General features: G+C 40.4%; 1 protein-coding gene across 1 annotated transcript; it reads right to left on the bottom strand.

Annotated features, from left to right (window-relative positions):
* Positions 1-32,251: 32,251 nt before the first annotated feature.
* Positions 32,252-115,971, bottom strand: LOC149195673 (uncharacterized). The gene is made up of 5 exons (XM_089407991.1): positions 115,413-115,971; positions 112,826-112,935; positions 89,909-90,087; positions 89,623-89,703; positions 32,252-32,551 (listed from the first exon to the last, which is right to left on the bottom strand). Exons 1-5 carry the CDS (start codon positions 115,535-115,537, stop codon positions 32,252-32,254), a joined length of 795 nt encoding a protein of 264 aa, XP_089264117.1. The 5' UTR covers positions 115,538-115,971.
* Positions 115,972-144,179: the final 28,208 nt, after the last annotated feature.

The following is a 144,179-nucleotide window of genomic DNA, read 5'->3' as shown; positions in this document are numbered from 1 at the left end:
ACTAAGTGTTGCACAAAGCACCAGAGGGGCCAGCATCGCTAACGAAGAGGCTCAGAGAGCTGACACAAGGCCTCCTAGGGCTGACGCATGGCCAGCGCTGGGCTAGGAGAGTCTGACACAGTCCAGATTGGGCAGACGCTGGGGTTTCTGGAGCAGATTGGTGCTAAGTAGTTGCCGGAAGCATTATCTGAGGTTTCAGCCAGTAGATTTGTCAGAAACTGAGAGGTATTACTGCTAAGGAAATTCTCTGTTGGGTAGGCCAGTTTCAGCGCCCAGATTGTAGTCTGATATTGCTTAATAAGAAAACCCTCAGATAGTTGCACCGGTTTTCCCACATTGGGTTTTTTCGAGGACATTAGTCCAAAAATAATGGTGTCATGTGGTGTGTTTGTTCTTGTTTCTTTTAGTTGTTGATTTGTAATATGTTGAGCATGCACTAGTGTTTATTTTCAGTATTTACATTGTAAATAACTTGTTAAGGAAAATAACAAGTAGGTAGGAATAAATCAGATAAAGTGCATGAAGGGTTTCTAACTAAGTAAACTTAGAAACTTCAACACGGGGTGGATCAGTTCCCTCTTGTTCCTCTGACAGGCCTCACACTCCTATACATGCTGTAGCACATCCCCCTTAAGGTCCTTCCACGTGAATCTCTCCCTGACTACCATATAAGTTTTCTGGAACCCCTGGTGCCCAGATAGTGGTGAATCATGTGCTACCTAGAGCACCGTCTCCCTCAACTGTGAGTTGGGCACTAAGAAAATGTGCCCCTTGTAATAGATGACCTCATCCATCACTCGGTAATGCTCATCTGCATGGGTACCCTCCAATACCTCGCATGCCCTCCTGTCCTTGGAGTACTCCACCAACAACTGAGCCTTCCAATCATGGCAGATGCTCATGAGGGATAACCCAGCTGGTCTCTGAGATAGAGCATCGGCCACCACATTGTGCTTCCCCCGCACATACTCTATATCGAAGTCATAGGCCTGCACCTTGCTGACCCATCTCTACTGCCTGTCATTGAGGCCCTGCTACCCCATGAAGTGCTGAAGACTGTTGTGATCAATCTTCACTCAAAAACTGTTGCCCACCAAGTACTGACGGAATTTGGCCAATGCATGCATGATGGCCAGCATCTCTTTGTCATATATGGAATATGACAGCTCATGTGGTAGGAGCTTCCGACTCTCGAAAGCAATGGGATGCCGCTCTTGTGACAATACTGCTCCAACTCCTACCTCGGATACATCACACTCCACAGTGAATGGATAGGAAAAATCCGAAGTGCTAAGACCAGGCAATTGCTCATCACCTCCTTGAAACGGTCGAAAGCAACCTGTGCCCCATCAGTCTGTTGACCACTACGTGTCAACGACCCATAGCAGTACACCCCCTTTTTTCACAAAAGGGATAGCGCCTGATCAACATGTCCGTGCCATTCATCTATCATCATCAGCCTGATCATCATGTTATATTGTAAACCCTTTCTACATGTGTAAATTGTAAATAATCTCAGAAGATCCGTGTCGTGTATGTAATTGCCTAGGTAAACCTAATTTTCTGGTGACGATCTACATTCCGAGAGGTTTTTTGTCTCACCGATCATTCTCGGATGGTCGGCAGAGTTTTCTTTCAGCCTTACCCCAAATCCGGGGTGGATTTTGTCACTGGGATCTTAAGGGAATCCTAGTGTTCTAGATCGAGTCTATGTAAAAGTGATTTGGGAATAAACCTAACTATTTGGTTAGGTTATTTTATTACAAATTGCTTGGTTTGTTGGATTATATTTGTGTCGCAGAATTCGGTAGTCTGTGAGGGTCTTTTGCAAATGGGTTTTCCCCCTTGAGATGTAAAAAATGTGAAATCATGATGTAAAGTGTCTTGAGGGTTGGAAAAATAATTTATCCCCTCATAGGTTAATTAATTAAATTTTCTGGCCAAAAATTTAATTAAAATCCTAAGCCAGAAATTTAATTAATTATAGGTCCTAAGTAAATTTAAATTTTCCAAAGGCAAAATTCGTGGGTCCTTTAAAATTCAAATTTTAAAAGGTCTCAGGACTAAGGTAAATTAATTATTTTGCTAAATTTTAAGTCATTGGTCTCTGGGATTAAGTCAAAGTCAAAACTTTGAGGAAATTAATTCAAAATTTTAATTTTTGAATTAATTAAAATTCATTTAATTGAAAAATTCAAATTTCCTCAATAATTTAAAATTTTGACGGATGAGATTAAAATAAATTTTAATCCTCATCAACAATCGAGATTGCTTTGACGAGGATCACTCGAACTAGCCGTTGGAAGATTTATCTTTAAATAGGAAGTCATTTGTCAATTGAGACCATCCGATCTTTTGATCGTGTACTAAGCTCTCAAGCTCTCCTGTAGACTTTTTTTAATTAATGTAAAAGTATTTGGGGTTTCAACGTGCTGTAGTGTTCATCTTCATGAATTTATGATAACATTGTTTTAATTTTGCTTAATATTATGTGAAAACTATCAATCAATAGCTCTCTTACAATAATCTGAATACAGGTACCTTATTCAGCTTGTTGGATCTAGGATAACATTTTTAATTTTGATTGAAGTAGCAGGTATCTCTATTTCTTCAAAATTTTATTATTGTTCTATTTCTCTACTTAATTTGATGGTTGATCTAGTGTTTGCAAAAGATCTCTCAGGTTCTCATTGAGCGTTTGGGGATAGTCCTCAGTTGGACCAGCCAACTCTCAACACATATTTTCTGAAGAGCCTACTTCATATAAGCCTCAGGATTTATCTAACAATAATCTTTTTTTTGCAGGGTGTTTTTGGGCTAGTACCTCTCTAAAATTTCAAAATCTTTTAAATATTTTGTGGAAATTTTGATAGATCTGGCTATTAAGAGCCTTAGATTATCAGATCTAGGAGCGGAGTTGGACTCATACTCCTCAGATCTGATAGATCTGTAAATTATTTGTATAGATATGTTATTTACTTGTGTAGATCTGAAATTTTGTAACATAATTTTGAATTTTAACACTTGGGTTTTTGGGATTTTCTCTATTTTTGTACATATTGGGTATTGGGTTTTTCTCTTTTCACTTGTGCAGGAATAGATCTGAGAAATTAGCCAAGAAAATCTTCAGATCTGAGCTAGATCTAGACCCTAGAGGGCAAGATCTGAGCTCAAAGATTGTTTGCAGGAATAGATCTGAGAAATCAACCAAGTAAATCTTCAGATCTGAGATTTTTCAGACAGATCTGGGGGTTTTGAGACAGATCTAGACCTTGGAGGGCAATATCTTATCCCAAATCCTTTTACAAGGGGCCAGCCATTAAAGATTTTGCAATAAATTTGAAGATCTTAAGCAAAATATTTTTTTTCAGAACAAAGGTTTCAAGTTTTGGGACTCCTAAGCCCAGATCTGCCTTCTCTAGCCCAACGCTAGTTCTATTGGGTCTAGTGTTAGCTCTCATTGGCCCTATGTTCCCTTGCTCCATTTTTATTTGAATATTTGATTTTTTGAAGCTAATCATTGGTGGGTTTTTTGCTGAAAATTTGGTAAAAAATTGTGTTTCAGATATTGAAATTTTTTTGGCAACTTGGGCAAGTGATCTTCAAGGCCTAGGGCCTAAGGGTTTGATCTCTAAACTATCTTTTTCCTCACTGTTTTCTACAGCGGTCATATACCTTTCTAATAGTGGTGAAAAACACATCTAAGTGGTTTGAAATTAACTAAAAAATGGTTAAATACATTAATAAGTCATTTATGTTTGATGTGTATCAAGAATTTGGCCTAGATTTACATTTTGGGTCACTGTTATCTCTAAATAATTATGTTTCTGAAGTCTGAAATATAACAGTGGAAAATTTCCATGTGGGTTAGCCTAAAATCAGTTCCTAAGTTGTCTAATACATTAAGGAATTAATTTCTTGAGTTGGGCATTCATCATTAGGCTTATTTCATGTTTTAATTGTTGGCTGTAATAAATATATCAGAAATGATATAATTCCGGAAATCACATCACAACAGGCTGAAAATTGTTGATAATTCATGTGGGCAAGTTTGGAAAAATTTGGGTAAATTTTTGGCATAAAGATATCATTGATAGCTTATTGTTTCCATTGCCATATTGCTGTTGTCATAAAGTTTTTCTTACTGCTGTCCTAAAAATTAATTTCTAAAAATTAAGTACTCTATTATGGAATTGTGATAAAATGCATATCCTTTGTTTCATAAACCGAGTATTTTTTTAGCATCCGTTGACATTGATATCAAATTGCAAAGTTGTTTTTGTTCTCTTTGAGCTAAATTGTATCAAGAAGATTTGAAATAAAATGGTGTTTTAACTATAGTATCTTCAAGAGTTTATTTTCTAAGTCTTCATCTAAAAAATGGCAAGCATTTCATTTGGGTAATTGAGGGCTTTTGCGGCATAAGCGTTTTCCCATTCTCGAGTCTAATTTCATCTCATCTTCCGGTGCATTTGCATATAAATTAACTTTGCATAGATAAAATTTACATCCAAGCATAAGCTTGTTCAATAGACAAATAGATCTCCATCCGTCTTTTCTTGAGAACCCTGTTTTAATAGTACTTAAAATGGTGACCGTGCAGTCGTCAAAGCCACAGTTCTCTGCAGCATCGAAAACACGAGTATGTTAGAATTTCAAGAGAGGTATCGTTAATCACACCTTAGTGTGCTTCTCCTGATTTTCTCTCTGCCAATTACTACAAAATCAGGCTCAACACAGAAAGGATTGAATGGTTCACATTTAAATAGGCATTTAACTAAAATTAACCAAGATTCTTGCATCTCACATTAGTTTTAGGATCTGCATTTCATATAAAATAGTCATTCATCTAAGCAACAGTTGCTAATCGATTACTTGGTCTTAATTTCCCTAGCAAGATCGTTGACTCCATAAGGCACTGGTATCAATCGTTTAAAATCTAATCAAATCCTATAAGTCTTGTTAAATCTTAATCAAGTACTTGATCGCTTCACTGTGTCTCCCGAACTGGTTGGTTCCCAACTAGTTCTTCTTCATTCCACTTTTCCATAGGGTGTAACCCCCTTAGCCTGTTGTAGGAAGACAGCTTAAATGGAGAGATTGGGGATCAAGGTGACAGCCCCAGATCTGAGCATTGTCGCGGTGCCTAGACATTCTGTGCGACAACACAGTCCATGTGAAAGCCCCTCTCTTAGTCAAGTTGGTCAAGGATGCTGCCAGCTATGAAGACCCCTTGACAAACTTCCTGTAATCGAGCAAATGCCTAGCAAGCCCCTCAACGCAGTCACATCTCAAGGTACTGGCCAATCCTGGATGGCCTGAATCTTCTCCTCATGGAACTTCACCCCATCAACACCAATGGTATGCCCTAGGTAGAGCATCTTTGTCAACCCAAACTCGCACTTGGAGAGCTTAGCATAAAACTGCTGCTCTTCTAGAACGTGCAATACCTCCTCCAAGTGTTGGAGGTGCTCCTCCCATGTCCGACTGTAAATCAGAATGTCATCGAAGAAAACTAGCACAAACCTCCTCAACTGTCCTCGGAAGACATGGTTCATGCATGACTGGAAGGTGGTTGGAGCGTTGGTCAGCCCAAATGGCATGACCAAGAACTCGAAGTGCCCATAGTGGCACCGAAAAGTTGTCTTAGGGATATCCTGATCCCCCAACCTGATCTGGTGCTACCTGGAACGCAGATCGATCTTAGAGAAGTACTTGGCTCCTCTAAGCTCATCCATCAGCTCATCTATGCGGGGAATGGGGTACCGGTTCTTCAGTGTCTTCCGGTTGAGGGCCCGGTAGTCAATGCACATCCGAAGGGTTCCATCCTTCTTCACCAGTACCACTGAAGAAGCGAAGGGACTGGAACTTGGCCTAATATGGCCCAATGCTAGCAGCTCCTAGATGGCCTTCTCTATCTCGTCCTTATAGGCCTTGGGATGCCTATAAGGGGTGGTGATCATTGCCTGCACACCCGGCTCCAACTCAATAGTGTGCTCAAATCCCCTGTCTGGTGGCTACCCTGGTGGAATGTCCCCAAACACAACTGTGTATCCGTCCAGCAACGCCTGTATGTCTGTTGGTGGTGGCTGAGGCTATCCCCCAGCCTCTAAGATCCTCAACTCAACTGCCCATGCAATGTCCCCATGTCGCAGGTTTGCCTCCATCCTGTGGGCCGAAACTGTCTGAGGTGGATAAGACTGCATGCCTCTCAAAACTACCAATTTTCCATCTGGCCCAATGAACTCCATCTCTGGTTTCCTCCAATCTGTTGTGACTCGCCCAAGGGAAGATAGCCATTGGACACCCATCACCACGTTGGTCTCTAGCATTGACCACAAAAAAATGGTCCGTCATCGAGTAGTTCCCCATAACTACTGTCAAGGAAGGCACATATCTGGTGCACTATATGGTACAATCACCTGGTACTAGGACTGAAAAGCCCTCGAACTCAGCCGTGGTGAGGCCCCTCCTCTGAACCAACTGGGCATCTATGAAATTGTGGGTAGCCCCACTGTCAACTAGAACTGACACTCTCTGCCCCTGTACAGTGCCTCTGATCCTCAGTGTCAAAAATTTGGGAGTCCCGCATAAGGAAGAAAGGACTCCCTCGATTAGGGAAACAGAGGCCCCTCCCTGTGGAGGTAGTGGTGTTGGCCCTCTATCAAACGGACACTCTCCCTCTGCCACACCACAATCTTGCTCCTCCTCGTCCTCTTGGTCACTGTCAACAAAAAAAAAAAAAAACTCAATATAGTGTGCTCTACCAGCAGTGCACCAATGGCCTAGTGCCCAGGGCTCCCTGCATGTGAAGCACAGCTTCCTCCTCCTGAGGTCCTTCCATGTCTCATCATCTCATTGCCCCCTCCCCTGTGTGGTCCTCTGAGGTGATGGTCTAGTCTGATACCTCTTTTGTGGAAAGAGGGTCCGTGCAGGAAAAGGTGCTCTAGTCTTAGGGATGACCCCCAATAGATCTTTGGTGCACAAGACTACTTCCTACAGCGTGGAGGGTCTGCGTGACTTCACTAATCCATGCATGGGCTCAAGCAAGCCCTCAATGAAGGTGCACACCCTTCTAACCTCTGACAAATCCGGGACCATCACTGATACCCGCAGAAACTCAGAGATGTACTGCTCTGGGTTGCCTGTTTGGCGTAGTTGGGTCAGCTCCCTCAAATGGGCCTCTCAATCTCTCTGGTCAAAACGCTCCACCACCCTCCGAGTGAAGTCCTCATAAGAAGCCATGTGGGCATGCCCTAGGGTGGTCAAGCCATGAAACCACCAATCATGGGCTTCCCCCTCCATGTGCAGCGTGACCATCTTGATGGCTTCCTGCTCTGTCATCCGGTTGAGTTGGAAGTAGGTTTCCATCTTCTCAACCCAAGCCCTAGTTATGCACTTGGTTGTGCCATCGAAAGTAGGGAAATACATCCTCCCTATGGTCCTCTGCAGCTCGTAGTTCTGGGTCCCCTATCCCCCATGACCCTTGTTCTTCTCACTCTGCTTGAGCTTGCAGTAATCTCTGAAGGAGAGGGCTTCCTTAAAGTCTTCATCCATAGACTACCACTCTTTGAAATAGTCTCCCATCTGAGAAAATGGTTGAATTGAAGGTTGTCCAGTTACTGCACCAATCTGCACTGTGTTGCCCCAGAAAACTGCCCTTCTGTTAAAGTTCGAATGGCTGGAAGGTGCACTTTTACTGCCCAGAAAATTATGTGCTTTTAACCTCGAACTCCTTGGCCTAAACCCCGAAAAGCCCACGAAGGATGTTGGCTGGTTTAGACTTCTGAAATTCGACCCCCTTAGAGCCCAACTTCAGCTGGAACTAGAAAACTCGGCTTGTTGGAAACTGCCTATAAATCCTCTCGGAAATGCCCCCAAAGTGTTGGGTTGACCTTTGCTATCAAATCCCTGACTTCCCAGATGGGCTCTTGGCCTAAGACACTTGCTCCTAAGCTCCACGAAAAACTGTTGAGTGGCCTCTGCGCTATCCCCTAGCCCAGCAATTCGAACTGCTGGAATGTTGGCTCTGCTCGTTGTAAAACTCAACAAGAATGTTGGCCTATCACTGCTTCCTCAACTCTCTAACTCTCCCAGCAAATATCTAATCTCTGTTGGCTTCTATCTCCCTCTGCATATTCTTTGGCTGCCCAAAAATACGCACTCCCTGCTCTGCGTTGGATGGTGGCGCTATCTCACTGCCCCGAAACTCCCAAAATCCTTGTGGAACTACCTCTCTAGGGCGGGCACGGATGGTCCCCCGAAGTAGAGATTGAATCTCCCGCTTGAGAGATTCATGGCTAAACAATCGGTTGACTTAGCTAAACAACAGAGCGAACAATCAAGTGATTTTGTTTGCAAGATGTAAGAATGAATCCAAAATGAGAGTTGCTCCCTCCTTATAACTCCTTGGGCCTCCCTTGCCTCTTGTGGGCCCCTCCATCCACCTATTCGATTTTCCCTCCAAGCTATTCAAATGGGCCAATTCGAATTCCCATGTGGGTGGCCCCCATATTCCACTAGCAATCAAATTAAGTCAAATAGCCTCCTAAGTCCCTAAGTCGAAATTGGTGGGTCCTCCTCCTTAGCCAAAAATGTGCAAAATTGTGTAGCAGCACCCTGTTACAAATGTGTTTGAGAAGGGACATGACATAGGATAGCAAAGCATCTCCAAGCAACAATTTCTCATCTCGTCATTTGGGACATAATTGATATAAAGCAAGTAATTGACTCCATAAGGCACTGCTCTCACATAATAATCTAATCTCTAAAACTTGCTAAATCAACCAAGTGGCTAGGCCATCAGTTGTGCCTCCCGGACTTGTTGGTTTCCAACGAGTCTTGCATTCTCACATTCCATAGGGACTACCCCCCATAGCCTGTTGTTGGGAGATAGCTAGAACGAAGAGGTCAGGGATCAAAGTGACAACCCCTGCCTTGAGTTGTTGTCGCACCGTGCCTATACAATTTGAGCGACAACATTTTTTGGCGTCGTTGTCGGGGATCCATTTCTTGGTCCTTGGCGTTATGACACTTTATCATCATCCTCTCTTTTCATCATCATTCCTTATTCCATTAACGTCACATTTTCTGGCGTTGTTGTCAGGGACGAGTTTATTCTGTTCTCAGCGCTTTAACGACACACTTCCTAATCTTCTAATCATTTTCATCCTCTTAATCCATCAAAAGACACATTTTATGGCGTTTTGGCATCTCACTAATCTTCTCATCACCTTGTTCACCCTTTCTATCTACACCTAGCACATGGACATTTGGGTTAGTTTCCTGTTTGGGAGGCGAGTCCACTTATTCATCCATTCACAAGAGCTTATACTAGAAGAAATCCTCGTAGCTTGGTTAATCTCGGTCCCAATCCTGAAAAGGCTATAAGGGCTCGGTTAAAGAAATTACATTATAGTAAGCATTTAATCTTTCCCGGACAGGAAGTCCTCCCTGATATCCACTTGCTTTTCCCTGATCCCGTCAGTCAGGACTTCATGGATTTCTACAAGCCTTGCAACTTTGCCAATATCCAGGGGCATAATCTTCCAGATGTTGGTTTGGATAAGATTCCTACATTTCAAGGGAACAATGCAATCATTGTTGATGCTCATATTAGGAAGTTCACATCTTTTCTGCTAAAATATGTTCATGTCGCTGCCTGCAATCATGAAGATGTTAAGATGAAGCTCTTTGTCCTTTCATTAGAGGATGATGCACAACAATGGTACTTAGATAAGCTTGATAACTCCTTTGGTTCTTTCCAAGCGCTCCTCAATGCATTCACGGGAAAATACGGGGATAAAAGAGAAGGGAGATATCTATTTAAAGCCATCAGTAGCATAAAGAAGAATGAGAATGAAACAAATGAAGAATTTAATTAGTGATTCAATAGTATCATTAAAGAAATGACTCAGGATTATAGATCTCTAGACAAGTCATTATTAGAGCAATATCTTGAAGCATTTTGTGTCGACATAGCTTATGAAATTAGACATGCAAAGCCCACTGATTTACTCATTGCTAAAGTTGTTGCCGAAGAGTTAGAAAAAGATAAGAAAGCATCTGGAAAATCAGAAATTCTTGGTTTTGAAAGAGGTCAGGTTAGAAATAAGGGAAAAGAAATAAAGGAGGTGGAGCATGACCCAATTAAGGAGTTAACTGAAATGATTAAGGAAATGAAAATTGAGCATGCTAGAGAAATGAATGCCATGTAGTCTAGGCTAATTCAAATGGAACGGAATCAAGCTCAACCTAGAAATAATAATAATTCATGGCCGAAAATAAATCCTCCCACTGAGCAAAGACCTCATGATCCCTTTGAATCTACAAATGTGATGTTTCAGTCCTTTTACAAACCATGTCAAAGTTTCCATGATGAAGAATCTTGTGCCATTGCAAAGAATATTTTGAATGACGAATTTACAACAACATGAGAACAAATCAATATGTTTGGAAAACAATTTCATTTGCCTTTAGAAGACTAGATGGAAGTTATTGAAAATAGCCACAATACAAAGACTCTCATCCTGTTAAAATTGGCAACTAGGGCCAAACTCCATGAGGATCACCTTATTCATGGCTGATAATATTTTATCTAGATTCCTCTCATCAAGAGGTGTAGGATTGATCTAAAGATCATCCGATTCCAATAAGTATTTATGGAGATATGAATTTATTTTGATTATGGACAAATTGTCAAAGTCGGCCAGCAACTTATGTAGGCTCAGAAGCCCAATAGACACATCTATTCATCATCAACGTTTGCATATAAATACAGGATGTCTCCTCCTCATTTGGACACACTTCTCATCCATCTCTCTCTCTCTTCTACGCAGAAAAGAGTCTCTCTCTCTCTCCTACGCAGATAGGTCTCTCTCTCACACATGGGAAGGAAGGACACAGTTTTCTAAGGGTTTACAAACTGCAGATTGGAACTTTGACCAGCGTTGACCAGCATTCTCTCTCTCTCTTGACTGCGCAGTAGGTGAAGCTGACTCTCCTTGGAAATCCGCAATTTTTGGCACAGGAATCGAGGTGATCTGACCTTCAGTTTGGAAGATATTGACTACCCTAGTTTAGGGCTGATGTCGATGATGTTGATGTCACTGATGTCGATGATGCTGATGCCGATGATATTGATGCCGCTGATGCTGATGATGCTGATGCCGATGATATTGATGCCGATGATGCTAATGCCGATGATACTGATGCCGCTGATCTAGGGTTTGCTGTTGCTGATATAAATCAGATTTTTGTACTATTTCTCTCTGCTGAATTATTGAAGATAAAAGAAGATTTGATCAAAGGGTTTCCCCATATTGGGGTTTGTCCCTGGCTAGCCGCCACATCTTGTGTCTCTTGTCTTGGCTTGTTTTCTATTGATCGTTTAATGTTCTATCTGCACTTTACTTATGTACATGTGATTGCTAATCTGTGGATAATAATAAGAAAGATAAGTAAACTGCTTTAAGCATAGAACATACCATAATTTAACATGGGATCAGAGTTGAGGTGAAGACAAAGCCCAAGCAAGAGCAAGAGCAATCACCGAAGAGAAGGTTGGCAAGGCTATCTAAAAAGAACTATGGGGTCCTCAACACTCTTCCCCACCGAAGACAAGCTCCGTGAGAAGTCTGACTATCACGGATGGAAGATGTCTCTCGATCTAACTTTAGAAGATCAGGAAGTGTTGGACCATATGAGAGGCAATATTGTTGAGCCTCCATCAAATGCATCCACTACTACCAGGAACAAATGGAAATCCGGAGAATTCAAAGCAAAGAAGATCATCCGGGACTCTATCAACAAGCGCTTGGTGGCCTATGTTTCTGAGCTGAACACCTCCAAGGAAATCTACGATAGACTAGTGAGTTTATTTAAAGTTAATGATGCAAATCAAGTTCTGTTTCTTAGAAATAAGCTGAAGGAAACTAACAAGGGCAAAGATGAAAATATGCAAGCATATTTCTTAAGAATCACCAAGATCAGGAACGATCTCCTATCTATTGGGGAAGTAATTCCTGATAGGGAAATAACACTCACAACTCTTGGAGGACTACCATCTGAATGGTATATATTCAGGACTACTCTTCTCAACAATAATGTAATTCCCAGATTTGAAGAATTAATGGCAAGATGCATTCAAGAAGAAGCAAGGATGAAAGAACAGGAAATTTCCACACTTAAAGGTCATCCTGTTGCCTTTTCTTCTCATGCTAAAAGAAGAAACAATTCCGAGGCTAAATCCAAAGGAAAGGCTAGAATATGAAATATCCCGTGAAAGGTGTAGGCAATGTCTCTCTCAAATTGAATCAAGGTAATACAATCCACCTACAGGTTGTATTATATGTACCTGATCTCAAAAAGAACCTCATGTCCATTTTGGCAATGGAAGACAAAGGCTACAAGGTGGCTTTCAGCGATGGCAAGGTACGTGTATGGAAAAACAATATTAAAGATGCCTTCACTCTTGGGTTTCGAGTTGATTCATTATATCAAGTCGGAGGAAGTCCGCTAGGTGTCATGTCTTGTGACACATCTCTTCAATCCGAACTATGGCATCGGAGGTTTGCTCACCTTCATTATAAAGCTCTACCTGATGTAAGAAAAATGGTGACCAGGATGCCCGAGTTCAGATTAGAGCAAGAAGGTGTATGTCCCGGATGTGCCGAAGGAAAGCTAAAAAGGGGACCATTCCCCTCAAGCCAAAGCAAGACCTCTGATATATTGCAGTTAGTTCACTCAGACATATCTGGTATGATGCCTGTGAACTCCTTGGGAGGATATTCATATTACCTCACTTTTACAGATGACTATTCTCGCAAGACTTGGATATACTTCTTGAAAAAGAAGGATGAAGTGTTCTCCTAGTTTCGACACTTCAAAGCCTTGATCGAGAATCAAACCAAAAAGAAGATCAAGATCTTAAGGACTGATAATGGGACTGAATATGAATCTAATCAGTTTCATGACTTTTGTAAAAAGGCTAGCATTAAGAGGGAGACTACTCCTGAGCAGAATGGTGTGGCAGAAAGGAAGAACCGTACGATCATGGAAGTTGTTCGTGCCAGTGTTGCACACATCGCGATAAAATCGCGATAAAATCGTAAAATCGCGATTTTTTAATTTTGCCGATTCAAAGCGCGATTTTTATCGAAAAAATCGCCCCTTTTTTTTATAGCGATTTTTATCGAAAAAATCGCGATTTTTTGAAAAAATCGGGAAAAAATCGGAAAAATCGGGAAAAAATCGGAAAAAAGCGGGAAAAAATCGTTTGGCACAAAAATATTCATTTTTTTTCAATTTTTTTTCAATTTGTGCCAAACGATTTTTTCCCGCTTTTTTCCGATTTTTTCCCGATTTTAACGATTTTTTCCGCTTTTTTCCCGGCGCCGATTAAATCCCGATCGCGATGTGTGCAACACTGGTTCGTGCTATGTTTCATGATCAAAGACTTCTAAAGTTTCTATGGGCCGAAGCTACAAACACCATCGTATATGTACAAAACCGATGCCCCCATCAAGCATTGGGTTCCAAAACTCCTGAAGAAATGTTCACCGGTAAGAAACCTGATGTATCTAATTTTAGAATTTTTGGAAGCCCTGTATATTTTCATGTGCCAAAAGAGAAAAGGAATAAATTGGGTGCATCTAGAGGAAAGGAATCTTCGTGGGCTATAGTGAAAATACTAAGGGCTATAGAATCTATGTAGCCGGTCAAAGGGAAGTCGTGATTAGTCATGATGTCACCTTTGACGAAGATATGGCTCTTAGCAAGGCGAACAATCTTCCTACATTGAGGAGCTCTCAAGACGCTGACACCAGGGAACCGAAAGAAAAAGATGGTGGAACAATGCCTGATGTGGAAGAACCCATGGATCCTATTGATCCTCCTCCACCTGAGCCTTCCTCTTCTAGGAAGAGGCCTTCACAAGGATGGAAACTACATCAGATGGATGTTAAGACCACGTTCTTGCATTGTTCGATCCAAAAAGAGGTCTACGTGGAGCAACCCGGAGGATTTGAAATTTATGATCGAAAATCTCATGTGTGCAGGTTGAAGAAGGCCCTCTATGAGCTGAAGCAAGCACCCCGAGCATGGTATGAGAGGATCGATAGCTACTTGATGAAGCTGGGATTTACTAGGAGTGAAGCTGATCCCAACCTTTACTTTAAGGTTGAAGATGACAAACCTCTCATACTGGTACTGTATGTTGACGACCTCTTTCTAAAAGGTGCAGAGCCTCTCATTCACAAATGTAAGAGGGAGTTGGCTTCTGAGTTTGAAAAGAAGGACCTAGAACTGATGCACTATTTCCTAGGACTTGAACTCTGGTAGAAGCCAGGAGAGTTTTTCCTATCTCAAGGAAAATATGTGGTGAAGATATTGGAAAGATTCAGTATGGTGGACTGCAAGCCCGTAACTACCCCAATGGAGCTTGACTTCAAGAAGTTAAGCGGTAGTGTTGCTGGACCTGTCTTATGAAATGCCACCGAGTATCGTCAACTCGTCAGAGCATTGATGTTCTTAGTGAACTCCCGTCCAGATATATGCTTTGCAGTCAACACGTTAAGTCAACATATGGTTGAACCTCACCACATACATTGGATTGGTGCCAAGAATCTGTTGAGATACCTTCGTGGCACAATCACTCATGGGTTAAGATACACTGCTGGAGATGTGAGACTACTTGGATATACTGATGCTGATTGGGCAGGCAGTGTGGTGGACCGTAAGAGCACTTCCAGGTGTTGTTTCTCCTTGGGATCTGCTTCGATATCCTGGATGAGCAGGAAGCAGAAGTCGGTGGTTTTGAGCACCGCCGAGGCAGAGTACATTGCTACTAGCATGGTCACCTGTGAGACAGTCTGGTTACGAAAGCTCTTCAGTGAGCTGTTTGGATTTACACTGGATACCACCGTGATCTTGTGTGACAACCAGAGCAGGATTCGTTTATCAGAGAATCCCGTATTTCATGATCGCTCCAAGCATATCGATATCAAGTACCACTATATTCGAGATATGGTGCAGCAGGGAGCTATAAGGCTCCAACATATCGGTACAAATGAACAGGTCGCTGACATTTTGACAAAGCCCCTAGGAAAGGTCAAATTCCTGACTTTCCGAGAATGACTTGGTGTCGTTCAGAGACCCTCTAACAAGGGTCAAGTATGATGTACTGAGCTCTGGGAGCTCCAGGGGGGCGCGGGGTACTTCTTGGAGCGACATATGACCACAGGGTGACTCATCATCCCCTGTTGGTGCACTTTGTACAGGATAAAAGGTTCAACTTTCCCCTGTGACACACCGTGGCGACTATGGAACAAGATGATTAGTTCTCCTGTGGGCCAGGATGATTCGTTCTCCGTGGCGACTATGGAACATGATGATTAGTTCTCTTGTGGGCCTGGATGATGTGTTCTCCATGGCGATTGTGGAACAGGATGATTCGTTCTCCTGTAGGCCAGGATGATTAGTTCTCCGTGGCATCCACTGGACAAGATGATTCGCTCTCTTGTGGGACAGGATGATTCGCTCTCTTGTGGGACAGGATGATTCGCTCTCCTGTGGACAAGATGATTTGCTCTCTTGTGGAATAGGATGATTCGCTCTCCTGTGGACAGGATGATTCGCTCTCCTGTGGACAAGATGATTCGCTCTCTTGTGGGACAAGATGATTCGCTCTCCTATGGATAGGATGATTCACTCTCCTGTGGACAAGATGATTCGCTCTCTTGTGGGACAGGATGATTCGCTCTCCTGTGGACAGGATGATTCGCTCTCCTGTGGACAAGATGATTCGCTCTCTTGTGGGACAGGATGATTCGCTCTCCTGTGGACAGGATGATTAGTTCTCCTGTCGAGGCATCCTACCCATGCAGTCTGGGACTCATGGGAAGTACCTCTCATCTAATCAATGAGCAGGGAAATGAGGATAGGGACCATAGTAGTACCGATGGACGCATCGTTGTATCTACCATACTCCCTATCCTAGGATGACCTTCATTGATCTGGGATCAATGATACTAATATGGGGCCAGTGAGAGTGGTACACACTCTGAGACTGACTTCAGGTCAGTGGAGGATGGTATGATACATCCTCGATCATTTCTTCTTCTTCATTGTTCGAGCAGAGCAGAACAATGTTTTACAACTCGGACTCGGATTCGGACTCGGCCGAGGATCGACTCGGACTCGGATTCGGACTCGATAATGACTCGGCCGGCTCGATTTCAATGACTCGGTCATTGTAAAAAATACATTAAATATTTATTTTTTTATAAAAAAACATAATTTTAAATATTTTAAACATAATTTTAAAGATTTTCATTCAAGTTTCCAAACACACAACATTATAATATACATGGAAGACAACATATGATCAAAGTAGGCTCATGAACCAATCCATTATATCAAAATGGTACGGTGGTACCCAATGGCAATAGTAAATACATAGTCAACTGTAGTCTGTCATACATGATCAAAGACTCAAGAGTCAAAACAAAATACAAATAACCAAGGAGGCTAGTAGCTACTGCCAGAGGAGCCAAGATCATCTCGACCAATCTATGGATCATCATCATCAGAGTCAGACAAGGGGCCCCATGGCTCCTCCTCATCATCATCGTCTCCAACTGCAACTGTAGAAGTGGTGCCAGTACCACTAGGCTGTGCAGCAGATGCAAGCTGAGATAGAGTACAAATGCGGCTGCGCTTCTGTCGTGGCTGAGCAGAGGAAGCACCTACAACTGGAGTCATACTAGCTGGCTGTGAGACTGAGGCTGGTGGATTGGGATCTGCATTCAACTGAACACGCTGCAGTGGATCTCCAACATCAATTTCATCAAGATCCTCATCAGGATCAAACTCTGGTAGACGACTCTCCACTACCCAATCTGATGTTGGATCAATGTCTTCCAACACAATGGGATCTGAATCAGGTCTTTTGTTCAGCAATTGGTTCCGTCTGAGCCGAAGGTTGTATTGGACAAAAACTAGATCATTCAACCGTTTTTGCTCCAAACGGTTTCTCTTCTTTGTGTGAATCCTCTCAAAGACAGACCAATTGCGCTCACACCCAGATGCACTGCAAGTTTGACTCAAAATACGAATTGCAAACCTTTGCAATTCAGGGCACTGGCCACCAAAGGCCTCCCACCATTGTGCTGCAAAAAACATAGGAGTGTAATGAATTATGAGTTAGATGAAGGCTGAAGCTCAACAAAATTACAAATTATATCTAACTTTCAAATTATAAATGATTTAACAAACTTTAATAAAAAAAGTAAAACCATTAAGAAATTGAAAATTGAAATTTTTGTTTACCTGGCTCATCTGCTTCTCTTGCAATCTTTGCTAGGTTCTTCCCAAAGGTACCTGTTGCATTGCTGAAGGATGTGACCTGCTGATGTATCAGCAGCTGATCAGACTCCGATGGGACCATGCGCTCAATGCAATCAACCAGTCCATCTCTGACCTCCCCCCTCAAAGCTCCTGACTCCTTAGCTTTATAATGATACCGTGGGTTCAAAAAATACCCAGCTGCATGTATAGGGCGATGGAGTTGATTGTTCCATCTTTCATCAATGATTGCCCAAATGGGCCCATACTTTGCCACTCTATCCTTGTATGCTGTCTTTATTTGCTCCTTTGCTTGATCCATAGCCTCATAAATGAAGCCCATAGCCAACCTTTCCCCATCCACCAACCGCAACACCTTAACTAGTGGCTCAGCAACCTTCACAATCTCTGCTGCCTTTCTCCAAAAAGTTTCCTCATGGACTTTCCTTTTCAATTCTCTGCCTTCTGGTTTGTTAGACCAACTGCTTATATTCCAATCATCACTGGAAAACATTTTTTGCAAGTTTCTATGTTGGGAAAGCATAGATTGCAATGTCAAAAAATGTGTAGCAAATCTAGTGATGGCAGGCCTAATAATATCCTTGCCTCCAGTGTGTTTCCTCATGAGACTCAAAACCAGTGTATGATTGTAGATAAATTTTGTTATGCTTTTGGCATTATCTACAGTGTTTCTGACCCAATCTAATTTTCCAATATCCTCAAGCATGAGGTCTATGCAATGTGCAGCGCATGGGGTCCAAAAGATGGTCTTGTGTTTTTCCTCTAACAGTCTACCAGCAAGAACATAGTTAGAGGCATTGTCTGTGATGATTTGAACAACATTAGCCACCCCCACATCCTGAATAACCTCATCCAATAGCTGAAACAACAAGTGGCCATCTTTTACCTTATCAGATGCATCAACTGATTTTAAAAACATGGTTCCCTGTGGGCAGAAGACAAGAAAGTTTATGATGGTACGGTTTCTTTGATCAGTCCATCCATCTGACATGATGGTACACCCTGTTCTTGCCCATGATTCCTTGAAATCTTGCAAATACTCATTAATTGATGTAATTTCTTTCTGCAAACGAAACCCCCTTAGCTCTTGCATAGTAGGGCCTTTGAAGCCTTTTCCAGCAGCATGTATGGCCTCAAACATAGGCTCATAATATGGTGAACGAGTAGCATTAAAGGGGATATCAGCATCATACCACCATCTAGCTATGTAGTCACAAGCAGTCTCCCTCAATTCTTTCTTCCAATGGTCATCTAAAGTGGGCTGAGCAAGACCTTTACTAACTTCAGGACCATGTGCATCTGATGGAGAGGAGCCTGAGTGAGTGAAAAAACTTTTGATAGTCCCATCACCCTTCATTCTACCCTTTCCCTTATCTTGAACAGAAGCAAAAGAGGGAGGAACATAACGGAAAGGGTTTGATGCATCAGTTTGAGGGATAGAGGAAGAACCCTCAAACTCATAGTGGGGGTTGGCAGCCATCATTCTTTGTATCTCCCTCTTCCTCCCAATTTCAGCCTGTATCTCTTTTTGCCTAGTCTTTTCTGCATTAAATTTTTCAAAGCTTTCCAACAAATTCTTTCTAATCTCCCCAATTTCATTAGATTTACATGCAGTAATATTGCCTTTAATCCCTGCCAAGTGTTGTTTCAGCCTATTAATCCCCCCAGGACCTGACTTAATTTTCCTATGGCAAAACTTGCAACACATCTCATCATCAACCATTTCAACATATGCCCAAGCAGGATCTTTTGCTCTAGGTGCCATTTTTTGACTAGGAAAACAATCTGAAAATGAAAAAAAAAAAAAAAAAAAATTTGATTCAATGTTCATTTATTTGACTAAAAACACTCTCTAAGCTATCTTGATATGCACCTAAAATTTACTAAGTAAAAACAGATTTATAGAGGTGGAAAAAAATACCTCCAGGCACAAACTACCTCCTCAAGCTTGCTCCAAAAATCAGCTCCTCAATGCTGCTCCAAATGGCTGCCCAAGAAGCTCCTCACTCCAGCTACAATGCTCCTCCAAGACTCCTCACTGCTGCTCCAAAACAAGCTCAAGAACTGCTCACTAACTCTCAAAGAAGACTCTCACTCAAATGCATAAGACTGTTGTGAGTGAAATGAGAGCATTTGGCTGTCTTAAATAGAGTTTGGGAGGGGGAAATGGACCCCAAAAGCATTAAACAAATCACAATAAACCTTTCAGCTCCACAAACCCTAACTAACTTTATAAAAAATCAGCAAAAAATTGATTTTTTTTTGGTAATACGCTGCCCCAGCCGGTTATGAGTGAAACGGCCGAGTCAATACGGACCCGGCCGGGTTGACCGGGTCAGCTATGACTCGGCCGGGTCATTGGATGACCCGGCCGAGTCATAGCTGACCCGGTCAACCGAGCCGGCTCAAGGGCCGGGTCACATGTTTTGGCAATGAAACGGAACGAAACGGCCGTTTCCGTTTCGGTTTGGCCGTTTCGTAAAACTATGAGCAGAACAGAGGAGCATAGCAAGGCAAAGCTGAGCATAGCAAGGCAAAGCAGAGAAGAGCATCGCAAGGCACGGCAGAGCAGAGCAGCGCAAGGGTCAAGCTATTCAGGGCAGTGCATTTGAAGGATGAATAGTAGCGATGGTCAGACGAATTGCAAATGGAGTTCTCCCTAGTTGAGAGGGAGTGTTAAAATTGGCAACTAGGGCCAAACTCCATGAGGATCACCTTATTCATGGCTGATAATATTTTATCTAGATTCCTCTCATCGAGAGGTGTAGGATTGATCTAAAGATCATCTGATTCCGATAAGTATTTATGGAGATATGAATTTATTTTGATTATGGACAAATTGTCAAAGTCGGCCAGCAACTTATGTAGGCTCAGAAGCCCAACAGACACATCTATTCATCATCAACGTTTGCATATAAATACAGGATGTCTCCTCATTTGGACACACTTCTCATCCATCTCTCTCTCTCTTCTGCGCAGAAAAGAGTCTCTCTCTCTCTCCTGCGCAAATAGGTCTCTCTCTCACACGTGGGAAGGAAGGACGCAGTTTTCTAAGGGTTTACAAACTGCAGATTGGAACTTTGACCAGTGTTGACCAGCATTCTCTCTCTCTTGACTGCGCAGTAGGTGAAGCTGACTCTCCTTGGAAATCCGCAATTTTTGGCACAGGAATCGAGGTGATCTGACCTCTGGTTTGGAAGATATTGACTGCCCTAGTTTAGAGTCGATGTCATTGATGTCGATGACACTGATGCCGATGATGTTGATGCCGTTGATGCAGCCGATGTTGATGTCGCTGATGCCGATGATACTGATGACGATGATGCTGATGCCGATGATACTGATGCCGCTTATGTCGATGATGCTGATGCCGATGATACTGATGCCACTGATGCCGATGATGTTGATGCCACTGATGCTGATGCCGTTGATCTAGGGTTTGCTGCCGCTGATATAAATCAAATTTTTGTACTATTTCTCTCTGCTGAATTATTGAAGATAAAAGAAGATTTGATCAAAGGGTTTCCCCATATTGGGGTTTGTCCTTGGCTAGCCGCCACATCTTGTGTCTCTTGTTTTGGCTTGTTTTCTGTTGATCGTTTAATGTTCTATCTGCACTTTACTTATGTACATGTGGTTGCTAATCTGTGGGTAATAATAAGAAAGATAAGTAAACTGCTCTAAGCATAGAACATAACATAATTTAACACATCCCTCCTAGCATAAACAATGTCGAGGATGAAAGTAGAATTTTCCTTGAAGATCAATTTGTGTAGGAACAAAGCACAAAAATGGTTGTCTCAGTTACTTTAGATTTACATTTGAATGTGGACTTAGGAGAATGGATCAGCCATGCAAAAACATTTTTGCCTCTCAATAAAATAATCAAGAGTCTGTTCCAAAAGGCTATAATCATGAAAACTGTCAAAACTCCTCGAGAAGAAGTTCCTAAGGTTGAGCTCCAAGCTCCTTCACCTTGTGTACCATGTAGTGATTTCATTGAAATTGAGAAGGTTCCAGAAAATATCTCTCCTCCCAAGGATCCTCAAGAGGAGCCCATTGTGAAACAATCTAGCATTGGAAATTATGTCATCCTTTCTGATCCTATAGTCTTGCTAGAACATAAATATGAACCTAAGGATCAAATCTGGCACATGAGCTTTGATGGTGCTCGCTCTAAGCAAGGTAAAGGGGTTGGGATTGTTTTAATATCACCTTCAGGGCATGTGTTTAAGTTTTCTTTCCGATTAGAGTTTGAAGCTACTAACAATGTAGTTGAGTATGAAGCTTTGTTGATGGGCCTTGAAATAGCCAAGGACCTCAAGATAAAATTGTTGAATGTGAAAGGGGACTTTGATCTTATCATTAAGCAGGTTAAAGGTATATTCTCATGTAAAAGTGATAGGCTTAAAAAGTAAAGGAACGTTCTATGGGATACTATTGAGTTATTTGATGCTTTTGGTCTCCAAATCGTTCCTTGAGAAGAAAATAGTCAAGTAGACAAACTCGCTGTGGCCACTTCTACCTTTCTGATATCTGATAATTTTATAAAGGATAAGGCCAAAATGAAATTGTTTTTCTAACTGTTAGTCCCACATAATGTGGAACATTGGCAAGTGTTTGATGATGAGAAACAAATTGTTCGCTTTCTTAATCACTTGGATGAGTTTGAAAATTTTCAAGCATGCTCTAAGGAAGAAGGGTCTGATTCTAATGGTAAAGATGTGACAAACCCTACTCCTGGAAATATTGTGGCTATGGAACAACTCTTTGATAGAAATGATGCTACCAAAAGGGATGATGAAAAGAAGATGGACCCTGGTGAATTTATTGAAGTAAATATCAGTTTCCCCAAAGACCCAAAGATTGTCAAAATTGGTAAAGGGACTTCTGAGGAGGAAAAGGAAAATTTGATTGATTTTCTCATTGAATATTGTGATGTCTTGGCCTTTTCCTATGATGAACTCAAAGGCTACAGAAAAGATGTTATTGAGCATACTATTCCCTTGAAGGATGAGGATGCTAAACCATTTAAGCAAAAACTTAGGCAAATTAATCCTAAGTTGGCCCCTCTCATTTAGAAAGAGTTAACAAAAAATGCTTGTTGCTGGTATCATCAGACAAACTCGGCACTCTTCCTGGTGTTCAAACTTGGTGATTGTTAGAAAGAAGAATGGTACTATTAGATTATGTGTTGATTTCAGAAATCTTAACTTGGCTTGTAAAAAGGACAATTATCCTTTGCCTAACATGGAAAATATGCTTCAAAGAATAACTGGATCTGGTATGATGTCATTATTGGATGGATTCTTTGGCTATAATCAAGTTTGGGTTAAAGAAGAAGATCGACATAAGACTACCTTCACCACGCCTTGGGGTACCTTTGAATATCTCAGAATGCCTTTTGGGTTAACAAATGCAGGAGCTACTTTTCGGAGGGCTATGGACTATGCTTTCAAGGAATTAATTGGTAAAATTATTGAGATATATCAAGATGATCTCATTGTTTCTCAAAGGATGGTAAAGCTCATATAAACCATCTTAAACAAGTTTTTGATAGATGTCGAGAATTTGGCATATCATTAAATCCCGCCAAATTTGTATTTGGGGTAACCGAAGGAAAATTACTGGGTCACATTATCTCCAAAGATGGTATCAAAATTGACCCTGAAAGGGTTGAGGCTATTCAACAGATTCCATTGCTGCATAATCTTAAATCCCTTCAATCCTTCCTAGGGAAGACAAATTTCCTTAGGAGATTTATTCCAAACTATGCAGAAATTGCTAAGCCCATTTAGTGTTTGTTAAAGACTAAATTTGTTTGGAAAGTTGAAGGTAAAAAGGGATTTCAGGATATTAAAGATGCTATAGCTAAGGCTCTTGTCCTAGTTAGCCTGGACTATTCAAAGGATTTTATGGTCTTTTCATTTGCATTTGAGGATACTATAACAGGCGTCCTATTACAAAAAAAAAGATGACCATTAGCAACCTATTGCCTTTATGAAAAAATCCCTGCAAAACTCATAATTGAATTATAATATTATGGAAAAACAAGCCTATGCATTGGTCAAATCCCTTAAGCATTTCAGGACATATGTGGGTTATTCCAAAGTCATTGCCTTTGTTCCACACTCCGCTATCAAAGATATATTAACTCAAACTGATTGCTTAGGGACTCGTGCCAGATGGGTGACCAAGATTCAGGAGTATGATCTTGAGATTAGACCAACTAAGCTTGTTAAAGGACAAGGATTGGCTCAGATGTTGACAGAAAGTAATGAAAAGGCTTTGGAGTTAGTTTGTCAAAATGGAATGGTTGAAGTTTATGTTTCCCCCGAGCTTCAGAAATTGGAAAAGATTGAATGGTATAAGGATAATGTTTTTTATTTGACAAATCTCACATGCCCTAATCATCTGGTAGCTCATAAAAGAAGAGGTCTTAGTCTAAAGGCTTCCAAGTATTGTATCTTGAATGATGGTCTTGGATGGAGTCAAATGTCATAATACTCAAATGTGTGGATAAAGATGAGGCTAAGACACTTATCGCAAAATTTGATGTAGGATTTTGTGGGGGCATTTTGTGGCAAAAACCACAGCCCATAAGGTTTCCGTGCTAGATATTATTGGCCTACCATTTTTGCAGATGTGCATAAATTTGTCAGAAATTGTCAGGAATACTAGCTTTCCACTGGAAAACAAAAATTAGCAGTGTTTCCTCTTTAGTGGATCATAGCAGAGGCCCCTTTCAGCAATGGGGTTTGGATTTCATTCGTAAATTTAATCGGAATTCAAGTAATGGCTACTCATGGATTTTGACTGCAACAGATTACTTCACAAAGTGGGTTGAAGCCATTCCAACAAAGCATGCCACAGAGAAGGCTGTCATGGATTTTATTGAGAATCAGATTATCACTCGATTTGGTGTTCCCGCCAAAATCACAACAGACAACGCCAAAGCTTTCAATTCTTCTGAGTTCTCTTCTTTCTGTTTCAAGTATGGTATTGTTCTATCTCATTCTTCGAATTATTATCCCCAAGGAAATGGTCTTGTAGAATCAAGTAACAAAAATCTGATAACCATCATCAAAAAGATTGTTGGGGATAACAAGCGGTCTTGGGACAGTAAGATCAAATATGCATTATGGGCAAACAAAATCACAAAAAAGAGGGCTACCGGGAAAAGTCCTTTTGAACTTGTTTATGGTCTAGAGGTGACTTTGCCTATTCATCTCAAGCTTCCAGCTTATCAGCTTCTTCAACATTTTATAGATGAAAAAGATGCAATGGAGAAAAGAATAGATCAAATTATGGAACTTGATGAGGCCAGCAGGAATACTTTCGATAACCTTTGTCAAGAACAGGCCAAAACAAAGAAAATTTTCGACAAATCATCTCAAAACAAATCTTTACAGGCTAGCGATAGGGTATTATTATGGGATCCCAAAAATGAGAAGCCCAGTAATCATGGAAAGTTTGACAGTTTGTGGTTGGGTCTTTATATTATTAGAGGGATTGTTGGAACAAATTCTTTGTATCTGAATACTCTCGAAGAAAATCCCGTAGAATTACCGACAAATGGGCAGATGCTCAAATTGTACCACAGGGATGACATCTAATACCATAGGGCATTCTTTGTTTTGTATTTTTATGTCATTAGATAGTTTTCTTTCCTGTATTTAGTTCTATGTCTTTACGTTTTGATTTCTTAGAGTAGATTTTTTATATTCCAACAAATGTTCTACATATGCATGATGATTTGGATTTTGGAAGGATATCTATTTGATAGACTTTTGTTTTCTTGGATACAGGATTTTGGATTCTCACATTCCTCCGATGAAGGAACATGTCCCCAAGTAGAGCTAAATGTTGACCACATTTTGTCAACAGTTCGAGGAAGCAAGATTTAAAGATACGAAGAAATTTTTTCAAAGGTTCAAAGTCGTTAGCTAGCACATTGTATCATTGTGAACCCAATTTTTGCAAGTTATATTGTAAATGATGTTAGTGTGATTGTTTAGATATGTAACAATACCTAGGTACGCCTCTGATTTTGGCGACGAATTTCATCCTAAGAAGTGTTTAACCTCCCCGAACTATGTGTGTTTCAAAACACAGATAATCGACAGAGTTTTTCTTCCAGCTTAAACCCCAAAGCTAGTGTGGAATTCATTGACAAGGTCTTAGGTGAGTCCTAGTGTTATATCGAGTCTTTATAAAGTGATTTGGGAATAATTTAAGCACATTTGGCTAAATTATTTTATTACAAACCACTTGATCTATACTAAATCATATTGTGTCATTGAATTGGGTAATGTCATGAGGGTTTATATGTGACAGTGTATTCCCCATTTGAGGGTTGAATTAATTGTAATATGTGATGTAAAAAATATTTTAGTGTCTGGTTCCTCATATATAGACACCATGGCTAGAATATTCGAGGGTGGAAAAATATTAATCCCCTCTAGTGTCAATTAATTAATTTTTTCTTACTAAAATAAATAAAAATCCTAAGCCAGAAAATTAATTAATTGAGTCTAAAATAATTATAGAGAAATTAATTTCTCTCCAAGTGGAAAATTCGTGGGTCAAAGAAAAGTCAAGTTTTGGAGGTCCCCTATTAGTTTATGTAGCATTGGATGTGTTCTAGCCACGAAATTTGGTGGAGAGGCTAGAATACATGATATCTCCAAAACCCAGAAATCGTTTCTGGAAATTCCACCTAGAGATGACTTAATTAGATTATTAACCAATTTTTTAATGTTTCCTAAGTCTAAACCTAGGAAAATTGGTTAAGTAATCAGAATTAATTAAGTCAAAGTGAGAATTCTCTAGAAACTCACACGGGTCGATCCAAAAATGATATGAGCCATTGATTAAGATTCAATCTTGGTCGTTGGAGTCCCAACGGGAAGATATAACAAGGATCGATGTGGTGATGAAGAATACACCAAAATCAATTGGAGAATTCGATTTTCCAGAGTAGTAGCAATCAGTGGCCAAAGAGTTCGAGCTTCAGTGAGGAAGCAAACACAATGAGGGGCAGAGACAATGTTTTGGAGGAAGATTTCCAGATCCGAAGAGGCAGCAACAAGGAGGCCCAGTGAAGCAGCACAGAGGACTTCGCAATCGTTTCAGAAAAGCAATTCAATTTGGCTAGAGGAAAAATTGATTCAGCTTCCAGAGGTCGGGAAAGTCGTACGAGGGTCGAAGAATCAGTTTCCTCAACATAGACAGGCAGAACGGCTTCATCAGAGGCAGTTTCAGGCTTAGACATCCAAGGGTTTGCGCAAGCACTGCGTAGAGGCTGACGCAAAGGGTCCCGAAGGACGAATTTTCTGAAGGGAATTTGTGTCGAGGTTGCTTGTGGAAGAAGGGAAATTCACTTAAATAATTTCAGCCAGATTTTCTTGTTGTTTGGATTACCAGTTGGGCATCCATAGTACTCACATTTCACTATTGCTTGATAATATAAAACCCTCAGTTGTTGCACCGATTTTCCCAAGTTAGGTCTTTCTGGGGACTTTTGTCCAAAAAAAACGATGTTATTTTTATGTGTGTGTGCTAGAATTTTCTCAGTTTCCAGCATTGTTATTTCCACAGTTTTATTTGTGAATGATGTAGTGTGATTTATTTGATATTTGTTGTAGCAGATAAATTGTTAAAATAATTAACAATTAGAAAAACAAATTCCAGTCGTTGCAATAGGATTTCAGTTTTGAATTTTCACATGGTATCAGAGCGTGAGTGATCAGCAAGGAAGCTCAGAAGCGAAAGAGGGAATTTCGTTGTTCAGTAGGAGAAGCAGGCCAAAATTCTTAGAGGAAGTGCAGTGCTCAGACAAGCAGGCCGAATTGTTGGGGAAAGAATTAGATTTTCAGTTGCAGGGTCGCAAAAAAGTCGAGTTGCCCACGTTAGTGATTCTAGCAGTCAAAGGGAGCAGTTGCAGCTTAGATTTTTACTGAGCAGATTTCTAGTTGGACGCAGAGGGTTTTGCAGCAGTAAAACCAGCGTCGAGTGGAAGAGAAAAGCACACAGAGCAGAGGGAAAATTTCTCTCAGGGAAGTTCGAGTCTCAGAAGTTCGATTTTTCCAGGCAAATTGGCAGTAGCAGCTAGCAAATTTGTGCATTCTGGAAGGGAGTGCGAGCAGCAATGAAGTAAAGGGAAAGAGGGAGTTTTCGACTTGATCAAAGATGGCCACAGCAGGGCTTAGAGATCAGGATAGGTTGGATGGAGCTTCCAACTACGTCATCTGGAAGGCTAGGATGTCCTTCTTTCTAGATGAATATGGCCTCAAAGCCTACATAGATAATGTGGTGGCAGTTCCCCAAGATGCAGACCAGCTCAAGGAATACATGAAGGAAATGGCGAAGACGAAGCGGTTGATCTTAGATGGAGTCTGGGATCATATAGTCTCACATATAGCGGCCAAGGGAACGACCAAAGAGATGTGGGATGCTCCTTCCACGCTATACCAGGGTACCTCCGAACAGCAGAAGATGTTCCTAGAAGAAACGTTGAGATGCATCAGGATGCAAAAGGGGGAAGGCATAGATCCCTTCCTCACGGGGATTCAGGAGGTCTGAGACCAACTTGCAGTTGTTGGGGTAGCACCTCAACCTTCAGCGCTAGTTCGGTTGGCACTAAAAGGTTTCTCGGAGGATTGGCAAGTCTTCGTCCAAAGTATATTGGGCAGAAACATGCTACCAAGATGAGACAAAATGTGGGTTGACTTACAACAGGAGGAGTTGAGGCGAGCTCTTCTAAAGATCTCCATCAGTGGCAGCAGTAGCAGCGAATCAAAGGGTGTGAAGGAGGACCACAATGTGGCCTTAGCATCAAAGAGTCCCAGTCAGGGGCAGGGGGAGTAGAAGAAAAAGAAGAAGGACCTATCTAAGGTCAAGTGCTTCAGGTGTGGCGAGTTTGGCCACTACAGTACCGAGTGTCCTCTCAGAAAGAAGGACAAGCAAGAGAAGCAGGACCAGGCGGCAGCAAATGCTGAGATAGATAGGTTGTCCTCCAGGTTGGAGGAAGATTTAACGATGATGACAGTCATACCTCTAGGAGTGAGGTGGGATGATTTGTAATAGTAGCCCCAATGAGCTATAGAGATTGGGCAGGGTCCTTGAAGAGTCCACCTCATGGATCATTACCTGGCTACAGGGGCCCACAATATTCAGTAGCGGAATGGATCAATGGCAATTGATGCAGTCAGTACCAGAGTGACAGTGGCAGAAGTGCAGTGCAGTGTTAACAGTCAGTTGGCAGCAGCGCAGAGTCTTTAGTGACAATGCAGATGCTAGTAAGAGTCAAAGACTCGGGAAACTGTTGCATCATACTGAACACAGTTGATTCACTATTTCAAATGCTTCTTAGTTGTAGTAGTTGCAGTTGCAACAGCAACAGATGAGAGGGAGTTGTAGTGCAGATGCAGAGTTGGTAGCAGTATGGCAGCATCAGCAGCAGCATAGATGCAACATCAGAGTTGCGCAGTGGTTGGTGGGAAGCAACAGCCAGACATCAGCAGTGTGACAGGAGGTGATACAGAGACAGGGTATTGTGGCAGGATGTGCAGCACTAGAGAGAGCACAATCCTTGTTATGAGGGTGTGTTCGTTTCTGTAACATTGAATATGTTCCAGCCACGAAATTCAGTGGAGAGGATAGAATACATGAGATCTCCAAAACCCATAAATTGTTTCTGAAAATTCCACCTAAAGATGACTTAATTAGATTATTAACCAATTTTTTAATGTTTCCTAGGTCTAAACTTAGGAAAATTGGTTAATTAATCAAAATTAATTAAGTCGAGGTGAGAATTCTCTAGAAACTCACACAGATCGATTCAGAAATGATTTGAGCCATCAATTAAGATTTAATCTTGGTTGTTGGAGCCCCAACAAGAATATATAAGAAGGGATCAATGTGGTGATGGAGAATACACCAGAATCACTTGGAGAATTTGATTTTCCAGAGTAGCACCAGTCAGTTGTAGGAGAGTTCGAGCTTCAGCGAGGAAACAAAGATAGTGAGGGTTAGAGAAAAAGTTTTGGAGGAAGTTTTCTAGATCCGTAGAGGCAGCAGCAAGGAGGCTGAGTTATTCCAAGTGAGGCAACGCAGACGACTGCGCAGTTGCTTCAGAAAATCAATTCGATGTGGTTGGAGGAAAAATCGATACAGCTTCTAGAGGTCAGGAAAGTCTTCCAAAGGGTCGGAGAATCAGTTTCCTTAGCAGAGACAGGCAGAACGACTTCATCAGAGGCAGTTCCGGGCTTAGACGTCCAAGAGTCTGCACAAGCACTGCGCAAAGGCTGACGTAGAGGGCCTAGGAGAACGAATTTCTGAAGGGAAGTTGTGTCGGGGTTGCTTGTGGAAAAAGGGAAATTCCCTTAAATAATTTTGGCCAAATTTTCTTGTTGTTTGGATTGCCAGTTGGGAATCCATAGATTGTACTCAGATTTCACTGCTGCTTAATAATATAAAACCCTCAGTTGCTGCACCGGTTTTCCCAAGTTGGGTTTTTCATGGACTTTTGTCCTAAAATAACGGTGTCATTTTATGTGTGTACTTGAATTTTCTCAGTTTCCAGCGCTAATATTTCCGCAGTTTTATTTGTGAAAGTTGTTGAAATTTGGTAACTAAAGAAGTTTCCTACAATCTCAACCCAGTTTTAATTTCACCTTATCACTCCCATTCAGTTAAATGCCCTTTCCCATAAACATACATTCAAAATATAGAATTCTAGAAATGAAATTTTCAGAATAAAACACATGGGACTGTCAACACATGCTGAAAATAAATATGGACATAACCAGACCAACAACACACAAAAATACACACAGATTTTTGGTCAACTTAGACCCAGGCAAAACCCCTTCAATCTTCTCCGGGGAAAACCTGTTAGAGAGCTCTTCATATTTATATTTCAAGTTCAAGAAAAATACATTTGCGGACAAAACAAAACAGCAAAATACAACTTATCTCTTCAGCCCAAAACTCCTTGAAAACGTGCCCACTTTGCCTCGATTTTCGTGCCCACTTGAAGCTGAAAATATATACTGTACGTATATGACTGTACAAACTTAGTACGGACTGTGCATATTTTCATACCATTGTACGGACTGTACGGATTCTTTTTCCAAAAAAAATCTCAAAAATTTCTCTCAAATAGCGTGTTGCTCACAGCATTCAATGTTGTTCATACTGTACCTATGTGATATTCCTAATTAGCCATGGCTAATTGGAATATTCGATTTTGCTCAATTTTGTCTTCTATAGCTATTTATAAATAAAAAGGTGAGGAGGGGGACATACTCACTTCATGAATAAAGACACTCCCTAGTAGCAAAACGTTGTAACTTAAAAGGTGAGCCAAGGGGGGCCAAAGAACCATGTAGAGGGGGGGCCCACGTAGACACTTGGAGTGACTGCGCAGATGGTGAGAAACACGTGGCAAGAGGAAAGCTACGTTGGAGGAGGTGAGCCTTGGGATTGAGAGAGGCCAATGCTATAAAGGAGAGAGGAGTCTCCTAATTTCGGCATTCGATTATGTGCATTTGAGCTAGTCACTTCGACTTGGAGCACACTGGCTGTTTAGCTAGTCTGCAACACTGTTTAGTGCATTGAGTGTCTCCATTCGAAGATCTCACCCTTAGCCCCGGGGGACTTGGAGTGCCTGCTCGAGCAAGGTATTTCCATCAGTATTTTTGCAGTAGTTTCATCAGCATTTTGGCAGGAGGATTGAACATCTTGGATGACTGCGCAGTCTTGAGAGGGATGACACAGTGCTTTCTGGCAGGAGTTCTGGATTGAGATTTTGCAGGGGAATTTGTGCTGGGAGGTTGCGCAGGGGATCAGCCCTTGCATATTGTAGGATTTTGGCTGAGTTTCAGGCAAAGTTGTGGTGGGTTCATTTCAACAGCAGCGCAGAGCCCTAAGGGATTGTGTGGGTCCTCAAGGGGGCGATTTTCGGGGGTCGGCCATTTCAGAAAAACTTTCTAGGTTTTTCTGGGTTTTCTGAGTAGAATCCGATTCCAAAGTTTCAACATTTTCTGAGAAGGGGAACAGCCCCAAATCCTCATTTGATTTCTAGCAGCGGCAGCAGCACCGCAGTTCTCCAGCAGCTTGGACGCAGTTCAGAGAGAGGCCACTCTTTTGCTATTCTTAGTGTATTTCTTCACTTGCCTTGTGCAAGTCGAGGTGCCATCTTTTTTATCACTTCTTGTACTCATTCTATTACTCAGTATAATAAAATGGCTTAGCATTTCTCTCTACATTTCTTGAATATTTGCTTATGGTTATATTGTTATATGATTGCACCGTTGTTATTTTTATCTCTTTGAGCTTCCCGGCTACTACACCACTTGTGTGTTTTCTCCTATACTCTTAGACAGAGTCTGGAAAGGGCCAGGTAACCTCCAGATCTCGTCCTCTTTTCAGAGGCGACATATCTAGTAAATGCCCTCCCAGTCCATCTCTAGTTGGAGTTTGGTTGTGTTTGAGGAATATTCCTGATAAGAGATATTACAACCTACTGTTGTCTTCTATGCCTTAATTTCCATGCCCAACTTTGCCCAAAAATCACTCCTTCAGCTTGCTGCAACAAATTTCTCCTTCAAAACTTGTAGCACCCAAAAATTGGAAAACAGAAAACATGTAGATATTCATAAACTGGAAAATAGGAAGCTTAAAACTTAATTTTTGCACTTACCTGAACTGCTAGCTGATCCTGTGAAGTTGTCGATACTGTTGCTGTTTTGTTCTGTCGCGTTTGCTCCAATTAACCGGGGAGACCAATTCCACCCAACCTGATTGAGCAGAGACTGGCTGCTCAATCCAGCAAGCTTCTCACAGAAGCCCACTATCCCCCGTGCCCAGAACCTCAGTCGGATTAAAGCTCATCCAATAGTAAATCTCTGTCACTGCTAAATTCTGCTCCACCTCCTCTGGTTTCACTGCTCCATTTTTCCCCCCTTCCTCGGTTCAGGCCTCTGCTATTTTTTACCGGCCTGGCGGTGGCCGCCCTCCCACTTGCAGCCACCGCCTTCCACGCATTGAAGGCTCTTAGATATTTCTCACTGTCCTCTGCGCTCTGTAATAAGTATTCAGCTGGTTCGACCGACTTTATTAATGGACTAGTATATATATAGATTCTTTTAGGGCAGCTGATATTTACGATTATAAACATTTCCTGCATACGTTATAAGGTTTTATAACTGATATCTTTTATAACTTACATTATAATGTTATAAAGTTTAAATGACACATTTTATAACGTTTTCATTATAAATGCTATAAAGTTTTAAGTGATATATATTATAACATTTAAATTATATATGATATAAAGTTAAGTACTATATTTTATAACATTTCTTTATATATGTTATATAAGTTTAATGATATGTTTTATAAATTCATATTATAAAGTCTAACCATATACTTTATAAAATTTAATACATATATATATATTTATAAAGTTTAAAGTCTAAAATTTTATTAATGGGTTGTTACATACATTCCCCCTTCTGAAAACTTCGTTCCGAAGTTAGAGCTTTTAAGTTCAAGGTTTTAATGGACATGACCTTTTCTATCTAGGTCCCCAAGCTATCCTCAAATCATCCTATCCTTCCTAATCTCTTCCGCTCCCATCCTATTCGTCTTCTACTGGAGTATGCCATGGCGCCAGTTTTACTGATCCGACCATTCATAAACTCTAAGGTGACAGCGTCGGTTATACCGACCTGATCCCTAGTAGGCATCCGGCAGTCATCATCACATGTCTAGGGGAGCGTGACTCGCACAGTCCTCCCATGACTCCAGGGTTCGGAGGATAAACGGTGGGTAACACCTCCACCCCTCCCAATAGAACTCAGGTTTAACACCCTATCATAGAATCACTTGGAGCTTTAATTTTTTCTGAGGTTCTGTCATCACGTGGTCATCCCGGTAACTGTCTATTACCTGCAATCAACGCTTATCCATGCATTTGTAAAACGTGCATCAGCATATTCAAGTAACTCACTTATTATCCCTTTATGAGTTAATCTATGATACTATAGTACAACATATTTTTCCATATTCCATGCATGTCTTTGGACGTTTATCTAGAATGTATTCACTTCCTGATTTCTATCCCATTGATCATATTGACATAAATAAATAAATCAGATCTATAATATCTTAATTTCTATCAGAGGAAAACTTATTCAACTGTCTTAACTTTACTTCAATAATTTATGATTTAGTAAAATAAACCACATATATTGTTTTGGTATCCATGTACCAGCAGGAATTAAACATATATTATTTTGGTATCCATGTACCCGCAGGAATTAAACATATATTATGCCACAAAATTTCATGTTTCTCCATAATCATTCAAAATGTTTTTGAGTCTCTGATTGTAGTGAAGTAAATATATACTAAACATAGTGTAAGTTTCTTCAAAATGAACATAAATTAGGGTATCTCTGGCATATGTCCTCTGTATCTTCCCAAGTCGCTGATCCAGGACTATACTTGTCCCACTGGACCTTGACTTGGTCCACCAGGCAGTTCCTCAGCTGTCGAACTCTACGTTCCAGTATATGTAACGGTTCGACCGTTATGACTCCCTCGTCCGATACCTGCAATTCTTTCCACTGGATGTTATGAGATAGATCAGCTACATAATGTCGTAACACAGAAACATGAAATACATTATGAATTCTATGCAGGTGAGGTGGCAGGGCAAGACGATAGGCAACAGGTCCAACTCTTTCCACGATTTTAAACGGTCCTATAAATCGGGGTGACAACTTTGTCCCTTTTCCGAATCGAATAGTACTTTTATTTGGTTTGATGCGGACGAAGACCTGGTCCCCTATTTCATACCTCCTATCAGTTCGGTGAGCATCAGCATAACTCTTTTGCCTATCCTGTGCTTCCTTTAATCGCTTTCTAATCTGTCTGACCTGCGCTTCCATTTCATGGATTAATTTTGGTCCTATTATCACTCGATCTTCTAACCTGTCCCAACTTAACGGTGTTCTGCAAGGTCTGCCATATAAAGCTTCAAATGGAGGCATCCCAATTGAGTTGTGGTAACTGTTGTTGTATGCGAATTCAACCAAGGGTAAATACTTTTCCCAGTGTGATTGCTGATCCATTACATACATTCGCAACATGTCTTCAAGTACTTGATTTACTCTTTCAGTTTGTCCATCAGTCTCAGGATGGTAAGCAGTGCTTAGATTTAGCTGAGTACCTAAGGCTGTCTGCATGCACATCCAGAATCTGGAAGTGAATCGCGAATCTCTATCGGATATAATCTTCTTAGGTACTCCATGAAATCTGATAATTTCATTTATGAATACTCGAGCTACGTCAGCAACATCATAAGTATCTCTTACCGGAATAAAATGGGCGCTTTTTGTTAATTTATCCACCACTACCAGAATGGCATTGTGCCTTAGAGAAGTAAAAGGTAGTCCAGTGATGAAATCCATAGAGATGGTCTCCCATTTAAACATAGGTATGTCGTGGGGTTGTAAGAGACCCGCTGGGTGACAATGATCTGCCTTTACTTGCTGACATTCCAAACATTTTGCAACAAATTGGGTGATATCACGACTCATGCCTGCCCAAAAGAAGAGTTTCTTGGTATCCGCATACATTTTCCCTACTCCAGGATGAGCACAATATACTGCTTTGTGAGCTTCCCTAAGGATGGTATCTCGGAGGTCTTTATCATCAGGGATGTAAATCCTTCCATGGAATCGCAGGATCCCATCGTTTTCTAATTCATAACCCGCAAATTTTGAGTCTTTTGCCTTAATTCCTTCAAGACTCGCCTTCACTTTTAAATACCAGCTGTCTTTTATAAGACGATCCAGTACTCGCTGTCTTAAGTCCACTTTAATGGGTATGAGAGAAAATATCTGGGGTCTCCTACTTAAGGCATCGGCTACCACATTTTCCTTTCCCTTAATATATGATATTCCGAAGTCATATTCACTTAGGAATTCACTCCATCGCCTTTGCCTGGCATTTAAGTCTCTTTGGGTGAACAAATATTGTAGACTTTGATGGTCGCTTTTAAGTGTAAAATTTCGTCCCACCAGATAGTGTCTCCAGATCTTTAAAGCTAGCATTACAGCGGCCAATTCTAAATCGTGAGTAGCATAGAGTTCTTCATGAGGTTTTAGTTTTCTGGAAGCATAAGCTATCACTCCCTTATCCTGCATCAACACTGCACCCAGCCCTTGCTTGGATGCATCAGTACATACCGTAAAGTCTTTGTCCATATCAGGGACTCTTAGGATTGGTGCACTGGTGAGTCGTCTTTTGAGTTCAGAGAATGCACTATTACATTCCTCGGTCCACTCATACTTAACACCTTTACGCTGGAGGGTTGTGATTGGCTTTGCGATTTTGGAGAATCCCTCCACAAATCTCCGGTAATAACCAGCTAAGCCCATAAAGCTTCGTATCTCATGTGCATTTTTCGGTATTGGCCATTCCATGATCGCCTTTACCTTCTCAGGATCTACTGAAATCCCTTCACCTGATATGATGTGACCCAAATAATGAATCTTTTCCTGAAAGAAAGAACACTTGGACAATTTTCCATATAACTGACGTTCTCTAAGGCAGGACAATACTAGCCGTAAATGCTCTTTATGCTCTTCTTCATTCTTGGAATAGATGAGAATATCATCTAAAAAGACTTGTACAAATTTATCAAGATACTGACGGAAAACACTGTTCATAAGATTCATAAATACGGCTGGCGCATTTGTTAACCCAAATGGTACCACAGTAAATTCATAATGCCCAAAACGTGTCCGGAATGCAGTCTTAGAGATATCATTTTCAGAAATCCTTAGCTGATGATACCCTGATCGAAGGTCAATTTTTGAAAAGACGGCAGCTCCTTTCATTTGATCGAAAAGATCATCGATTCGCGACATAGGGTATTGATTCTTTACTGTAGCTCGATTTAAGTCTCGATAGTCTATGCATAATCTTAAGGATCCATCTTTCTTCTTCACAAAAATTACCAGAGCGCCCCAAGGTGAGGTACTGGGCCGGATAAGCCCTATATCGAGTAGTTCCTTCAACTGGATTTGCAATTCCTGAAGTTCTGGAGCTGTCATTCTATAAGGTGTTTTTGAGATCGGTTGGGTACCTGGCTTTAATTCAATAGTGAGATCCAATTCTCTTACCAGGGGTAATCCAGGCAGTTCCTTTGGAAATACATCCGGGAACTCGGCTAACACCGGATATTGTTCTAAGGATGGCCCCTTTCCCTGGCTTACTTCGTGAATTGCATAAGCCTGACAACCCTTTCTTAAACAACGCTTCACTTGCATTGCCGAAATGTAGCGTAAGGAAACTTCCCTCTTGATTCCTTGAATTTGGATTACTTCTCCTTCGTCATTTACGCCTAAAATCCTTTTTCCATAACAGTCCACCCAAGCTTGGTGAGCTTCCAGCCAATCCATACCGATGATAAGGTCATACGTCCCTGAGGCTGTGACATAGACTCTTAGTTTAGTCGAACAGACCCCTAGGTCAATTTTGCATTGATCCACACTCAAGCCCACGGTTTGGAGTTCTCCTGAGGCCATTTCCACTTGGTGGAAATCATTTTGTCTACGAGCTGCCAACCCACATTTGTTTAATGCATATGACGAAATGAAACTATCTGTGGCACCAGTATCAAATAAGATTTTGAGTTTTACACCATTGATAATACCTGAAGATTCCACTACAGTGGATTGATGGGCTGCTTGGTCGTGGTTGACTACTGCATGAATTCTATGATTACTTCGGTTGGCTGATACCGGCTCCTTCCCAGTCCTTTGCAATATATCCGATGACGCTTCTGGGCAGTTACGCTGGAAATGCGGCCCCCCGCACCCCCAACAATTGAGCTGCGCTGATCCTCTTGAGTCAAGGTGTGAATTTCTAGAGAACGAGCCGCGTCCTCCCATGTTGATTCCTCTCGCGCTCCTTCCTCTGCCGGTAGTCCCTCGCGATGCCCAAGGTCTGGTGTTGGACGATTCTGCGGCTATAGTGTTTACTGCCATGGGAACTCTTGTCCCCACACTTGGGGTAAACCTGCTACCGTAAGGTGGCCTCGAGCTACCTCCTCTGAAAACGTTCCGGGGAGCCTTCCCTGGAAACCCTGATTGAAAAGGCCCTGCTGGCCCCATATCCTTTTTTATGCCAAGGTGCTCTTCTGCATAACGGCTACATTCGACTGCCTCCGCTACGGATGATGGTTTCCACATACTTACCAAGGCTCTGATGCGAGGGTTTAACCCAAATATGAAGCGTTCAGCTTGACGTTCATCAGAGTCTAAGTAGGGAATGTATTTTACCAGCTCCATAAACCTTATTTCGTACTCTTCCACCGTTTTACTTCCCTGGATTAGTGTATGAAAGGCTCTGGCTTGCTGTTGTTGAAAGTATGGAGGTAAATACTTCGCGCAGAACCTCTCCTCAAACAGATCCCAAGGAACGTTATCTGATGTAAGGTGTAGCTGCTTTTCCAGGTTTCCCCACCAAATCAAGGCACTTTCCTTTAGTTGAAACACGGCAAATTTTGTTTTTGCTGCAGGTGAATACTCTCTTAACCTGAAGCACCGGTTCATTCCTTCCAACCATGCCTCAGCGCGTTCACCAGCTCGACCTCCCGAAAATTCTGGGAGTCTAATTTTCTGAAGCTCCCTAGAGATGTCTTCTCTCGATCTTCTGGGCTCCAAATTATCTGGTTCCGCTGAACTGGTGGCTACATGCTGAAATTCCTCTTTGTTTTTAGCCTTAGCTGATTCCTTTAGTGTCTCCAATAAGGCTTCCAAAGAGTTCATTATCACAGTCAACTCTGGCGTTGGAGCGTTTGATGTTGACGGCTGCCTTGGTGGTGACGAGGGTGATGGGGATGGCGATGGCGACGGTGGCGGCATTGATGGCGATGATGCTGCCTGGTCACGTCGTCGTCGCTCATACGTCTTTACCATAGTAATGGTCCCTGAACACAAAATAAAATTTATATAATTTAAAAAAAAAAAAAAATTGAGGCGGATATCCGAATTTTATCACAATTTTCTTTGCAACTTCATATTTATAAACGGGTATAGTTTTGCTATTTTTACCCGCTAGGCGGATCTTACTGGTACCGAGGTCAAGGAGGGTGGTCTCGCGACCTCCTTGTCCTAATGCAGGGTATTCTAAAAATGAATAATGCAGAAGTGTATGGTTATTAGCCCCTAAGGTAAGACATCTAAAGTTTATTTACCTAATAACATCCCCAAAACGAAAATGTTAGCTTTTTCGTTTACAAGGTACATCGGTAACATAACTGTCATACCTCAACCTGACTATTACATTTAAGGGGGTCATATGTATCCATACCCCGAATATATTACTAGGATATGGATTAAATCTTTGACTTGTATGTTTACCAGCATTGACAACTTTGGCAATAAATTGCAAGCAGTTTGCCATTGGTTCAAACATATTGGTGCCTCCACTGATTGGAGCATGTATTAGCTAATTTGAAATTCCAAAAGTCAGAAGTAATCAACTCAAAAGTAGTTCTTCCTTCAGGTGATGGAAGTGTGCTAACTTATTGGTTTCCTGCCATGACAAAAACATATGGGCAGAATGTCAAACCCTTTATACAGATGAGCACTGATTTTAATGTTTGCACAGATCAACACTACAGTTGCTCTGGGACAGAGGAATTTGAGGCACTATTATAGCACATTAAAATATATATTATTTCATAACAGTTGATATATTAAATATTGAACACCTAATGTGTGATATGAGCTGGCCATGGATTAAAAGCATGAACCACTATTATTACATATAGTTTTTTATCTTTTCTGAGAATAAAATATTACTGATGCATGCTTACATTAATGGCTACCATTATGCATACTCAAATTAATTGCAAAACTTAAATTAATTAAGTATATGGCATTCATCCAGAGTAATAACCGTCTATTTTAAGATTCCTCTAAATTTAAATTGGCTAAAAGCAGGCTTAGAGATGAAATTTAGTTTTTCAAAGACTATTTTGGCCAAAATTGGCCTGAGTTGGCATCCACACAATTTGAAAAATCTCAGTCTTGAATCTTAATGTACTGTATATTTTTACAATTACCACTGGAGAAATCTGTTGTTGGTGCTTTAGAACCAGCTATCAAATGAAATGCTGAATACCATTAGTATTTATTTTACCGTTGTTATTGTCTTTATTCTTATCGTTGCCTCCCTTTAATCTCAGATTTCACGGTTCTTTCCCAGTCCCATATTTGTGCACATTTTATTTTGTTTTTGTAAGTCAAATTTCAAATTAGGCTCCTTACACAGAAGGCCACCAAATCCTATCATCACTGCTGATACATTAGGATCTCATGACAAACTCTATATTTCAATTGCTATAAGTTGAAATAACCATACAAGTATCTCGTAGAAAACAGCAGGCTCTGCTATCGTAGAGAAAAAGTATCATACATTTGACATATGGAGAAACTGCTCTCAACCATCAACCAGTGATTGACAAAAGCAAACTACTGTAAGCGTCATTCATGAGATGTGAGGGAAGTTTTCAAACGGGCAGATCAATAAAAATGTGAACTGTGGCAATACTGTAAGTTCAGCACAAATGGAAATTCTCAATAAAGAAATGCAATCCCTTGGTTCTTCCTTCTGAAAACAAGGCAGAACGTTTGGCTAAGCAGTAACCAGATGGAGGATAATATCACACCATCCTAAGGACTTGCGTCCCAATGACTCGAGTAAAATACAAACATTGCAAGTGTAGAGTAAATATAATACAGGAAAATCACTATAGGCGTGCAGAGAATTGCCAAAAGGCATCAGTCCTACAAAACTGACTAGAAAAACGGCACCTCCAGCAGAAATGGATATCCACAGCATCCTTCAAATATGCTTCGAACTGATAACTTATAAAACAATAAGTGCAGAGCCCAAAGCAATCAACACAAGTAAAAGCAGAGGAAAAATCACGAATCCCTAGACACCAATCAAATTAGGCAAGGCAGAGGAGAAGAGTGCAATTATTATAACCCCCGATTTTTATCCGCCTGGAATTGCATTCGTATATTATAAACCCTATATACTGTCACCCCGCAATTAAGGAAATTTAAATTTTATGAGCAATTATATTCACGCCCCAAAATACCATGCCACCCTTCGACTTAAAAGATGGTGCGAAACGTTGGTATTTGTAATGGGAGGTCGACGGGTCAAAACCCCCGCCCAACTCTCCCGGCCCTTTACAGGGATATTTATACGACACGGTTACCGCATGATTCGAAATCAACAGATCTAAAATTTTTTGAATTGGTTTACCGTTTTCTATCGTAACTATATCATATGATATAGCAAACGGTGGAAGAACAGCAGCACGGCCAAAGGTAAACTGAGTCGGATTCCATATTTGATGACGAGTCTGATGCGCATAATACATGATGCGAAATGAGGCATTTGTCTGAGAGGTAAATCCGCATAGTAGTATCACCTTCACTAGGGTAAATCCGCATCGGTTAATCGGATATAATGATAACAACCAATAAAATCGGGTGTAAAAAATAGAGTTTCACGCTCGACGACCCACTTTGTGAGGAACTCGACAAAATGTGGAATGCGCGGAATCCGCGTGCAGGAGAGACAACGTACCCACAGAATTTTGATAAGGCAAAGAGTACAGATCATTGCAGAGGCAGCGAGAGCTACTAGAAAACTGAGACTTCGAAGGTTTCGTGCAGCACAGAGGGATGCGCAGAAAGACAGGGATAACTAGAACCCTGATTTTAATTACGCTGCAGAATTTTAACAAGCATTTATATATATTTTGATTGAGTAGGGCCTGTGAGATCCCGAAGGGTTTGAACACAGCGCTCTGATACCATGTGTAGCACCCAAAAATTGGAAAACAGAAAACATGTAGATATTCATAAACTGGAAAATAGGAAGCTTAAAACTTAATTTTTGCACTTACCTGAACTGCTAGCTGATCCTGTGAAGCTGTCGATACTGTTGCTGTTTTGTTCTGCTGCGTTTGCTCCAATTAACCGGGGAGACCAATTCCACCCAACCTGATTGAGCAGAGGCTGGCTGCTCAATCCAGCAAGCTTCTCACAGAAGCCCACTGTCCCCCGTGCCCAGAACCTCAGTCGGATTAAAGCTCATCCAATAGTAAATCTCTGTCACTGCTAAATTCTGCTCCACCTCCTCTGGTTTCACTGCTCCATTTTTCCCCCCTTCCTCGGTTCAGGCCTCTGCTATTTATTTACCGGCCTGGCGGTGGCCGCCCTCCCACTTGCAGCCACCGCCTTCCACGCATTGAAGGCTCTTAGATATTTCTCACTGTCCTCTGCGCTCTGTAATAAGTATTCAGCTGGTTCGACCGACTTTATTAATGGACTGGTATATATATAGATTCTTTTAGGGCAGCTGATATTTACGATTATAAACATTTCCTGCATACGTTATAAGGTTTTATAACTGATATCTTTTATAACTTACATTATAATGTTATAAAGTTTAAATGACACATTTTATAACGTTTTCATTATAAATGCTATAAAGTTTTAAGTGATATATATTATAACATTTAAATTATATATGATATAAAGTTAAGTACTATATTTTATAACATTTCTTTATATATGTTATATAAGTTTAATGATATGTTTTATAAATTCATATTATAAAGTCTAACCATATACTTTATAAAATTTAATACATATATATATATTTATAAAGTTTAAAGTCTAAAATTTTATTAATGGGTTGTTACAGAACTTTTCTCCAACTCTCGGCCTCCTTTCTCCAACCTGTTCATGAAGAATGAATGTAGTCTCTCTTTTCTTTTCCCCCTTTTGTTTCCCTAAATGACTTTTGGGTAACCCTAAGATCTAATGGCTCAAATTCATTTAGATCAAGGGATGAGAATAAATGTGCATTTAATTCTCACTTTCTATTTTTTAACTCACCTATTAAATAAAGTACCCACATTGTACTTTATGTCTAAAGTCACTTTTCACTTTATAATTTAACATTGACTTTACCACTTATAAAGTCACTTTCACTTTATAAAGTCACACTTACGAAAATAATTATTTTGGACACTTTTCCCTAGGTAGAGACTAACCCATGGGAAACCACTTGTCCAAGGTACATTAAAAATCAATACTCCCTCTCACCGAGGAAAGTGTTTCTCACCACACTAATTTTGTCCCTGAAATGGACACGCCTGCCTCTTGGCAAGGACTTCGTGAGAACATCGGTCACCTGCTCATCTGTTGATATATACTCCAGCTTCACTGCCCCCTTCTAAACATAGTCCCTGATGAAATGATATCTGATGTCAATGTGTTTTGACCTGTCATGAAACATTGGATTCTCCGTGAGTTTAATGCAACTCTGATTATCACAGTGAATAATCGTCGGTCTCAACTCCTGATCAAATAGGCCATACAACAACTTGCGAAGCCAAATGGCCTCACAACTAGCCTGACTAGCAGCCATATACTCAGCCTCAGAAGAGCTCAAAGCAACTGACTTTTGCTTTCGACTGAACCACGACACAACTGTCGAACCCAATTCGAAGCAACACCCTAAACTGCTTTTCCTGGCACAAGCACAACCTGCCAACCTCACTCCATCTCCCCGCCTATATTCTAGACCACAATCAACAGTCCCTTGCACGTAGCGAAGAATGTGCTTTGCAGCTACCCAGTGCACCTTCTTGGGCTCAACCATTAACTGGCTAAGTGTGTTCACTGCAAAGCATATATCTGGCCTAGTGTTGACTAGATAAGTCAAGGACCCAATAAGTTGCCTCTACAATGTGGGATCCACCAAACTAGAATCTGAAGCATGAAGCTTCTTCTAGTTGGTGATCATAGGTGTAGACATGGGTCTACAGTCTGCAATGTGAAATCTGCTCTACACATCCACAGCATACTGCCCGTGCCCCAGAAAGACATGCCCCTCCTCCTGCCACACCTCAAGCCCCAAAAAGTAATGCATCAGCCCAATGTCCTTCATCTCAAACTCCATAGTAAGATCATCCTTGCAACCACTAATCAGTCTCTTTGCCCCAGCAATGAACAAGTCATCAACATACAACACAAGAATGAGCAGATCATCCCCTACAACAATGTAGTGTAGGTTCAAGTCTAGACTCTACATCACTCTTCGTGAAAACCATCTGTTGCAAGTAAGTATCAATCCTCGAATACCAAGCTCTCGGAGCTTGCTGAAGTCCGTAGAGTGCTCGCCTCAATTGGCATACATGGGTCTCCCGCCCAAGTACCTCAACGCCCTGTGGCTGCTCAACATACACCTCCTCGTCTATAACTCCATTCAGAAATGCGGTCTTCACATCCATTTGATGGATCTGCCAACCCATTTCTACAACAATAGAAATAAGGGATCGAATAGAAGTGTACCGAGCTACGGGAGTTAAGGTCTCATCATAGTCAACTCCCTCTATCTGTGAGAACCCTCTAGCCACAAACCTCGCCTTGAACTTCTTAATGCTGCCATCTGCAGCATGCTTGATCATGTAGAGCCACCTGGAAGTCACAACTGACTTTTGCCCTCAGGCCTAGGCACCACTTCCCAGACATTGTTCTTAATGATAGAGGCATACTCCTCCACCATAGCCTCTCTCCATACCTCCTAGCTGGCAGCCTCCTCATATCTAGTAGGCTCAGAGTCAATAATGTTGGTATCCTTGGCTACATAACCGCAAAACCACTCAGGTGGCACACTCTCCCTGTTCACCCTCTTCGAAGGAGCAACGAACTTTGCTTCCTTCAAGGTGTCTTGAAGCCACTTGGGCCTCCTCTTCCCTGAAGAAGCTTCCCCATAGGGAACCTCATCCTTTGCCCCCCAGTCTGGTGAACCTAAAGGTCTGCCAACTGACCCTAGTGTGCCTGTACCAGCACCTGTCCTCGAAGAACTTGTACTGGCACCTGTGCCTGTGTCAGCTGAAGTGCCATGTGAACTCTGTACCAGTGGACTCCCTAAAGAAGTGCTCGGTGAACTCGCCACTGGTGCCCCAGATGTCACTGACACTGAAGTACCTCATGTACCAGTTGATCCAGAACCCTGAGGTCCTGCTCCCTGTACCTGACCTCCCCGCTGAGGAGAAGTCTATGACTCTCTCTCATCATACTCCCGTGATCTCCGATAGGCCCTCTCCTCCTTGAACTTCACATCCCTCCTAATCACCACTCTCCGTTTAGAAGGAATGAAGATCCGATAGGCTTTCGAAGTCTCGTTGTAACCCATAAAGATACCCTTCTCTGCCATGGGTTCCAGCTTCGTCCTCTGCTCCTTGGGGATATAAGAATATGTGAGACATCCAAAGATACGAAGATGTCCCACATGAGGCTTTTGTAGAATTTTCTGAATCTACTTAGTTAGAAACCCTCCATGCACTTTATCTGATTTATTCCTACCTACTTGTTCCATTACTTAACAAGTTATTTACAATGTAAATATTGAAAATAAACACTAGTGCATGCTCAACATATTACGGATCAACAACTGAAGGAAACAGAAACAATCACACCATATGACACCATTATTTTTGGACCAATGTCTCCGGAAAAACCCAATGTGGGAAAACCGGTGCAGCTATCTGAGGGTTTTCTTATTAAGCAATATCAGAGTACAATCCGGGTGCCAAAATTGGCCTACCCAACAGAGAATTTCCTTGGCAGTAATATCTCTCAGTTTGAGACAAATTTCCCAGATGAAACCCCAGATAATCCTTCCGGCAGTTCCTCGGCTACAATCTGCCCCAGAAACCCCAGCGTCTGCCCTTTCTGGACTGCACCAGCCCCTCTCTGCCCAGCATTGGCCCTGCGTCACCCTGAATGGGTCTATATCAGCCTTAGGAGGCCTTGCGTAAGCCTTCTAGCCCTCTATGTCAGCAACACTGGCATCTCTAAGGCTCTGTGAAGCTCCCGACTGCCTCAGCATGGCCCTGCGTGAGCCCTGGCTAGCACTGTATCCCTCTCTGGCTACTGCGCTACTCTTCCGGCACTATCTCTGCCTCTTTGTTTCTCTGTACTCAATGCCCCTCAGCTGCAACTACTGATCACTAATTCTATCTCTCTTAGCAAACCCCGCTCTAGAGAATAGAATGACCGATCACTCTGGTGTGCTTCTCCAAGTGACCCTCAAGCCTCCTCTTATACTTTTCCTATTGACATATCAACGACCGAGATTAAGTCCCTAATCAATGGCTAAGATTAGATCTGGCTTGATCCATGTGTTTTGGACCATTCTAACACAGTTTCATATTAATCCACATTAATATTTTATTTTCCCCAAGTTTAGACTTAGGTACTCCATTAAAAATATTAATTATTTTAATATCTCCTGAACCGTTTAGAATCTGCCCAAACGCTTTCTGGGTATTGGAGATCATATGTGCCCCAACCTCTCCACCAAATTTCATGGCTAGAGCACATCCGATGCAACCCCAAAACAGCTTCTCTCCAGTGAAAGCCTCCTCCACAATAATATTCCCCAATACTCTGTGAGGACTCTTGTTTTGAAGATAAACAGCAGTGTTGCAGGCCTCAGCCCACAAAAACAAAGGCAACTGCCGATCATGAATCATAGCTCTAGCAGCCCCAACAATAGTTATGTTCTTCCTTTCAAACACCCCATTCTGCTGGGGATTGTAAAGAACCGTGAACTCTCTCCTGATGCACTCCTGTGCACAGAAGTCAGAAAACCCACCATCGGTGTACTCACCACCATTGTCTGACCTCAAGACCTGAATCTTCCTACGTGTCTGCTTTTCCACAAGAGCTTTGAAATCTTTAAAGCGACTGAAGACCTCACCCTTGGTCTTCAGGAATTATATCCAAGTCCTCCTAGAGTAGTCATCAATGAATATAACATAATACTCATAACCACCCAAATACACATGAGACATACAGCCACTAACATCAATATGAATCAAGTCTAGTATACCTGTAGATCTATTGTCGCTCACCGGGAATGGGAACTTAATGTACTTGCCCAAAGCACACCCTCTGCATACCTCATAATGCTCGATACTAAAATTAGGAACTTCAGTAGTGATCTCCCTCAGTACTCTCAAAGCTCCATGATGCATATGCGCCATCCTCCAATGCCATAACTCACACAAGTCTCTACTATTGGTGGTACTAGTGTGAGTGCTACCAAATGTGCTACTCACCAATGTTCCTGCAGATTGAAAATTGAACCTATATAGTTTCCCATAGTAGACTCCAATCACTTTGGCCGAAGTGATGGAAGCTCCCCTGGGATGCATCAATACCTGCCCTCCTGAGAAAGTGACATCAAACCCCTTCTCCTCCCTAGCAAACATTGAAATGAAGTTCTTCTTCATCCCCGGAACATACAAAACATCCATGACCTTCAAAGGAGGCAAAGACTCTCTCTCAAAGGTTACATTCCCCACACCAATAGCTCTCACAGTGCGGTCATTTCCTAGTACAATCTCAATATCAAGTGCCCTCTCCGCAAGTTCTGAAAAGAACTCCCGTGCACCTGTCATATGGCGAGAGGCCCCATTGTCTATGTACCACACATCAGATGATGTACTCCTACTAAATGTAGAAGTAATAAATGCAGAGTCCTGGTGAAATTGTGAAGCAAACGGCTTCACCTCTGCTGAAGTTGCAATACCCTTCTTCCCCTTGTTCTTCCTCTAGCATAGTGTCCCATCTTCTGACATGCCCAACATTTGACTTTGGACATATCCGTATCTTTCTTCTTCTTCTTCTCCTTTCCCTTAGCCCCATCTAATGAGGCCCCTTTCTTGGCCTTCCCTTTGTTCTTCCCCCTGGCTGTCAAGGCTACATCCTCCTCATCTGCTATCTTCACCCCACCACTGCTAGCCTTTCGTATCTCATGTTGCACACAATCATCCCAGAATCTTTCCCAATTGGGAAAATTCTCCCTAGAGGTAACAGCATCTCCAAAGACCTCCCAAGACTTAGGATGTCCCGCTACATCTATCCTGACTAACTCTGTGAGTGCAACTACCTCATTAATAGTAGTCAAATCATCACGTACCTGTTTGACCCTACCAAGATAATGAACTACATTTTCAGCCTTTGTCATCCTAATGTTCTTCAATTGTTCTTTGAGTACCATCTTCAAGCTCTCATTGGTACTCTGATAGAGGGTGGTTAGAGCTATCCACATATGATATGCATATGTGTTTCCTCTCACCTGAGGAACCACATGATCCTTCAGATTGTCCATCAAAATCTTTTTTGTCTTTGCATTATTTTTTGTGAATTCAACAAGTTCATATGCAGCAGTAGGAGGTACAACCACTTGCCGCACTATGTCCCAACCTGCTGCCTCTTCAAACACTGTCTGAACTTTGTCCTTCCAAACAGCATAGTTGGATATCCCATCCAGTCTGTCCTCTATCCTTAAGAATGTGGCCATAACTGCTGTCCAAAATTTACAAAACCAAGAAAATGGAGAAATGAGATTTACAGCACACCTTGTTGTCCCAAAAGTTCAATCTATGTGAAATTTCACCTTGTTGTCCCAAAATATCAGTTTGTTGTCCAAACCGAGTTTGTTGTCCAAAAATTCAGTTTGTTGTCCAAACCATTGTTTGTTGTCCCAAACTACTATCTGTTGTTCAAACTGCAATTTTCATCCTGTAGCTCCTGATACCACGTTGAAATTTGATAATTAAAAAAAAAACCCTGCAATCCCAACCCGGTTTTAATTTCACCTTATCACTCCCATTCAGTTAAATGCCCTTTCCCATAAACATACATTCAACGTATAGAATTCTAGAAATGAAATTTTCAAATTAAAACACATGGGACTGTGCACACATGTTGAAAATAAATATGGACATAACTAGACCAGCAACACACATAAAAATACACAGATTTTTTGTCAACTTAGACCCAGGCAAAGCCCCTTCAATCTTCTCTGGAGAAAACTTGTTAAAGAGCTCTTCAAATTTATTTATCTTTCAAGTTCAGGAAAAATACATTTGCAAAGAAAACAAAATAGCAAAATACAACTTATCTCTTCAGCTCAAAACTCCTTGAAAGCCATGCCCATTTTACCTCGATTTTCGTGCCCACTTGATGCTAAAAATATGTACTGTACGGATACGACTATATAAATTGTATAGATTTTTTTTCAAAAAAAAGTTCTCAAAAAACTTTTCTCAAACGGCGTGCAACTCACAGCATTCAATGTTGTTCGTACTGTACCTTCTATTGTCTTCTATGCCATGATTCCATGCCCAGCTCTGCCCAGAAATCAATCCAACTTACTGCAACAAATTTCTCCTTTAGAACTTTTCTCCAACTCTCAGCCTCCTTTCTCCAATTTGCTCATGAAGAATGAATGCAGTCTCTCTTTTCTGTTCCCCCTTTTGTTTCCCTAAATGACTTTTGGGCAACCCTAAGATCTAATGGCTCAGATTCATTGAGATCGAGGGATGAGAATAAATGTGAATTTAATTCTCACTTTCTATTTTTTAACTCATTCATTAAATAAAGTACGCACATTGTACTTTATGCCTAAAGTCACTTTTCACTTTATAATTTAGCATTGACTTTACCACTTATAAAGTCACTTTCACTTTATAAAGTCACACTTATGAAAAGAATTATTTTCAACACTTTTCCCTAGGTAGAGACTAACCCATGGAAAACCACTTGTCCAAAGTACATTAAAAATCAACAAAAGTTGCAATGTGATTTATTTGATATTTGTCATAATTGATAAATTGTTAAAATAATTAACAATTAGAAAAATAAATTCCAATTGCTGCAATAAGATTTCAGTTTTGAATTTTCACATCCCCCACCAAGGCAAAATTGGATATTTTAAGAAGAATTGAGCCCTTGGACCTTGGTGGGAGTCAAAGTCAATTTTTTGATAAAATTAATCCAAAATAATAATTTTTAGATTAATTAAAAATGGGTTTTAAGAAAAATTCGAATTTTTCATCAGAAGTAAAAATTCGATAGTGGAGATTAAAATAAGATCACGTTATTTTCAACGGTCGAAATTATTTTGATGAGGATCAAGCTAACTAGCCATTGTTTTCCACTTGGAGGGATTTCTCTATAAACAGAAGTCACTTTGTTTCTATTAGACTCCTTTGGATAATGTAAATTTTGTAACGCTAATATTAAGCCATTGCTCTGCTGAGAACATTTCTATATCATAATATAAAGACTTTGGGGTTCAATTCATGGTGTTCATCTTCCATTGCTCTATGGCATGTTCTAGTTATGTGTTTTTCGATATTGTGCTAAAAAAAATTAACAAATTGTTATTTCAGTTGTTAGTAATAAGAGCATTCTATTGGTAAAATTTTATTTTATCTTAGGTGATCTAATTCATCATATGATCTAACGATTCTACTTGGAAAAAAATTATAGAGATTTGCAGGTACACTAACCCTTGGGTTCCAAGTTCACATACTGTGGGGAAGAGCCGACTATGTTTGGCCTCTAAGATTTCTATATGGTATTTTAATTTTACAGAAAGGTTTTTGGCCTGTTGTACACATTTTCTCACAAGTCCGAAAAAGCAGATGTGCCAATTTTTTTCAAAGTCAGAATCATCAACCAACATGTCATATGTTGTATTATTATAAACCCATTTAGCAAATATTCTTGTAAATGACTAGTATCACCATTTATTTATGTAACAACACTTATGTAAGCCTCTTATTTTGTCGAGAATTTCATCCTAGGAGGTTTTTCATTTCACTAGTTTATCTGTGTTTCTAAACACGGATGTCGGCAGAGTTTTTCCCTCCAACCTCAACCCCAAAGCTAGGGTGGAATTTGTTGACAAGTCTTACGTAAGTCCTAATGTTCTTAATCGAGTCTTTTGTAAAAGTGATTTGGGAATAATTTAAGGTAAGTGGCTAAATTATTTTATTACAAATCACTTGGTCTATACTAGATCATATTGTGTCGCAGAATTGGGTATATTTTATGAGGGTCTATAACAAAGAGGTATTCCCCTTTGAGGGTTGAATTTATAAAATCTTATGTAAAGAATATTTTAAGTACATGGTCCCTCATACTTAGACACCATGGCTAAAATATTTGATGGTGGAAAAATAATTAATCCCCTCATGTGTCAATCAATTAATTTTCTGGAAAAAATATAATTAAATCCTAAGCCAGAAAATTAATTAATTAGAGTCAAAAATTAATGTTAGAGAAATTAAATTCTCCAAGTGGAAAAATTTGTGGGTCTTATTGTCGCCCGGATTGTACAGGCACCGCAACAATCGCTCAAGGCATGGGTTGACACTTTGATCCCCGCCCACTCCATTCTAATTGTCTCCCAACGGCAGGCTATGGGGGATAGTCCCTATGGGATTAGGTGAAGGAAAACAAGTTGGAAACCAACTTGTTGGAAGACACGGATGAGTGGCCTAGTTACTTGGTTAAATTTAGCAAGATTAATGATTAGATTAGATTTTAAGTATGAGACCAGTGCCTTAATGGAGTCACAATTCTTGCTTATGATAAATTAAAAACCAAGTGACCGGATGGACACCCGCTGCTTGAATGATTAACTAACCTATATGATATGCAAGTCCTAGGACCTATGTGAGGTGCAGTGATCTTGGTTGATTTTAATTATATGTCTAATCTAAGTATGGTCTTCCCTTAACTATTTTGAAGTTGGGCTCCAAGGTGAGTTGTGGGAAGGAAGCCAATAGGAACCAGGTTAGGACCTAATTAATGATACCTTTTGTTGTGTTCCTATCACCCGATGCCTCCGACGCTGCAAAAATTGTGGCTCTGACGACTACAAGGTCACCGTGTTAACCACCCAATAGTTAGCAAACCCCTCAAGCTAGGTGAGAAGGTTGCCCTAGATTTCTATCAATCTAGCTTATGCTAGGAGATAAGTTTTAATGCAAGCTAGATCTAAGATGCTTATGCAACAACGATGAGTGAAATTATCTTGGGTTAGGATTGTTTAAGATACTTAAGTACTTAGTGCGAATTGTCTTAAAGTAAAGAGTACTTAACAATTATTGAGATAACAATCTTAACAAGATAAATGGCCAAGATATACAAGTGCAAACTTCACAAAGCTATAAGATGCCAATGTTCAACAATATCCAATACTTTAGATGAGCCAAATTATCTTAATGGAAAATTAGATGCCCAAATTTAATCACATCAACAAGATACCAATATGACCAAGAGACTTATTGCCAAGACAATTTATGATTTCAAGTGCTTATAGGTGAGTGAGCTTATTAAATGTGAGCAACACAATGTTAGCCACTTTCACAATATTAATGCTAGGAACAAGTAACAAAATATGAAGATACTTAGGCACTTTATGTTCCAATGATCTTTTTATGAGTAACAAGTGATTGTTAGGACAGCATTAAACAAGTTATAACAATAGTAAACAAATATCAATTTAACAATGCTTATGTTTGCCCAATGTCACAAAAATTAACCCAACCACCAAATAACTTGACAAACTTGAAAAAATCAGATGTACTAGCCTCTTTAAGATGTATTTTCAGAGATATTTCAGATCTGATATATTTATTTCAGCAGTAAGTAAATGACAAATTAGCAAGCTAACAATGCCCAAAATGCCCAAAAATAGTAAAAAATTTACAAGCTTGACAAAATCAAATTTTAGGGCTTTTAAAGGGTATGATTTAGAAAATTTCAGATCTGATCTATTTATTACAGCAGTGAATAACTAACAGATCAGCAAGCTAATGAAGCTATAATCAATGCCTAGAACAACCCAAAAAAAGGAACATTTTACTGTAACTAAAAATTTTGAGCTTTTGACCTTTTTAAGTGTATGCTTCAGAAATTTCAGATCTGAAATTTTCAATTATGCAGCAAATTTCCAGTAAGCATAAAAGTTAGATCTAGGCTATAGATCTAGGGTGCCCAAGTGGCCAAAATTTAGGGAAATCAATATTTTGCAATTTTAAACAATTTTGACCATTTAACATGTGATTTTAAGGCCTAATTATTATTGATCTAACTGTTGTAATAAAACAGAGATAAAACTAGGGTTTAGAGGTCAAACCCTAGGCCTCAAGCCTTGTAGAAGCACTTGCCCAAGTGGCCCAAAAATTTTGGATGAAGATGTCACTTGAAAATCAGAATTTTGGAGACCCTAAACCTGCAAAACCACCAAGGAATCAGTCTTAAAATTTCAAATTGGGGTTTAGGGCAAACTAGGGTAGAAAATGGCGAAGAAGAGGCAACGCTAGGCCAAGGAAGGCTAGTGTTGAGGGCTAAGAAGGCTAAGGTGGCATATCAAGGGCTGAAATGGCAAGAGAAGGCTCAAAAGGGCTAACGATGAGGCTGAGAGGATGGATGTTGGAGAAGGAGGAGGCCCTAAGGCTGGACGGTTAGGGTTTAAGTCAGATTTAGGGCCTAAGAGGCCACATCTAGTCCAAGGGGCATCCGTTAGGGTTAAGGAAGGGGGGCAGAGGCTCCTAAATCCCACGGCTAGCCCAAAGGAGGCCCAAAAACACCAACGCAAGGGCTAGGAGTGTTGATTTGGGGTAGCATTGGATGTGCTCTAGCCATGAAAATTGGTGGAGAGGCTAAAGCACATGACATCTCCAAGACCCAGAAATGGTTTGGGGAAATTCCACCCGGTTAGAGAGATATTCAAATAATTAATATTTTTAATGGGCTCCTAAGTCTAAACTTAAGAAAATTAAAATATTAATGGGCATTAATATAAAACTGGGTGAGAAGGTTCTAAATAACATGGATCAAGCCAAATCTAATGTTAGTCATTGATTAGGGACTTAATCTCAGTCATTGAAGACTCAACAAAAAAAGTATAAGAGGAGGCTTGAGGGTTAGTTGGAGATACCCCAAGATAGATCAGTCAGTTCGATTTTCTGGAGCGGGGTTTGCTGAGAGAAATTGAACAAGTGATCTGAGTTGCAGTGAGGGGCAGTGAGTCCATAGCAGAGAGCCATCAGAACCCACGTAGAGGGGCAGAGGGATTGCCCAGAGGTTACCAGAGCCTGCGTGAGTGACGCAGAGGGCCAGAGAGCCTGCGCAGAGCATCAGAAGGTTGACGCAGAGGGTTCCAGGTTAACGCAAAGGCCAGGAGGGCTGACGCAGAGCCTCAGAGAGGCGTTGGAGAGTTTTTCGTGGAGCAGACTTGCCGAATATTTGCTTCCGAAGAGAGGTATTACTGCCAGATTGATTTCTCTGTCAGGTGAGCCAGTTTGGCACCCAATTGTACTCAAGAAAGCTGCTTAATAATAAAACCCTCAAAACTGCTACACCGGTTTTCCCAAGTTGGGTTTTTTCGGGGACGATTGTCTAAAAATAACAGTGTCCCATGTGTGTTTGTCTATTCTTTCAGTTGATCATCTGTAGATGGTTGACACTGCATTTGTGTTTATTTTCATTATTTATATGGTTAAATAACTTGTTAAGAAATTAAACAAGTAGGTGAAATTAACTAGATAGTGCAGGAAGAATTTCTAACGGGTTGCAGATCACAGGAGAGCTGAAGGCACCAGCTAAATCAAAAAAAATTGCAACAGAAACAGTTGTCCCAAGAGACAGAGTTGTTCCTAAGCAAAAGGCAACAGTGAAGGAGTGACGCAGAGAGCCTGCGTCATCATTTCGAACCAGAGAGAGGGCCAGTGCAGAAGTAGTGAGGGGCAAAAGAGACTCACGGAGAGTTGCGTCATCCTGCTCAACCAAGTAGGAGTGACGCAGTTGGCGCAGAGCTAAGAAGCTCAGTTTCTTTAGCTGCTAGGGCCTGGCAAGCTGTGGGCAGATTGTGGAGCTGGTGGGGTGTTATTGCTGTCGAAGTAGAACATTACTTAACGAGACAAAACCAAGGTAGAGGGAGTCACTACCTAGGCGGATTTCTAGCCAAGAAATCCAAATCAGTGTTGCAGGAGCAAAGGGGATCGGAGAGGAGCGGTTCGACAATTGGTAGGAGGATTTCCAGAGGGAAATCGAGACTCAGAGGGAGTCAAAGAGAGGATTTCCAGGAGGGAAATCAAGACTCAGAGGGATTCAAAGAGAAGAGAAGAGATGGAAATGAACGGATTGAGGGATCAGGACAAGTTGGACGAAGCATCCAACTTTGTCATCTCGAAGCCCAGGATCCTATTTGTTCTAGATAGACATTGCATCATCGCATCAAGGCCTTCGCCTTGAGAACCTTGGCTATCCCAGTAGACCTAGCTGATAATGAAATGTATGAGGACGCAATGGCGAAGGCAAAGTGCATAATCCTTGATGGGGTCAAGGATCATGTAGTTCAACATATTATCGAGAAGAATACGACAAAGGAGATGTGGGACACTTTGACGACATTGTATCAGGGCACTTTCGTGTAGAGGAAAATGCTACTGGAGAATCAGTTGTGGTCGTATCAGATGCAGAAGGGGGAGCAGATAGATCTATGCCTTAGCAAGTTGCAGGAGATTCAGGACCAACTTACTTCCATAGGGGCCACGCCGGATCAGGAGTTCACGGTGAGGACCGCCCTGAATGCAGTCTCCGAGGATTGGGAGACATTTGTCCAAAGCATTTTGGGCAGAGCTAACCTTCCAGGATGGGAATAGATGTGAGCATCTCTTCGCCAAGAAGAGATCAAACGGCTAACCAAGGCGGTAAGTAGCAGTAAACGAGGTCGAATCAAGAAGGAGGAGGAGGATGCGGCTCTGGCATCTGCGGGACAGCAGGGGTAGAGGAAGAAGAAGGACATCTCCAAGATAAAGTGCTTCCATTGTGGGGAGCTAGGCCATTATACAACCCAGTGTCCTAGGAAGAAGAATAAGGGAGAGGCTTCTAACTCCAAGGCAGCTCCGACAAAGGTGAAGAAAGAAGTAGAGACGGATGATGATTGTGCCATGAGTGCTCATGCACCTCTAGAGAAGAGGTAGGGAGACATCAAATTGTAGTCAGGAGGACTACAGAAGATGTGGGGCAGGATCCTTGAGGTACCCAAACTCTTGGATCATATTCGGCTACGGGAGCCCCGAGTGACAATAGTAGGATGATGGATGTCGGTAGAAGCAAGATGCGGATGGAGCGGTAGAACAGTGCTAGAGTGCAGGGATCTATAGCAGCACAGTGAGGGTTGCAGCAATGCGAGAGGCACAGAGGAGGTTGCAACAGTGCAGAAAGGCACAGAGGTGTTTGCAGCAGTGTAGAGGTAGCAGAGGGAGCACAGGATAGCAGCAGAGAGAGCTTCAGCATCAGGGGGGTTTCTAGCCTAACAAGGATGTCAATAGTTGGGTAGATCAGCTACTTACTTCTCAGTAAATGAGTTGCAGTGCAGCAGTAGCAGTGGTAGTTCTATGGGTAGCACGATGCAGCATGATAAGAGAGAGTTGCAGTGCAGATGCAGTGTTGAGAGGAAGGACCAACAGCAGCATGGATGCAGAGGGAGCTACAGTACAGATGTAGCAGTGGCAGTGGCAGAGCCATGGGCAGCAGTGCAGAGGATGTTGGGCAGCAGACCAAGCATCAGCATAGGTACCGGTGCTGGATGATCAGGGTGATGTTCAGTGGTGGAGCATTACTAGAGCATGTTCCTCGCTAAGAGGGAGTGTTGATTTGGAGTAGCATCGGATGTGCTCTAGCCATAAAAATTGGTGGAGAGGCTAAAGCACATGAAATCTCCAATACCCATAAATGGTTTGGGGAAATTCCACCCGGTTAGAGAAATATTAAAATAAATAATATTTTTAATGGGTTCCTAAGTCTAAACTTAGGAAAATAAAAATATTAATGGGTATTAATATAAAACTGGGTGACAAGGTTCTAAATGACATGGATCAAGCCAAATCTAATCTTAGTCGTTGATTAGGGACTTAATCTCGGTTGTTGAAGACTCAACAGAAAAAGTATAAGAGGAGGCTTGAGGGTCAGTTGGAGATACACCAAGATTGATCAGTGGGTTCAATTTTCTGGAGCGAGGTTCGCTGAGAGAGATCGAACAAATGTTCTGAGTTGCTGATCTGAAAATGAGATCTTAAATCAATATAAAGGTATTACAGACTCATGTGCAGGAATGCCTATATTACTTAGTGCAACGGATCAAAAAAATTGCGAATAATATAGATAATGAGCAGTTAGAAAACATAACAGTCACACACATTAACACAGTAAATAATCAAGGAGTCCTGGCTACGTCTCCTGGTCCAGCTTTCAGTGTCAACCTCTATATTATGTCTTCAAGAGCAGATTATTACAAGTATGAGCTCAAACCCAGTCTCTACACAACAGTGACAAAACAACAGGGATTTATCTGAAATCCTCAAGTCTACAAGAGTACATAGATTCTCCCCCTTGCTCCTTGTCTTTTGCTTTGTCTCTGTCTCAGCAACTGCCCTCCTCTGTCTCTGCCATTGAATGGCTTTTAAGCCTATCAGTGCTTGTCTATTTGTCTCCCCTTTCGGGCTCTCTGGCTTCCGGTCGCTATCCCTTCCTCTCCTTCTGGAGCATTTAATAATCATTGCTAAACTCCCTAAGGTATGGTGGCCACCTGTTCGTAACAGAAAGGACCACTGGCGCGGGTGAAATCCCAAAAAGTCGTTTCTCTATTTACACAGAGAAATACACAGAAAACACTAAAAAATCCGACAAAACACTTTCTATCGGACTTCAAATAATATTGAATCCGCCCTATAATCCTATTGGGTCTGCCTTTGGTCGCTATCGCAAGCCCACTGTTTATCTGCGTGATCTCTGATCCAACGGTTAATATCCATTTCAGGCGGCTTATGTGCACGGAGATTACCCGCCCGAAAAGGCAGTTTTCTCTCTCCTACACCAAGCCACATGTCAGCCAGTGGATGGGTTTGGGCGGAGCCTGTCCAATACCACTTACCGCCTGAGGCTCGCCCAAAATCCCGCTTACCACGGAACTCAAATAATATAAAGTTGCATTTACAAACCTTTCGGGTCCGGTTTTATCGCTTCAGGCGCATTTCCTTTGTATTTCAATTTTTTAATGGAAATGTGTAAATACATAGAAAAACCTGACAAATCCCTTTTTATCGGAACTCAAAATTTATCAAGCCGCATTTATAAATCCCGTCGGGTCCGGTTATCACAAGTCGCATGTTTGTATCGGCCCCGCTCCTTTGTATCACTGCGATGCGATATATCGCATGGTCTTCGGGCCTCCGATAAGTCTTCCCTTGTGTTTTAGCGATGTGATATTGTGAGTTAATCTGGGCCATTGATCTACATGCTCGATCAACGGTCCTCGTTAAATCGCGCTGATCGCGATCGCGATTTCCATAGGGATGCCTCCGATGTACTCCGCTGACTTCTCCCGATTGTGATATCCCGATTAGATCTGGACTATTGATCTGTCCAATCCGATGGCTCCTATGCAGCGTCGCTTCCACCTTTTCTTAGCTCCATTTTCCGCCATTCTTTCACTGTTTTCCCTTTCGATAGTGTTTTCGATAGTTAATATATATGAAGACTTAGAGGTTTTTGGATCCATTTTCGATCACGCCTTCCCACTGAAAAGCTTTTGGACCACCAAAAGTTGGTTTTTAGGCATCGATAAAGTGAGGATACAGCTTCCTCACTTGTTTAACTTCTATCCATCGTGCTTTGCTTGGATTTGAACCTTTGAGCCCTATTCTCAGGTACTCAACATCCCCTCCACGCATAGTTCTCACCTTCCTGTCCAGAACTGTATCTTCCTGTAACTCATTGAGATATTCAGGCAACAGATCCTCAATAGAAGGCAACTGACTTTGCTCTTCAGGATCTTCAATCAATGAAGGTTCATACAATCTCAAGTTTTCTGCATTAACGACTGAATAGATCTACATATAAGCTGGCAAATCAAGGCGAAAAGCATTTTCACTAATTTTATCAAGTATCTTGAAAGGTCCATACCTTATTGGTTTTAGCTTCTTACCTTCACCTTGCATTCTGTCTTTGCTGATGTATAGCCAAACTTGATCACCAACTTGGAAACTATGCTCAACCCGATGCTTGTCATGTCTTGCCTTGTACTTGGCTTGACTTCTTTCCAGCTGTTCCTGTACTGCCTGGTGAATTTCCTGGATTTGTTCAATGAACTTGGTTGCTTTGTCCACATCACTGTGTCCATCAACTGCTATGTCTTTACCAAAGACAAAATCCAAGGGAGACTTTGGTATAAAACCAAAACAAGTCTCAAAAGGAAATCTCTAAGTAGAAGAGTGCTTGGCACGGTTGTAAGCATGCTGCACATAACACAAATGCTCATCCTAAAGCTTGGGATGCTTGCTGCAATAGCCTCTAAGCAACTGGATCATTGTCCTGTTGACCACCTCTGTCTGACCATCTGTTTGTGGATGAAATGTTGTGCTCTTCTTCAACCTAGTGTCCATCAACTCCCATAGATTTGACCAAAACTTCCCAACAAATCGAGAATCTCGATCAGATACAATAGAAGTGGGTAAACCAAAATGAACCCATACATTCTGAAAGAACAACTTGGTTGTTTGTTCAGCTGTAACCTGTTTGTTACATGGTATTGAAATCAATGTTTTACAACTCGGACTCGGATTCGGACTCGGCCGAGGATCGACTCGGACTCGGATTCGGACTCGGTAATGACTCGGCCGACTCGATTTCAATGACTCGGTCGTTGTAAAAAATACATTAAATATTTATTTTTTATAAAAAAACATAATTTTAAATATTTTAAACATAATTTTAAAGATTTTCATTCAAGTTTCCAAACACACAACATTATAATATACATGGAAGACAACATATGATCAAAGTAGGCTCATGAACCAATCCATTATATCAAAATGGTACGGTGGTACCCAATGGCAATAGTAAATACATAGTCAACTGTAGTCTGTCATACATGATCAAAGACTCAAGAGTCAAAACAAAATACAAATAACCAAGGAGGCTAGTAGCTACTGCCAGAGGAGCCAAGATCATCTCGACCAATCTCTGGATCATCATCATCAGTGTCAGACAAGGGGCCCCATGGCTCCTCCTCATCATCATCGTCTCCAACTGCAACTGTAGAAGTGGTGCCAGTACCACTAGGCTGTGCAGCAGATGCAAGCTGAGATAGAGTACAAATGCGGCTGCGCTTCTGTCGTGGCTGAGCAGAGGAAGCACCTACAACTGGAGTCATACTAGCTGGCTGTGAGACTGAGGCTGGTGGATTGGGATCTGCATTCAACTAAACACGCTGCAGTGGATCTCCAACATCAATTTCATCAAGATCCTCATCAGGATCAAACTCTGGTAGACGACTCTCCACTACCCAATCTGATGTTGGATCAATGTCTTCCAACACAATGGGATCTGAATCAGGTCTTTTGTTCAGCAATTGGTTCCGTCTGAGCCGAAGGTTGTATTGGACAAAAACTAGATCATTCAACCGTTTTTGCTCCAAACGGTTTCTCTTCTTTGTGTGAATCCTCTCAAAGACAGACCAATTGCGCTCACACCCAGATGCACTGCAAGTTTGACTCAAAATACGAATTGCAAACCTTTGCAATTCAGGGCACTGGCCACCAAAGGCCTCCCACCATTGTGCTGCAAAAAACATAGGAGTGTAATGAATTATGAGTTAGATGAAGGCTGAAGCTCAACAAAATTACAAATTATATCTAACTTTCAAATTATAAATGATTTAACAAACTTTAATAAAAAAAGTAAAACCATTAAGAAATTGAAAATTGAAATTTTTGTTTACCTGGCTCATCTGCTTCTCTTGCAATCTTTGCTAGGTTCTTCCCAAAGGTACCTGTTGCATTGCTGAAGGATGTGACCTGCTGATGTATCAGCAGCTGATCAGACTCCGATGGGACCATGCGCTCAATGCAATCAACCAGTCCATCTCTGACCTCCCCCCTCAAAGCTCCTGACTCCTTAGCTTTATAATGATACCGTGGGTTCAAAAAATACCCAGCTGCATGTATAGGGCGATGGAGTTGATTGTTCCATCTTTCATCAATGATTGCCCAAATGGGCCCATACTTTGCCACTCTATCCTTGTATGCTGTCTTTATTTGCTCCTTTGCTTGATCCATAGCCTCATAAATGAAGCCCATAGCCAACCTTTCCCCATCCACCAACCGCAACACCTTAACTAGTGGCTCAGCAACCTTCACAATCTCTGCTGCCTTTCTCCAAAAAGTTTCCTCATGGACTTTCCTTTTCAATTCTCTGCCTTCTGGTTTGTTAGACCAACTGCTTATATTCCAATCATCACTGGAAAACATTTTTTGCAAGTTTCTATGTTGGAAAAGCATAGATTGCAATGTCAAAAAATGTGTAGCAAATCTAGTGATGGCAGGCCTAATAATATCCTTGCCTCCAGTGTGTTTCCTCATGAGACTCAAAACCAGTGTATGATTGTAGATAAATTTTGTTATGCTTTTGGCATTATCTACAGTGTTTCTGACCCAATCTAATTTTCCAATATCCTCAAGCATGAGGTCTATGCAATGTGCAGCGCATGGGGTCCAAAAGATGGTCTTGTGTTTTTCCTCTAACAGTCTACCAGCAAGAACATAGTTAGAGGCATTGTCTGTGATGATTTGAACAACATTAGCCACCCCCACATCCTGAATAACCTCATCCAATAGCTGAAACAACAAGTGGCCATCTTTTACCTTATCAGATGCATCAACTGATTTTAAAAACATGGTTCCCTGTGGGCAGAAGACAAGAAAGTTTATGATGGTACGGTTTCTTTGATCAGTCCATCCATCTGACATGATGGTACACCCTGTTCTTGCCCATGATTCCTTGAAATCTTGCAAATACTCATTAATTGATGTAATTTCTTTCTGCAAACGAAACCCCCTTAGCTCTTGCATAGTAGGGCCTTTGAAGCCTTTTCCAGCAGCATGTATGGCCTCAAACATAGGCTCATAATATGGTGAACGAGCAGCATTAAAGGGGATATCAGCATCATACCACCATCTAGCTATGTAGTCACAAGCAGTCTCCCTCAATTCTTTCTTCCAATGGTCATCTAAAGTGGGCTGAGCAAGACCTTTACTAACTTCAGGACCATGTGCATCTGATGGAGAGGAGCCTGAGTGAGTGAAAAAACTTTTGATAGTCCCATCACCCTTCATTCTACCCTTTCCCTTATCTTGAACAGAAGCAAAAGAGGGAGGAACATAACGGAAAGGGTTTGATGCATCAGTTTGAGGGATAGAGGAAGAACCCTCAAACTCATAGTGGGGGTTGGCAGCCATCATTCTTTGTATCTCCCTCTTCCTCCCAATTTCAGCCTGTATCTCTTTTTGCCTAGTCTTTTCTGCATTAAATTTTTCAAAGCTTTCCAACAAATTCTTTCTAATCTCCCCAATTTCATTAGATTTACATGCAGTAATATTGCCTTTAATCCCTGCCAAGTGTTGTTTCAGCCTATTAATCCCCCCAGGACCTGACTTAATTTTCCTATGGCAAAACTTGCAACACATCTCATCATCAACCATTTCAACATATGCCCAAGCAGGATCTTTTGCTCTAGCTGCCATTTTTTGACTAGGAAAACAATCTGAAAATGAAAAAAAAAAAAAAAAAAATTGATTCAATGTTCATTTATTTGACTAAAAACACTCTCTAAGCTATCTTGATATGCACCTAAAATTTACTAAGTAAAAACAGATTTATAGAGGTGGAAAAAAATACCTCCAGGCACAAACTGCCTCCTCAAGCTTGCTCCAAAAATCAGCTCCTCAATGCTGCTCCAAATGGCTGCCCAAGAAGCTCCTCACTCCAGCTACAATGCTCCTCCAAGACTCCTCACTGCTGCTCCAAAACAAGCTCAAGAACTGCTCACTAACTCTCAAAGAAGACTCTCACTCAAATGCATAAGACTGCTGTGAGTGAAATGAGAGCATTTGGCTGTCTTAAATAGAGTTTGGGAGGGGGAAATGGACCCCAAAAGCATTAAACAAATCACAATGAACCTTTCAGCTCCACAAACCCTAACTAACTTTATAAAAAATCAGCAAAAAATCGATTTTTTTTTGGTAATACGCTGCCCCAGCCGGTTATGAGTGAAACGGCCGAGTCAATACGGACCCGGCCGGGTTGACCGGGTCAGCTATGACTCGGCCGGGTCATTGGATGACCCGGCCGAGTCATAGCTGACCCGGTCAACCGAGTCAGGTCAAGGGCCGGGTCACATGTTTTGGCAATGAAACGGAACGAAACGGCCGTTTCCGTTTCGGTTCGGCCGTTTCGTAAAACTATGATTGAAATACACATTTTACTGAACCTATCCACAACAACATACAAATAATCATGACCCTTCCTAGATTTTGGCAATCCCACAACAAAGTCCATGGAAACATTTCCCAAGGACGAGAAGGAATTTGAAGTGGAGTGTACAAGCCTAATTTTCTATTACTTAGCTTGCTTGTAGCACACACAATACACCCTTTGATATATCTAGAAACTGTCTCATGCATTCTTGGCCAATAACAGAACCTTTGCAATTGTGCAACTATTTTACTTACACCAAAATGACTTGATATTAGAGAAGTATGTGTTTCTCGAATCATGTTAACTCTTTCAGTTTGTGGAATGCATAACTTTCCCAAATGATATAAGAGTTGGTCCTTTACATAATAATCCAATTCTTCTACCTGTTTTCCATGACTTAAAGTTGCATATACATCTTTAAAATCTACATCTTGAGCATATTGTTCAATGTAACTTTCATGCATTACTGAATTATGCTTAAGTATAGTACATGCATTTATGATTGGTCTTGATAACATGTCTGCAACCTTATTGTGTATGCCCTTCTTATATCTAATGACAAGATGAAATTGTTGTAGAAAACCCATCCACCTATAATGTCTTGATTGCTGCAATTTAGTTTGTGAGTGCAAATATTGAAGTGGTTGATGATCTGTGTGTATGATTGTTTCCTTACCCATTAGGTAATGTTTCCACTTTTTCACACTTTGTACTAATGCATACAATTCTTTATCATATGTGGGATAATTAACTACTGCAGAAGTACGTCTCAAAATGATAACATATGGGTTTACCGTGTTGCATCAACATTGCTCCCATGGCATAGTCACTGGCATCTGTCTCAATCTTAAATGAATGTTGAAGATCTGGCAGTGCTAATACTGGTGCTGTACTAATTTTTTCTTTTAAGGTGTCAAAGGCTTTCTGCTGTTTGCCTCCCCACTTAAACCCCTGTTTCAATCTTGTTAAAGCATGTAATGGAGCTGCAATCAATGAGAAGTTAGCAATAAACTTTCTCCAATATTGTGTTGCCCCTAGGAAACTCCTAACCTCTGTAGCAGATTTGGGTTTAGGCCAATTCACAATGACTCCAACCTTAGAGGGATCTATCTTCAATTCACCACCCCCTACAATATGACCCAAATAATTTAAAGATGTTTTGCCAAACTCACAGTTTGACAGTTTTACATAGAGATTTTCTCTTTTTAAAACATCTAAAGTCTGTTTTACATGCTTTACATGGTCTTCCCATGTCTTACTGAAAACAAGAATGTCATCTAAATAAACAATTACAAAATCATCAATAAAAGGTCTGAGTACATCATTCATAACTCTCATAAACATAGCAGGAGCATTAGTTAAGCCAAAAGGCATAACCAACCATTCATACAGTCCTTGCTTTGTCTTAAAAGCAGTCTTCCATGCATATTATTCTGCAACTCTGACCTGATAATAGCCACTTCGCAAGTCTAACTTAGAAAAGTAAACTACTTCTTTCAATTGATCTAATAAATCATCAATACGAGGAAGAGGATAACGATTCTTGATCGTTATTTTATTTAGTGCTCTACAATCAATGCACATTCTCCACGAACCATATTTCTTTCTCACCAGCGTGATTGGAGATCCACATGGTGATGTGTTTGGTCTTATAAACCCTTTATCGAGCAACTCTTGTACCTGCTTCTTTATCTCTGCATTCTCTAAAGCGGATAACCTTTATTACTCGTGGCTGTAACTGTTGTTTCATCGCCTGAATCTGATCCCAAGTCCTGCTAAATAGCTGCAACATTCTTTCTCTCCTTACCACCGAACTTCTTGGGTTTCAGTTCTGGATGCAAAGACCAACAGTGTGCCTCATCGTGTCCTTCTTTCTTGCAATGAGTGCATGAAGGTTTATCCTTCTTTATAGTGTTTGCTTTCCTCTCCTTCCATTTCAATTTCTTCTTTTCTTTGCTCTTGCTTACAAAATATTTAGATGTTCCCCCAATCTCTAGGTTTACATTCTTACCTCTAGCTTCTAGATGTGTGGCTTGAACTGATACATCATCTAAGCTAGTGGGATTAAACATGAGTATAGTATGCTTTAAATAACCATGCAGACCACCTATATACTTCAATAAAGTCTCAGGTGAGTCCAAGGATATACCTAGAGTTAAAGCTCTTTTCCTGAATTCCTGAGTATAACTTTGTACACTCTGACCCTTCAACTGGCGAAGAGTTTGCCAACTCATCATTGCCTGCTGCATGTAAGCTAAAGGATAGAATTTCTTTTTGATAGCAGAAACAAAGTCTTTCCAGGTAGAAAGGATTTTACCATGTTTTTTCAGATCAGCTTGTGTCTTGCCTTCCCACCATACTAGTGCAATTCCTCCAAGTCGAAGGCTAGCCAGTTGAATCTTTCTCCTTTCTGAATCAATGTTCTGCACCCTGCAATATACATCAATCTGTCTTATCCAATTATCTAGCTTTTCTGCATTTAGTTCTCCATCATAAATTGGCAAATCAAACTTCACATCTAATTTAATCAAAGAAGTTTTCTTCTTTTTCTTATCAGGGCTAGCTTTATGTGAAGAAGATGATGAGGTAGGTGATGATGGAGGAGTTGGTGGAGAAGGCATTTCTTCTTTTCCTTTGCCTTCTGGATGGGCAACTAGAAAAGGTTCCTCTGCTCCTTTGTCTGGTTTAGGTGTTGAGGTGCTTTCACCTTGACCCTTCTTAAACTCCGGATACATCTCTTCCACCATGGCTTGCATGGCATAAATTGAGATTCTGATCCCAATGGAGTTTCTTCTGCCATTCTCCTCTGAGAATAGACTCTTCCAATCTCTGGATTAGCCTCAACAAGTTCTCCTTCTCCTAGTCTGAGCTTTAATCTAGTTAGCATTCAAAATCCAGCACAAGCTTGTCTAACCTTAACAAAACCTAAAGCTCTGATACCACTTGATCTGAAAATGAGATCTTAAATCAATATAAAGGTATTACAGACTCATGTGCAGGAATGCCTATATTACTTAGTGCAACGGATCGAAAAGATTGCGAATAATATAGACAATGAGCAGTTAGAAAACATAACAGTCACACACATTAACACAGCAAATAATCAAGGAGTTCACCAGACTTCCTGGCTACGTCTCCTGGTCCAGCTTTCAGTGTCGACCTCTATATTATGTCTTCAAGAGCAGATTATTACAAGTGTGAGCTCAAACCGAGTCTCAACACAATAGTGACAAAACAACAGGGATTTACTTGAAATCCTCAAGTCTACAAGAGTACACAGACTCTCCCTCTTGCTCTTTGTCTTCTGCTTTCTCTCTGTCTCAGCAACTGCCCTCCTCTATCTCTGCCATTGAATGGCTTTTAAGCCTATCGGTGCTTGTCTGTTCATCTCCCTTTTCAGGCTCTCTGGCTTCCGGACGTTGTTCCTCCCTGTCCTTCTGGAGCGTTTAACAATCATTGCTAAACTCCCTAAGGTATGGTGGCCACCTTTGCTTAGCTCTGTTTTCCGCCATTCTCTCACTGTTTTCCCTTCCGATAGTGTTTCCGATAGTTAATATATATGAAGACTTAGAGGTTTTTGGATCCATTTTGGATCAGTTGCAGCAAGGGGCAGTGAGTGCATAGCAGAGAGGCAGAGATAGTACCGAAGGACCAGCGCAGAGGCAGAGGAGGCTACACAGCGTAGCCAGCAGGAGCCACGTAGAAGGCCAAAGGGATTGCGCAGAGGCTACCAGGGACTGTGTGAGTGACGCAGAGGGTTCTAGGCTGACGCAGAGGCTAGGAGCACTGACACAAAGCCTCAAAGAGGTGTTGGAGAGTTTTTCGTGGAGCATACTTGCCGAATATCTGCTTCCAAATAAAGGTATTACTGCCAGATTGATTTCATTATCAGGTGAGCCAGTTTGGCACCCAGTTGTACTCAATAAAGTTGCTTAATAATAAAACCCTCAAAACTGTTGCACCGGTTTTCCCAAGTTGGGTTTTTTCGGGGACGATTGTCCAAAAATAACGTTGTCCCTTGTGTGTTTGTCTATTCTTTCAGTTGATGATCTGTAGATAGTTAAGACTGCATTTGTGTTTATTTTCAGTATTTATATGGTTAAATAACTTGTTAAGAAATTAAACAAGTAGGTGAAATAAACCAGATAGTGCAGGAAGAATTTCTAACAGTTAGACTTAGAAATTTCAACAAGGAGAGGAGGTTGAGGCCTCTAGACCTCACGGCCAACCTCAGAGAGGCCTAAAACTTGGATGCAGGGGGTTAAAGGGCTGAGGCAGGGAGGAGAGAGGTCGACACTGGCCTTGGAGGGGTCGGATCTGGTTCCAGGAGGGCTAAAAAGAAAAACCCTTGTCTCGAACAAACAAAACAACAACAAAAGAAACTCTTCTAGATCCGAATTCTGCTACAAAATCTTCAGTGGATAGCCCTGCAAAATTTTTCTAGAGACTAGATCTTACCCTCAACGGCCTAGATATAGCTCTTCTTCAACTTGATCCTTTGATCCAACTTGCAAAAATGAAAATACAACACCCAAACTCCAAATATACAAAAATACTTAAAACTCAAGTTAAAAAATAATAATTTGAAAGTTAGATTTATAAAATTATTTACAATATCTACAAATATACAAGGTTTTAAAAATTTTAAATTTTTGAGAAAAATATTTTTATGAAGTTTTTTCCCTTGAATAATGGTTGAAAATACTTTAGAAACCCCAATGTATACTATAGCTTTAGCGAAGATTTAATTCACCATATAAATATTTGGGATCTAAGCAACAGTGATCCTTGCCCAAATTTGAGAACTTGGAGGACAAGGACTAAAGTACCTGCAAGCACTATGAATTTATCTCAAAAATAATTTGTTAGATCGCATGGGGAATCAAACCACCTAAGATTAGCCCAAAACTATTAATAGCATGGTTTTATCTCCATCTAATGAAAAAAAAAATCTTACCAATATTCAACGCAACATAGAGATGTTCGTAGTCAGCACATAACACAAATCAATAAGAAAGAACACCTTGAATTGCACCTCAAAGTCTTTATTATAATTGAAAAAATAGTTCCTAGCAGGACAATAATTACAAAGTTGCTTCAACAGCGATTTTCTAGCCAGAGATCAAAATGCTAGAGACTCAAATGACTCTCCAATTTATAGATTTATCCTCGAAGTGGAAAAATAACAGCGAGTTTCTTTTATCCTTGTCAAAACAATCTTGCTTTTTGATAAATAATTCAAGATTTTTTAAGCTTGGCCCTTGATTTTTTAATTTTAAGGAATTTTCGAATTTATCATTTAATTCCATTTTTATTAGCTCAAAATTAATTATTTTGAGCTAATTTCCTCAAAAATTTGACTTTAACTTGAGCACTGAAGTCCAAGGGTCCAAATTTTCCTAAAATGTACAATATTTTCTTGGTGGAGGATCTTTAAAATTTCATTTCTTCAAAACCCATGAATTTTTCCACTTGGAGAATTATTTTCCCTAAGACAATTTAATTTTGACTCTATTAATTAATTTTCTGACTTAGGATTTAATTTTATTATACCAGAAAAATTAATTAATTTACACATGAGGGGATTTAATTATTTTTCCACTCTCTAATACATAAGATTTTACATTTACAACCCTAAAAGGGGGAATAAACATTCAGCTTAGACCCTCAAGATACATAACCCATCTGCGACACAATATGATCTAATAGACCAAGTGATTTGTAATAAAATAATTAAGCCAACTAGCATTAATTTTTCCCAAATCACTTTTACATCAGACTCTAATAAAAGCACTAGAACTCACCTAAGATTCCAACAATAAATTTCACCCTAGCTTTGGGGTTTAAGCTAGAGGGAAAAAACTCTTCTGATTCGCTGTGTCTAGAAACGCAGGTAATCAGCAAGGTTAAAAAATCTCTTAGGATGAAATTCATCATCAAAATTATAGGCTTACCTAGGTTGTTACATATACTCAGGGTCTTACTAAGATCATTTACATTATATAACTTGCAGAATGGATTTACAATGACATGTAAATTGTTGATAGATGGCGCGATCATGTTGAAAAAATTGGGCACTTCCGCTTCCTTGGAACTTTGACAAAATGTGTGCAACATTTGGCTCCATATGAGGACACATTGCTTTTGTGAAGTAACGTGAGAACCCCAGAATCTTGCATCCAAGAAAACAGAATTCCATCAAATAGATATTCATTCAAAGTCGAAATCATCATGCATATATAGAAAATACTGCTGGAATAGAAAATTTATTCTAACAAACTGAAATATAAGATGTGAAATTTCTGAAACCCGGAATCCTACTGCAACAACTGATAATATTTCTTCTATTTGTTAAATTAATTAAACAAACTATTTGCAGTTTCCTATGGAAAATATTGAAACATATACGTTGCAACGTTCACAAAACAAATACTGCGGAAAACAAAAAAACAAAAAAAAATGTTGGAAAATTAGAGAAATTCTAGCACACATAAAAGTATTGACGGTTATTTTTTGACAATTGTCCCGAGAAAAACCCAATGTGGGAAAATAGATGCAGCAAATGAGGGTTTCTTTATTAATTCTTCAGTAGTAATTCAAGTACAAGAATTCGGACAGCAAAACAAAGGAAAAATACTAAGAGAAATTTAGAAATAAATTTCTCACTCTCCACAGTGACTCCCTAACCCCGAGATGGACCCTTTGCCCATATGCTAGTGTCTCTGTGTCACCCTCTGCGCAATGACTACACAGTGCTCTAGTAGATTGTGTCTCTCCTCACATTATCTCTTCCTGAATTTGTCCTGCACTTCCCGGACCACTATTGATACCCTCTCTCTCTCTGCAACTCACCCTCTGGCTCTATCTCCTCTGTTGAACTTCAGCCACTGAGAAAATTGATCTGCCTAGGCAACTAAGTAATTGCATTGGTGTATTTTCCATCTACCCATCGACTTCTTATAATCTTTTGTTCGAGCACCAACGCCCAAGATTAAAACATAATCAATGGCCCAGATTATTTCGCTATCGATCTGTATGAGTTTCTAGAACATTCACACCTTAATTAATTCTGATTAATTAGTCATATTCCCTAAGTTTAGACTAAAGAAATATTTTTAAAACGGCTAATAATCTAATTAAGTCATTTCTAGGTGGAATTTCCAGAAACGATTTCTGGGTTTTGGAAATCTCATGTATTCTAGCTTCTACACAAAATTTCATGGCTAGAACACATCCGATGCTACAAAAACTAACACTCCCTCTTAGCAAGGAAAGTGTTTTAGTGTTGCAACTGCTACCACAACACATTGTCTTTGCACCATCTCCTGTCACACTGCTGTTGTTTGGTTACTGCTACCCACAAACTACTGCGCAACTCTGATATGCATTGCATCTGTGTTGCTGCTACCCTGTTGTACTACTACCAACTACTGCATCTGCACTGCAACTCCCTCTCATCTGTTGTTGTTGCAACTGAGAATCCATTTGTTTCTGCTACTGAAACGGGTTCTCCACCATACCCATATGTTCCCTGAACTGGATGAACTTAGCTCTCCCTAGAGCTTTCGTGAGTATGTCTACTACCTTATCTCCTGTGGGAAAATACTATAGTTGGACTGCCCCACGCTGAACGCAGTCTCTGATGAAATGACATCTAATATCAATGTGCTTTGACCTATCATGAAATACTAGATTCTCAGAGAGTTTTATGCAACTCTAATTATCACAGTAAACACTAGTCACTCCCATCTTCTACCTGAACAAACTCACGAGCAACTTCTTAAGACATACAGCTTCGCACCTAGTTGTGTTGGCTGTTGTATATTCAGCGTCTACCAAGCTCAATGCTACTGATTCCTGCTTCCTGTTGCACCAAGAGACCATCCTTGATCCAACACTGAAGCAGTACTTGGAGGTACGTTTCCTGTCAACTGAACTACCTGCCCAATCTACATTTGAGAATCTGCATAACATGACGTCATCTCCTCGAGTATATTTCAACCCATATCCTACTATTCCACGCACATATTTAAGAATGTGCCTAGCTACTGCCCAGTGTACCCTTTTCGGTTCTACCATGAACTGTCTAAGGGTATTGACAGCGAAAGAAATGTCTGGCCTAGTGTTAACCAGATACATGAGCGACCCAATGAGCTATCTGTACAAGGTGGGGTCGACTTCCTTGTCCCCTGATGCATCTATCTTCTTCCAATTGGTGATCATGGGCGTCGTCATGGGTCGGCAATCCTGCATTCTAAATCTCTTCAAAATATCTGTAGCATATCTCCCTTGCCCAAGGAAGATCTCCCCATTCTTCTGCCATACTTCCAATCCTAGAAAATAGTGCATCAACCCCATATCCTTCATGTTGAATTCTGCTTCAAGGTTCCTTTTGCAGTCCTTTATGAGCCTTGATGATCCTATCAAAAACAGGTCATCTACATACAAAACCAGAATGAGAGGCTCATTCTCCACCATCAAATAGTAGAGATTGGGATCTGCATCACTCTTGATGAATCCCAACTGCTACAAATAACTGTCAATCCGACCATACCACGCCTTGGGTGCCTGTTTGAGCCCGTATAGGGCTTTCTTCAACCTGCATACATGAGTGTGCTTGTGATAAGTTTCGAAGCCTTCAGGTTGCTCTATATACACCTCTTCTTTTATCATCTCGTTCAAGAATGTTGTCTTGACATCCATCTAGTGTATCTCCCATCCTAATTGCACTGCTAGGGATATAACAGATCTGATAGAGGTATATCTGGCAACTGGGGCGAAGGTCTCCTCATAGTCTATCCCTTCCTTTTGTGCATACCCCTTTGCCACGAATCTAGCCTTGTACTTCTCTACACTGCCATCTGTAGCGTACTTGATCTTGTAGATCCATCTGGAACCTACAATTGATCTGTCTTCTGGTCTAGGCACTACCTCCCAAACATCATTTGTCATGATAGAATTGTATTCTTCTACCATGGCATCCACCCACACCTGATGTTGTGCAGCTTCCTGAAAGTTGGAGGGTTCTGTAACCTGAGCTACCAAAGCTTGATATCTGTCAAGCTGCCTGCGCTGTCTCTTGTTTGTCCTAGGAGCTCCGACAAACTCCTTTATGTCCCTCAAGGTTTGACGCACTTCCCTACTGGCTCTACCACTGGTGGTGGGAGGTTCAATCAGTTCCTCCTCCTGTTCCTGCTGCTCTGTCTGCTAAGAACTCCCTGGATCTCCTACCCTTGAGGAGATACTGGTACTAGTCACTGTACTCGATCCCTGTGACTGTCCTCTTGCTTGTCCCACTTGTTGTCCCTGCTGCTGGACTAACAAAACTTCTGTTGACTGATCACCTGCAGGCATTTCTCGAGATCTTCTGAAAGCTCTGTCTTCCATGAACTTTACATCTCGCCTCACTACAATCTTCCTGCTGCTAGGAATGTAGATCTTGTATGCCTTTGAGGTCTCGCTATACCCTACAAGGAACCCCTTCTCTGCAGTCTAATCCAATTTACTGTGCTTTTCATCTGGTATGTGGCAGTAAGCCACACTTTCGAATATCCTCAAATGACTTACTTTGGGCTTCTTTCCCGTGAAGACTCCCTCTGGCGTTTTCTTCCCCAGTGCTCTATGAGGTGTTTTGTTTTGAATGTACATCGCTATGTTGCATGCCTCTGCCCATAAAAATCTAGGCAAATCTTGGTCATACATCATAGCCTTTGCAGCCCCAACTATTGTTCTATTCTTTCGCTCCACTACTCCATTTTGCTGAGGATTATATGGAGTTGTCCATTCTCTTTTGATGCCTTCCTTTGCGCAGAAGTCTGTGAAGTCTTTATCTATGTATTCTCCACCATTATCTGAACGTAGCACCTTGATATTTTTCCCTATCGCGTTCTCTACAAGAGCCTTGAACTCTCTAAACCGATCAAAGACCTCATCTTTGGTCTTTAAGAAATAGATCTAGGTCTTCCTAGAATGATCATCAATAAAGGTGACGAAATATTCACCATCGCTAAGAGCTCTAGTGGACATAGGGCCGCAAATATCTGAGTGTATCAATCCCAACACGCCATTTGCTCTGTTGTCACTTCTAGGAAATGTTGCCTTTGCGTACTTCCCAAGTATGCATCCTCTACACACATCATCATGCTTTGTGCTGAGAACTGGAACTCCCGTTACAGTTTCTCTGAGCATCCTAAGTGCTCCATGGTGTAAATGTCCCATCCTCTTGTGCCATAGTTCGTTCAGCTCCTTCCCACTACTATTATCATTGCCTATCAGTGCCATTGGAGAATCGAGTTGCAACCTGTATAACCTGTTGCTCCGAGCTCCAATCTGTCTCATGTTCTTACAGCTAGAGTGTTTGACATACACTTTCTTCCCCACGAAGTGTACATCGTACCCTTGTCCTGTAACTGGGACACTGAAATTAGGTTCATACCCAATCCTGGCACATGCAGTACATTAGCAGCACTAGTATTGGTTCTTGTTTCTGTCTGAAATTCTATGGTAACTCTCCCTAACGGAGTACATTTAGTTTTCTTGCCCATAGTGATCTAAAAGTCCATCTACTCCTCCTGATAGCTAGCGAAATATTCTCTAACTCCTGTCATATGAGTTGAAGTTCCACTATCAATATACCAGACACCAGATGATGTTGAACCTGACAAGCACGCGAACTCATCCTCCAACCTGGAAGATAATTTTGAGGCTTCCTGATTGTTGATTCTATCCATGATTTTCTGTGTTATTTCTCCTTTCCTTCCTAACGCTGATTTTGCTGCTGCAAAATACTGCGTCCCAGCTGGAAATCTGCTATGCAAAAAATATTGCTACTCCCTCTGCCTCTGGCAATCCTCAATCTAGAAAATCTAATTTCTCTGTCGACTCTCTCAGAGAAATAGACTTTTCCTCAAAAACTGACCTTCCTGGCCAAGGGGACTGCGTAGCCTCTAGGGTTTCGAGCAGTTGCTTACACAATGCTACGAAGCTCCTTCTCCTCTCTGCAACTGAGCTCTTCAGCTTCTATCTGCGCTCTGATACCATGTGAAAATTCTGAAACCCGGAATCCTACTGCAACAACTGATAATATTTCTTCTATTTGTTAAATTAATTAAACAAACTATTTGCAGTTTCCTACAGCAAATATTGAAACATATACGCTGCAACCTTCACAAAACAAATACTGCGTGTAAAATATATATATATAGATATATATATAAATAAAATAAAATAAAATAAATAAATGTTGGAAAATTAGAGAAATTCTAGCACACACATAAAAATATTGACATAGTTATTTTTGGACAATTGTCCTCGGAAAAACCCAATGTGGGAAAACCGGTGCAACAGATGAGGGTTTCTTTATTAATTCTTCAGCAATAATTCAAGTACAAGAATTTAGATAGCAAAACAGAGGAAAAATACTAAGAGAAATTTAGTGACAAATTTCTCACTCTCCACAACGACTCCATAACCTCAAGATGAACCCTCTACCCATACATTGGTGTCTCTGCGTCACCCTCTGCGCAGTGCTCTAGTGGACTGCGTCTCTCCTCACACTGTCTCTTCCTGAATTTGTCCTGCACTTCCCGGACCACTGTTGATACCCTCTCTCTCTCTCTGCAACTCACCCTCTGGCTCTATCTCCTCTGTTGAACTTCAGCCACTGAGAAAATTGATCTGCCTGCGCAACTGAGTAACTGCATTGGTGTATTTTTCATCTACCCATCGACTTCTTATAATCTTTTGTTGGAGAACCAATGGCCAAGATTAAAACATAATCGATGGCCCAAATTATTTCCCTGTCAATTCGTATGAGTTTCTAGAACATTCACACCTTAATTAATTCTAATTAGTTAATATTCCCTAAGTTTAGAATTAGGAAATATTTAAAAAACGACTAATAATCTAATTAAGTCATTTCTAGGTGGAATTTCCAAAAACGATTTCTGGGTTTTGGAGATCTCATGTATTCTAGACTCTCCACAACATTTCATAGCTAGAACACATTCGATGCTACAAAAACTAACATAAAATACATAATATAAATACATGAAATAAAACTACCTAACGACATGAAATAATAGGGAGTAGGGTAAGAGGTACTATACAAAACGATGCCCTATGGCATCAGATGTCATGGATGGGGCACGATCTCAGGCATCTATCCACTGATTGGTAGACCAATGGGTTGCTTTTCAAATGTCCTATGCTGAAATTTGACCCTCTTAGGTCAGTGCAACTGCTCATCACTGTGCTGCATATTTTTTTCAATCTAGAATCTTCCCCTTTTTCGGTTGGCAGAGAGGATGGGTGGTGGAAAAAGTGACACACTGGCTGGATGAACTCTGACTCAAAGTGAGGCGGATGTTCCTGTGGTAGAACCTGTTCACCATTCTCCAACTTCTTTAGGACTCCTACTCTATACCTTCTTTCGACTTCTTTGTACAACCTGACCATGCCACCCGTTGTTGTTTGAATAGTAGCATAAGATAAATCCATCTGAATGTACCCAACTAAATTAGCTGCAAACTTCTGGGAGAGATATTCCCCATACATCTGGCGCATCAATAACTGCTATATCCATGGTGATGATTTTGTACGGATAATCGGCTAAGGCAACCTATAAATCTTTAACTGTACCAAGGATTTCAACCTTTCTAGAGTCCATTGAATAAATGTTATGGTATGGTCTAGAAATCCTTAAGTTTAATTGCTCCATGACCTTTTTGGTCATAACATTCTTAGATGCACCAAAATCTAGCATGCAATTGTGAAGTAGTATGTCATTTATGTCCAAAGTAAGAAAGAACAGCTCATGATTTTCATTAGTCATATAACAGTTGACATCTTTTAACTTAATTTCTTCGTCCAAATGACTATTTTCATCGTCTCTTTGTTGAAGCATACCCAAAGCCTTGAAAAAAGATGCCCTTTGAGAAGGAATTTGAAATAGTTCAAGCACTGGAACCAACATCTTGATGTTATTTATCCATGGTGCCCAATCTACCTTTAAAGTAGGTTTATATCTTTCAGAAGGAACTTGCTTATCTTGACTTTGGCCTTTGGCCTTTCTTTGATTAGTGTAACCTTTACTTTTGGCAAGCTCTAAAATTTGTTCCTGTGATGGTTTTTCACCATATGCTTGGATAATGGGGTCCTTTTCTTCATTGAAAGTATTAATGGCAAAGGATGAAGAAATCATGTCTGCACATCGGCCTTCCTTAGAGTCTTCTTGATTTGCTTTGTTATCCTGTTGATTCTTACTTTTTTTCAAAGATTCTTCTAGCAAATGCACACGTGCCTTCTTCATGGAAACTCTTACAAGGTCCGTAGAAAGGGACAGCCTCATCAACCATGTTGGCATACTCAAGCAGTGTAGGGGGGCTCTGATCACTTAGGGGATTCCTTCTTGGCCATGAATTATTATTATTACTCCTGTTATTGTTGTTATTCCTGGGTGGCACATTCTGCATTCGCATTCTTTCTATCTGTATTAACTAATTGTTGCATATGTTGCATATGTTGCATATGTTGCATATGTTACATGTATGATGAACGACTGTTCCTAGAGGTTTAATTTTATTGAATACACCTTGATAAGTCATCAATTCTTGCACATCGAAGTATAAAATCCTTGGTAGTCGAGTTCATGCCCTAATTGCCATGCAAAGTTGCCTAAGGCCTCCTTGATTGGATAAAAGTCTCTCCAAATTTCAAAATCATCTTGAATCCATCTCTCCTGGGGCAAGGCACTGATCTAGACTATTAGTGGTCACTCAAACGAATATTTTTCTCACCTTTTCCCCCCTTTCTAGGCCTAACCCTAGTAGGTCACCTAGGGCATCAAGCCAAAGTTCTCTGTAGCCATCTAAAACCCTCGAATTTTGGTCCACTACTACACTGGGTTTCCTCAAGAGGTCCTCCAAGTTTGAGTCAAATCCAATGGTGGAATCCTGAGATATATCAAGCTCTGGCCACGGGACCATATCTTTCCCTAGGTTGATTTGGGTTAGTGTCCTCTCTTGGGTCATTGCATTTGTATTTCAAAAGAAAACTTGTCCTTTGATCCTATTCTCCTCCCTAAACAGGTCAAGCCCCTCTAGTGCTAATCAACTCCATATCTGTGACCTAGCTTGGGTCCGCTTTGGCTCTGTGGTCCCACAACTTTATAATTCAAATTCCACAAGAGTTGCATAGAAGTCATTTCTCCACAAGGATTCTTAGATCTAGGAAGCTTCTTGTCAAGGGATATTCCCAAAACCTAGGCTTAAGTATCCTCTTAGCCCTTCCTAGAGGGCCCGTCACCTTGCTTCTTAAGCAAGTAAGCCATATAATTGAGTCTCTCTTGTGAATAGGCTCTAGGAATCACCCTCCAAGCTCCATCCATTCATTGATCTATTCATCCTTGTGATTCTTCTTATACCGGGTCTCCTCCCATCGATGAAAGTTCATAAAGAGAAGGGATCTATAACTAAAGTGGCAGTGGGCTATTGCTCCATTGTTGCCACTTGACCTAGTAGTTGCTCTATGGGATCCCCTCCTAGGACCCCTGCTAGTTTGAGCGATAACAGTACCTAGAGTGGCTAAAGCTTGAGTCCATCGTAGTCCCACTTGATTAGAGTACCCTGGTCAGGTATCTAATCTGTAGCATTGTGTGTGTCATGACTCTTCTTAGAGCATATCAGTTTGACATCCTCCATGTGCCTATGTATATATGTAATTATGAATACCTCCCTAGTTAAGAGGGAGTGTTGAAGGATGTAACTAGTTTCGGTCTTCATAATTGTATTTGAGTCATGATGTAATGTATTTATCAAAAGAAAGAAAAAGAAATTTTATTATTAAAAAAATTTACTTATTAAAGAATGGGTTTCATGCTTGGGTCAATGGTTTATAGGTCAAAGCCTCCATTGCAAGTTTCTATGGTTTATGTCAAGTGTTCTTGTTGGACGTTGGATAAACCAGCATTCCTCGTGTGTTTCGCGACATGGACTAACAGCCTCTCATGGATCCTTATCTTTGGCGATGCGATCGTTGACTAACACCTGCAGGTTTTGGTCTATCCACAATCATGATTCCCAACAAGTGGTATAGAAGTGTAGGTCACGAGTTCCATACACACCCGGCTCACGTTGGGGGGGAGATTGTTGAACATTGGATAAACCAACACTCCCCGTGTGTTTCGCGACATGGACTAACCGCCTCTCGTGGATCCTTATCTCTAGCGATGCGATCGTTGACTAACACCTGTGAGTTTTGGTCTAACGACAATCGTGATTCTCAATATTCCTTGTCTATGTCATAATGTAATAGACCCTTCTTGGGCTTGGTTTGTCAAGAAATAAAAAAAAATTAATGTAAATTAGGTCAATTAGGCCTCCTCCACCAAGTCGGCCTCAAACTAGACAATTCGGCCTAATTGAAGGGCAAAATCTCCTATATAAAGGCAACAACTCGACCTCATTTGGTAATCTCACTCATCAAGTTCGATCTGCAACTTCTGGGGCAAGAAAAAGTGTGAAATTCAAGGGACAAGGAGGAAAAGGCTAGCAAAGGAGAAGGAGGTCTCTATCAAGCACAAGAAGTCGAAATTGTCCCTCACACATGCTGAGCTGCTGAGCTATTGGAAGCGCCGAAACTGCAGTCCTAAAGCTGGGTTGAAATTCTGTTAAAATTGGCAACTAGGGCAAACTCCATGTGGGTCATCTTATTTATGGCAGTTGATATTTTTCTTGGATCCCTCTTATCGAGAGGTGTAGGATTGATCTAAAAATCATCCAATTCCGATAAGAATTCATGGAGTTATGAATTTATTTGCGTTATAAGACAATTTGTCAAGGTCGGCTAGCAACCAAATAAACCACACGTGTTCAACATTTTAGTATAAATAGAGGTGGCCTTCAAGTCATTTCAACACACGGGATCTCTTCCTCTCTCTACTTATCTTTGGGTTTTAGTAGGAGAGATCCTAAGGAATAACGTTGCCCTGATCTAGAGGGCAGAAAGCTAGAACTGCCAGAAAAGCCGGAAAAGCCGAAACTATCGGAAATGCCGGAAATGCCAGAAAAGCCGAAAATGCTGGAAAAGCCGAAACTGTTGGAAAAGCTGGAACTGCCAGAAAAACCGGAAATGCTGGAAAAGTCGGAACTGCCAGAAAAGCTGAAAAAGTCGGAACTGTCGGGACTACCGGGACTGCCGGAACTGCCGGGAACAACCGGAACTACCGGGAATAGCCAAAACTACCAGAACTGTTGGGAACTGCCAAAACAGTCGGAGCATCTATCTCCGAAGGAGAGCAAAATGCAAGGGACAGCTAACTAACATTGGGACAGTTGTATGGTACTTAACAGCAAATACACTAAGCATGCAATGTTACAGCTAGCATGCAAGGGACAACTAGCATGCAACAACAAGCATGCTAGGGACAACAAGCATGCTAGGGACAACAAACAAGCAAGGGACAACAAGCAAACAAGGTGCAACCAACACATAGGTCAGGATGGCAACATGGTGCAGCAATGGCACATAATGCAATACAGTGATGGGTACAATCATGATTAATGAAGCGTGATGAGATGCAGCATAGTGATGATGGGTGCAGCATGGTGCAGCACAGTGAGGTGCAGCATGATGACGAAATGCAGCACAACAATAGGTGAAGGAGTCACCTTGGAGAATTAATTGAAGCAACATGTCTTCAACTGATCTCATGTATCATCTTCTTAGAGATGATCTATGCTCTTATCTGGATAAGTCAAAATGTTGACTTCTGTTGTAAATGTACTATCTCTCTCTCTCTCTGTTGAACTATTGAAGAACATATAAGAAGAATTGATCAAGGGTTTCCCCACATTGGGGTTTGTCCCTAGCTAGCGCCACATCTTGTGTCCTCTTGTCTTGGCTTGTCTTCTGTGATTTATGTTTATGTTCTATCTGCAATTTATTTTAATGTTGATGTGATTGCTAATCTGGAAAAGATATTGAGCTAACTGTGAAAATTGAAATAAATTGCTCTAAGCATAGAACATACCTAAAATTAACATGGTACCAGAGCTGAGGTGAAGACAATGCCCAAGCAAGAGTGAAAGAGCAATCACCGAAGACAGTTGGGAAAGGACAAAAGGATCAGTGGATTCCTCATCCCTCTTCAAATTCACCAAAAGTGAAGTCGAAGCAGAGAATATTATCAGAATGGCGTAGCGGAATATGGCCTACCTAAAGATCACTTCATTGGAAGACCGGATCTCAAGGTGGAAGGTAAGGCAGATAACTAGTTTGGCCATTATGCGAAGGAGTGTCCGAATGGCAAGGACACATCACTTGATGATGATAACAATCATTCCAGGGACATCTTCAATGATCAAAGGAATGACAAGTAATGCATGTCATCAAGGAAATGGCCAACTCTTCATAGAAAACAAGGAACGTCGGGATATGAAGAATCAAATGTTGTTTATGATAAGATAAAGAAGCATTATCTTGTATTGGCCCTCTCCTTCAAATTCTTTGGGAATCTGACTTATAGATTGTAGTGCTTCAAGACACTTCATCGGATAGATGGGTGCACTCTCTAATTTGGTAGAGATGGAAACAATCGTGGGATTATACTTGGAGCCGATGCCACCTATCCCGGAAAGGGTGTAGGGAATGTTAACTCTCAATTGAATAAGGGTAACTCGATTCATTTACAAAATCTCTTTTATGTACCTGATCGCAAGAAGAACCTGGTGCCCATCTCGGAACTAGAAGTCAAAGGTTTTAGGGTGGCGTTCATCGATGGAAAGGTACGTGTTAAAAAATATAATTTTCAAAGATGCTTTTTCTCATGGGTTCAGGGTTGGCAATTTGTATCAAGTTGCAGGATGGTCCATTGGGGATCATGTCCATTGACACATAGCACCGGAGGTCTGTGAGTCAGATGGTGACAGGGATGCCTGAATTCAAGTAGAGCATGAAGGTACATGTCTAAGATGTACCGAAGGAAAGTCTTATAAGGGGACCATTCCTCTCATTTAGCAGGTCCACAGGTTTGGAACAACGCGAGGAGTTTGAGATTCATGATCGGGAATCTCATGTATACAGGTGGAAGAAAGCCCTCTATGGCTTGAAGCAAAACACCCCGGGAATAGTATGAGAGGATTGATAGCTGTCTGATGAAGCTGAGATTCACTAGGAGTCAAACCGATCCAAACCATTACCCGAGGGTTGTGGATGATAGACCTCTCATACCGACACCTTATGAGGATGACCTATTTCTGACAGGTGCAAACCCTCTCATTTGCAAAAGTAAGAGGGAGTTGGATTCCGGATGTGGAATGATAAACTACAAGCCTGTGACTACCTCGAGGATCTTAACTTTCAGAAGTTATATGGTAGTGATGACGGACCAGATTTGGGAAATGCCTCTGAGTTTCATAAACTTGTTGTCGCGCGGATTGACACGACAACGCTCAGACCGGGGGCTATCACTCTCATCCCCGATCCCTCCGTTTAAGCCTGTCTCCCGCGGCTAAGGGGGGTAGTCCCTGTGAAATGATGAGACCAACTGTCGACCAGTTGGTTGGGAGACACGAGATACGCTATAAAAAGGACGCGATGGATTTGATTAATTGAGCAGACCAGTGCCTTAAGAGATTGATGTAGAAACGATTACTTGTTAAATGATATAGGAACATGGACCATGGACAGCAACCATCTATCATCAGCTAAATCACATGACCAAAACGATATCCAGCGATAAAAAAAAAAACTTTGAAAAGATGAATGTGCTAAAATGAAACCAAAAAAAAAAAAAAACCCTAAACCCTAATAAAAAACTGCATAAAGCAAAAATTAAAACCCTAGATCAGCTAATTAATTTACAGATTTGGCCCCTTAACAGCCAGATTCAGCAATAAGCACGGAAAACATTTTAAAGAACAGAAATTTCAGATCGTCACTGTGAAGAACTTCAGAAAATCTCTCATGCAAACTTAGAAAAATAAACCGAATGATAGACCCAGGATCAAGTCCAACTGGGCTCAGCAAAAAAAATGCTTGCGGGAGTTGGCTGGTTCAGCCGAGAACTTCCCCGAACGCCCACAAATTTCCTTCAGAAAATGTTTTCTGCACAGCTCAAAACAACCGTCAACAAAGAGGGCAAAAATGCTGCTAGATCTCAAACAGTAATGGAGATACCTGCCATTACTTCAGAAACCCTAACAGCACCCAAACCCCAGCAAGTGAACAAGATACCTGTGCTCACAATACTCTACGAAAAGCTATTATTAATGGCTGAAAATAACATATGCAGAAAATGAAATGATCTCATAGCATTCCAAGAGAGTAACACCAGCAAGATATGGACCCCAAAGTCTTCCTTTATTAACTAGAAACAGATTTACAAGAGAGCTTCTTCAGTATCTGACTCACAGATCGAATGAATCTCAAATGACCACCTAAGACCCTATATAAAGGAAATGATCCCAACGGCTAGTTCGAATGATCCATGTAGAAATGATCTCGACCGTTGATGAAGATCAAGACATCTCTTGATCTCATTCGTCGATTTATTCAATTAATTTATTATTATTATTTTTTAAATTGTTAAAATTTCTTATTATTTATTATTTTATTATTATTTTTTAAATTTTTAAATTTTTTTTTATTATTTTTTATTTATTTCATTTTTTTAAATTTTTAAATTTTTTTAATTTTTTTATTATTTATTATTTTATTATTATTTTTTAAATTTTTAAATTTTTTTTTATTATTTTTTTTTTATTTCATTTTTTTAAATTTTTAAATTTTTTTATTATTTATTATTTTTTTATTATTTTTTAAATTTTTAAATTTTTTTTATTATTTTTTATTTATTTCATTTTTTTTTAATTTTTTATTTATTTTATTATTTTATTTCATTTTTTAAATGGATCATCGAACTAAACCTTTGGAAACATCACCCAGGACCTAGGACTTAGGACTCACGAGGGGATTTAAAACATTTTTCGACCCTCAAGACACATTACATCATGACTTTTACAACTTACATCTCAAGGGGACAAGCCCACTTAACACAGACCCTCATAAATCACCCAGTTCTGCGACACAACTATAATCTAGCGTATTAACACACTAGGATTCTCCTAAAGTTCTAATGACAAAATCCATCCCGGCTTTGGGGTCAGGTTTGAAGGAAAACTCTGCCGATCCATGGATCGGTGAGACGAAAAACCTTCCGGGACATAGATTATCATAGAAAGTTAGGTCCACCTAGGCAATTTTACATACATGACTCTGATCTGCTTAGATTATTTACAATTCATACATGCAGACTGGGTTTACAATTGAAATGATCAAGCTGCTGATGACTGTAGGCTGGCACGGACACGTCATTCAGGTGCTACCCCTTACTGCCAAGAAAAGAGGGTGTACTGCATGGGAAGTTGACCAGTAGAGGTCAACATCTGGCTCTACTTGGGGACACGTTGCTACTTGCAGGAATGTGAGAATCCAGAATCTGCATCCATACAACACAAAAATAAGTAGCGTCCATCCAAAATCATCATATACATTAAGCACAATAAAGATACAAGCTCTTCATTTATTAACTATCTAAAGCAGAAACGAAAATGCGGAAAAAACAAGGAGTAGGGTTAGAAATACGATACAAAGGATGCCCTACGACATCAGATGTGTTCAATATAGTGCATACTGAGCATTTGCCTGCTTTCAGGCAAATCTGTCGGCTGCTTGTCGGATGTGCCATATCCCATTTTGCATATGGTAGGACTCTTTCCTATCTGAAAATCAAGCTGCTTGCGGCCGTCTGATGCGTCAAATCTTCTTCTCATTTTCTTTCTCTTGCGCTTTTTCTTTCTGGCTGGTTGAATTACTGATGACCTGGTACTTTCTGTTTCAAAGCTATCAGATGAAGTATGTAAGATATGCGTGCTATGTCTTTCTTCATCTTGCATCTGATCTTTATCATTCTTAAGTCTGTCTGGATCACCCTCAATCAACCATCTTTCAATCGAATCAACAACCTCCCAATAATAAGATGAATCTTGTTGCAGCAAATGAGAAGACTCCTGATCTGTTGATGTTTGCTGGTTTCTCTTATCTTCCAATTGTTGAAACCTTTGAACCTGTATTCTAATGGCATTCATCTGTCTAGAGCATTCATCCCTTGTAGCACTGATTTGTCTGGCATGGTGTTCTTGCATGTCTTTTATTACTTTAACATTCTTTTCCTTTATGTCCATCAAGCAATGCTGCATAAAATTTATTTCTTCTTTATGATTCGCTTGCATGTCAGCCACTTGATTATTATGATTGAACGTCATGATAGTCATTTCCTCATCCATAGTTAATAACTTGTTTTGCATAGAGTCAATTTCCCTATCATGATCAGCTTTAATGGTCACCATATTCTCTTCTAAGACTGACATCTTGCTATGCATGTTTCCAATTTCTGTTTCATATTTAGTTTTCATGGCCTCAATTTCTCTAGCATGGTGACTTTGCGTGACCTCAATCTCCCTATTACGTTTTTCCAGGTGGGTGCATAAAGTTTTCACATCATTGACATAATTAGTTTGGTTGATTTCCATATTCCTTACCAGCATCATTAGATTTCGTAAAATTTGCTTTTGCTCTTCCCTTTCATTGTCATTTGTCCCTGATTTTTCACTATCATGAACTTGATCTGCAATATTTCCGGTGGATGACACATTCTGACATGATGAATCGTCTTGGGATCTTTCAGCTGGACCTCTTATCAAATTACTTTCATTCTGTTGCACAATTTTAGAGGCAGAAGGCAAGCTGTTTGGACTATCATATCTATCTTTAAAAGCATTGAGAATGTCTTGTAAAGAAGTGAAAAAATCATTAGGAAAATTATTAAACCAATTCAAGGCATCACCCTCTAAAGAATGGACAAATAGACGCATCTTGAAATCTTCATGATTATATTGAGGAAATCTACAATATAAGATCATTACACAAGTAAACCTGTTTAAATGCTGTTCAACAGTGACCGAATCACCACCCGAGAACTTAAATAATTTACCAACGGCCTCTTTCGGAAGATCATGGAGATTATCAGTAAAATGACATGGTTTAAATGAATAATCCATGATGAACAATGAAGGATCAAATGGATGATAGAAAGAGATTTCTGCTCAAGAAAATTAAGAGATGAGAGAAGTGGAGTCGCCACTTGAACAATGAATCTGATTCTAGGATCCAAAAAGTAACCACAAGCAGATATGAGGAAAGCTTCTTGTCTGGGAAAAATGAGAAAGTGGAGTCGCCACCCAAACAAAAAACAGACCGAAGAGATGCTACTGATATGGCGAAAAATAAAGCAATAAAAGATCCAAATGATAACCCAAAAGGTTGAATTTGCCAGCACAAGATGAGAGATGAGAAAGATGATAAGGTGAATGTCGATGAAACTCCAGGAACAGAAAAACTCTGTCCCCGGCAACGGCGCCAAAAAATGTTGGCGTTGCCGACTCAAATGAATGATAAAAAGATGAACGATAAATGATGAAAAGTCGTTGAAACACCAAGGACAGAAAAACTCTATCCCCGGCAACGGCGCCAAAAAAACTCATTCGCGTTGATGTTCTTCGTGAACTTTCGTCCGGACATATGTTTTGCAGTTAGAATGGTGAGCTCATATTTGGTTGAACCTCACTGGATTGGTGCCAAGAATCTTCTGAGATATCTTCGCGGCACAATCTCTCATGGATTGAGATACACTGCTGAAAATATGAAACTGCATGATTATTCGAATGTTGACTGGGCAGGCAGTGTGGAGGATCACTAGAGCACTTCTCAGTGCTGGTTCTCTTTGGATTCTGCTTCGATATCATGGATGAGCAGGAAGCAGAAGTTAGTTGCTATAAGCACCGCCGAGACCGAATACATAGCTACAAGTATGATCTCGTGTGAAGCTGCACGTTTGCAGAAGCTCTTAAGTGAGTTGTTTGTACACGTGATGAATACCACTGTGATTCTTTGTGACAACCAGAGGGGGTATTCGATTATTGAGGAATCCTGTATTCGATGATTGCTCCAGCAGATAGACATCAGATACTGCCTTATCTGGGATATGGTAAGTCGATGAGCGAGGAGGCTCCATCGCATTGAGACTGATGTACAGGTCGCAAACATTTTGTCAAAGATCCAAGGAAAGGTCAAATTTGTGACTTTCCCGAACGACTTGGAGTCATTGAGAGACCTTCTTATAAGGGTCCTGCATGTTGCATGCATTCAACTCTGGGAGCTCTGGGGGCTTGGGGTACTTACTGGAGCAACATACGACCACAGGGCGACTCACCCTCCCCTGGTGGTGCGCTATGTACAAGATGACAAGTTCAACCTTCCCTTGTGATACCCCGTGGCGACTGTGGAACGAGATGATTAGTTCTCCCGTGGCAACTGTGGAACAGGATGATTAGTTCTCCTGTGGGTTGGGATGATTAGTTCTCTCATGACAACTGTGGAACAGGATGATTAGTTCTCCTGTGGGCTAGGATGATTAGTTCTCCCGTGGCAACTGTGGAACAGGATGATTAGTTCTCCTGTGGACTAGGATGATTAGTTCTCCGTGGCGACTGTGGAACAGGATGATTAGTTCTCCTGTGGGCCAGGATGATTTGTTCTCTGTGGCAACTGTGGAACAGGATGATTAGTTCTCCTGTGAGCCAGGATGACTAGTTCTCTGTGGCATCCACTGACAGGATGATTCGTTCTCCTGTGGACAGGATGGTTAGTTCTCTTGTTGAGGCATCCTACCCATGCAGTCTAGGACTCGGGGGAAGTACCTCTCATCTGATCAATGAGCAGGGAAATGAGGATAGGGACCATAGTAATACTATCGATGGATGCATCGCTGTATCTAGCGTACTCCCTATGCTAGGATGACCTCCATTGATCTAGGATCAATGAAACTGATCTGGGATCAGTATGAGTGGTTTGAGACACTCTCTTGTGACATTGATCTGGGATCAATGAAACTGATCTGGGATCAGTATGAGTGGTTTGAGACACTCTCTTGTGATATTGATCTGGGATCAATAAAACTGACTTCGGGTCAGTAAGAGTGATGTGACACACTCTCTTGAGATGAAACTGATTTCGGGTCAGTAGAGAATGGTCGAGACATTCTCGATCAATTCTTCTTCTTCATGGTTCACATAGCAGAGCTCAGCAGATCAAAGCAAAGCAGAGCTCGGCAGATCAGAGCAGTGCAAGGCACTGATGGCAGAGATAGTACAGTCAGACATATGGATCAATGGATGGAGTTCTCCCTAGTTGAGAGGGAGTGTTAAAATTGGAAACTAGGGCCAAACTCCATGTGGGTCATCTTATTTATGGCAACTGATATTTTTCTTGGATCCCTCTTATTGAGAGGTGTAGGATTGATCTAAAGATCATCCGATTCCGATAGGTATTCATGGAGTTATGAATTTATTTGCGTTATAAGACAATTTGTCAAGGTCGGCCAGCAACCAAATAAACCCCACATGTGCTCAACGTTTTAGTATAAATAGAGGTGGCCTTCAAGTCATTTCAACACACTTGGGATCTCTTCCTCTCTCTACTTGTCTTTGGGTTTTAGTAGGAGGAGAGATCCTAAGGAATAACGTTGCCCTGATCCAGAGGGAAAAAAGCCGGAATTGTCGAAAAAGCCAGAACTACTGGAAAAGCCGGAACTGCCGAAAAAGCCGGAACTGCCGGAAAAGCCAGAAATGCCAGAAAAGCCAGAAATGTCGGAACTGCCAAAAAAGCCGAAAAAATCGAAACTGTCGGAAAAGCCGGAAATGCCGGAAAGTCGGAACTGTCGGAAAAGCCGGAACTGCCGGAAAAGCTGGAAATGCCGGAAAAGTCAGAACTGCCAGAAAAGCCGAAAAAGTCGCAACTGTCGGAAAAGCCGCAACTGCCAGAAAAGCCGCAACTGCTAGAAAATCCAGAACTGCCAAAAAAGCCGGAAAAGCCAGAAATGCCAAAACTACCGGAACTGCCGGAAATGCCGAAACTACCGGAACTGCCGGAAAAGCCAGAAATGTCGAAACTACCGGAACCGCTGGGAACAACCAGAACTTCCGGAACTGCCAGAACTACCGAGAACTGCCGAAATAGCCGGAGCATCTATCTCTGAAGGAGAGCAACATGCATGGGACAGCTAACTAACATTGGGACAGTTGTATGGTACTTAACAGCAAACACACCAAGCATGCAATGTTACAGCTAGCATGCAAGGGACAACTAGCATGCAACAACAAGAATGTTAAGGACAACAAGCATGCTAGGGAAAACAAGCAAGCAAGCAAGGTGCAGCCAACACATAGGTCAGGATGGCAACATGGTGCAGCAATGGCACATAATGCAATACAGTGATGGGTACAGTCATGATTAATGAAGCGTGATGAGATGCAGCATAGTGATGATGGGTGCAGCAGGGTGCAGCGCAGTGAGGTGCAACATGATGACGAAATGCAGCACAACAATAGGTGAAGGAGTCACCTTGGAGAATTAGTTGAAGCAGCATGTCTTCAACTGATCTCATGTATCATCTTTTAGAGATGATCCATGCTCTTGTCTAGATAAGTCAAAGTGTTGACTTATGTTGTAAACGTACTATCTCTCTCTCTCTCTCTCTGCTAAACTATTGAAGAACATATAAGAAGAATTGATCAAGGGTTTCCCCACATTGGGGTTTGTCCCTGGCTAGCGCCACATCTTGTGTCCTCTTGTCTTGGCTTGTCTTCTGCGATTTATGTTTATGTTCTATCTGTAGTTTACTTTAATGCTGATGTGATTGCTAATCTGGAAAATATATTGAGCTAACTGTGAAAATTGAAATAAATTGCTCTAAGCATATAACATACCTAAAATTAACAAATTCTGAGTTGCTAAGGGAAGAAATTCGGGGTTATTGCTAGGTTGTAGCTATTGGATAAGAAGAAACTACTAAAGATTGTTGAATCATATTGGAAGGTTGACTTGGTGGAGGAGGAAGGTCTTTTGGTCTAGGGTCTTGGTCTATCTCAACTTGAATTTGCTAGTGGAAGAGTTTGATTGGGTTTTCCCCTATAGAGGGGTTTTAGCCCTAACTGAGCACCTATATCTGGTGTCCCTGATCTTCATGTTTTGTTTTGATGATTGCTTGATGAAACAAAGATAAAAGAACATAAGAAAGTTAATAAGAACACAAAGATATCACAAGTAATTATCAACATAAGAAAATCTTTTTGTCTTTCTGATTTTCTAACACTACATCTCCTAAAGTCTTGACCTTAGGAACGCCCATTACCATCATCATATCTCAAACCCTAAGTCTTGATCTCTTCTTTTTAAAGCCTTTCTTCGAGAGCATGTTAGCCTCCTTGAAGCATTTGTGTCTCTCCTTGAATGGGCTTGGTGGAATCACACTATACCTAAATCATTGATCCATTCTTTCTTAGTGATTCCCTTCCTGCTAGGACTCCTCCCATCAATGAAAGTCTGTAAAAAACAGGGGACTTTGACCTAAGTGATAGTGGGTCATTGTCCCATTGTTGTCACTTAGTCTAGTAGTTGTCCCTTAGGTTTCCCTTCCTTAGGGCCTTGCTATATTGTGTGGTAACAAAGCCCAAATTTCCAAATAAATAGGGTATTTCCTTTTAATTAGGCTCCAACTTTGCCTACACCCTTATGATTACACAAATTTAAGACTTTTTACACTCTATTGTGAAATCTCATGTCGTGATTACACAAAAGCTTCTCCAATATAGATTCACAAGTAACACATGTTTGCATGATTTTCAAAATACCAAAAAAAAATATTCTAGTGGTGATTAGCTTAATTAAAGCTCAAATGAGGCATAGATATCATGATGATAATTTCTGTTAAAAGATCTTAAATTGGCAAACATGGCTATATAATTTAGATGGTTTTATTACTTACAAGACATCTATCGACTTCTTCAAAAGACTGGATGACTTTCATTTCTCCACCGGAGGCATGAGGACATGGACAGAGGAGAACCTAGTATCCAAAAAATGTGACACATAATATTAGCCATCACATTTTTTTTTTTTTTAAATTTAACAAAGCAAATATGTCACAATCTTTCAAATGGACAAGCAAAATGATGAGTAAATACTCATTTATTCTGAAATTTAAGTCTCATGCTCCCCATATTTTTTTCTGACTAACATAGAATTAAGTGCTTCACAAACAACATGCATACCGAGATGCGTAGGTTTGATCTTTTGGCCTTGAAGTATTGCCTTAAAGCACGTACTACAGGCTTTACCCATGCTACAACTTCTCCAGGACCATTTGACAGAATAACAACATCTATAGAGTGTGCATCTGCCGTGCCTGCCACAGCATCTGATGGAGTTGCTTTAGTATTTTCCCTTTTATCTGTCCATGATAAAAGTGAACAGCAATCATGAAATTGCACAATTATTTAAAATACTAAAGAACTAGTAAAGACATCAAAGGTAACTAAATTTTGTCGTTTGTCTTGATTAATTGGGTATAAAACTTGGAAATGCAAACCAGTAAAGATCTGGTTATAAGACTTGAAACAATTCAAATACCAAAATAACTTCCATGATAAATAGAAGGGGAAAGATCATAAAGAAACAAAACAATATTGTGTAGTGCAAAAGCAATAGCAAAGAACACAACAGTGTCAAGCCAGGGGAGCTGAAACCCTAATCCACTGGAAAAGAAGCAACAAATTTCAATTGTAGTCGCATTGGTTCTCCTTAGAGAAGGAAATGAAGAATTGACATCAGTGTCCTAGAGTATAAGTTACAGCATATATAATTAATCAAGAAAGTGTACAAAACAGAAATTAATACTAAAAGGATTTAGCATAATTTCATGTATATCTAATGCAATATACTTGTGGAACAATGAGGGGTTACTTGATATTCCTCTTCAATATTGAACAACTCTATGCGTGTTTCTCTAATAAAAGAAATGAATTTTTTTTCTAATTTAGTCTCTACACACATGGAAGAGTAGCTCCTATCTTATATGATCAAAAACCATTTAGAAAATAGAGCCTTAGTTAACAATAATCACAAACATTAAGATAGATAAAGAAATCAAAGAGTTTTGATTGATTTACAGCTTCAAGAGTAATTCAATAAACTCATTAAGGCATATGATAAATAGAATAGCATTGATTGATATAGCTTCAAGTGTGGTTGAACATAAGAAAGGGATTATGCCCATTAGAATCACTTGACCTCAAGGGAAACCACTCCTACAACCTTCCCCTTGAGAGCAAAACAGGACAGGGAAGTCGCATGGAAGGGAAAGGAAGTTGGTGTGGAGGGTGAGGATGTAGAGGAAGGGACTGCAACTATGGAAGATGGTGATGGTGGGGTGAAAGGGAAGATCAGGACAGAGGGACTAAGGCCGAGTGCATAAGGCTAATGTGTGGAGGCATCAAGGCACAAGGGTCCCTAATTACAAACATCTTTGGACAAAGATGTGTCTTAGAAGATGCCTGCATTCCACCTTGACTGAATTGATAATAGTAGAAGTCAATCTGCCAAAAATATTCCAATCTGCTATCCATAATCTCGCAACCTTATGCGTCTTGTATACACCACATGATCCTCTAAAATACACTCCAAAAATCAACTTTTGAAGCTGCCACAAAATGAGGCATAACGTTGAAAAGCATGATATGCAACTGGCCCCCACTTAATGCCAGGTATGGCAAGTCATTTGCCACTTGTTTGACAATTGACTCATCAGTCAGATGAGAGCCAGTGTTGGATGAAATTTTCAACCTACCTATTGCAAATAAAGGTATCAACTAACGAATAGAATATATAAATATAACCACAAACTAAACTATTGTTTGGAAATAAATAGGAAATCAAATAGCAAGTAAATAAGCAGACAGCAAGCATGCTGCAAATAGAGAAAGTTAACCTAAAAATGCTGAATAACTATTTGTAAAGTAGACAATAACTTCTTTGATCTGTTGAAATTTTAACACCAGATCTAAGTTATTTATCTCACAATTATTTAGTCTAGAAAATAATTTTTACCCAAATTAAAATTTGAAACTGTGAAAATAATGCTGAATAACTATTTGTAAAGTAGACAATAACTTCTTTGATCTGTTGAAATTTTAACACCAGATCTAAGTTATTTTTCTCACAATTATTTAGTCTAGAAAATAATTTTTACCCAAATTAAAATTTGAAACTCTGAAAATAAATACGCTGGTATTCTCAACTTTTAAACAGTAAATTTGCAGTGGAAACGTTGCTTCCCCTTAGTGGCTGGGAACACCTAATAGGGTTGTCCTTTAGCCACTCCTACCTAGGGAGGAAACACCATTGCGAGTTCAAAGCCATGATTTTGGAAGGGAATCCTTATTTGAAGTGTTGAATAGCCCATTACATTCAAGTTTGGTTCACTTAGATACAATAATGATTATTATCCCTAATGACTGATTTCTTTGACTGGACTTTATGTTATGATCATCAGGCGGTTCAATAGCCCATGTCCTAGGCACCTTACCCATAGATAACCAGTCCACCAGAGAAGTATATTGGCACCCACAAGTGAAGCATTGAGAGCCTTGGACCTCCGAACAGCAGTAGCACAACACACATGATCCTGGGCACCTCCTACACCCAGGACGTTCTGCCTCTCTGCGCTACATTTAATGATTCTTCAGGATAATAAACCTGGACCCAGCATGCCCCCAGGTCGACCTTATCACCATGTAAGGGATGGCAGTTGATTCAGGGCCCAGACGAGGATGGTCACATCTTCACAGACTTTGGAGGGTTAGCAGCACCTAGAAATCCCTCAATGATGGAGTAGAGATGGACATTATCAATAGTTGGAAACCCATGGAGCCCCCTTTGTGGTGCCCCAGCTGGATTTTGGGACCACAGAGAACTATTGATAAGGATTTGAGGGCCAACCCTCAAATCATGGTTTTAGGATGCTACTATTCTTGTCTTTGGAGAAGTTGCCTTGGATCAATAATTGGATTGTTCATGCATATTGTCTTGTAAGTGCTTTATTATTGAAAATTTCTGATTTTATGTCTAATGTATGGAATAAATTGATGATCTAGGGTTTTCTATTGCACTATTGTTATTGAAGATAAATTGAATGGAAGCTAGGTCTCATTATTGCATGCATTACTCATTGCATGATATGTGAATGGAAATCCCCTTGTTGAACCTTACATTAGCTCTCACAAGTGAATTTTGATCCCACAAAGGTAATAGTTAGGGTTTTGTTGCTAGGGTATCAAGACATCCTAACTCTAGTTTTAGCCAATTTTAAGAATCCATAGACTCCATCAACCTTAGGACTAGGGACTGGCCATGTCTTGTTGGTGATCAAGTCATCTTTTATCCACAAATTGAATTTTCTCTCTTTTCTCTAATTCGGCCCTCTTAAGGCCAAGCGGCCCAATTAGGGCTTAGTGCAAATATGCTTGGAAGAGGAATTTTGGGACTTGGAGGGATTCAAGAACAAGGGTAGAAGTGATTTACTCAAAACCCCTCCTCTTGGTGACCAATCTCTCCATTTTCATCCATAATTTCTCTTGCCCTAATTGTTTTCCCTAGGAGAAACCCTAATTTGGTTAATCTTCAACTTGAAGTCTTGTTGAAGGTTTCATGTGCATTTGTTGTACAAATACTCATAGTTGGAAACCTTTTCTTTACACCTTGACCTTGGGACATTCCTTTTTCCATGCTATTACATCAAACCCTAGGTCTAGTGTGCCCTAGTTTGACTTGTTCAAGGGAAGTGCATTACCTATTCATCATTGCTTGAGCCTTCTTCTTAAGTCAAGTCTTTCATAATGGCAGCTTCAATTGGAATTTTCATTATCAAAATCATGGAGACAACTCAAAATTTGGGTTTGACCAAGTCGGCCTCAAGATGGACAAATCAGCCCCTCAAGTGGAAATGGCACCTCCTAAGACCATCATTGACCCTCATTTGGCATCTATTCACATCACATCAATTCATTCTAAAATTGCAAGAGCATTTCAAACGTGTGAAGGAGCAAGGAGACATTTTTTGTTTTGTGTTGACCAACATATTTCTCTCTCTTTTGACCTGCGTTGACTTGGGCTAGTTGGATCGGTTTGACCGAGTTTTTGGACTATCTTGGGAGGCCAAATATTTCAGGAATCTTTTACTGTGTTTGACTGCATTTATTACCTTAGTTTTGGGCATGTTGACTGAGGTTGACTGCAAGCTTTGACTAGGGTTTGACCGCAGCATTTGACTATGGCATTTGACCGAAAGTTGCAAGAGATTTTGACTCTGTTTGACCAAGTTCTGACTTAGGAAAGAAGGCCGAATATTCTGCTGCGTTGACCAAATCTCTGACTCTATTTTTTGGGTGTTGACCACAAGGTTGATTGTTGACTTTCACTAAGAATTGCAAGGACTATTTGACTATGGTTGATCAAGCTTCCACAAACCGAAATTCGGCCCTCTATTGTAGACTGTGATCATTGACCAGATTTGACTCTCTCTCTCATTTGAATGGTTTTGACTTGGTTGACTTGGAAAGTCAAAGGTTTGACTTTGACTGGTTTATGGATGTATTATTGGATTGTATCTCAGTTGAACATTGCATGAATATCTAAGAAGAAGAAGAATTGATTATGGGTTTTCCACGTTGTGGGGCTTTGCCCTGGTCTTTGACCAAAAATGTGTCTCAAATTTCAATGTGCTTGGCTATCTTCTATTGTGCATTGTTGTTTATTGTTCTATCTATAATTGCTTCATTGTTACTGGGGTGAATGAAATTGTTTTAAGCTAAGTCACATGACACGAGGACACGAGACACGGAGGACACGTAAATACGAGTATTCAACACGAGACACAGCGACCCTGGAAACAAGACACAAGGGACATATATATATATATATATATATATATATATATATATATATATTAAAAAATACTAAAAGATAGTGCCTGATCCATATAGATATGAATCATGATGATATCTATTTAGTATTTAGTATACACTATTTACTATTTAGTAATTTACTAGTTAGTTTATTAATTGACTACATCATTGATGTTCACAGTTCAATGCTCATTGTTCATGTTATAACATATGTTAATAACTTCAAACAAGTTCGATCATGTTCAAACTTAACATAAGGTAGTTTATAAATTATAAATTTATATTTGTTCAAGCTTCACTATTGACCAGAGCATTAATCGAGCTTTCCCTCCCTTTAGACCTCGAAGGTGTAGTGAGGAGTGAGCACATGACGGGGAGTTGGGCTTTTTCTTTCAACACACAATCTATACATGGTTACTAGTCATAAAATGTGGTCACTGGTGTATAATAAAGTTAAGTTCCATAGGCTTTAACACAACTTACAAGAAATTTAAGTGCTCCAAACTCTCGACAAAGCACGAGAATGCTCGTCTCGTGCATCTCCAGGGCTAGGTCGATGTGAAGTTGTGAATTGTTCTCTCAGTGTGAAGTTGTGAGAATTGCGCTCGAATCTGATGGAATTCTTCACATTTCACAACAAATTTGATTTTGGAAACGAGCAAACTCGACTTCGGTGGCGAACAATGACAAAAAAAACCCATGTTGCAGGTTTTAAATGTCACTTTTCACGAGACACGTTTCCTAAGAGCGAAAAGCATTAGGGCACGTTTTCACCACATCCAAAACACGTGTCTTAATTGGAGGACACGAGACCGTGAGGGACGTGTCCTATGACATAGGTTTTAAGTAATTATTGCAACATAGAACATGTGAAAAATCAACATGGGATCAAAGTTGAGGTGAAGATTAGCCATTGGAGGCCAGAGAACACCCCTTTGAGATACTTCTCTTGTTGATAGGTGATCAACTCGCTTGGACAAGATGACTTCCTCCTACTTCAAGATTGAAGAGAAGCTAAATGATGCTTCCAACTTTGCAGCATGGAGGGCTAGACTGGACCTTACTCTTGAAGAGAATGATGTAATGGAGTATGCAGAGGGCAAGGTAGATGAACTTCTTGAGAATACCAATGCCAATGTCAAATCCAAGTACAAGAAGGGTGAGATCAAGGCTAAGAAGATCATCATTGATTCTCTCAGGGATCATCTCATCACTTATGTGTCCAAGCTGAAGAAGTCAAAGGAGATGTATGACAAATTGATTGGGATGTATGAGGTCAACAATCTCAACCACATCATTTCCTTGAAGAGTCAACTCCGTGACATCAAGATGACCAAATCAGAATCTATAACAACCTACTTCATGAGAATCTCTAAAATAAGAGATCAGCTTCTTTCTATGGGAGAAATCATACCTAACAGAGAGCTTGTGCAGATGACTCTTGGAGGACTCCCCATGTCTTGGGAGACATTCATAATAGGCATTAGTAGCAGAAAGGAGCTCCCTTCATTTGATGAACTCTTGGGCTTTTGCACTCGAGAAGAATCCAAGCTCATTTCCACAGGAAGAATCCAAAGACAAGAAGAGGGAGAACCTACAGCCTTTGTAACCAATGTCAATAAAGGAAAAGGGGAAGGAAGACCTTCCAAATGGAAGGCAAAGAAGCCAGCTCCACCATTCAATAATAATAGAAGGGACTTGTCCAAAGTCCAATGCTAAAAATACGACAAATTTGACCACACAACCCAAGATTGTCCTGAAAGAAGAAGTGCTCCAAGGCCCAACAATAACAACAATGGAAATAGCAACAACTTCAGCAGTAAAAGGAGAAGAGGAGGTCTTGATGCCCATGCAAGTGTTGAAGAGTCTCAACACCCTCAAAAGAGGTCCAAGAATACAAGGTATGTTGATAATGTTGCTAATACTCAATCTGAATATTTTCTTGTTGTTTCTCTTTCTAGCTCATCTTCAGATAGCATTGATAGTTGGTTGGTGGATAGTGGGGCATCTAGACACTTTACTGGGTATCGTGAAGTCCTCTCAAATTTGGTTGAGAGGGAAACTAATTTGAAAATTATACTTGGGGATAATTCTACTCATCCTGTCAAAGGGTCTGGCTCTGTTTCTTTTCATTTGGATTCTGGTCAAACCATTCATCTACAAGATGTGTTGTATGTGCCAAGCTTGAAGAAGAATCTTGTCTCCATTTCTGCCATGGAAGACAAAGGGTTTAGAGTTGCATTCATTAATGGAAAAGTCCTTGCTTGGCCAAGGAGATCTAACTTGAGGGCAACCTTCACACTTGGTGTCAAAAATGAAGGCCTATACAGAGTTTGTGGACGACCAATTCAAGCATTGGTCCATGATACCACTAATCAGTGTGAGCTTTGGCACCGGAGATTTGCTCACCTTCATTACAAGGCTTTGCCTAACTTGAGCAAGATGGTTTCAAGGATTCCCAAGATTCAAGTGGATCATGAAGGTGTATGTCAGGGATGTGCTAGTGGCAAGAATGTCAAGGGACCATTCCCTCCTCATTCGTTCTGACCTTTGTGGGCCCATGTCAGTGACATCTCTTGGAGGATATTTATACTATGCAATCTTTATTGATGACTTCTCTTGTAAGACTTAGATCTTCTACTTGAAGACCAAGGATCAAGCTTTCAGCATGTTTAGGGACTTCAAAGCTCTAGTGGAAAATCAAACTAGAAAGAAGATCAAGATCCTAAGGACAAATAATGGAGGAGAATTCCCTTCAAATGACTTCAAGGATTTTTGTAACTAAGCCGGAATTAAGACAGAGGTGATTGTTCCAGACACCCCTCAACAAAATGGATTTGTTGAGAGGAAGAACAAAGCCATCTTGGAAGCAGCCAAAGCCATGATTCATGATCAAAAACTTCCTATGTTTCTGTGGGGAGAAGCTACAAATATTGCAGTATATGTCCAAAATAGAAGCCCTCATCAAGCCTTGATGGACAAGACTCCTGAAGAAGTCTTTACAGGTGTGAAACTAGAAGTTGGACACTTGAGAATATTTGGTTGCCCTGTCTCTATCATGTACCAAAAGAGTAGAGGTCAAAGTTAAAGGCTTTAGGAAAGAAAGGTACATTTGTTGGCTATTGTGAAAATTCTAAAGCTCACAGGATATATGTGCCAGGTAAAAAGAACATTGAGTTCAGTTGGGATGTGACCTTTGATGAAGATGTTGCCCTTGGAAAAGTAAGGTGTGAAATTTTTATCTATTGCAGTAACTGGAAAGTACCCTTCTAATTGTAAATTTAATTATGTAGTTTATTTGCTATGGCAAACAACAAATAAAATCACAACTGCAATTTTCACCATAAAAATACTGCGGAAAATAAAATACTGAAAACTGAGAAATTCTAGCACACACACAAGAATTTTGACACAGTTATTTTTGGACAATTGTCCTCGGAAAAACCCAATGCAGGAAAATTGGTGCAGCAAATGAGGGTTTTATTATTATTCTTCAGCAACAATTCTGAGTACAATAATTTAGATGCCCAACTGGCAATCTAATCTGAGGAAAATACTAGAAAAATTATTGTGAGAATTTTCTCTCATCCCACAGCTAATTTTTCCTCTGAAATTACCTCCCTAGCCTCTGCGTTGAGCCTCCTACGTCACCCTCTGTGTAGAGCTTACATTGACCCTATGAGAATTTTGGCCTTCCTTCCTTTTGTGAAAATTCCACAAGAGGAACCCCTACTGCAGCAAATTGATGTTACTTCTCCTACTTGTTCATCCATACAGGTCATTTACCGTGTTCCAAGGTAAATATCGAAGTAAATACTACTGCAGCCTTCACTTAATTATAAGCGGAAACAAGATACTAAGCAAGAAAGAAAATACATCACAATAGACACCATTATTTTTGGACAAAAGTGTTAAACTCACATGGACAGCAAAAGGGTGTGAAAGATAAATCAGTGAGTCCATTTTTATTAACAATAGATATACATTTATAGTACACATATGTGACTCTTGGGATTCAGATCCCAAGGTCTCTTGGACTGCTTTGCCCATTCAACTTCCACGCTAACCCTTTAGGATTAGGTGTCCAACATTCCCCCCCTTAATCCGAAGGGTTATGTATGAGTCCAAGAAGAGAGTTGTAATACAAAATGTGCAAAAAATGCATGGCAGCACTAGGCTGAATGTGCTCTATGAAATGTTGGTAAAAAAGGGCGGTGGTTTAAGGATGACCACCAACACTGGAACGCTTAGTGCAGTTCCCGGAACTCTTCCAAAACTGGCAAGAAACTGAAGTTTTCTGCTAGAGGAAGTGTTCTCAATCTGTGATGGTTTAAGGATGACCAACAACTCTGGAATGCTTAATGCAATTCCTGGAACTCTTCCAATACTAGCAAGAAGCTGGTGTCTTCTGCTAGAGGAAGTGTTCTCAATCTGTGATGGTTTAAGGATGACCAACAACTCTGTAATTCCTGGAACTCTTCCAAAACTGGCAAGAAGCTGGAGTCTTCTGCTAGAGGAAGTGTCCCAGATTGCCAACTGAAGGCATGTTCAGGCATCTTTGTCTCTGGCTGCAACTCTGAAACTGGTGTGGCAGGTTGTGGCTCAGGCTCGCTTGATGTGACTTTGAAGCTTGTAGATGACCATCATTTCCCCCCTGTCAGGTACAAGGTGAGAAGATGGAGAAAACTCAACTGCAAGACTGTTTAATACTCTGGAACAAGTTCTGACATGTGTTTGGAATATCTTCTTGGTTGTTGATGCCCATTGCCAAGAAGCGATCCATCCAAGATGAATCTTCGTTCTTGCAGGACGTTTGTTTTTGAAGCATCTGTGTGAAGAATGACTGGTTTTATGACAGTGCTCACATGGATGAAGATCAAAACAGTGATCTTTCAGATGGCCAACTCGATCACAGTGTTGGCATTTCACGATCTGTTGTTTTTGTTGTTGTTGTTGTTGCTGTAGAAGAGGGGCAGAGTCTGGAACAGCTGAAGCTGAACTGTCATGAGAAGCAGGTGAACTGTCATGAATAAATCCAGCACTCTGAAACTGAATGGGCTTTGAGTAGTCTGGAATATGAAAGGACAAGTCCTTGTCATATCCAAGACCAGTTTTGTGCTTGTTGTGGACAAGCTGGTCCCAAGGTCTGATGATGGGCTTGGGAAGTGCAGACTGAACCTCTGCATCTGCATGTAACTTTGCTGCTTTATCTGAATGAACTGTAACATTATTGACTTGCTGTTTATGGGAGTCTGCTTCATTGTTCTGAACAGAAACAGGTTCAGAATGATGACTCCACTGCTGTAATTCTTCCTGCTGCAGTTGTGATTCAAGCTGCAAAAACTCTATCTTTTCTTGTGCATATTGCAGACATGTTTGAATGTCTAAAAGAGAGGCTTTGTTAATTTTGACAGTGCTGTTAGCAGTGGACATGATTAGAGTTCTCAATAATTCTAATATTCTTTCAAGCTTAGCCATTTTTCTACACCTTAAAAATCTCCAAATCCCACAGAAAAATGTAAGCTGCTAAATATCTTCAAGTTGCACAAGAGAGCCCTATAGCTTAAAGGGAAAAATCAAACAGCAAATGTTAGGAAGAATAGTGGCTGTAGATCAAAGAAGCTCCATCATTACAGAGAAAACACCACAGTGATAATATATGCAACGTATTCAGCTCCAAGACAGAGAAAGTTTGATGTCCTTTTTGCTGTAACACCCAACTTAAAGCGCAACCGGAAGAAATCAAATTCCCTTCTTCGTATACCTTCTAGAAGATTACCAGACACCAGGAAAAAAACTTTAATTGGTTTCTCTCTGTGATCGCTTTGCCTTCCAAAGACTAAAGCTTCAAATCAGATACTGAAAAATAAAGTGGTCTTCAATTCAATGTTTCATACATAGTCAACGCTAAACACAGAGAGGGTACGTTGCAGACTATTGTTTAGCAGGAGCATTTGAATTCACTTTGTTTAACAAACAAACAGAGAATGTGTTGGGAGGAGCTTTAGTATGCTCGGGACATTAATCATCAATCATTCAGATCTGTGTCTATAACGAGCAGAGGGCCAACATCCATTGAAGTCAACACTAAATATCATTCAAGCACAAGCAGTCTTCAGTCTTTAATACCAAAAACGCAGTCACCAGAAACGTATCAACGCTTCAGGCTTCAGAGGAATCAATGAGCGCAGTCTTTATTAATAATAAAACGCAGTCTTCAGTACAGCAGTGAAGTTGAAGATGGATGCCGACCAATATATACTCAGAAATGTATTCCCTATGTACAGTGATTTCCAAACAGCGATGGACCAGAGATATGAATTCCCTCAAGCAGACTGTAAACTTTTACATCTGGTATATATAAAATTATGAGCGCAGAAATAAACAATAGCTTGTTCTTGATGATAAATCTCACGCTTCTGTGAATGAACTCCCTGATGCCACCTTCAACTAGGTGATGAATGCAGACACATCCCAAATCTGGAACTCAATAAACTTCTACTGTACCAACTGAGATTCAATAGCTACATCAGAACTAATAGTCTTTGGCTGCAGGAAAACCAGAGACAAAGGAAGCCACATTTGAAGTCGGAATTACAGAAAGCAAGAAATACCAATATATGCCGACGGACTCGTCAGAATTCTTCTTAAAGGCACACATTCCTTTGTTGGCTGGAGACTTGAAATCTCTTTATTAATTTGAAAGTCTTGGAAAATTTCAGTGTTTAGAGAAGACTGGGTTTCGTATAATGTCTCTAATCCACTTTCGTAGGTACCTGGGATTCCTTCTGTACAAGATCCATATAAATTTGATGATATTACTTGGGGAAGGTCAAGAGATCTACAAAACCTGTCGTATGAACTACCATTATGAGTTTTAGCGACGGCTGGATGAAAAAGGATCAGAACGCAGAGAAAAAGCTTCTGGATCTAAGCCAGAGAGTGTTGTCGATTGAATACTGATACCTTCCTGTTGAGCAGTGGAAATGTGAACATTCGACAGAGACGAGCATTGGATTTCAGCGGGTGGAGATTGTCGTGACGGTGTCTGCTCAGGAGATTTTCAGATGCAAGAAATTTGAGAATCACCTCCGTCCTACGCTTGTTGGTTCCATAATCACTCTCATAACAATTCGTAAGAACAAGCGTTTCCAACTTCCTTCGGTAATCTATTACGCAGGTTTCACAAGCTATTGATGGTGGATCCGAACAAAACTTGACTTGAAACTCTTGCTTAGTTGGGTGGCTTATTACAATCACCGCTATTGACAGAAATAATAAGAAGAAGACATGGCTCGCGTGGGGAAGGAAGGAAACAACCCCATCACTATTCACTAAAGAATACAATGCGGGAAAACTGGTGCAGCAGCTCTAAGGGTTTATCATTATTAAGCAATAGCAAATTCTGAATACATCTTTGAATACCTCACAGGGTTATTCAGTTACAGAGAGAAATACTGGCAGAAAGATTTGTGAGATTACCTCACACAATCACTGAGAAAATCCCGGTTGATCCAGATACTGAATGAATGGCCTCTGACAGGCCCTACGCTACTCTACGGAATCCTCATGCAAGCTCTGCATCAACCTCTCTAAGCTCTATGTCACTTAGTCTATTGATCGATTTGATGCTCGGAGTCTCTACTCTCAACCTCCTAGTCTCACACCCTGACTCCCGGCTTCTGAAACTGACTCTCCTCAACAAAATCTCGGACTCTCTCTCACCCTCTCCGCTACCTTTGCATGGCCCTTCGTCAGCCTCTGTGTCTGGGATATTGATTTGGGTAGCATCGGATGTGCTCTAGCCACGGAAATTCGTGGAGAGGCTAAAGCACATGAGATCTCCAAGACCCAGAAATGGTTTGGGCAGATTCTTTCCGGTTTAGGAGATATTAAAATTATTAATATTTTTAATGGAGTTCCTAAGTCTAAACTTAGGAAAAATAAAATATTAATGGGTATTAATATAAAATTGGGTTAGAATGTTCTAAAAGACATGGATCAAGCCAAATCTAATCTTAGTCGTTGATTAGAGATGTAATCTCGGCCGTTGAAGGACCAACAGGAAAAGTATAAGAGGAGGCTTGAGGGTCAGTTGGAGAATACACCAGAGTGATCAATCATTCAATTTTCTAGAGCGAGGTTTGCTAAGAAAAGTCGAATCAATGATCAGTTTGCAGTGAGTACTGAACAGAGAGGCAGAGATAGTGTCGAGAAACCAGTACAGAAGCAGAGAGAAGCAGAGATAGTGCCAAGAGACCAGCACAGAAGTAGAGAGAGGCAGAGATAGTGCCGAGAGACCAGCACAGAAGTAGAGAGAGGCAGAGATAGTGTCGAGGGACCAGCACAGAAGCAGAGAGAGGCAGACGCTCAGCAAGAGGAAGGCACGCAAAGCTAGAAGGGATTGCACAGAGGCCAGAAGTGCTTGCATCATCCACATAGAGGGCAGCAGGAGTGACGCAGAGGGTCGTAAAGTCTGCGCAGTGCCTCAAAGGGCTGACATAGAGGGTTTTGGGCTGACGGTGAGGCCAAGTGGGCTGACGCTGAGCTTCAGAGGTTGCTGGAGAGGGTTTCGTGGGGCAGATTTTCTGAATATCTGCTTCCGAATAGAGAGGTATTACTGCCGGATTATTTTCTCTGTCGGGTGAGCTGGTTTGGCACCCAATTGTACTCAAGGAAAGACTGCATAATAAAATAACCCTCAGAATTGTTGCACCGGTTTTCCCAAGTTGGGTTTTTCCGAGGACGAGTTGTCCAAAAATAACGGTGTCACTTGTGTGTTTGCTATTTCTTTCAGCTGTTGATCTATAGATGGTTGAGACTGTATTGTGTTTATTTCGATATTTATATGTTTAAATAACTTGTTCGTAATTAACAAGTAGGAGAAATAAACCAGAGAATACAGATAAAATTTCTAACAGGTAATACTTAGAAATTTCAACATGGTATCAGAGCGTGGTTGTAGATCACAAGAGAGCTTAAGGCAGCAGCTGAAGCAGAGCATTTGCAGCAGAAACAGTTGTCCCGATGTTGATTTGGGGTAGCATCGGTAGCTGTCCCGATGTTGATTTGGGGTAGCATCGGTAGCTGTCCCGATGTTGATTTGGGAGATATTAAAATAATTAATATTTTTAATGGAGTTCCTAAGTCTAAACTTAGGAAAAATAAAATATTAATGGGTATTAATATAAAACTGGGTTAGAAGGTTCCAAAAGTCATGGATCAAGCCAAATCTAATCTTAGTTGTTGATTAGAGATTTAATCTCGGTCGTTGATGGACCAACGAGAAAAGTATAAGAGGAGGCTTGAGGGTCAGTTGGAGAATACACCAGAGTGATCAGTCATTCTATTCTCTAGAGTGGGGTTTGCTAAGAGAGATAGAATCAGTGATCAACAGCGAGGGGCAGTGAATACATAGCAAAGAGGCAGAGTTGGTACCAGAGAGATAGTGCAGAGCCCAGAGAGGTTGACGCAAAGGCAGCTGGGTGCTATGCAAAGGCAGCCAGGAGCTGCACAGAGCCAGGAGAGGCCAACGTGTGAGACATAAAGGGTCTAGGGGCTGATGCAGAAGCTCCAGAAGCTAACGTAGAGGCTAGCAGAGCTGACGCAGGGCCAAGAGGCAACGTTGGAAGGATTTTGTGTGACAGACTGGGTGCTAGTGAGCCGGGTAGGGTGACGCAGTCCCAATCAGAGTGACGCAGAGCAGTGGGAGCTGCAATTGTTGTTGTGGGATTGTTCATCCGTTGATTAATCAGTCGGAATATCTCTCTCCGAGGAGAGGTACTACTGTCAAGGGCATTCTCTGTTTGGTGAGCCATTTCTAGCACCTTAGTTGTATTCTGAAAACTACATAATAATAAAACCCTCTGAATAGCTGCACCAGTTTTCTCGCATTAGGTTTTTCCAGGGACATTGATCAAAAAATAACGGTGTCACTTGTGTGCTTGTTTTCTTTCAGTTGTTGATCTGAAGATGTTGATATTGTACTTGTGTTTATTTTCAGTATTTACATGGTAAATAACTTGTTAAGTAATTAAACAAATAGGAAGAAATAAACCAGATAGTACAGGAAGAATTTCTAACAGGTTAAACTTAGAAATTCCAACACCCGAGTGATAAAAGTTGTTCCTATCACAAAGCGGTGAAGAAGCGTTAACGTAGAGGGACTACGTCATCAGTTCGGGCCAGAGAGAGGTCAGCGCATAGACTAAGGAGGGTAGAAAAAGTCTCACGAAGAGCCATGTAGAGACTAGGAGGGTTGACGTAGTTGGCTTGGGGAGAATTTCAACCAGTGTCGGGATTACGCAGAGCCTAAAGGCTCAGTCCTTCGGTTGTTGGAGCTTAGGAGTCTGTGGACAGTTTGTGAGGACTGAATCTGGTGGGGTGTTGTTGCTGCCGAGACAAAACAGTACCTAACGGGGCAAAACCAAGGTAGAGGGAGTCGCTACCAAGGCGGATTTCTAGCCAAGGAATCCAGATCAATGTTGCAGGTGCATAGGAGATCGGAGAGGTGCAACTCGACGGTTGGCAGGCGGATTTCCAAGAGGGAAATCAAGACTCAGAGGGAGTCTAGCAGAGAACTTCCAGATGGGAAGTAGCGACTCAGAGGGAGTCGAAGAGAGAACTTCCAGAGGGAAGTAGAGACTCGGAGGAGTCGAAAGGAAGAGCAGAGAGATGGCCATGAATGGACTGAGGGATTAGGACAAGCTGGACGGGGCATCCAACTTTGTGGTCTGGAAGGCCAAGATCCTGTCCATTCTAGATAGACATCGCATCAAGGCCTTCGCCTTGAGAACAGTGGCTATCCCAGTTGACCCGACTGACAATGAAAAGTACGAGGCAATGGCCAAGGCGAAATGCATCATCCTTGATGGGGTCAAGGATCATGTGGTCCAACATATTGTCGAGAAGGAGACGGCAAAGGAAATGTGGGACACCTTGAAGACATTGTACCAACATACTTCCATGCAAAAGAAGATGTTACTTGAGAATCAGTAGCGGTCATACCAGATGCAGAAAGGGGAGTAGATAGATCACTTCCTCAGTAGATTGAAGGAGATCTGGGACCAACTGAATTCCATAGGGGCCACGCCGGATCAGGAGTTGATGGTGAGGACCGCACTAAATGCAGTCTCCGAGGAGTGGGAGACATTTGTCCAGAGCATACTGGGCAGGGTGAATCTTCCAGATTGGGAAGAATTGTGGGTGGCTCTTCGCCAAGAAGAGATCAAACGGTTGTCCAAGACGGGAAGTAGCAGCAAAGGAGTCTGGATCAAGAAGGAAGAGGAAGAGGATGCAGCTCTGGCATTTGCGGGGAAGCAGGAAAAGAGGAAGAAAAAGGACCTCTGCAAGGTCAAGTGCTTCAACTGTGGGGAACTGGGTCATTATTCAAACCAGTGTCCGTGGAAGAAGAACAAAGGAGAGGCGTCTGACTCCAAGGCAGCACCAGTGAAGGCGGAAAAGGAGGTAGAGGAGGATGATGATTGTGCCATGAGTGCTCATGTACCCCTAGAGAAGAGGTGGGGAGACATCGAGTTGTAGTCAAGAAGACTACAGGCGATGAGGGGCAGGATCCTTGAGGTACCCAAACTCTTGGATCAAATCCTTGCTACGGGAGGCCCAAAATGAGAAGTAGCAGGACTGGCGGATGTTGATAGAAACGGATGCAGATAAAGCAGTAGAGGGTGCTACAGTGCAGTAGTCTCGGGCAGGGCAGAGCTAGCAAGCCGCAGCAGTGCGAGGCATAAAGGAGGTTGCAACAGTGCAGGATGACAGAGAGAGGTTGCAGTGGTGAGAGAGGCAGGGAGTTGTTGCAGCAACGCAGAGGCAATAGAGGGAGCACTTGATAGAGGCAGAGAGAGCTTCAGCATTAGGAGTGTTTCTAGTGACAAGGATGTCAGTAGTAGTAGTGCAGGATGACAGAGAGAGGTTGCAGCGGTGAGAGAGGCAGGGAGTTGTTGCAGCAACGCAGAGGCAATAGAGGGAGCACTTGATAGAGGCAGAGAGAGCTTCAGCATTAGGAGTGTTTCTAGTGACAAGGATGTCAGTGCAGTAGCAGTTAGCAGTAGCACGACGCAGCATGATGAGAGGGGGTTGCAATGCAGATGCAGTGTTGGGAGAAAGGACCAACAACAGCACGGATGCAGAGGGAGTTTCCATACGGATGCACAGTGGTAGTGGCAGATCCATGGACAGCAGTACAGGATACAGCAGTGCAGAGGATGTTGGGCGGGCAGGCCTAGCATCAGCATAGGTAACGGTGTTGTATAATCAGGGTGATGCTCAGAGTGGAGTATTACTAGAGCACAGTCCTCACTAAGAGGGAGTGTTGATTTGGGTAGCATCGGATGTGCTCTAGCCATGAAAATTGGTGGAGAGACTAAAGAACATGAGATCTCCAAGACACAGAAATGGTTTGGGCAGATTCTACCCGGTTTAGGAGATATTAAAATTATTAATATTTTTAATGGAATTCCTAAGTCTAAACTTAAGAAAAATAATATATTAATTGGTATTAATATAAAACTGGGTTAGAATGTTCTAAAAGACATGGATCAAGCCAAATCTAATCTTAGCCGTTGATTAGAGATGTAATCTCGGCCGTTGAAGGACCAACGAGAAAAGTATAAGAGGAGGCTTGAGGGTCAATTGGAGAATACACCAGAGTGACCAATCATTCGATTTTCTAGAGCAGGGTTTGCTATGAAAAGTCGAATCAGTGATCAATTTGAGCGAGGGGCAGTGAGTACTGAATAGAGATGCAGAGATAGTGCCGAGGGACCAGCACAGAAGCAGAGAGAGGCAGACGCTGACCCAGAGGGAGCCACGCAGAGCTAGAAGGGATTGCGCAGAGGCCAGAAGGGCCTGCGTCATCCACGCATAGAGCAGGAGGAGTGACGCAGAGGGTCGTAGAGGCTACGAAATCCGGATCAATGTTGCAGTTGCACAGACGATCGAAGAGGAGCAACTCGACAGTTGGCAGAAGGATTTCCAGGAGGGAAATCGGGACTCAGAGGGAGTCCAGAAGAGAACTTCCAGATGGGAAGTAGAGAGACTCGGAGGAGTCGAACCGAGAACTTCCAGATGGGAAGTAGAGAGACTCGGAGGAGTCGAACCGAGTACTTCCAGATGGGAAGTAGAGAGACTCGGCAAGAGTCGAACCGAGAACTTCCAAGCGGGAAGTAGAGAGACTCAGCAGGAGTCGAACCGAGAACTTCCAGGCAGGAAGTAGAGAGACTCGGAGGAGTCGACAGAAGAGCAACGAGATGGTCGTGAATGGGATGAGAGATCAGGACAGGCTAGATGGAGCATCCAACTTTGTGGTCTAGAAGGCCAGGATCTTGTCCATTCTAGACAAACATCGTATCAAGGGCTTCGCCTTGAGAGTGGTGGCTATCCCAGTTGACCCGATAGCTAGTGAAAGGTACGAGGAGGCAATGGCTAAGGCAAAGTGTATCATCCTTCATGGGGTCAAGAATCATGTGGTCCCACATATTTCCGAGAAGGAAACGACAAAGGAGATGTGGGACACTTTGAAGACATTGTACTAGCATACTTCCGTGTAGAGGAAGATGCTCCTGGAGAATCAGCTAAGGTCATACCAGATGCAGAAGGGAGAGCAGATAGATGTCTTCCTCGGTCGGTTGAAGGAGATCCGTGACCAACTGACTTCCATAGGGGCCACGTCAGATCAGGAGTTGATGGTGAGGACCGCACTTAACGCAGTCTCCAAGGATTAGGAGACATTTGTCCAGAGTATACTAGGCAAGGCGAGTCTTCCAGATTAGGAAGAACTGTGGGCGGCTCTTCAACAAGAAGAGATTAGACGGCTGACCAAGACGGGGAGTAGCAGCAAAGGGGTCAAGATCAAGAAGGAAGAGGAAGAGGATGCGGCTCTAGCATCTGCAGGAAAGCAGGAGAAGAGGAAGAAGAAGGACCTATCCAAGGTCAAGTGCTTCCATTGTGGGGAACTGGGTCACTATGCAAACCAGTGTCCGAGGAAGAAGAGTAAGGGAGAGGCTTCTGACTCGAAGGCAGCGCCAGCGAAGGCGAAGAAAGAAGTCGAGGAGGATGACGATTGTGCCATGAGTGCTCATGTGCCACTTGAGAAGAAGTGGGGATACATCGAACTATAGTCAGGAGGACTACAGGCGATGAGGGGTAGGATCCTCGAGGTACCCAACCTCTTGGATTATACCTTGCTACGGGAGACCTGAAGAGGAGTAGCAGGACTGGCAGATGTCGGTAGAGACAGATGTGGATGGAGCGACAGAGAGTGCTACAGTGCAGGAGTCCCGGGACAGCGCAAGGCTAGCAGGCTGCAACAGTGCGAGAGGCACAAGAGTGTTGCACCAATGCAGGATGGCACAGAAAGGTGTGCAACGGTGCGAAATGCAGGTAGTCGTTGCAGCAACGCAGAGGTCAGTAGAGGGAGCACTTGTCAGCGACAGAGGGAGCTTCAGCATCAGGAGTGTTTCTAGCCTGACAGGGATGTCAGAGTTGGGTGGATCAGTTACTTACTTCTCAGTAACTGAGTTGCAGTGCAGTAGCAGTATGCAGTAGCATGATGCAGCATGATGAGAGGGGGATGCAGTGCAGACGCAGTGTTGGGAGGATGGACCTGCAGCAGCACGGATGCAGAGGGAGCTGTCGTCTGGATGCACCAATGGCAGTGGCAGAGCCATGGGCAGTAGTACAGGATGCAGCAGTGCAAAGGATGTTGGGCGGGGAGGCCTAGCATCAGCACAGGGACCAGTGTCGGATAATCAGAGTGATGCTCAGTGTGGAGTATTACTAGAGCACAGTCCTCGCTAAGGAGTGTTGATTTGGGGTAGCATCAGATGTGTTCTAGCCATGAAAATTGGTGGAGAGGCTAAAGCATATGAGATCTCCATGACCCAAAAATGGTTTGGACAGATTGTACCTGGTTTGGGAGATATTAAAATAATTAATATTTTTAATGAAGTTCCTAAGTCTAAACTTAGGAAAAATAAAATATTAATGGGTATTAATATAAAACTGGGTTAAAAGGTTCCAAAAGTCATGGATCAAGCCAAATCTAATCTTAGTTGTTGATTAGAGATTTAATCTCAACCATTGAAGGACCAACGAGAAAAGTATAAGAAGAGGCTTGAGGGTCAGTTAGAGAACACACCAGAGTGATCAGTCATTCATTTTGCTAGAGCGGGATTGCTAAGCAAAGTTGAATTGGTGATCAGCAGCGAGGGGTAGTGAGTATTGGGTAGAGAGGAAGAGATAGTACTGAGAGACCAGTGCAGAAGCAGGGAGAGCGAGAGCAACAGCCAGTTCAGGCCACGCAGAGCCCAACAGAGACAGCGCAGAGGCCAGAGGGATTGCGTCATCCACGCAAAGGCTGTTGGAGTGACACAGAGGGTCCCAGAGGTTACGCAGTGCCTCAAAGGGCTGACGTAGAGGGTCCTGGGGCTGACGCAGGTCAGCGGGAGGCTGACGCAGAGGCCAAAAGGGCCAGTGCTGAGCTTCAGTTGTGTTGGAGAGGGTTTCGTGGGACAGGTTTTCTGAATACCTATTTCCGAATATAGAGGTATTGTTGCCGTGTATTTTTCTCTGTCAGGTGAGCCAGTTAGGCACCCAATTGTACTCAGAAATACTGCATAATAATATAACCCTCAGAATAGCTGCACCAATTTTCCCGCATTAGGTTTTTCCGGGGACATTTGTCCAAAAATAATGGTGTCACTTGTGTGCTTATTTTCTTTCAGCTGATGATCTATAGATGTTGAGACTATATGTGTTTATTTTCAATATTTATATGGGTAAATAGCTTGTTAAGAAATTAAACAAGTAGGTGAAATAAACTAGATAGTGCAGGAAGAATTTCTAACAAGTTAGAATTAGAAATTCCAACAAAAGTCAACTTAACAAGAGGAGGAGAGAGAAAAGTGGTCGTTAACTCCTACAAAGTAGGGAGGAAGTGTGTATTCACTCTAGGAAGCCCAAACCATGAGGTAGTACAAATTTATGGAGTGGAAATAGCCATGTCATCCTCAAATCAGTGTCCAGTTAGTGCCACGTGTCATCCTAGGTGGCATGCCTACTAAAAATAGACATGCCAAAAATAGAAAATTTTCCAAATGATATGGAACATCTAGTAATGAATGAAAAATGGTCATATATGCCCTTAATAATGTATGTCAGAGGCTCTAATGATGGCCAGAGTGCAGGTCCTTATGAGGTCCTTATGAGACACTGAGTGCTACATACCCCAACAAAGACCACTGATAATGGAATTGGAGAGTTTTGAACCAGGCATTTACATTTTCATCTCAATAAGCATAAGGCGACAATGTCACTGAAATTTGGCATAGGATACTATGAGCCATTCAAAATTAAGCAACAAAGTGAGCTAGATTTCAAGGCTAACTTCCACAAGCTGGAGCTTGTAGGTTGTTGGGACGAAATCAAAGATGATATGGGTTGTGCAAGATTTAGTGGACAAGTTAGCTATAAAAACGAGTTGCCAACTGATTTTTAGTGTAGCGAAGAGTGGATAAGGCTGGGTGCTCACTATAGGCTACTTGTTGAGCCTCTAGACCTTGCTAATTACTGTAGACTAGGCTAAAATGAGGACAGTGCGAGACACTAACTCGTTAATGGGGGGCCTCATCATTACAAAAATCTTCAAAAAATGGTTGGAAGACAATGAAGAGAATAACCAACTAATACCATGAACAATAGACACTGAAATTTGGCCACAATATTCCCCAAATAAATAGAACTAGAAGGACCATGTAATGTTGGTCAGTGATGGAATGCAAGTGTGGCTAGGGTTTCTAGAGTGTGATGAGCAGACAAACAAGCATAAAATGGGCACAAAGACTGTCAAACGTGAGAATAATAGGTAGAGTAAGACCCAAAATGGAAAGAGGTGTTTCTACATGTAAAATAAAGACAAGGATGGCAGGGATACCAAACTAATGTTCTCCAAAAGGCAAAGCCATTTTTGAGCAAGAATAACCTGCTCTGATGCCATTGTTAGAACACACAAAAAATGGAGAGCAGATTAGGCAAGGCATGAGATACATTATTCATTCATATGATACACACAAAATACAATTTCTTCTAAACCTTGGTTTCATCTCCCAAAAACCAAGGGGTCTCTTGGACTCCCTATGACTCTTCATGTTCACTTGTGGCTTTTAGCCTTCTTGATAAGTCAATATTCCAAATTTACATAATCCCTAAAGATTATGTTTCCAATAGTCTTGGTTCTTGGTTTTCTTTTCATGGTTGTGATTGATGCTTATATGGATAGTAATGATATGCTCTTTGGCACCCTGGTGGATGATATTCATGATTGGCCTAGTCTAATGCTCATACATCTCATGGTCTCTTGTCATTATAACTTTGACTTATGGTTGACAAATCCTGCTAGCATGATTGGTTTTGAAAGGCTTCATTCTGTAAGGCAACCTAGGTTCAAAACTCTGCAGTAGCTAGGAAGAGACACCTAAAATCCAACCATTTAAAGGGTTGGTGTTGCTCGGACTAGGTGCGATCCCTAGGTGATTTTGGCAACTTAGATGCCCATGGGTTGTGGTTTCTTAGACCACAAGTTAGTCTTGTAAGTCATGAACACGCTAGCAATAAAAAAAATGGCTTATGGTTGAGCTTATTAGGGGATACCACTTTTATTCTCATGGTACAAGAACATTACCTGGTATATCCTGATTCCTTATGAGCACATATGTGAATCTAAGCATGTGGATTTAGGAAACTAAAACCATGAAAACAGGTCCTCATACTACTAGGGTAAAAATCATAAAGTACGAAAAAATAATTAGAAAGCATAGATAGCTGTGAAGAAACTTAGATGAGGAACTAGAGCAATTATACATCAAACCAAAGAACATAAGCACCATCATATTTGCATGAACCAACATGATTGAGCCCAACAAAGAAGAAAATAATATATATCCAAAATGGAGAAGGCAAGGTAGATGTGCACACTGTGGACAGTAAATAATTCTCCACTACAAAATCCATCTAGTTGGATACTGCATAACAAATGATGATCTTTTGTTAACGAATAATTTTGTTGTACAAACATCAAAATTTTATAAATGTCATGACATACTCTAAAAAGAACACATGTAAATTGGAAAAGATGTTTCAAGAAAACGACATATATCCAAGTTATTGAAAACAAAATATCAACACTTTTCTTGAATACTAAAATTGACAGCATACCGCGTTCACTACAAAGAGCAACATCAAAGTTGGAGAAAGCCTTTGTCAATAACCATCTAGACGTCTTCATATTAATCAAGCAATATACAGCAGAAACTTGGCCTACGAATCTGCCATAAACATCAAATCAAAAAGCCATGCAGTTATCAGTTATTAAACATGAAATAAATATGAGGGACAGACATTTAAGAGTTCACAAATTGAAATGAGAATCAAATTTCCATAGAGAAATTAATAATTTAATCTTGACTTCTTTCTATTACAATTCATAATAAGTCAATCTATAAGACGATTGATGGAAAAAGTTTGTGAAAAACTTCGAGTGTAAAATTTGAAAATATGGCTTGTCATGGAAGAACCTCTCTTTTATATATATATATAAAATGCAATGCAGTCTTCTAATAGTCAAAGGGTAATTGCCTTTATGGGTGAGGTGGACATTTGTTGGAATCATGAACAACGAATCAAAATAGCAAATAATGGACATTTTGCCAATGCAATGAATTATTGCATTGAATTCAAAATAATGTTGGCAGAAACGAAATACCCATTCATGTTTTCGAGTAGCAAATAGATCCTTTGGACGACATGAAATCATGGAATCAAATGTTATTTCTATTGAACTATGATTCCAATAACAATCACTTATACGCGAAATTTCCCTCTTGGTGAGGTGGACATTTGTTGGCATTTTGAGCAAAGAACCGAATTAGCTAATAATGGACATTTTGCCAATGTGATGAATGCCTTGCATATGTGTAGGTAAATTCTAGTTCAACAAAATTAATGGTAAATTGGCACCAATTTGAAAATAATGCTGGCAGAAACCATGGACCTATCCATGTTAGTCTGGCATATAGACTCTTCGCATGACATGCAGTTGTGGAATCATATGCTAGTTTAATTAAACAAAATTCATGGTAAATTGGCTTCCATTTGAAAAAAATGCTAGCAAAAACCATAAACATATCCAAGTTATGGAGTAGCAGATAGATCATATGAATGGCATAGAGCCGTGGAATCATATGCTATTTCCCTTAAACAATAGATCACTTTTAGGTATAATCACCCTCGGCATAAGCTCGATAGATCACTTTTAGATACAATCACCTTCCTATAACAATAGATCACTTTTAGGCATAATCACCATTGGCATGAGCTTGATAGATCACTTTTAGATACAATCACCTTGTGATTTAAGAAAGAAAGAAGAAAGAAGAAAAAAGATTATTTTAATATTTATGAGGTTAAAGATAGTTTATGGAACAAATTGTTTCTTCATCTGGTTGATGTATTTGGCCCTTTCCCTGTGAAGCCTCACAATAAACGTTCCCAGCTTCTCGACAAACCCCTTGCTAAATAGATTATCCCAAGAGCTAGCTGTCAGAATATCTATATAACTTTCCCTGTTGTCTTTGAAGGCCTCGCATTCTAAAATGAAATGCTTTTTTGTTTCCACTTTTCTGAAAGAGCAAAAAAATACATACTCTTTCCTCCCACACTTCTTTTGGCATTTTCCAGCGCCCTATTTCACAACGGAATTGATTAGAATTAGTCCTTAACTGAGCAATAAGAATTTTGGCTCTCCAATAAATATTGGCCTCTATGTATGCTTTTTGTTGATGATTATGAGTGGGATTAATCACTTCAATATAGTATTTTTTCTTTCTTCCTAGCTCCTTATCCCAAGTACGCTTGTGGAACTTATCCATAACAAAAAAATTCATCTCTTTATTGTTTATGGGATACGTGTTCAAGCAAATACCCCATTTACTAAACCATTTGTTATTTTTCTGCATCCAAGTCTTCTTTCTTTTGCACAATATGTCATTAAAAACAACCTTCAGTTATCTACCCTCTTCCATTTGTTCAATTTTTTTAAATACCTTATAACTCACACCATAGCAATTAGTTCAATAAAAATAGTCTTTGTTTTAACTTAAAAAAATAACATAAATGAAACGTGAAAAATTTGACACAATCATTTTTGCATTTTGACATGAGCATGATATATCACTTTTAAACACAATCACCTTGTCATGAGGGCATGAGCTTGATAGATCACTTTTAGAAACAATCACCCTTGCCATGAGGACATGAGCTTGTGCTCTATGAAAACGTGAAGAATTTGCTAAACACGTGTCTAAATATTATTGGGCAACCAATAAATCATTATGTTAATAGGAGGGCACCATACGTCTGGACACCCATTTGCAATTTGCATAAAATACTTGTTACCGTATAGTGTAATCAAAGTGAAATGACACCCATTTGCATAAAATATATATTACTACATATCAATCCTTGTTACCAATGTGTGATAGCAGGTAGGTATATTTTTCTTTGTTTTGAGAGGAGGTTTTATAGTCTTGTTGGCATTTCCAAGACAAAAAACCAAAATTGGTTGAACGGACCAGTTCACATGTAAAGAGGGTCTGCATAATATTGTATTATCTATGATATCAATCAGCCCAAAACGAACTTGAAAACGAGATATAAAAACCATCCGTAACAGGGGAAAGGAAAGGGGGGTCCTCTGTAAATTTATGCCTGGGTAAACTTATGCGTATACGACACAGCAACCCACCTGGTACGTAGCAGCGGAGGCCTTCTTCCATAACTTCTTTCAGCGACAGCACAGTATCCGAATGTGCTCCAACCAAGTGACGTTGATGGCGTTCTCGTCACTGCTGCACAACTGTATATAGCCATTCTCAGCTACAATAAGTACTATAACAACGCGGGAAAGCACAGTGATTTTATAGAACTTGTTCTCTGGGAACACGACAGAGTAAGCAGAAGATCTTCAGGTGGTGATTGTGACGAATGTGGGATATTAAAGAGCAGGGAATTGAAAGAGATGGCAATGCTGGAATCTGTATAAATGCAGCCATGTTAGACTAACAGGCTTCGAGGAGGGAAGAAACCGCCATGACTTTCGCGTGTGCTTACTGAGATGGGCAACCAAAAAAAATTGAATTTTTCTAAATATATCCATTCACATGTAAATTTCATGAGGAAGAGCTTTGGCATTGTTCATTAACATCCTCCAAGGAAAGGGGGATTGTTCATTAACATCCTCCACGGAAAGGGGGATTAATATAGTTGGACGGGGCTCTCACATGGAGGAAGACAATGAGAGTAGGCGCTGAATGGTTTGTTAACTTAGGGAGACAATTATTCTCTTTTTCTATGTGGTACCATTTTTCATATTATTTATGAAAGAATATAAAGGAAAAAAAGGGTTATAAATGTAAAAGCAAACCAGTGTTACATGGTAGTTTGTTTTTGTCACTTAGTAAAAAATAGTAAAATTGATGTGTTAAATGTAATGTTTAACTGTGCAAGTGTATTTAATAAGTGTTTTTAGAACAAACAAAAAATACCAATGGTTTTAGTTGCATAGTTATCATGGCTATGCTGCACAAATGCACTCTTCTTCCTTAATCCTTAATCTCTCATGCAAATTTCTATGAAATATGTTGTAGATCCAATGTAAAATTATTAAAAAGGACAAGATTACTGTGAAAATGTAATCTTTGCAATGAATTCTGACATACCCACCAATGTATCACCATTAAAAATGTGATAGAAAAATAAATACATTAAAAAGGAATTAGCTCAAATGTACTATCATGAGATTATCCACTAGATATCATAACATGCACCATCATTTCGAATACACACTGTTATCAATAAAAAATAATGTAATAATTTAATTTAATTTTAAATATGTTTCAAGTCTCACTTGGTTTTTAGTGTATGTATTTTGAATTGAGAGCAAAAGGCAAAGTTAGGAGATCATTATTGTTGAGGAGGGAAATCTCTAAACTAGCCCACGAAAAGTTGTAGGTTTCATACTCCATGCTATCCAAACAACCTGAAAATAAAGAGGGCCCAAAAACATTCAATTGACTAATATCTTTACAATAATTTTGAATAAGAAAATACAAGAAATTAACCCTACATTAAAAAATATTTTGTTTCACCGAGTAATTGGGGACAATTTTTAGAAAAGAAACAAAAATTCACCAAACTAGTAGTAATTAGTTAAAATACAGGGCATCTATATAATTTAATTTAACTGTTGACCTCACTCTTGGGCTTATACAATTTACAAACCTAATAAAAAAGTTCTTCAGGAACATTCACTCGGGCTTCGTTGGGGCTCAATCGTGCAAAAGGGGAAATTTTCCCCACGTATGGAGAGCTTAGTTAAAATATTGAAGAGTGTCGACTTCTAGATATTTTGAAGTCCAACTTGCCAGTCATCACCAATTTTTTAATGAAAATTACATTGAAAAAATAATAATAATAATTGGAGTATGTTTACATGACAGTGATGTTGTAACAGTAATATATTATTGAAATGAATATTGTTACATTAATAGTTTAATATCGAATTCCAATTAATATAAGAGTTACAAAGAGTTAGGAATTGCTATTTTTTCATAAATGTTTTTTTATGCAGTGAAATGTGACCTGTTTACTTAAACATCTTTTTTGGGGTAGCATGCATAAGGGTTTGAAAATTTTTCATTGGAAAAAAACAAACTTAATTGGAGAAATCATCTAGTAAATAAATGCAATAGGTCCAAATCACTAAAACAATTTGTTTACATGCCCAACGAACCCAGTTGTGTTACGAGAATATTGAACTCCCATGTCATCAAATTTAAAGTACATGTCACATCTAGTGATCTCATCATTTGTTCGAGAGCAATGACTAATGAAATTACGCAAAAAGTTACATGAAGCATTGAAGAAACCTATCAAATGGCATGAAGCATTTTGCATATGATGGAAACGTAGTGTTTTGTTTCATTCCAACAACTCTTCTCTTGGAATAAACGAAAAAAAGTTATGAGCAAATTGGGCATTGACTCTCTTGGTATCCAATATTCATATTTTGCTTTGACGTCAATCTTGACGCCAAACTAGATGGAAAATTTGACCAGCTTATAACTCAAAGTGTAACAACTAGCAAGAGAGATAGAAAGGCCAAAAAAAAAACACACAAAAAACAAAACAAAACAAAAAAACAAAACAAAAAACAAAACAAAAAAAGAAGAAGAAGAAAAGAAAAGAAAAAGCATGCATTGTGCCTTTGTTTTTTGAAATTTTCCACTCTTGCGCCTTTGCTGAGCATAACTCCCTCTATTGTTCATCTTGATGGACCCTCTGGAATCTCCTCTAGAGGGGGTCTACCTCCCTCTCTCAAATCCTCGTGGTGGTGTTCCCCCAGCATCAGTTGATCCATCGGGGTCAGCTTTCTCCTCCCTCATTTCTTTGTTGTGGCCTCCTCGTTTCTACCCTTTTATTTCAAAGTTTGTGAAGAAATGCGATGAAATCCCTAAAATAGAGTTTACTCCTACCCTTCCTCGTAAAGTTTCTCTCTCCTTAACTGAGCACGGATTGGTTGTTCAATTCACTAGCCTTTGCCCATCCCCAAAGACAATCCAAAACTGGGTGGATAAGACCCAAGGGCAGATCTCCATTCGTTTTTGTGGCAGGGGATTCTTTATGTTTTACTTCGAATCTAAAGAAGACCATGACCTGATTTTTCGAAACGGGCCATACTTCATGGATACAAGGGGTCTATACTTGAATAGATGGACCCTTGACTTCGATCCTGAGCTCGATGTACCTAATGCAGTTCCATTCTGGGTATGCCTTACCCGTCTTCCTCTTCATTGTTAGGGAGATGAATCAATAAAGGTTATAGGCAATGCCTTCGGGAAATACATAGACATAAGCAAGCCAAGGGAAAACCTACATGCCTATGCAAGAATTTGCGTCGAAGTCAACTTGGGCAAGGGATTACCGGAAGCAGTGAAGTCAAAAGTCAACAACTGGACACACATTCAACTGTCAAACTACGAACAACTCCCCTTCAAATGCAAGGTATGTCATGAATACGGTCATTTTGCAAATAGATGCCCGAAAAAAAGTGGTTGAAGAATCTACAGAAGCTCGAGAACCACACAAAAAATAATAATAATAATAATAATTGAAGAATCTACAGAAGCTCAGGAACCACAATGAAAAATAATAATAATAAAAATAAATAAATAAATAAAAATTAAAATCAAAATAAATAAAATTGAAATTGAAATTGAAATTAAAAATAATAGTAATAATAATAATAACTTAAAAAATTAGTCCACATGGGGTAGCTCAAGTGGCAATGGTCGTGGAAATGAAGTCTCATCGAACCGGAGATCTTGGGTTCGATTCTTGTGCTACCCTCCCCAGAAATGGGGTGAATAACAGACATGTAAAAACTCGAAAATGAGAGGGTCCTACCGAAGCTTACAAAAAATAAAAATAAAAATAATAAAAAAATAATAATAATAATAAATAATAAAAAAAACTAAAATATAAATAAATAAGCAAATAATATATATATTAAAAAAAAAAAACATCAAAGAATGTATCATCATTTATACATGGCCCCTCTCCTCCCGAAGCTCCCTCCCTCGCCCCTCCCCCTCCCTCGCCTCTCTCTCTCTTTCATCTAATCCTCCTTTCCCCTCCTCCTCCAACCCTTTGTCTGCTTTAGGCTCTCTTGAGGATGGGGAGATACCCTCTTCTTCATCCTCCTCCCCCCCCCTTCTTCCTCCCCTTGAACCCCCTCTCCAATCCACCTCTCTCCCCTCCCCTCCCCTCCATCCCCCTTCCCCCCTCTAAGTCCCCTTTCTCCCTCCATTGGGAGAATCCTCAACAGAAACAAAGCAAAAGAAACTCCAACACTCCTCGAGAATTCCAAAAAAACAAGAATAAAAACAAGCAAGGAGATTTGGGATGAAGATACCCAAAAGTATGTGGCATTGGGAACACAACAGCTTATGGAAACATATATAGATAGAGGAACAAGAAAGAAAGATAATCAAGAACGGGAAATGAAAGGTAAGGGACCATCCTACCCATTGTTGAATAAATAATGAAGTCGGCCTCTTGGAAGAGTAGAGGGCTCGAACACTTTTCCAAAATCAATGCCTTGAAGGACATAATGAACACTAGATACCTTGACTTTTTACTACTTCACGAGAACAAACTACATGAAGAAGAAATTAATTTAATCATTCAAAAAATTAAAAGCTTAGAAGGAATAAAAATAAGCTCCAGAGGTTCATCGGGTGGAATAAGCATTATGTGGAATCAAATCCATTGGGATTTCTGCAACTCAAAAAAGGAACAACATTGGATCAGAACAAAAATGAGAAACAAAATCACTGAGAAGATTATAGTAATCTACAACATCTATGCTCCCACTCACTATAGAGATAAGGAGGCTTGTTGGCAGTCTCTAGAAGAACACCTCGAAGCAGAAGAGAATCGAAATATAATAGTTGCACGGGATCTCAATGTGATCCTAAATGCAAAGGAAAAATGAGGGGGTTCCTTCTCGGTCGATCCAAGCAGAGAAAGGCTTGAAAATATAATCGAGAACCAAAACTTAATGGATGTTGTACCTAAAAACAAAATCTTCACTTGGACCCATCACAAAATTGGGCCGGGAAATATCAAGGAATGATTGGACAGATTTCTTGTCAATCTCATCCTCATCCCAAAATTTGTCCCTGTCTCCTAAAAAATTCTCTCATATGTTGCATCTGATCACAATCCCATTTCCCTCTCTTTTGGCTCTCCCTCGATCATGGGGCCTCTCCCTTTCTAATTTAATCCCCTTTGATTCACTTTTGAAAAAGCCAGGAAATCGGTGGAATCTGCCTGGAAAACTTGAATCGGTGGATTTTCGCTTATATGTTTGGGAATCCAAGTTGAAATTAACAAGATCAGCGCCCAAAATATGGGCTAGAAATCATTATACATAGCCCACACAAAAGAAAAATGAATTGTAATCTGAGCTAGAGAAAATTCAAAAAAAACATGGACAATGGAGAAGAAACAAGAGAAATACAAACCAAGTAAAAGGAGCTCTATTAGGAAATTTAGCAATCCAATTGGAGAGAAGAAGAAAGCTAGAGGATAAAGTCAAGAAGCATATGGATTAAGGCAGGTGATAGGAATATGGTCTTCTTCCATAATCAAACAAAAGAAAGAAGAACAAGGAAACATATTGACACAATAAAAGAGGATGGAAATACAGAAGTTAAAGATCAAGAAGAAATTAAGGAAGAGGCCTTTCAACACTTCAAAAGACTCATAGCAGTGGAGGAAGAACCCAACAATTACGAGAGCTTTCTAAGACACTTTCCAAAACTAGTGACTGAAAGTGCAAACGCAACCTTACAAAATCAATTGACGAAGAGGAACAAATATGGGCAATCTAAAGCCTCCATCCAGACAAAGCACCTAGGCCGAATGGCTTCTCCAACTCTTTCTTTCGATCTTTTTGTGATCTCATTAAGAAAGACCTTCTAAAAATGATTCATTGGGTTCAAAAAAAAATGTGGGAGAAAATACCAATTTAAATTATCTTTCTCTTATTCCCAAAGAATCAAGACCTACCTCCTTTGATCCTTTTAAGCCCATATGACTATGCAGCTCATCTTTTTTTGTATGATTAGTTTTGTTGTGCTAATAACAATTAGAGATTTCTAAATACGTTCTTGCTTATTGCTTCTTGTGCTAAGGTTTCATTAGCTGTTTGTGCATACAATCATGTAAATTTCCTTAAGTTTAAAAAGGCATTTATGATCAAAATAGCTTCAGAAACAAATACTAAATAACAAACATTCACAGTGCAGCAAACCATCAAGGAGACACATCAACACAGTGTTTTGATGAAGGATTTCACCCCTCTTAAGCTACATCTCCTTGGTCTAGCTTCCATGGCTTAGGCCTTTGTATTAGCTTAATGTGGGAAAATGTTGTTTTAAAAATCTCTATGGCTCCTGATACCTGCACCAATGTGTTCAGAATGTCTAAATCAGCTAACAACACCTCTTTCTGAGCTCAATTTGGTCGAAAATTGACTTCTCTAGAGCTCAGTCAGACTTTTCCTACATTTTCTCCTCTAATTATAGAACATCTCCAGTTAGCACCGCTAAATTTGGTGGCAGGACCGAATTTGGGGGCGCCACCAAATTCATTGCCAGGTTAAACTTAGGGTTAATTGCACTTAATTAATTTTTAATCATGGTTTAACGCTAACATAATATGTGATTAGCGCAACCGCAGTTTTAACTTTCGGTGGTCTTTGTTGGTCTGGTCACATGCGATAACCGTTGCGTTAATTATTAGAGCGAAACCATCGAAGTGACCATTAAGTGTTATGGTGATAGTGTTCACATGGAGTCGCGGAGTGGTGTGGTTATTGACCGCTAGGGTTAATGCAATTGTTACCATGTGGTTTGTAACAACGTTCACATATGGTAACAATTGCATTAACCCAACAAATCACCTGTACAACCCAACCAGATAATTCCACTTGTCCATCCCTAATTCGCCATTGAACTACGTTGACCATGCCTAGTCACCTGCCACGTCAGCAGTACAAACTGCTAACTGTTCAGTGAGTGGGCATTTTTTTGAAAATTTTGGCTATTGAACAAAGCGATCAAAACACAATAACCTTCTCATACGAACTCAGTTTTTGACGAAACGAGTTGCGTTAGGATCATTTTTCTGAGATGGATGCGGTCGTTCAGGTTTCAAGCCATTCTGAGAACTTTTATTTTTGAGCTAAATATTGAGCACCTGATCATTCCTCCCCATTAGAAGGCTTTTGGACCCCAAAAGATACTATCAATTGTTTAACATGTGAGGGTACAACTCCGTCACCTTCTCGATCTACAACCATTTGGCTTAAGAAGGCTTTTGTCCCTTGAGTCCCACTCTAAGGTATTCGACATCCCCTCTCTTCGAAGTCCTAGTTCTTTTGTCAAGTATGAGATCTTGCTAAAGCTCATCTATATATTCTGGCGATAAATCATCTATTGATGGCAACTGAACATGCTCTCCTTAATCATCAACCAAAGGAAACTCAAATAATCTCAAATTATCAACATTAACAACAAATAATATTTGCATATAAGGAGGCAAATCAAGCTTAAATGCATTGTTACCAATCTTTTCCAGAATTTTAAAAGGACCATAACGGATTGGCTTAAGCATTTTACCTTCCCCTTGAAGTCTCTCTTTGCTAATATATAACCAAACTTCGTCACCAACTTGAAATTTGTGATCAACCCGGTGTTTTTCATGCCTTTCCTTGTAGCTTCTTTGACATTTCTCAAGTTGTTCTTGCACTGTATGATGTATCAACTAAATTTGCTCTATGAGCTTCCTTGCCTTATTGATGTCATTGTGACCATTGATGGAAACATCGTTCTCAAAGATGAAGTCTAATGGCGATCTTGGAAAGTACCCATAACATGCCTCAAATGGCGATGTGTTTGTGGAAGAATTCTTTGCCCTATTGTATGCATGTTGTATGTAATGCAATTGTTCATCCCACAATTTGGGATGTTTGCTACAATATCCTCTAAGAATATGAATAATTGTTCGATTGACCACCTCGGTTTGTCTATCTGTTTGTGGATGAAAGTCTACACTCTTCTTCAACTTTGAGTCCATCATGTCCCATAAATTTAACAAAAATTCCCAACAAATCGAGAATCTCGATCACTTATAATAGAAGTAGAAAGACCAAAAGGAACCCAAATGTTTTGGAAGAAAGGATGAGATGTTTATTCAGCTGTAATTTGCTTTTTACATGGTGTTTGTATGCACATTTTTCTGAACCTATCTACAACTACATACAAGTAATCATGTCCTTTCGTTGACAATGGAAGACCTCCTACAAAATCCATTGAGATACTCTCCCATGGACATGAAGGTACCAGAAGTGGAGCGTATAAACCAAGTTTCCTATTGCTAGGCTTACTTGTAGCACATAAAGAACATTCTCTTATGAAACAAGAAACATTATCCAACATGCGTGGCCAATAACAATACCTTTGAGATTCGCTATTGTCTTGCCTACACCAAAGTGTCCAGCAATCAATGAAGTGTGTGCCTCCCTTATGATACCGTTGCTTTCTCCCTATGGAATACACAACTTGCCCAAGTGATACAAAAAACTTTTAAGTACATGGTAATCCAACTCTTCAATTTGATTTCCTTGACTCAAGCTTGTATATACTTCTCGAAAGTCACTATCATTTGCATATTGTTCTATGTAATTTTCATGCAAAACAGAATTATGCTTGAGTATAACAGATGAATTTACAATAGGCCTTGAAAGCATATTAACTACCTTATTGTAGATTACCTTTTTATACTTGATAACCAAATGAAATTGTTGTAGAAAACCCATCCATCTGAAATGTCATGACTGCTGCAACTTTGACTATGATTGTAAGTACTGCAATGGTTGATGGTCTCCTTAACACTTTGTACCAATGCATAAATTTCTTTGTCATATGTGGGATAATTAGTTACAACTCCATTAAAGATTTCAGAATGAAATGAAATGGGCTTACCATGCTGCAATAGAACTGCTCCCATGGCATAATCGCTTGCATCCGTTTGAATCTCAAATGGTTGTCTAAGATCCGGAAGTGCCAATATCAGTGTTGAACTTATCTTTTGCTTCAAAGCATCAAATGCTTTCTGCTGTACATCTCCCCAATGGAATACTTTCTTGACACTTGTCAATGCATGTAATGGAGTTGCAATGGAAGAAAAATTAGCAATAAACTTTCTCCAATATTGTGCTGCCCCTAAAAAGCTTCTTACCTCTGTAATTATATTGGGCTTGGGCCAATTCAGAATGACCTCAACCTTAGAGGGGTCTATATTCATCTCACCTCCTCCAACAATGTGTCCCGAATACACTAAAGAAGTCTTGCCAAATTCACACTTCGACATCTTTAGAAACAACTATTCTTTTCTCAAGACATCAAGTACTTTGTTTACATGCATGACATGTTCATCTCTTGACTTGTTGAATATGAGGATATTATCTAAGCATACAATGACAAAATCATCTAAAAATGGTCTCAATACATCATTTGTTACCCTCAAAGTAGCTAGAGCATTTGTAAGACCGAAAGGCATAACAAGCCACTCACAATCCTTGTTTAGTTTTAAATGCAGTTTTCCAAATGTCTTCTTCAGCTATCCTAACTTGATGATAACCACTTCGTAAATCTAACTTAGTGAAATAATTTGCATATCTCAACTGATCAAGAAAATCATCAATTCTTGGGAGTGGATAACAATTCTTTACCGTGACTTTATTGAGTGCACAGAAATCCACACACATGCGCCAAGTTCCATCCTTCTTTGGCACCAAGACAATGGACAAACCACAAGGGGAAGTAGATGGGAATATGATACCTTTGCTCAACAATTCTTGAATTTTCTTTTTGATTTCCAAGCTCTCCATAATAAACATGTGATACAAGCCAATGTTTGGAAGTGGAATATCCTGTTGCAACTGAATCTCATGCTGAATTCCCCTCTTGGGAGGTAACCGCTTTGGTTCTTCAAACATCTTGCCATGCTTGCTTACCACATCAAACAAATCAGATTTCAATTTATCATCACAACCTTCAAAAGCTTCATAATCAATATCATTTCTTTCTTGATCATGAGAAGTACCAAATTTTTACTTGCATTTACTAGTCTCTTCATCTGCCCCGCATTAACCAAAGAAATGTTCAACTTTTTGCAATGGGCTCTCACTATGTACTCCACCCCATTCTTGAGCAATATGTATTTGTTGTCATGACAATAAAATACTGATTTTCTATCATACAAATAAGGACTACCCAAAATGATTCCTGAGATGTCAAGTGGAACTACATCTAACTCAACTTCATCAATGAACTTTTCAGTAATGGTGAACTTGAATAAACACTTCCTTGTAACCTGTAAGTTTGCATTGTTAACTATCCAACCTAATGGATATGGCTTATGATGAGGTACAATTTCAAGGTTTAGTTTTTTAACCAAGTCTTCTGAAATCAAGTTTGATTGTGACCCAAGACCAAATAATGCATCAATCTTTGTATGTTTTGAAATCACTCTAACATGAAACAAATCTATTCTTGACTCTTCATTTGGAGTGTTGTTTTGACTATGTGATGAACTAGTGCTTGCAACAGTTTCTTTTCCTTTTGTAACCATGGCTGAAATCTTGGTCTCATCACCAGAATCTGAACCAAGGTCATGTTGTGTGGTAGCGGTCGTCTTTTCTTTTCGTTTATTGTTTTGTTTCTTAGGCCTTAATTCAGGATGCAATTTCCAGCAGTGGGCTTCATCATGCCCCTTTTTGGAACAATATTTACATGTGATTTTCTCCCCTTCTTCTTCACACTTGCATTTTTCTTTCCCTTCCATTTTCCACCCTTCTGTTTCTCCTTACCCTTGAATGGATTCCTCTTACTACCCTCTTCCTGAATGTTCTTTCCTCTAGATTCAAGGTGTGTGGCTTGCACACATACCTCATCTAAGTTACTTGGATTGAACATAAGAATAGTATGTTTCAGATAGGAATGTAAACCCCCAATATATTTCAATAGTGTATCTTGGGAATTCAAATTCACTCCTAATAACAAATCCCTTTTCCCAAACTCCTATGTATAATCTTGGACTATTTGGCCTTTAAGTTTCCTAAAAAATTTCCAACTCATAATGGCTTTTTGCACACAGGCTAAAGGATAAAACTATCTCTTAATTACAGAAACAAATTTAACCCACGTGATGATATCTTATCATCGATTCTCACTTCCTATTGAGTCTTTGCTTCCAACCAAACTAATGCAACTCCTTCTAGCCTCAATGAAGCCAACTGGATCTTTACGTCATCTACTTGAAGGTTCTGAATTCTGCAGTATACCCCCAACTGTCGAATCCAATTGTCCAACTTTTATGCATTCACCTCTCCATTGTACATGGGAAGTTTGAATTTTCTGTCCAATTTCAATAATGGAGTCTTTCCTTTTGGGATTTTTGAATGAATATGGGTAGTTTCAGTGGTGGTAGTGGAAGATGATGCTGTGTGAGATGATGGAGATGATGAGGAAGATGATGAGGATGGTGGATATGGAGGTGGATTTCCACCATTCCCTTTGGAATCCTTCTTCTCATATTTTTTGTCCTTTGAGCTTCCTTCTCCATGTGGAGGTTTAGAACTCTCTCCAACCATTCTAGTGTTCCTCTCTTCATATAGGACTTTAACCATCTTAGTTAAAGTGAAGAAAGTTTTCTTGAATTTTTCCTCTTCTGAAGAGGGACCTTCAGGCTCTCTTTCTCTAGACATAATGGCTATGGATTCAGGCTCAGAAATTGGTACTGCTTGTACCTCTTCAATCTCAGTTGAAGACAAAACTTGAGGAGTTTCAAGTGCATCTGGAATTGTAACTTTGGGTGGTGGAGATTGCGGTATTGTGGCTCTCCTTCTTCTATGCATTACCTTAGGAGTTGCGACCAATAGCTTCCCTTCTCCTTTCTACAACTTTAACCTTGTAAGAATCACAATTTTGTAACCATTAAAACCCTAATTGCACAAAATCAAGCAACCAAGCAATTCAACCTTTGCTCTAATACCAACTTGATTTGTTTTTGTATGATTAGTTTTGTTGTGTCAATAACAATTACAGATATATAAATATGTGCTTTCTTATTGCTTCTTGTGCTGAGGTTTCATTAGCTGTTTGTGCATACAATCAAATAATTTTCCTCAAGTTTAAAAAGAAATTTATGAGCAAAATAGCTTCAGAAACAAATATTGAACAACAAACGTTCATAGTGCAGCAAACCATCAAAGAGACGCATTAACACAGTGTTTTGATGAAGGAGTTCACCCCTCCTGGGCTACATCTCCTTAGTCCAACTTCCATGGCTTAGGCCTCTCTATTAGCTCAATGTGGCAAAATGTTGTTTACAAAGCTCTATGGCTCCTGATACCTGCACCAATGTGTTAAGAATGTCCAATTAGCTAAGAACCCCTATTTCTGAGCTCAATTTGATCGAAAATTGACTTCTCTAGAGCTCAATCATTCTTTTCCTACATTTTCTCCTCTAATTCTAGAACATCTTCAGTTAGCGCTGCTAAATTTGGTGGCATGCCCAAATTTGGGGGCACCGCCAAATTCTCCACCAGGTTAAACTGAGGGTTAACTGCACTTAATTAATTGTTAATCATGGTTTAGCGCTTGTTGACCACTACCGGTCAACTCCCCATGCAGTACACCCCCTCTTTTCTTGGCAGAAAGGGGTTGCACCTGATCGACATGTCCGTGCCATCCTGCAGTCATCAGCAGCTTGATCATTTTGATTGTAAACCCAGTCTGCATGTATGAATTGTAAATAATCCTAGCAGATATGAGTCGTGTATGTAAATTGCCTAGGTGGACCTAACTTTCTAGTGGTAATCTACGTCCCGGAAGGTTTTTCGTCTCACCGATCCATGATCGGCAGAGTTTTCCTTCAACCTGACCCCAAAGCCGGGATGGATTTTGCCATTAGAATTTTAGGAGAATCCTAGTGTGTTAATCTGCTAGATTATAGTTGTGTCGCAGAACTGGGTGGTTTATGAGGGTCTATGTTAAGTGGGTTTGTCCCCTTAAGATGTAAATTGTAAAAGTCATGATGTAATGTGTCTTGAGGGTTAGAAAATGTTTTAAATCCCCTCATGAGTCCTAAGTCCTAGGTCCTAGGAGATTTTTTCCAAAGGCTAAGTTCGAGGATCCATTTTAAAATGAATTAAAAATAAATAAAAATAATAAAATAAATAAAAATTAAAAAATGAAATAAATAAAAAATAATAATAATTTTTTTTATATAAAATAAGGCAAAAACCCTAAATAATAAAATAATAATATTTTAAGTGAATGCATGCAAAATATTATTTTTTAATAATTCGACGGATGAGATTAAGAGATGTCTTGATCTTCATCGACGGTCGAGATCATTTCGACATGGATCACTCGAACTAGCCGTTGGGATCATTTCCTTTATATAGGGTGCTAGGGGTCATTTCAGATCAGTTGGATCTGTGAGTCTGGTACTGAAGAAGCTCTCTTGTAATCTGTTTTCTGGTTAATAAAAGAAGACTTTGGGGTCCAAATCTTGCTGGTGTTACTCTCTGGAAATGCTGTGAGATTGTTTTAGTTTCTGCATATTTTATTTTCAGCCATTAATAATAGCTTATTGTAGAGTATTGTGAGCACAGGTATCTTGTTCACTTGCTAGGGTTTGAGTGTTGTTAGGGTTTCTGAAGTAATGGCAGGTATCTCCGTTACTTTTTGAGATCTAGCAGCATTTTTGCCCTCTTTACTGATGGTTGTTCTAAGCTGTGCAGAAAACCCTTACTGAAGAATTAACGGGCGTTTGGGGAAGTTCTCGGCTGAACCAGCCAACTCCCGCAAGCATTTTTTGCTGAGCCCAGTTGGATTTGATCCTGGGTCTATCATTCAGTTTATTTTTCTAATTTGCGTGAGAGATTTTCTGAAGTTCTTCACAGTGAAACCTGAAATTTTTATTCTTTAAAATATTTCCGTGCTTATTGCTGAATCTGGCTATTAAGGGGCCAAATCTGTAAATTAGTCAAGTTGATCTAGGGTTTCAAAGTTTTGCTTATATCAGGTTTAATTAGGGTTTTCAGTTTTGGTTTTAGGCATATATCATTCCTTGGGTGATCTTGTCCTTTTCAGGTTGCAGGATTGTTAAAAATTTCTAAGGCCCTCACCCACACCTTATTTCGCCAGCAGTCCTTCCGCACTCAGCTCGAGGTTTTCAGATGCCCTAGGGCATTACATATTGTGCTGATTTATTATTTGGTGAGCGACTGATAAAGCAGGAACTCCTTTCCGGGGTTATACGCTGTTTAAGGCTACATTACATAGCATCCAACTGCCAAATCCTGTACAAAGATAGTCAGAACACTCACATACGGGTCAAAATCATGATCGCTTTTGGAAGAATGTGACTGCAAATCTCAGCATCAGGCTGCCAAAACGCTGACATGAACCTGCGGATCAGCAAACCAGCAAACCTATGGACCCGCATGCTTCTCAAACCCACGCAGTCACCTACGCATTATTGTCATGAAGATTCAATTGATCCATGCGGCTGTGCATTGACTGTATGAAAGGAGAAGCGTTTAACCTATGTGTGTTCTCACGTAGAAGCTTCAGAAAGCATTTAAAAACCACATGTTATTCACTGTCAGCCCAGTGTTTGGACATTCCACGCAAATGGCTTAACATATTGGCTGAGCAAATGCCTGTGGATGAGTGTCAAAGATCTTTCCGTGCGGATACCTGTCTCCACGCTGCTCTGTCCGCCGTCCAAAATTGACCAGCAGATCTCTCAAACCACAGTCGCCGCTTTTCTATACCTGCAACTTGCACTGAAAGGAAATAACAAGGAAATAAAATTGCAGACGAGGATAATTTCAGTGTGAGTATCAGCGGAAAATTTCGTTTGCTATGCAGTCTCATTCACGCAGATGAGCCGGCTTCAGCGTAGGTGGCAATCAAAATTTGGTCGATATACAGTGGACACCAGGTATCATCGAAATCATTCAACGCATTGAAACATTCCATTCCTTCAGGTAAAATTCGATTCTGTCATTGTGATCGCATTTAGCATATCGCCTTGCGCCATTCGATTTGTTTTGCGTGGTTAGCCTTTGGTCTAGGGTTACGCCGGTCGGTCATTTTGTCTGCGTATTTAGAGTTGAGCGTGTTTCTTTTTTTTGCAGTTTAGACTTTTAATTTGAGCATTTTTTTTAGTTTGATCTTTTTTATATAGTTAGATTTCATATAAATAAATAAATAAATAAATTGTTTATGTTTTAGTCTTAGGTTTTGTTTGATTTTATAATTTTAGATTTTAATTTAAATAAAAATAGATTTAGATTTTTTTTCAATTTTTTTAGGTTTTGTTTAATATTTAAAATTTGAAATTCATAAAAAGGGGCTTAGTTTTAAATTTAGATTTTAAATTTTAATTTTTGTTTTAGTTTAGATTTTTTTAGGTTTTAAAAATTTTATTAAAAAAAAAAAAAAATTGAAAATTTTTAAAATATTGTGGAAATTTTCTTTGTCAGATCCAGTTGTTCTCGGGAAATTATCTGATAAGCGTTTTAGACGAATCTGTACATGAATGATCATCTTAAAGATTAGCTGGTATCTGGTTAATGATTTATGATTTTGCGTGGTTGATTGAAAGCATTCATCTCTTCAGAACTCTCAGTCACTGGATATCGTTATTAATCTTTCCTTATTCTAAGAGGCTCTGCGGTTTTAGTAGATAATCTTTTGTTGTTTCGAGGTATCTGATGACAAATGATTGTTGTTCATGGTCCTCATTTATCATCTAAAGAGTAATCATTTAAATATCAATCTTTCAAGGCACTGGTCTTTTAACTTCTAAATCCATTTTAGTGCTATTCATATCGTGTCTCCCAACCAACTGGTCGACAGTTGGTCTTCATCATTTTATAGGGTCTACCCCCCTTAGCCGTGGGAGACAGGCTTAAACGGAGGGATCGGGGATCAGAGTGACAGCCCCCGGTCTGAGCGTTGTCATGTCAATCTGCGCGACAACAGCGCTAACATAATCTGTGATTAGCATAACCGCAGTCTTAACTTCTGGTGGTCTTTATTGGCCTGGTCACATGCGATAACCGTCGCATTAATGGTTAGAGCGGAACCGTTAGAGTGACCATTAGGCATTATGGTGATAGCGTTCACATGGAGTCGTGGAGTGGTGTGGTTACTAACCGCCGGGGTTAATGCAACTGTCACCGCATGGTTTGTAACAACGTTCACATGTGGTAACATTAACCGTTGTGGGTTTGTATGGTTGGAGCCGCCGGATAAACCGCAACCGTTTGTGGTTTATGATATTGTGTTCATATGGGGGTAGGGCTAGCTTGCGGGTTGGCCCTCCCCTAACTACCCAAACTCAAACCACTACACATTAATTATATTTGGAGAACGGTTAGGGTAAGAACTACCCGGTAGCATAGTTGGTAAGAAGCGCGAATGATGTGCCGGAGGTTGTGGGTTCGACCCCGACCCCCACCATAATTTTCCTCCAATATGTAGACAACCAACCTGACCCTTGGGAGGTGCCACGTTGCAGCCTCTAGGCTTGCCACGTGGCATTCTTCCATTGGTCCAAAAATCCACCAATAAGAACGCACCAACAAATCACTTGTACAACCCAACTAGATAATGCCACTTGTCCATCCCTAATTCACCATTGACTTGCGTTGACCATGCCTAGTCACCTGCCATGTCAGCAGTACGGACTGTTGATTGTGCAGTGATTGGGCTTCTTTTTTCTTAAATTTCACATGTTTAGCAAATCGATCAAAACACAATAAATTTCTCATACGAACTCAGTTTTCAATGAAATGAGTTGCGTTAGGATCATTTTTATGAGCAGACACGATCGTTCAAGTTTCGAGCCATTCTAAGAACTTTGGTTTTTGAGCTAAATACTGAGCACCTGATCAGCAACTTGTCTTACAAAATAATCACCAAAGTAAGGGCCAACCCCCTCAAATGCTTTGTCCCCTACTGATTTACGAAAATCAGGGTGGATTTGTCCCCAATAGACAAATTGTTGACAACATCCTCCTTGTCCAAGAAGCCATCCACTCAAGCCAAACTAGAAAAGAGAGGATTTATTTTGAAATTAGACATGGCCAACACCTTTGACAATGTTAGACACTCTTTCCTTCTAGATGTCTTCCACAAACTTGGATTTGCAAAAGAATTCATCGATCTTATAAAAGCTTGCATCCACAAACCTTGGATCGCGCCTCTAATCAATGGGAAACCTGGGAATTTTTTTCAAAGCACTAGAGGGCTTAGGCAAGGCTACCCAATCTCACATTTTCTATTCATTCTGATGGCAGAGCCTTTCAGCAGAAATTTTGAAAATTGTCGACAAAAGGGTATTATAACAGGGATTCAGTTCAGTAGAGGAACAAAAAATATGAACCATTCACAATTTTCTGATGATACACTTCTCATGGGAGGAGCATCTTGCATTGTAGCTAGAAGATTTTAAAAAAATGCATCAATTTATGGAGTTGTTAGGAGGCTCCATCAACAAGCTCAAGAGTTGTATCTACGGATGGAATGCCCCCATCGGGGTCCTTCAGAGTATCTCACAAATTTTTGGTATTCCTCTCAAGCTAAATTGGAAACACTTGAGATATTTGGGAATGCCAATCTCAAATGGTTCATTGAAAGCTGAGATTTAGGAAGATGAATTAGGCAAATTTATGAGAAAAATAAAGCAACGGGGCATGCAATGGATTAACTTAACTGGGAGATCCATCTTGATCAAGTATTTTCTTTATTCTCTCCCATTATATCAATTTTCTATTCTCCAAGCTCCGATAGGGGTTTGAAAAAAATTGAGATAATAACTAGAAATTTCCTTTGGAAAGGAGGGAAAAATGAGACAAAAAAGTTCAGTCTCATAAACTAGAAACAAGTCACATTAGCCTATGAAAAAGGAGGAATATAAATAAGGCATCCCGACCTTATGAATCTTGCTTTAGGAGCCAAAATCATTTAGAGACTTCTCTCTGGCGCAATCTCTTGGTGGAAGCAGGTTTTGGAATACAAATACATTAATGCTCCTCCTCACCATCTCCTCACTATTCAAGTCCCCAATGGACTTTGCTCTCATATCTAGAAACTCTGCAAAAAATCTCTTTCCTTAATCAAAGATAACATATCCAAAGTCCCTATAGGAGGTCAAGATATTAATATCTAGAAAGACAATATAATAGGAAATCCATCTATTTCTTCCTTCCCATAAATCAAAAACATTATTCAGTGGCTTCAAAACTCGGGCATCACCACTTTGGATAAAAAAATTCATGGAATCGACAAGACAATTCTTGGGAAGGTTGGAAGATCCTTGTTGTCCCCCTCGACCTTGTTTATCAAAAAAATCTTCTGCTGAGTTTACTTAAAGGATCAACTCCTATCAATTTTAAACAGAAAGATGGCTTCAAATGGAATCCATTAGGAAGAGATTATAAAGTCAAAATTGGATACGCCAAGATGCAAGAAGATAATCAACAATCTCCCTCCTAGCCCCTTTGGAGATTGTCTGGAAATTCGAATCTCTTCCAAAAATAAAGAATATTCACGTGGACAATGTTGAAAGGTAAGATCCTCACCACGGACAACCTCATAAGATTTGCCCCTTTTGCTCTCAAGATGAAGAAACAATCAATCATATCTTCCTATTTTTCTCTTTCTCAAGAAATTATTGGAGTGAGATGACCATTCCTCTTCTCACTCACATAAATCCCAACCCCAACATTTCAGAATTTATCATCAACTGGAAATCCCATTATCCTCATACTTAAAAAAAATAGGCTTGCTAAAGCGCTTCTAGACAAACCTTCCAACATTTTTTATGCTGAAAATTATGGCTGGCAAGGAACAAACTCCTGGATACTTCATTAATATCTTCTTAAATCTATTAACGCATCCCTGATGATGGACTCACTTGGTAGTCCGAAACGTTGGATTCATAAAACTCTATAACAGGTCATTCCTCCACTACCTAAAATTCTCCTCACCTGTATGGATTCATTATTTGAAAACAAACTCATCTTTCAAAATAAAAAGCTCGACAACAGGAAGATCATGGCTAAAACCTTAATTTTGATGAATGAATCTATCCTTTCAAAAGGTAACAATAAAATTGATCTAAACTCTCTACAAATTGAAGAGAAACTGTGGTTGGGCTTCATAATAGACAGAATTACTCTATCCCCCTATACAAAAAACAAATACCAATCACGTCAAATGGGAGATCTGCTTTAAAAATAAAGAATTAAAAGACTGTATTTACTCCCAAATGAGGACATGTTTGTTCTTTGATGGGGCCTCAAAATCCAATCCTGGTCGTGCAGGTGCCAGGGGTATCATCATTGACTGCAACGGAATTGAAATCTCTTCCTACGAGTGCGGTTTGGGTCAAGCATCAAACAACAAAAGCGGGGATTATGGCCTTCTTCTAGGAGTTCAAATTCTAAGGGAATTCAAAATTACAAATCCAATAATAATTGGTGATTCTGTAATCCTTATTCAGCAAATGATTAAAAAGACAATCCCCTCCAATGCGGCCTCAAACAGAGAATCTATAGAATTCAAAATCATACAAGGAATCTAGGTGAGATCTCTTATTATCATGTGATAAGGGAGAAGAATGGTTAAGCTAATGAGATGGAAAATAATGCTTGTCTCAAATAGCAAGGAGAATCAAGAATCAATATAATTTCTCAATCAGACACATCCCTTGAATCTCGACACTTTCCTTTGTCTAATTCCTCTTCTTCCAAAGCTTTATGCCTCTCCCCTCGACTTCCCCTTTCCTTCTATCTATTTCATTAAATTTCGTTAACATCCAATATAACTGGATTCCTGTGGCTCTCCTCTGACCATCCTTCTTTGAGATCACCTTTCTCTTCAATTAGTTGTGCCCCTCCTTTGATCCCTTGCGGGTCCCTTAGCGCTTCACCTTGCGCGCGCCCCCCCCCCCCCCCCCTTCCCCTCCCCCTCCCCCCTTCTATCTTCCCTTTCTAAAGAAGATTTATCTGATCCAATTTTATGCCTCCAAGCTTCCCTCTCTAAAGATGATCCCTTAGATCCTGTTTTTCTATGCCTTCCTCTATTTTATCTTTTTCTCGTTACCACAGAAGCATAGACTTTGGCGATGTCTTTGTTTAGGCTTTGGATGGCCTGGTTCGCTTCAAACTATGGAAACATAATATTCCAAAGATCAGATCGAATTGTCGAAGGGGGAAATCTCAATTAGGGCAAAATTTCATATGAACAAAAATGTATTTCAAAGCAGAAGGAAAACAAGATGATTACTCAGCAAGAAGCTTCAACAAGCAACAAAATTCAATATGAAGACATTTCCCTCCTACAAGTTCTAATCTAAATCTCTAGACTTCAATTATCAGTTATGAAGTGTAAATTTGCGTTTCTCTTAAATCAGTTTGTTAGGGTCTATAAGACAAACGAGGTAGGCAAATCAAGCAACCATCAGTTGTATGTAAAATAAGGAAAACAACACTCTTGGAGATTAGATCATATCTCTGGAAAAAAAAATCCATGTATCAAGGATTATGCCTCCTTTTTTAGAATCAATATAACGCAAATGACCTCATTAGAAAAAGGAGAAAGAGAGAGAAAGAGAGATAGAAAGGTCGACTTAATTACAAAAATTGCATGGTTGCTTAAACTATGGGTAAACGTGTGGCATAAATGGAGAGAATTAAGTCATTTCATAAAATATGAGGTAAATGTACTAGAAGATTATGTGGCAAAAATGGAGAGGATTAAGTCATTTCAGAAAATATGAGGTAAATGTACTACAATATTGGGTGTGGAATGGAGACCTTGGATGATGAAGAAAAATGCAGTGAAGACATGCAAGTCCTATGTGCACGGTATTAGATGGGAGAAGATAATTAAGTCTAATCACATGCTCGCACGTTGGCTTTGATAGTTGGCTTTCACTCGACTATGTGATGTGCAGAGATATCATGACAGTGCCTCTGTTATGTTTAACATGTGCATGATCTAAGGGTAGCTAACTATAAGACCAACACTATCAGACATACCATAAAACCATCATTAGAAAATAAGAATGAAACCCGGTAAGCCATGTTGGCCCTCAATTTTGGTCATCTTTGCCTATCCTAAATCCATTTATTTACCACCATATTCCATCATATTTCACCTATATATTTCTCATTTTAATCCTATTTTTCATATTCAGGTAACTAAATTAAGTTTTTCAATTTTTTGAATTTTTTGTAAAAATTGGGTTTTAAGAGTAAATTTTGACTGCATTAAAAATTCTCGTAATAGCTTCATGGAAGTCACATGGGCAAGATATGAGCGCATATTTGGAAAGCTTAGGAACCATAGATGAAGAAACACCTATTGGTTCAGTCAAACTGAGCAAAAATAGGCCCGGTCAATGCTAGTCAAACTTGATTTGTCATTCAGGAATTCCTAGTAAAAAGGAGCAGATTTATTATTTTGTGGGATTTTTCCTGATTTTGTGAACTAGACTTGATGATTTCGACCTATATGGATGGATTAGGATTGATAAGGTTGTTAGAGCCATTATAGCAAAGTTTGTTTATGATTTGCTTATTTAAACAGAGTTTATGGACCATTAAAAAAAGTATAATTTTGTATTAAGATTATTGGAGACTTTTGAGATAATTTGAAGAATAATTTCTACTATTATATTTCTTGTTCATGTTGTAGATGCTTTATTAAGTTAGCTATAGCTAAAGAGTTATTTAGGTGTACAAGGCAAGGTTGGAGGGCCCCTATACCAAGCTAAGTACACTTTGGTTAAATTTTGTATAAATTAGGATAGTTTTGATTTAGTATTTCTGGTTTCACTTTTATGATTCAGTTACTTAGATGTGGTATGATTTCTATATGGTTTTTGGATGATTTTGGTTTAAAATATGATTTGCATATGTAAGGACAACCAAGGATTTAAGTTAAATTCTTTTTCTATCAAATTATGAATCACAACTAAAAATCATCCTTTTGCATTTCTTGAATTGTTTCTTAAATTCCAGTTTATGATTTGATGGAATGGTAATGTTGTCGGAGTAGAACTATGAGGAAGGACAACCAAGACCTCCTAAGTTAGGATCCTTGAGCCTCTTCTCTTGCTTTCTACACATCACAAACTGCTCCTCTTCAGTTTCTCTTCTTGAGGACAGTATTGTGGGGAAGGACAACTAGGACCTCCTAAGTTAGGAGCCTCTTCCTTCGCTTATTGCATCTTGAATCAAAGACTTTTTAGTTTCTTTAAACTTAGAACTTATTTGTAATATGCATTTCCCTTAACCTTTGAGCCTTGCCTTTCAAAATTGACTTTACCTAAAATCCATATACTTTGGACGTGCTTCCAAGTCTACAAACCCGGATTGACAAGTAAAACACCTGTGTTAGTTTACTTAGTAAATTGACCTGACATTTTTGGCATTGTTGCCAGGGAAGCACATTTAGATTTAATCAAAATAGGAAGCTTTAAACAAAAACAAAAATAAAAATTTGTAGTTAGGATTTTTCCATTATGATTCTATATGACTAGAAAAAGAGACGAAAAGGGTAGATACATAAAACAAGACCCCCCAACTACTAAACCATTGGTAGAAGCAGGACTACCTACATTCGAATTAACTACACCAATTGCTGGAAAACCAACTTTGTAAGAGTTAGAGGAAAAACAACGTTCAGGATAAAGGTTAACACTTGTTGAAAGACAAACTTTGTTAGCTTATGAAGTGAAGAGAAAGCAAAAACAAAATAGGAACATCTTCCATAGGAAAACAAAGAGAGACAAGAAAACCAATTGATCCGCCTATTCTTAAACAAATAGATCAACTTATCTTTAAAACTATTTCTAAACAAACAAAACAAGTTGAATATACACAACCTCAATTTGTTACTAAAACATTTGAAATTGTTGAAAAAGATATGGCAGAAGAAGGGCAAGGATCTAACATCCCAATACTCACTCGAGAACAAAGGGTACAATATGAAAAGCGACAAAAAGGATGGCAAAAAAAAAGGGAGGAAGAGACAAGAAGAGAAGCAGAAAGGAAAATAGAGGAAGATGCCAAAAGAGAATATGATCATAAGAAAATACAAGATGCAGAAATAGATAATGATGAAGAAGCTACTTTTGGATTCCCAAATTAGATACTAGAGCAGTTCTTGGAGAAGAGGTAAAAATGAAGAATATTCCACCTTGGTTTTACCAAATTTCTATGAAATGTCTTCTGAAGGTCCTGATTCGTTCATGTTTGAATTTGATATCTTATGTCATATTTATGGTTACACTGATGATACACATAAGCTTCGTCTTTTTCCTGCTACTCTTAAAGCAGCTGCATTAAAATGCTTTATGGGATTAGGAGAACACACTATTACTTCTTGGGAAGACATAAGGAAATTTTTTCTTGAGAAGTATCAACCCTATTGTAGGCTTAAAGATTCAAAGAAAGATATTTTTAGGATGTCTCAACAAGAAGATGAGAGTTAAGTTAAGAGCATTTTTTTTGAGCTCGCAAATTGGAAGGATTGGATGTTGCTCTTACTAGGGTTCCTGCATATACCATGATGCTCTACACCATTGCGCTCACTACTCACCTGATTCTGATCTCCGTTGACGCTTCTCCGTGAATCTGCCCTCCGGAGGGGTGGGCGCGGCCCCCCTTCCATCCATCGGTCCCTCTTCTGACATTTCTGCAAGTGCAGACACTCAGGCCAGTCCTTGCCCCACCCCACTGGTCGCACATGACATAGATCCTGCCATCGACAACGCTGGTGCCTCTGCTGCAGATTCCGCGGCCGCCAAGGACAAAGGCATTGACCAGAATGCCTCGCCATCACAGCCAAAGGCGTCCTCTGCTACATGCATCCCCAAGTCTGCAGAAAGAATCAAAATAGATCTCCCCAGTCACCGAATCAACAGCCAAATCCAATACATGAGGGATCATGCACTCATAGGCAAGTTCCTCGGATTCTGGCCAACTAAAAAGGCCCTGCAAGGATGGATCGCCTCCAAATGGAAGCCTAAAGGACAAGTAACCCTGCAGCTCGATCCCAAGGGCTTCTTCATTGCTACTTTCAACTGTCTGGAGGAAAAAACTCATATCTTTGAGGGAGGCCCGTACTTCTTCAACTCTGCAGGCTTGTACCTTCGTGACTGGATTGAGAGGTTCAATCCAGACAAAGAAGATTTCAACTGGGCTCCAATATGGATCTGTTTGTACTCACTTCCCCTGGAATAATGGAACGAGGAGACCTTAAAGGACATAGGCAATATCCTGGGTGTTTTCATCAAAGTTGTTGAGGAAACCAAACTCCAAAGATACACCTCCTATGCCAGGATCTGTGTACACATGCATCTGGCCAAAGTACTTGCGAAATCGGTAAGTCTATTTCATGACGATTTTGAATGGGTCCAAACAATAGACTACGAGCATGTTCCTTTTTGTTGCAGGAAATGCCACGAACATGGCCATCTTTTCAGGGATTTCCCTCTGAATCTTCAGTCTAAAGCCCCTGTCAATGAGACGAGCAAAGATGCTGAGGGATTCACAAAGGTTTCCAGTAGAAGAAAGTACGCCAAGAAATCTCCAGTCGCCCCAGATAATCTCAAGATACCTGAAACTCGGAACAGTTTCGAAATCCTGACTTCTCAAAATAACATGGAGGATCTCCCTTTAAACCCTACTTCAGATCCATCTCCTTCTTCACCCCCCCTCCTCCAAAATCTTCAGCTCCGCTCTCAGCCTCCGATCTCACCAGCATCCCCGCCTCTACCTCCTCTGATAAAAAAGCTCCAGATACAGCCCTACAGTCTTCCAACATGGAGGTAGATGCAGCTCTAGCTCTCAAAATCCATCAAGAGTCAAACGAGGAAGAACAGAACATACCGATACATATGGATGAGGAACCAGAAAGTGTAGATCTGGGAGGTCTGGACATTCTCATATTGGAAGCAGCGTGTCGACAGAAAGAATTCAGTGCTATACCCCCCCGGGAAATAGAAAGACTTGAAGTAGTTTTAGCCAGAGCACAACATAACAAATGTCTTGGTATTCAGGCAGGTAGTCCTTGGGATGGTAAAAAAATATACTGAAAGACACGAAGAAACATGGGCGCAAAATGGATCTGCAGCGGACCATTATTATTGGAGAAATGCTGGTGGAATCAGGTAGATTTCCCAAGCTGACCAAGTTTTTCAAATCTCTTCCCCATTGTTCCTCATGAAGCACATCTCATGGAACGTGAGAGGGCCTAATAGCCCTGGAAAACACAGAATGTTAAAAAATATGATCCAGCAAGAAAAGCCTTCATTAGTCTTTCTACAAGAAACAAAATGCAATAGCACTGTACTGGAAAAGATTCTAAATAAAGCCTGGTCAGGAAGCCGCTCAGTCTCAGTGGATGCTTCAGGAGCTTCAGGAGGGTTAGCAATTGTGTGGAACCCTCAAGTTCTCTCCCTTCAAGATTTTCATGCCTCACACTTCTTTATTCAGACAACCTTCCACCTAATCGGGACCAATATCCATGGTCATCTCTCTAATGTGTATTTCCCACAATATTTACAAAAAAAGTTGGATCTGCTGGACACACTCACAGCTCTCAACTCTGATAGGAGCTTTCCCCTTTGGATTTGTGGCCGTGACTTCAGCATCATCACAACTCTGGAGGAAAAATTAGGAGGAAGATTGAGGCTGGAAGGTGACAATATCAGCTACAAAGAATTCATCCACAGGAATCAGTTAATGGACCTTCAGACTTCTAATGGTATGTATACATGGACCAATAAAAGAAGAGGACCACAACATATAGCTTCTAGGCTGGATCGATTCCTTATGTCGGATAATGCCATTCACCTGGGTGGGGACTTTCATGCTTCCATCATGCCTCAAGTGGGCTCTGATCACTGGCCCATAATGCTACAGTGGTCGCGTCCGGGCTCTAAGTGCAATAGACCTTTCCGCTTTGAATCCTTTTGGTTTTCTCATCCTAACTTCAAAGAAGTAGTTATCGAAGCTTGGAAATCCTTCACTCCTCCAACAGGAGCCAAAATGTTCTAGTTTCAACAAAAGTTAAAATACCTTAAACAAGTTCTCAAATCATGGAACCGCACTCAGTTTGGCAACATTTTTGATCATCGGAAAGTGTTGGAGCAGCAAATGAATACACTACAACAGCGTATTATCTCTGAGGGAAGAACGGAAGTCTATGCGCAACAGGAGCAGGTCCTCTTAACCCAGATTGAAGCACGAAGGCAACAAGAAGAGACCCTGTGGCGACAAAAATCCAGGATCAGATGGCTAAAGGATGGGGAGAAAAATACCAAATTCTTTCACAGGTCTACCATTCAAAGGAGAATGCATAATAACATCGCCTTCATTAATAATCAGCAAGGGGAGCGTCTGGAGGTGCATGAAGAAGTGGAACAGGAATTCATAGAGTACTTTCAGGACATTCTTCGGGAGCCCCCGGGCTGCAAAAACCAAGCTATTCGATCTATTACGCAGCACATTCCTAAAATCATCACTGCGGACCACAACACTATGCTTCTCCAGCCTATCTCTATGCAGGAAGTGGAGGACGCAATGGCCCAACTCAAGGATGGCAAAGCGCCTGGCCCTGATGGCTTCACAGCCAACTTCTTTCATGCCTTCTAGGAGCATATCAAAACAGAGGTCTGGGAGCTCGTGGAAGAATCATGATCGATGCATTGGTTCATTCCTTCCCTAAATACGACCTTTATAGCGCTCATTCCTAAAGTGGAGGAATCCAATACACCTGACAAATATAGGCCCATTGCACTCTGCAATGTAATTTACAAACTCATATCTAAAGGCTTAGCGAACAGGCTCAAACCTCTTCTCCCTCTCCTCATTTCGCCATAGCAGACAGGCTATGTAGAAGGGCGCTAGATTCTGGATGGTATCATCCTCTCACATGAAGTGATCCACTCCCTCAAGATCCTAAAAAAGCCAGGTATGATTCTCAAGTTAGATCTTTCTAAAGCCTTCGATAAGCTCAGCTGGACCTATATCAATCATATATTACTTGCCTTTGGCTTCAATGCCACCTGGACTCGATGGATTATGAATCTCATTTCCTCCCCCTCTTTCTCCATTCTTCTTAATGGTTCTCCTTCCCTACCCTTTTGTCCTTCCTGGGGTATCCGTCAAGGCGATCCTCTCTCCCCGTTCCTTTTTGTTCTCATGGCCGAAGGACTTAGTCGCCTTCTTCATTCTGCTATCAATTCACACTCTTTAAAGGGAATTTCTCTGCATGGTCAACCCCCCATCTCTCACCAACAGTTTGTCGATGATAATATGCTTTTCGGCCATCCATCAGTTCAAGAGGCCTCTGCCTTCAAGTCCCTGCTCAATCTCTTCTCAGAAGCTTCTGGCACCACTATCAATGCCTCTAAATCCCAGCTCTTCTTCTTCCATACTCCCATTCTCACTCAGAGAAATATAGCCAGGATTTTGGGCTTTCTGATAGCCATGTTTCCTGTAAAATATCTTGGAGCTCCCCTGTTTGATTCAACCATTAAACATGCTTCCTGGAGAACCCTCCTTGACAATTTAGAAACCAGGCTCTCCTCCTGGACCTACCGCTCGCTCAACATTGCAAGCAGGCTTATTCTAATCAAATCCGTTCTCCAAGCCATGCCTCTGTATTTATTTTCTATCATGGCTGCCCCTAAATGGGTTCTTAAAAATATCCGCAATCTTCAAAGAAACTTTCTTTTGGTTTCCCCAGGCCATAATAGAAAATGGGCTCTGGTTAAATGGACGGAAGTTTGTCTTCTGAAGTCAGCTGGTGGGCTTGGTCTGAGGGATCCCCTCCACAGCAACAACACCATGGGCACCCGCATCTGGTGGAATTGGATCTCAAAATCGCTCACTCCCTGGGCACGTCTCTGGCAGGCCAAATATGCTCCAGGCAGTCCAATGGATAATCTCATCCGCATCAACATGACCACCCCTGGCTCGCTGATTTGGAACGCAGCCAAGCAACATAGTGCCTTTATTCAAGCGCACAGCTTCTGGGAAATCCACTCGGGTACCACTGCAAGATTCTGGGAGGACTCTTGGCAACAACTTCCCAAACTCGCCTCTCTCTTTCACAAACCTAAGTGGCAAGCAACTATGCAGCAAAATGATCAAATCCATGTCCATCAATTTTGGCAGCAGCAATCCCCTCAAGGTTTTCAACTCTGGAGAACAGCTAACACCTGGCAAGCTAACTGGCAGGAGGAAACTTATGAAGAGATCGATCAAGAGCTCAATCTCAGGAAAATTAAACTCTCTGATCAGAAGGACAAGGTGCGATGGGGATATACTCCCAAAGGTATGTTCACTACCAAGGAAGCATACCATCTTCTCTATCAACCCACGCAGAACATAAAGGATCAGCTATGGGATCAGGTCTGGCAACCAAGTATCTGGCCTAAGGTCTCCACTTTCCTCTGGCTACTAAGCAAAAAATGGATCCTCACTTGGGATAATCTACAAAAGTGAGGATTCATTGGGCCTTCCAGATGTCCCAACTGCAATCTTCACACAGAGACCATCTTGCATCTCTTGGACACCTGCCCATTAGCAGATCAACTTTGGGGGAGAACAACACAGTGTAATAGAAGAACGGGCAGATGTGTGGGAGATATTTTAAATACCATCAGGAATTGGCCCCGGCATCCTTTCCAAAGTCCTCTACTCAATTCCCTCTGGAACCTCTTACCAGGCTTTGTCTACTGGATCATCTGGAAGGAAAGAAATAACAGAATCTTC

Source organism: Pinus tabuliformis, chromosome 2_2 (genome assembly GCF_031772625.1).
Source record: "Pinus tabuliformis cultivar Carrire ecotype Pingquan chromosome 2_2, CPIR1, whole genome shotgun sequence".
Taxonomy (NCBI): Eukaryota; Viridiplantae; Streptophyta; class Pinopsida; order Pinales; family Pinaceae; genus Pinus; species Pinus tabuliformis.
This window is presented reverse-complemented; position numbering and strand designations above follow the sequence as displayed.

What these genes read in the sequence shown, in the direction of transcription:
- LOC149195673 (XM_089407991.1), bottom strand. Translation starts at nt 115,537, where the DNA reads ATGGCTATATACAGTTGTGCAGCAGTGACGAGAACGCCATCAACGTCA. An exon ending in TGCTCTTTGTAGTGAACGCG is followed by an intron (nt 90,088 to 112,825) that starts GTATGCTGTCAA and finishes TATCATGGACAG; the next exon opens with ATAAAAGGGAAAATACTAAA. An exon ending in AAGAAGTCGATAGATGTCTT is followed by an intron (nt 32,552 to 89,622) that starts GTAAGTAATAAA and finishes TAACGTATGCAG; the next exon opens with GAAATGTTTATAATCGTAAA.